Below are 144,179 nucleotides of genomic sequence, written 5' to 3'. Positions count from 1 at the left end.
GGGCAGGACAGGCACAGGGTAGGTGCTCAATGTTAGTTGTGTCTGAATCTTAATTTTCTTAATGTCTGTAATATTCCTTCCAGAGGAGATTATAAGCTTTCTCAGGACAAGGGTTGCATCCAGAAACCATCCCATTTCTCTGTATTTCCCTCAATGTCTGACAAAGGGCTAGATACAGGATAAGAAGACAAGAGAAAAGACAAAGCTCAGCATCTAAGTAATTTTTTTTTTTTGGGAAGGAGTCTCACTTTTTTGTCCAGGCTGGAGTGCAGTGGCACAATCAGGGCTCACTGCAACCTCAGCCTCCAGGGCTCAAGTGATCCACCCACCTGAGCTCCTGAGTAGCTACGACTACAGGCATGCACCACCACACCCAGCTAATTTTTGAATTTTCTGTAGAGATGGGGGTCTCACTATGTTGCCCAGGTTGGTCTTGAACTCCTGGTCTCAAGTGATACTCCTGCCTTAGGCTTCCCAAAGTGTTAGGATTATAACTGTGAGCCACTGTGCCTGACAGCCTCTAAGTATTAACAGGGAATTGCCATTTAATGTGCTATGTCCCAGGCTGAGGTGGGATATGAACCCAATTTGGCTAGCTACAAAGCCTAAACTCCTAACCATTATGCATTATATAGCCTGCTTCAGGACCCATCTCATCTTGCCTTTCCCCAGATGATCCTCCCCAGAACAAAGTGTGACTCATGTGTCCAGGGCAGGCCCACAAAATGAAGGGATTGAGGGCTGAAATGCAGAGAAGAAGGTGTGTCTATAGGGAGCATGATTTCCTGTATGAGATTTCCCTAGCCATTCTCCTGGCTCCCACCCCAAAAGCCAGCTTGGCTTGCCACAGCAGACTGCCCTTGCCTGTAGGGCTGCCAGATTCACTAATAAATATATAAGGCAGTCAGTTAAATTAGACTTTCAGACAAACAATGAGCAATATCTCAGTATAAGTATGACCCATCCAGTATTTTGGAGATACTAAATAATTATTCATTGTTTATCTGAAAGTCAAATTTAATTGAGTCGAGCATCATGTATTTTATCTGACAACCCTACTTGCCGGGGCATGATATTTCAAAGAGCAGAGGAATGGGGGGCTTCTGGGGTTTCCCATGTAGTGGTTTCAGCAAGGAGAACCTAACACCTGCTTTTGTTGTTGGCAGCCCTTGAGGCAACTGCTTCAAGCATGATGCTTAAGGCAGTGTTCCAGTGCTGGTATAGGCTGACCAACTTGTTCTGGTTTTCCCAGAACATACCCATTTTTAGCACTGAAAGTCCCATATCTTGGAATCTCTTTGTTCCTGGCAAACCAGGATGATTGGTCACCCTAGTAATGGACATATCCAGAGGTGCTGGAGATGTTGAAAGACAACAAATACATAAGAAACTACTAGGTGAGTCTCAAAGAGTCTCAACATTTCTTCCAAGCACATATCTTTGGCTCCATTTTAAAGACAGGCAGGTTCAGGGGAAGTATAGGAATCCTGGATCTGAAAGGTGTTCGTTCTAGAGATCACTAAAGTTCAGGCTCTATTTTTTAAATGCTTATCAAGCATTTGCAGAGATACTCTGTCACCCCATTTGGTGATTATTATTATTGTTATTATACTTTAGCATAATAACACATTCTTAGGCACTGTGCTAAGAATTTTATGTTCAGTATCTTGTGTGATTTCTTTTTTTTTTTTTTTTTGAGACTGAGTTGCTCTGTTGTCCAGGCTGGAGTGCAGTGGCACCATCTCGGCTCACTGCAACCTCTGCCTCCTGGTTCAAGCGATTCTCCTGCCTCAGCTTCCCAAGTAGCTGGGATTACAAGTGTGTACCACCATGCCTGGCTAATTTTTGTAGTTTTAGTAGAGACGGGGTTTCACCATGTTGACTAGGCTGGTCTCAAACTCTCGATCTCAAGTGATCCTCCTGCCTCAGCCTCCCAAATTGCTGGGATTACAGGCATGAGCCACTGCATTCGACCTTGTGTAATCTTTTTAATAACCATGTGAGGTCACCACCATTATTATTCCTTTTTTAGAGATGAAAAAATGAAGACTCAGAGAAGTTAAATCATTGCCCAAAGTCATGAAGCTGGTATTTGGCAGAGCTAATATCAACCCCAGTTGTGCTTGACTTTAGAGTCTATGTTATTAACTGCTATATTCCACTGCTCATAGAGAGCCATCTGGAAGGCCCAGATGATCATCTTGATGTCTAGCTAAAATTCTTCATGCTGCAATTCTAACAACTTTCTTCTTACTCAATTATCAGTTATCAGTGGAAGAGGACAGTTACTTTCAGGAAGCCCAGGAATAACCATTCTCTTCAAACCCAACTCTCACTGTAAGAGCTAGCTCCACCCCAGTATCTGCTAGCCACCTCCATGTTGCCCCGTTTGAGGAAATTTGAGGAGAGCTGAACAGCTCCTGCCCCCCATAATGGAGAGCTCTATTGGCTCTTCAGGCTTGAAGCTTAGGTTCAGTGGCTCTCCCTAAGGCCAGCTCCTTGGAAGGGGTCTCCTGGGCAAAGAACTGAATAGACCCTCTGTGGATGGGCAGCAGCAGTAGAGCCAGGGTGGAGAGGACATTCCAGTAAGGGTCTGTTTTTCTTTTGAAGGTTTCTGCTGTGAGGAAGGAGAAGAGGCTACAGGAAGCTGCTGCCACTGTACCCTTTGAAACCCTTCCAAGAACTGCTGGATTCAGCCTGTGGAAATAATTACAGTGCTTTAGAAATTTTGAAGGATTTTCAAGGATAACCCAAGGAGCATGTAAAACCCTCTTTGGAGGGTCCTTAGGGAGAATCGCTTCTTAGACATCGTGGTTTTGGACTAATTGTGCTTAAAAAAAGAAACCATTTTTCTCTGTGTGCCAGTGTGTGCACAGCCTAGGGAAGGGCAGGCCAGGATGCAGGATGCATTTACCCCTCCCTACTGTCAGAGCTGGAGGTAGGCGACACCTCAGCAGAGCCTGCAGACAGCCTCAGCTCCAGGTCCTAATGCCTGTCATGAACCCCTGGCTATCACAGAGAAAATCCCATAGCAACAGAGTTCCTCGGGAAGGAATATTTGGAGGGTGGGGGCTTTCCAAGGCACAAAGAGCCTGCTTCATCCTACTTAGAGGAAGGAGGAGGCAGCAAATCTTTTTCCTCCGTGTGCCAGGATATAGGCTGTCACTTGGGTGCATGCTGGTGGGGAAAGCAGCTGCCCAGGCCTCCTCCTGGGCTTGACCAGGATGGGGGAAGAGGAAGTGGGGTTGACAAACCTCAGCTAAGAGGCAAGGGTGGGGCAGGTCTCTGTGTGGGGTATTGGGGTATTTGCTGTAAGCTCTAGCAACATAATCTGTGCTTACCTGGGAGTGTGCAGCTCTCATCAGGGAGCACCGAGGTTCCCCTTCTTCTCTGTCTTGGCTGCTAGCAGTTTCCCAAGGAAGGTACCCCAGCCTCAATGTTAGACAATCTGCTCCATACGTGCCCAGCTTTGGGTTGAAATGTCACCCACAGCCCACAGTGACACCTTTCAACCACGGAAGCAACCAGAGATGAAGGGGTTGGCCTGGTTTTTCTGAAAGGGACAGCATATGATGGTAATGATGATCATGATGATGATGATGTTGGAGGGGGTGGAATCACATCTCTAAAAGACTGCTTTGGGCAGTGGCCTTGAAAGAAGGAGGCTTGGGCAGCTGCCAAAGGCAGACCCTTCAGAGACAGATGCAGTTCTCAGTCTTTGTGGAGTCAGTAGATGGGCAAGGAGGGGTCTTGTTCCCCTAGAAGGCTGCCTCTTGGGCTGAGAACCTTTCTGGCTTCTGAGGGCTCATGTCTTGCCCTCCCACAGGGAGCAAAGCAAGAGCAGCAACTCCTCTTCCCCATCCAGCAAGGTTCCTAGGAGTCTTCTCCTTAGGCTAGGGGCAGCCTATATTTCACAATAGATCAGTGTTTCAGAGACACAGGCAGAAGGGGGTAGGCAGAGTGGATGTTTGTGTGAGGACAGTGGAGGCTGGCTAACCTGCCATGGTGACAGCGTCACTCTCATAATCCACTTGAGGTCAGTGGATTACGATAGTAGACTCTGAGGGCCTGCGGACTATTGTCACTCAACCCAGCCTGAAGGACTTTTCAAATGAGTTTTCAATAGAAGAAGTCAGAAATGCATAAAATTACAAATTCCAACCATACCAAAGGGCATAGAGTGAAAAGTCTCCCTCCCACTCCACACCCCTAATTCCCTTCTCCAGAGGCAGTCACTCTTACCAGGCTATATGCATCCTTATAGAAATATCAGAGATTTCTCTTGGAAATATATATATTTTTCTTTATTTCCTTCTTTCTTTCTTTCTTTCTTTCTTTCTTTCTTTCTTTCTTTCTTTCTTTCTTTCTTTCTTTTTCTTTCTTTCTTTCCTTCCTTCCTTCCTTCCTTCCTTCCTTCCTTCCTTCCTTCCTTCCTTCCTTCCTTCTTTCTTTCTTTCTTTCTTCCTTTCTTCCTTCCTTTCTTTCTTTCTTTCTTTTTTTTTGAGACAGAATCTCCCTCTGTGGTCCAGACTGAAAGGCAGTGGCACGATCATGGCTCACTGCAGCCTCAACCTCCTGAGCTCAAGCCATCCTTCCACCTCAGCCTCCCAAGTAGCTGGGGCCACAGACATATGCCACCACACTCAGCTCTAATTTTTAATTTTTTTCTAGAGACAGGGTCTGACTATACTTCCCAGGCTGGTCTCAAACTCCTGGATTCAAGCAATCCAGCAGCCTTGGCCTCCCAAAGTGTTTGGATTATAGGTGTGAGCCACTGTGCCCAGCCTTTTTTTTCCCCTTCTGGATCAGCGTGAAGCGTAATTCTGATGCTTCCTCTTTTCCTTTCAATTATGCACAAAGTACAAAGTAGGAAAAATAGTATAATAAACCTCCATGTACCCATCTCTCAGCTTCAATAATTAGCAATATTTGACCAATGTTATTTCATCTAATCTTGTTACACTAAAATTTTCTGGAGTGCGAAAACCTCAGGTGTCATAACATTTTACCTATAAATATTTCTCTGTTCATATCTAGTGGATAATGACCCTTTTAAAAACATAATCACCATGTTATTATCACACCTAACAGATCAAAAAGTCCTTAATATCATCAAATCTCCATTGACTTTTGCTGACTGATTTGGAATCCCACTGATCCTACAAACTGCAGGAAGCCTGCCTCTGCGCTGGATTTCAAACGTGGGCCTCCTACTTCACCTCAGAAGTGTAGAAGGTTGAAAACTTGGGCTATATCAGCCCAAAGCCTATCCATTCTCCCCCTGGCTCCTGGCTATTCTTGCTCAGGGCAGAAGCTCTCTATTCACACATTCTTTCACAGCAGAACAACCTCCCAAGCAACTTCCAAGCAATGAAGGGTCTGGAGAGAGGCATTCTCTAGAGATGGCTCTGGTCTTTACCTGCTAGATGCCACTGGGAAAGTTGTCTCAGTATCCCATCAGTCGGATTGAACAAATAACATTGGTTCCCCAGAAATAATACTAGTTTTATTTCTACTTTGCCCAGAAATCACATCAAACACGCATCCTCTCTGCAGGGACAACCCTGCAAAAGCTGGCCAAGTTTTTATGGTGGTGGAGGTGGGTTCTGTGGACAGCTTTTTTCTTCACATTACTAGTAGCTATGTGATAGTCCTCAGGCATTCTTTACCTGAGATTTTTCATGTATATTTTGGCTTCCAGGTTACTCTACTCCATCCCAAGCCACAGGCATCTCCCCCTCACAAATACACCTCATGGCCTGCGCCTATCCATCCTTGCACGGTTCCTCGAACCTTCAGGAAAGGCAGAAGATCACTCTCCACTCTCTACCCTCTGTCTGCCGTTTCAAAGTATATGACATCTGGCCCTCAGCCCTCGGTTCTCTTGGCCAGAAAGACATGGTCTAGCCAATCGGCATAAAGTTGGGTGTGGAAAGTTCTAACCACAAGTACATAGGACATAATATACTGCCTGCCAGCCAGCCAGCCAGCCTTCTATGCCAGGGCTAGGAAAGCTGTAAGAAACAACCAGTTGTCTTTTAAAATTTGGTCTGGGAAGACATTATCTTGGGAATGAGAAGCAAAGCCTCAGTTCTAGAAGCCCAAATGGTAGCAGGTGATTCCAGGCTTTTACTGGTACTGTACCTTCCCTCTTCCCCTTTATGATCTTCTCTGTGTTCAGGTAGAAGTGAGCCACTAGATTGGGCACTTGAGCCCTTATTTAGTTTTTCCTGGGAGAAATTCACCGGACTTCCCTGAGTTTCAGAGTTCGGTCTACACAGTGGAGCAAAGAGAACCCACTTGCTCTGTGGCCTTCAATAATCAGATACTATGGGATCATAGAGCAGAGAGTGGAGGTAATAGCCAACTGTTTTTGAGTTCTTTGCAAGAAAGCTGCACAACCAAACCAAGCTATGATCAAGGGGGCCCAGATTCTCTGAGGTATCATCAGAATTGCATGAAGCAAATTGTTTACGAGTTTCACACAATCCTGCATTGTTCCCACAGGCACCCAGTACAGGCAGCAGGCTGCCACCAAGAAGGCTGGCAGTGCCCTCTTGAGGAATCCCTTGGCACTGCCAGGAGTCCAGCTGGACTCTGGAGACTATTTTGCCAAGGGCACCCAGCAGAACCAATGGAAGCAGAATCACAGAAACAGGTTGGGGTGTGTAGATAAAAAATGGCCTCTGGAAGACCTGGGAAGATACCCTATGAGGTCTGCAGGGAGCCCTCAGGAAAGGTCGGCTGATGAGGTGCTGAGGCAGTGTCGCGGTATACAGAGCAATGAGAACACACTAGATCCTAGGGAGTTGGGAACCTTAAGGCACTGGGATGAGTGAGACACGGTCACCTGGCTGGGTCCCTTTTCTTTCCCTGGGCATAAGAACAAGCATAAGAAAAAGGAGAAGACAGGGAACGTGGAGAGAGAAAAATGAGGGAACAGAGAGAGACAGACACACAGAAATGGAGAAAGAGACAGGTAACAGAGACAGAGATTGAGACTTGGAGAGAAGATAGAATGAATATTAGGGCAGTGGAGATGGAGGAAAGGAGAAGAGACGTGTGTTAGGGGGATGTGGTTGGTAAATTGGCATCTGTGAGTTTATTGGGCACACATATTTTCTTCCCAGTAGCCTTGCCAACCCCAGAGCTGCTGCTGAGAATCTAGGGGAAGCTTTGTGAGAGGGCTCAGTCAGAATTATGTCCTCTGTGTGCAGAGCTGTCTCGTCTATTCTAGCTGTGAAGGATCTTTTCTCTCATCCTCTAAGTCTGAACTCCCAAAGTTTGGGCTCACTCCTGCCATCTGATGAGCTGAGGGGACACATTTGGTGACTTCTTGCTCTTGGTCCTCCCCCTTCTCCAGGGCCATTCCAGCAGTGACCATCCAGAAGCTTATTGCTGGCACAATCCTACAGTTGAGCTTCCAAAGCAGGCATAGTCTATGGCCGGCAAGCAGGGCTGGAGAGGGCAAGGGGCCCTAAGATCCTTTTCCATCAGTCATATGGCCTTAGTCTGATCTGCTCTGGGAAGCTACTATTATACCGTTCTGCAAGGGGCAGCATTTCCAGGGGTCCTTCTTGGGGCTGATATAAGAGCAAAGGATCTAGAGTTCTAGGACGCTAAGCAAGCCTCAAACGGTGCAGGATTTGGTCCCCAGTGGGCCCACAGGGGCATCTGCAGAAGACTCACCTACTTCCTAACAGCAGAGCCCAAGGCGGTAGCATGTCCAAGGTCACAGCCCAAAGAGAAAACTGTAAGACACAATTTTACCTCTCTCCCCCAACAGGAAGATACTAGTCTCTGCTCAATATCTCCCTCCTCTTCTCTCCTCTCCCAAGGCAAAACCACAGAAAAAGTTCCAGGAGACCATACCTTCCTTCTCCAGAGTCTTCTAACAGGTGCTCCTCTTATTATATGCCAGCCACTAGTTTTAAAGGCCATCCATGGGAGGACACTGGCATCTAGGTCAAGGGAGCTGTGAAGGGAGACACGACACTGACAAGGAGCCCAGACAGACACTGCTTAAGATTCACCTGTTCTAGAAAACCTTCCCAGGCTGGTCCCATCTAGCATTGGGCATTCAAATACCTTCACAATCTTTAGAAATAACTTATTGCTAAGGCAGGTTTTATATAGTATTTCCCTGTTTTTGCCGCTTAGCCATTTTTGTCTTACTGCTTCTTTCTCTGTGGCAAAGACTATATTTTGTTTCTCCTCTCCACCCTCACTGCCACCTGCTGCTTCACTTCAACCCACTCCCTGCCTCTCGCCTGCCTGGCTTCAGCTCTCTGATGAAGACATTACATTCTCAGGATGGAATGTTGACTACCTGATTCCCTAATCGTGTTCTTGACTTGTCTCAAAGTTGATTATCCTCCTTGGACATCACCCACATCTTCAACGCTGGCCTTTTCTTTAGCATAGTCTGAGAACTTGCAAAGGTCTTCTTGTCCACTTCTGGGTCTCCATTATTGTAGCTATAAAATTATTACAATGCTAGTCTTCCCCAGCCTAATCACAATCTGTTCATCGAATCGACAGCCTGCATTTTGTCTTCATGCAGTTGAAACTGAAAAGGATTTGGAGGAAATTATCTTAAAAGACAATTTTTTCTTCTTTATTGTGTTCGTAGAGCTGGGTGAGGGGGAGGAATGCTTATTTTCCAAGAAGTCGGGGGAAAGGAAAGGTGGAGAGGTCCAAGGACAGCTAGGAGTGAGGTGGGGAGCTGGGGAAGATTTGGAAGGACTTTGGGAGCTAACATCTAGGTTTTTGACTCTGAGCCCCTGTTGGGGCTCCCACTTGATGGCTTCTCACGCTTGTGCTGCACATCCCACACTATTAGACCCAAGGATCAGTTGGAAGTTTCCAGGACCTCTTCATTTTATTTCCACCCTCAATCCACATTTCCAGATGTCTCTGCAGCAAAGTGAAATTCCAGGCAAGCCTTAGGGAAAAAAGGAAAAACAAAGAAAATGAAACAATTGGCAGTGAAAGGAAAAAGAGAAGATGGAGCCCTTAGAAAAGGGAGTATCCCTGAGGAGGTGGGGACAAGGGGAGGAGAAGGGGAGGAGGAGAGGAGGAGGAAAGCAAGCCTGTCCCTTTAAGGGGGTTGGCTGTCAATCAGAAAGCCCTTTTCATTGCAGGAGAAGAGGACAAAGATACTCAGAGAGAAAAAGTAAAAGACCGAAGAAGGAGACTGGAGAGACCAGGATCCTTCCAGCTGAACAAAGTCAGCCACAAAGCAGACTAGTCAGCCGGCTACAATTGGAGTCAGAGTCCCAGAGACATGGGTAAGTTTCAAAAACTTTAGCATTGAAGATTCAAGCAGACACAGGAATTCGCAAGAGAATTTCCAACTTTGGGGTTCGGGGGTTCCAATGGTTTAAATGAGTCGTGTTTTGGCACTTGTTTTCTTTTTAAATTCCTTAACATTCAGTTAGATTAACTCCTTCTCTGCTGTACTGAGCATGATGTTTTATTACCAAAGAATTCCAGCAGCATGTGGAGAGTCACATAGATCTCTGGAGAGAGTGCCCAGCCGGATGGATGTGGTCGTGTGTCCTCCTACCCCCTCACTTCCCTCTATCTTCTATTTTCCCTTGGTTCCAAGTCCCTGGTAATGGTTGGGTTAGCTTGCTCTCCTGGTTCTGCTGGAGGCCACTGAGCACTGTCTAGACCTCAGATGTACAAAATAACTGCTTGCTTGATGCAATCTTTGAACTACGTTTGACATCAGTAGGAAGCTGGGGGTCAGGCAAGCTGGACTCAGGCTTGGCCATGGCTGAGGAGGCCATTGCCAGGTTCAGGAAATGAAATAAAGTCCTCAATGGCTTGACCATGGGAAACAAATATGGGTAGGAGTGTGTGTATATGTGCATATGTGTGTGTGCACATATGGGGTGACCATTTCTAACAAATATCACAGACACAGCTTTCCTGAGGGCTTTCTGCTGTGACAAGGAGGCTGCTGGGACATTAGGGCTCTTGCTAAGTTGGTTGAGTATTGAGGGCTTTTCTAGGTTCCATGAACAAAGACAGAAGCTATGAGGTTTTGGTGTTAGTTTCTACTCAGAGTAAGGTGTGCAGAGCACAAGGGTCTTTGTCCCTATGGGACTCCACAGAGTCATGTAGACATTGCTCACATTTGGCAAAACAGATAGCAGCTTAAACACATCCTAAATTAAATGAGACTCAGTTGTCCCATGTATTCCCTATCAAATGTAGCACCCAGTAGATAGCATCCAGAGATCAATTTGCAATTATATTGATATGGTTCAGCCTTTAGGTGTTTCATCATGAAATACTGAGAGAACACTTTGAAGCATGTGTGAGGTAAAATAGGAGGGCAGAGCACTGGACAGGGAGTCAGAAAAATCAGATTCAAATCCCAGATCTGCTACTTATGAACTGCGTGACCTTGGGCAGGTCACTGAATCACCATTTTCTCATCTGGAAAATGGAGATAGCAATAACTACTTTGTCTATTTTCAGGGTTGTAAGAATCAAGTAACAATAATGTGGAAGTCCTTCGAAAATGGGCAAGATCTATAACAATTGTAAATCATGATAATAACTACTACTAGACAATAATGTGTATACAGGCTGACTCTTCCTCTTTCTGGGGTGGTTGGGTTTTCTTTGTGTGCTTGGATCAGAATCATTTGACCAATTAAGTGTGGCCAGGTGAGAAGTGAATGTTGGAGGAACTCAATTCCTGCCCTGGGTAACATCAAGAACCCTATCTAATGTCAGCCCAGCTGATTAGCTAGGTTGTGCATTAAAAACAGAGAGGGAGTAAAGAAGGATGTTGAATATTACTTCCTCAGAGGATGAAATCCCTGAGGAAAGGTAGGAACAAATAAGGTGACCAAAGGGACAGTTGCCTGTTATGGAGGCTGGGTGATTTTCTCCAGAGGAAGATTGCCACAGATAAGGGCACCATTGAGGATGCACATTGGTTCCCAGCTCCTAAGGGTGGATGATACTTGGGCCAGGTACATATGATAGAGCAGCCACTGAGTTTTCATTTATTCAATAACAGAATGTCTAAAATACTTTGAATTATAGACCATCTCTAACAAGGTACGGGACTGCCACTACTTTTGAAGTGGAGTGCACTGCTGTTCAACAATTGCAGTAAACACATTGTATCATGGAATCTGGGATTGGAAGGAACTTTAGAAGTTGTCTGAACCAACCTTCAGTATGGGATTCATTTTTACAACAACTAATTAAACGTTTGTACAGAGTCTGCTTAATCGCCTCCAGAAACAGGGAACTTACTACCTCAACCATATAGAATCCCTTAGGATTGGAAGCAAAGAGGAACACTAATTCAGTAGTGTCTGTGCAAAAGGTTTATGGGGAAAATGATTGCTTATTAAATTTTGCCTTGATTGAAAGGGGAATGTTCCAAGTGAGTCTTTGGGATAACGATGGAACCGGAAAGGAGCCAAAGAGCAGTAGGTGATTATTCTCTGCTCAGTAACACAATGCCATTATTGAACAGCAAAACATTGTCTGTAAGTCTGTTGTCGTCTGAGAACAGTGGCTGTTACCCTGGTAACCAGACTGTGATGCCTTCATCCAAAAGTGGCTGTTTGCCAAGCAGTATAGTTTTGGCTGGCTTGGAGTAAGTGGGTGAAGCCCAGGGAAAAATTGTGGCAGCAGAGCGGGGGTCAAGTTTTATAAAATGCCCAAAGACTAACTGAATCCCATCAAAATGGCACAAATGCACCAAGAATGCCAGGAACCAAAAATAAACCAGATCCAAACCACCATGTTCATGTTCATGTTCATGTTCATGTTCACTAATCTTCCTGGAGACGCTGACTAAAATAATCGAGTGCGGCCTTCCCCACCTCACTTCTCTCTCTGGCTGTGCAGAGCCAGAGGAGCTCTTGGAGAGCCAGGGAGATTGAAAGGTATACCCTGCTTTAGGGGGTCTTTGCCTTGGCTCTGAGCTAGGAAAGCCAGAAGTTTACTTAACAGCCTGACAACTAGAACTGCTCTCTCAGAGTGATCTGAGTAATAACACCCTCAACCCTGGGAGGTGGGTGGGAGGGGAAATATAGTCTCCAAACTCATTAAAGTAGAACTCCAGCCAGTAACGTCACTTTTCCCCACTGCTTTTGTCTATCATCCTGAAGCCTTGAAAGCCATCCCCTGGGTACAGCTCTTTGTCTTGAAAGAAAGCAGCAGTAGAAATGCCTTCCCTGCCCACAGCACTTCAGGTCTAGAGAAGATCAAATGAGGACAGTGACATGATCAGGAAGGGTCACAGCAGTCATGGTAGGTGAATGGAACAGATTTCTCTTCGTTTTCTGCTTTCAGAGCATACTCAGTGCCAGACCTATTTCAAAAGCGCAGCAAGTACTGATTGATTATTCCCTCTTGGTTACTGCAAAATGGCCCTGAGGGCTGTCTCTCAGCTCTGCACTGGCCTCTGAGCTGTTTGCCAAGCAGGGCTCTAGAAAAGAGTTCCAAGGAAGAGAATAAGGTTCCCCAGATTAGTTTCACACTGTAACCAAGGAGAGAGGGGGAAATGGTGGGAGAATGACCTGAGGAACAAGGTATGGCTACTATTATCTCCAGTACCAGTTACTTCTCTTTCGTCTTCCCATTTGTGGGCAAGGTGGATACAATGTGCCAAGGCTAAGTTTTAAGAATCAAAGTTTTACCTCAGCTTCCCAATGCTTGTACATAAATTGGAATGTGTACATTATTCATTCTGTGTGTGTGTGTGTGTGTGTGTGTGCGTGTGTGTGCGCGCGCACGTGTGTCTGAAGGGGAGTAGGGAGTATAGGAAACAAGATGGTCCAGATGCTGTTGCTGTGGTAATACTAAAAGGGGACCAAAGAGGAGGCTGAGATTCCTTTTTACTTAACCTTGTCCACATGACTTGACTGTCCAGCAGGCTTGGATTCCCAGGCCCCAGAGGCTTTGGGACTCTTTTCCAGCACTTGAATGTGGTATATAAGTGCTGATATCACAAGGGACATGTAGGAAAGACAAGATTATAGGCAGGGCATTGTCTAACCAGGATGAAGCCAGAAGCAAAAGTCTTTGTTTGTCTCTGGCACCTCTTGATGATTATTGTTTTACTCCTAGAACCCACCCACTGATCCCCATCCATCCCTAGTACCAGTCACGGCTGTTCTAGCATTTCGGCCTTATCAACTGCTGTAGGCCCTGATCAAGGAAGCCTCTGTTCATGGGGTGAGGTTAAGGGGTGGGTTCTGGGAGGAGGGTAAGACTGTAGTGCAGATTCGAGACCTAGGGAGATGGGGCCACTTTCTCACTCAATGAGCCTGCCTGTTGTTTAGCTCTATTGTATAGGGTTCTTCTATCTCTCCCTTTGTCAGCTGGATTCAAGGGACAGGCTGGGAATTGTGCAGGGTACAATTGGTCTCTTTCTACCATTCCTTTCGATGAAAGCCCTTCCTCTCCTTCTTTGATGAGTTCCCAGATTCACACTGAATTTCCATCATGGAGCTGGTACTTGAGGCAGGCCCAGGGCATGGGAAAGGAGGGAGGGAGAGTTGGGAACTCTTGGCGTCTGTTTAAAGGGACAGCATCAGAATCAACACAGTCCCTTGATGAACCTGGATCTGTGTGAGTCTCATCGGTCCTGTTGATCTCTGTCAGGCCCCTGTGAAGAGCACTGGTGAGAAGGGCTTAAAGTTTTGTCACAGATTGATTAGGCTTGTTTTGGAAGTTTGTATACAAATGTAGCCAACCATGATCTGATATTTTCCCTTTGCTTACCTTTTGCCCACACAACTTCATTATATCCATGTTAACATTTGCTTATAGGTAGCTTTGGATTTTGATTCACAGACATACGTTTGTTCTCCCCAACAGGATTGCAAGTTTTCTAAAGAAAGGGACTGGTCTTTCAATTCCCTTCTGTTTCTCCTAGTGTCTATGTCACTGCTAGAGTGCTTAATGCTTATACTGAATTCACATAAACAGAAATGAAAGGAAAACACTGGAGGGGGTTGTTATTTTTCTCTATGACCTTTCATCAAAGTCGGGTGGTTTAATCTGATTGAGCTGCATTGGGAAATGTTATTACTATATGGTTCTTTTATGCCAACTCTCCCATCTCACAGTCTGTACTTAGACTGGAAATGTGAGAATGTCTCTTGAGAGAGCCAAGGAACTTCTCTAGAATCCCTTCCAGCCTTCTTGATCAAACTCACACCCTTTCAACCAGGATCCTGTGGCTTTAGGCTACTGTTCACACATACCCAAGGACTTTTCTTAGACTGAAAAATCAAAGGGAGCCCAATGGACCTTTCTCAGAATGCTTTGATTGCCAACTACTTTGATGAAGAAATAATTTCTTGTAGGCTCTGAGTTTTTCTCAGTTAGAATCTAAAATCTGATTCTTGCTTGGACAGACTGACTGAGACACTTTACTTCTGCTGAATTTAAATGCCCCCAAAGCAAACATTTCATCTAGGCTGTGAAGAGATGGACATCTGATGCTTATGCTAATATTGCTGAATTGTTTATAGCTCAATAGTGATAGATTTATCTGAAGTCATTTATTTCAGACTCTACATTAGAAACTCATTAAAGCCTACTTCCTTTTTGTCCCTTGCTTTGAGCAGTAGTGGAGCAGAAAAGGGGATGCTAAGTTATCCAAATGCTAAGAAAATAGAGGAAAAATGGATGCAAAAAGAAAGGCTATGATCTGGTGACTCAGAATTGCTCCTAAGGTTTAGCCCTTTATCTTCCAGTAAGAACACAGTCCGTGACACTCTCAGGTTATTTGGATGATGATTAAGGGATCAGATACACTCAAGAGGTTGTTTCCCTCTCATCTCTGCAACCCTAGAGGGGGCATCAGCTAAAGCTTAAAGGGAGTTCTCTTTTGGCTAGCAAGAGTTCAAGTTCCTCCATCCCAGACCATACCTGCACAACCACTTAGCCCTTCCCAGATGAAAATACTGGGGTGAGTGGGTAGCCCCAAGATGGTCACTTGCTAGGGTGGATGGCTCTTCTTACCCTGGGCTAAACAAACAGTCCTGCCATTGTTCCCTGGGTCTGACCCCCTCCCCACCCCCAGGCCTGCAGGCCCCTGTAGAATACCAATCACGCTCCTGAGATCTCAGGAAAGAACAAGGCTTCTTTGTCCGGGGGAGCTATGGAGGGCTCTGTCCAAGCCCTGACCCTGTGCTGGGGAGAAAGGGAACAGTGGGGTCACTGACCTTCCTCTCCCCCCATCCCCAGGCTTCAGAGACTTTCTTTACTAGAAAAGTCTAAGAGTTTGGGGGTGGGGAGGAGTTGGATAGGCAGAGAAGGAAAATGGCAGTACTGTTTACTTCCGAGCTCCTTTTCTTGACTTATAGGATGAATGTAGTATCTCAACATATTAAGAAAGAGAAAGATCAATTTCTGGAATGTTTTCTGAGAACAACAATCAATTTCAGTTATGTTTTTCTCTATGGTATACGTGTGTATGTGCACATTTGTACACATGCATGCACGTGCGTGTGTACACACAGAGACACATGCATGGGCCAGCTCTAAAAAGACACCCTTCCCAAGCACTTTTGCAAAGTTCATGCTGAGTAAACTTGAGTAAAGTTCAGCCTCCACTCACAGCACCACAGCTACAGATTGCTTCTCATAGAGGCCAAGTTTTCTGGCAGCAGTGCTTTAGTTCTTGGAAAAGGAAGTTCTGCTTCAAATGTTAGCTGCTTACTTTGTTTGGCTTGGGCTTCTGAGCCTCATCTCTGGTGTGACACACAAGGATCTTTGAAGAAGAGGTTCTTTGATGGCCAGGAAAGGGCTGTCATTTCAGGAGATGGTGGGTAATAGGGCTAACTCCTTTTGTGGCTCTGAGAATAGAGGCAAATGCCTCTACCTCAATTTTCCCATGACAGAGATAATTTGGTCTTTCCAAATCTGTTCACATTGATGCAATTCAGCCATGCAAATCACCAGGTGTTCAAGCTCTCAGGGCTAAAAACAAACTGTACTAATGTTAACAGAATCAGGCAAAGGAGTTCCCCTTCCCTGGTACCCTATAGACAAGTGAGCATGGCTTGGAGAACTTGAATACAAAAATCCAAGCCTAAGAAATTAGTACAATTTATTTTTATTGTACAAGCTGTCACAACATGCATATTCAAAAATAGCAGCCTCCCAGCACATTTGCTATTTGTGTGTGTGCATATGTGTACTATGTTTATAGATATATAAAATAATTGGGCATATATATATACACACACACATACATTTATACATATATACATATGTATACACACACACACACACACACATACATACATATGAATTAAGACACTTTTTCTGAAGAGCTTAACATTCTCATTTCTTTTTCATTTTAGGGATCTGGCCGAGAGGCCAGAGGAAGCCATTCTTTTCCCCATCTAGTCAGTCATCTACTTGGCATTTGCTAAGGTGCACTCCATATGACATCTTAGAGCATGGGACTAGTATTTGGAACACAGCTGCTTTCAGAGTCTGTGACTTCTTGTGCGCCTTTCCTGTTTCTCAGTAACACTGGCGTGGGGCCTGGGATACCAGGTCTGGGGATCTCAGGGACTCTTAGCACTTTAAGACACATGTGTTCCCAGGCCCTGGTGTGTTCTCCCAGTGCCAGAAAGATGTTTCGTGCTTTGCTGACTTTGTGTAAGTCTGTTTGTAGCTGTTTTGACAGAATCTCAGTGTAGAACTGAGGTTGGGGACGTTAGCCAAGCTGCACTATAGGAAGACAAAACTACCATGCAAAGTGTCCAAAAATCATTAAGTCTGTGTTTTTATTATTGTGAGTAAAGCAGTCTTCCCATTTTCACTTCTTGTCCTATGCTAGCTCCCTCCTGTTTGGACTGCTTCTCTCATATGTAGACTAAGAATAATCAAGCGTTCCTTGCAACAAATACACACGATGCTCAAAAATATCCAGGAGCATGCAATTTCCGAAGTTTCCTTCACCTGGAATGCTCTTCAAGCTAAAATCCTGTCTGACAATACCAGCATCTCTGGCCTGCACTCATCCCTTCCTGGAACTGCAAGTGCATCTACCCTCTGTTACCACTTACTTGGCTGCCTAAATTGTTAGCTGGAAATATTAGGTCTATCTAGCTAAATCTTCCTCAGGAAACTAAAGACTCCCATATGGCAGAGTCTGTGTCTTTTCTCTCTTCATATCCCATATAACACCCACCATAATGCTGGGCATATAGTGAGTATTTCATAAATAGTTGATGAATGACTAAAATAAGCAAGCAAACAAACAGACCAGAGCAATAAGAAAGGAGGGACTGATTTCATAATCTCTCTGGCTTGCTATTTGAATTGCTGAATTATTATTGTTTGTTAAATATATTTTTTAAAAATTCTAGGAATTAAAGGTAAGGATTTATTTTCTTTCTTTCTTTTTTTTTTTTTTTTTTCCTTGAGACAGAGTCTTGCTCTTGTCACCCAGGCTGGAGTGCAATGGTGCAATCTCGGCTCACTGCAACCTCCACCTCCTGGGTTCAAGAGATTCTCCTGCCTCAGCCCCTGAGTAGCTGAGACTACAGGCATGCACCACCATGCCTGGCTAATTTTCATATTTTTAGTAGAGATGGGGTTTCACCATGTTGGCCAAGCTGGTCTCGAACTCCTGACCTTAGGTAATCCATCCTCCTTAGCCTCCCAAAGTGCTGGGATTACAGGTGTGAGTCACTGCGCCCGGCCAAGGATTTATTTTCATGAATGAAACAACATTAGGAATCTGGGTCGATCTCACATGCTGAAAGCCAAAACCCTTAGTTGCTCCTGCTTCTTGACTCTGGGGTGCCCACTATCTCCAAGCCTGTAAGTGCAGAGCCTGGCTGGCCTGGAAGAGAGGTTTGAGTGACATGAGCTACCTACTGGCTGTGCCTGACTGTTTCCCCTTTTTCTTCCCCAGGCTTGTTAGAGTGCTGTGCAAGATGTCTGGTAGGGGCCCCCTTTGCTTCCCTGGTGGCCACTGGATTGTGTTTCTTTGGGGTGGCACTGTTCTGTGGCTGTGGACATGAAGCCCTCACTGGTACAGAAAAGCTAATTGAGACCTATTTCTCCAAAAACTACCAGGACTATGAGTATCTCATCAATGTGTAAGTACTTGCCCTCCCACACAGACCTATCTTTTTTTTCCCTCTCTCCATCCTGGAGACACAGTACTCTAATATCTAATAACTAGGGGATGGGTGGAGCCAGACAGGATCCCTGAGTCTTCCCTCTGTGAAGATTTCTCCTGTTCCACATCCAAAGCCTCAAATGTGGGGAAAGTGCCAGATTCAGAAAGGAGAGGTCTGCCTGCCTGCCTGCCTGCCAGCCTCTGCCAGCCCACTTGTTTTCTCACACGTGTTCTGACTTCTGCTAGGTGTGGTTAATGTTGCCCAAGTTGGAGCCTCCACAGTGGTAGGTATGGAGAACCCAAGGGAGGCACTAAGCCTCTCCTGTTCCTAGAACAACTTAGGCTCCTGTTCCTTCACCCACCTTTCTTCTTACCCAGCTCCCCACTCCTGTGAGGTGGCATGTCTGAAGGGTCAGGCAGGGAGAGCAGGGCCCTGGTTCTCCAGTCACAGGGTAAGCAAGATGTGGCGGGAAGATCATATGTTTCCGGTCACATACACCCTGTCTTCACTTATTTCAAAAAAGATAAGGTAAAAATATGCGGGAGGAACCTGGTGATTCCTCTAGAGAATCCCTAGCTTTGTTAAGGTGCCTGCTCTGGTGTATACCTCATTTATGTGGGTAAAGGAGCTGGGTCTTCAATTAATAAGATTCATTGGTCTCTTTCATCTCCCTGTTAATGCAGGATCCATGCCTTCCAGTATGTCATCTATGGAACTGCCTCTTTCTTCTTCCTTTATGGGGCCCTCCTGCTGGCTGAGGGCTTCTACACCACCGGCGCAGTCAGGCAGATCTTTGGCGACTACAAGACCACCATCTGCGGCAAGGGCCTGAGCGCAACGGTAACAGGGGGCCAGAAGGGGAGGGGTTCCAGAGGCCAACATCAAGCTCATTCTTTGGAGCGGGTGTGTCATTGTTTGGGAAAATGGCTAGGACATCCCGACAAGGTGATCATCCTCAGGATTTTGTGGCAATAACAAGGGGTGGGGGAAAATTGGGCGTGAGTCTGTGGCCTCGTCCCCACCCAAGGCTGGGTCCTCTCTAGGGGCCTGGCACTTGAGTGAGGAAGCGATGGCAGCAGCCGAACGAGAAGATCAGGAAGAACGTGGTGCCTAGCTGGCTTAGCCTCACCTTTCAAAGGTTCCCTAAGCAAATTTCTTCTCAAAATGGAAAGCATGAGTTTTGTAGGATGCTTTGTACAATCAGACCATTTCTAAGCCATCTGTTGGTATCCCTTTACTCCCTTCCTAGTAGGGACCACAAGAGTGGATATAACTGGACAAGAGTCTAAAATACTGCTCGTGAGATTGAGACTTGGGCACCTGATCTGAGAAGTAGGATCGATAATAAAAATTCAATAATGGACTCCAAGGTGAAATTTACCATATTCTGGGATCCTGCACTGTTGGAGGTCCCAGAGGGAATTGGAGTAGATCTGCATGTTGAATGTTTTATCATTGATTGAGGGTTATCTATGCTTTGAGTGGGGTGCACATTGGTTTTCAGTATCTGGAGTTAAAGATCCTTTGGGGGCTGAACATGTGTGGTTTCTAGCAATGTCTTTTTGTGGCCAGCAGTTAGCTTAGAAAGGTTTTGTATCTGAAATTTTAATCTCCTATTGGCTTTGTTCAATGACTAGGGAACAAAAATGTTCCTGTGGCAAGGAACATTTTCTAAGCTCAGCCTAAGGCACAAAATGGCACGACTTTCTTTCAAGATCTGTTTTGATTTCTTTACACCTTTTCTGCCCAGAAACATCCCCTGAAGCCTCTCTAACCCAGGGGTCCTCCTCACTCCTCCCCTACCCTTTCCCCCCACCCTCCGTCACACTTGGGGCCAGTTCTCTAGTAGATACTGCCAATGACCCTTGGCAGAGGTGCCCTGCTCACTAATTTAATTGGGGAGAGCCCTGGAATCTGGTTTTAATGTCTGGCACATGCCAGTCCAGGATCTCCCAGTTTGTGTTTCTACATCTGCAGACTGATACTGATTTCTAACCACCCCATGTCAATCATTTTAGTTTGTGGGCATCACCTATGCCCTGACCGTTGTGTGGCTCCTGGTGTTTGCCTGCTCTGCTATACCTGTGTACATTTACTTCAACACCTGGACCACCTGCCAGTCTATTGCCTTCCCCAGCAAGACCTCTGCCAGTATAGGCAGTCTCTGTGCTGATGCCAGAATGTACGGTGAGTTAGGGCATGGGTGCTTTGGCTCTCCTACCCACTATGGAAGCACAATATATTTGGTTATTTTCTTAGTGTAAGGAGGGTGGTAATTATGAGAAAAAGATAAGATGATGAATGCTTGGGTCTTAGCTTATTAATCCTTCCCTACTAAACCAGGTTTATTCCCTGGGAAGAGAACTTGAAGGTGATGGGAATTTTCTTGGCCATTCACGTTGGCCTACTCTAGTTAATTGCTGTTCTGAACCCCAAAGCAGCAAATTTCAATAACAAACACAAGGTTTAACCAGTGTTCTATACTGTCTTCTCTTTTTTGTAAACCTGCAGAAAAGAGGATCCTGATTGTTGGTAGAATCCAAATTTATAGCCAGGATAATTAGAGATGGAAGAAGGGCTTTGGGGGAAAGTCCCCACGTGGCCCCATAACTCCATAAAGCTTCCCCTGGTTGACTTTTGTGTCTTACTTAGGTGTTCTCCCATGGAATTCTTTCCCTGGCAAGGTTTGTGGCTCGAACCTTCTGTCCATCTGCAAAACAGCTGAGGTGAGTGGGTTATTCGGGTTATTTTACAACAGAGTGGGTAATACCATACAAATTATACCCATAGCCTTCAATTTCAAGGACTAAAAGTTTCTCTTTGCTGGATTTTGAATTACCAGATTGCCTTCTACAAAATATTGGCTAAGTATGCCTGAGCCAATGAGCATAGAAGGTAAAACACCTGTTTTCCCTAGAGCCACATAGAAAGACTTCCCGTCTTAAAAGAGAAGTTTGTAGTTTTAGGTAAAGATAGAGCCTAATGGCAAAATCCCCTAGATGAACATTTTCATTCCTTTAGTTAAACACCATATCAAGAAAATGAGCTGTACACAGAGACATTCATAGGTTTTATAAAAACATTTTCAGTTTGGAACTTTATCTCAAATGAGAGGTAAAATAAGTACATTTGAAAAGGAAAGCACTGTATTGAGAATAGATATTATATAGAAATGAGTCAGGGGACTAAAATAAGCCCTGGGGAGAAACGCAGTAAATTATTTCTTTGAAAACAAAATGTTGACTTTAAATTTTGGGCCCCTAGGCACAACTGTAGGGAACCAGTTAGTTATTTGGGAGCGCTGTACTATTTCATGATTATTCTGTGTTCTGGGTGTTATGGGGCCAGGTGCTATGATGTACACTGAAGACTGGGAGGCCCACACTTAGGGAAGTGAAAACTTAGTTAGAGATGTAGAATTTGCATACAAGAAAGGTATCAACACATTCAGAAAGCTGTATTCACGATTTACAGTGGGGCATATTATTACTGTTGCAAGAAACAGTTCTTCCTCTTGCCTTTTCCTGCAGTTCCAAATGACCTTCCACCTGTTTATTGCTGCATTTGTGGGGGCTGCAGCTACATTGGTTTCCCTGGTGAGTTGACTTTGAATGATCTTGGCAGTAAATAGGCCTGAGATAGTGTGGGTATAACTATTCCTAAAGGCAAGAAGATAGACTGCTTCCATCCTTGAAATGCTGGAGAGAAGCTTCTGGGAAGATAGCAAAGGGTAGAGGCTCTGTACTTATACTTGCATTGGCAAGGTGGAAAAACATAACAAATTAGATAGGAACAAGAAAAGTGGTATGAGGAAAGAGGAGGTAAGAGATTCATAGACACAAATGATAATATTTAATATTTATAGACCGTGTAATGTTGCCAAGTGCTTTGCAGTCATAAATTATGGTTAATTCTGAATACATTGTGATCAGATCAGTGACAAAACACTGAAACATGAAACGTGACTTGCTATAGCCTGGAATTCTATATACTATCAATGTGAATCTACCTTGGATACTCTCCAATGGATTTAGTTACTCATGTGGAAATGCTGGGAGGACCTCCTAACATTATCAGAATTGTTATGACTATAATACAGTGCTATGTCCCAGGTCTTGCTGATAGTGTTACAGTGGCCTGTGAATGTAGTGTGCTCATTGTGCAGATCAGAAACCTAAGGCACTGAAGGGCGAAGTGATTTATCTGAAGTCATTGTATAAACAGTGATCAGACAAGATGAGCTCACAGAATTCCTGGCCCCTACTGCTGAGGCTTCTATATAGACTTAGGTAATTTCTCACCTTGTAAAATGAATTGATTCATTAAGCAGGGGAGGGCTATACTGCATGATGTAGCTGTGTGTCTACAGCAAGCACCCTATGACTCCAAGTCACTCAGACATGTGGATGTGGCAAAGCCCAAATACTGTTCACTTCCCCGATGAAAACTCAGTGCCAGAACAGAGGTGTGGAATAAATCTTTATGATTTGATTCTCTGGGCCTGGGCCATTGGAAGGAAATGCATCAGAGACATTGGACTTCCAGTCAAGTGTATATGGAGAAAGCCAAGCCTGGGACGTACTGCTCTTTTTGAAGAACAGGGGTTTTTCCCTTTTTTAGTTATGATTTTATTTCATCCTTCCTCATTCCCAAAGGGATCTGAGGAGGGAGCGTTTTCCTTTTCTACTCTCATTAACATTCTCTCTTCTGTTCCCTACAGCTCACCTTCATGATTGCTGCCACTTACAACTTTGCCGTCCTTAAACTCATGGGCCGAGGCACCAAGTTCTGATCCCCCGTAAAAATCCCCCTTTCTCTAATAGCGAGGCTCTAACCACACAGCCAACAATACTGCGTCTCCCATCTTAACTCTTTGCCTTTGCCACTGACTGGCCCTCTTCTTACATGATGAGTGTAACAAGAAAGGAGAGTCTTGCAGTGATTAAGGTCTCTCTGTGGACTCTCCCCTCTTATGTACCTCTTTTAGTCATTTTGCTTCACAGCTGGTTCCTGCTAGAAATGGGAAATGCCTAAGAAGATGACTCCCCAACTGCAAGTCACAAAGGAATGGAGGCTGTAATTGAATTTTCAAGCATCTCCTGAGGATCAGAAAGTAATTTCTTCTCAAAGGGTGCTTCCACTGATGGAAACAAAGTGGAAGGAAAGATGCTCAGGTACAGAGAAGGAATGTCTTTGGTCCCCTTGCCATCTGTAGGGGCCAAATGTATTCTCTTTGGTGTACAAAACAGAGAACTCACTCTGGTCTCCCTATTACCACTGAAGATAGAAGAAAAAGGAATGTCAGAAAAACCAGTAAGAGCGTTTGCCCAAATCTGCCTATTGCAGCTGGGAGAAGGGGGTCAAAGCAAGGATCTTTCACCCACAGAAAGAGAGCACTGACCCCGGTGGCGATGGACTACCAAAGCCCTAATTCAGCCAACCTTACTTACAGCATAAGGGAGCGTAGTGTCTGTGTAGACGAAGGGGGCATCTGGCCTTACACCTCGTTAGAGAAGAGAAACAGGGTGTTGTCAGCATCTTTTTACTCCCTTCTCCTTGATAACAGCTACCATGACAACCCCGTGGTTTCCAAGGAGCTGAGAATAGAAGGAAACTAGCTTACACGAAAACAGACTGGCCTAAGGAGCAGCAGTTGCTGGTGGCTAATGGTGTAACCTGAGATGGCCCTCTGGTAGACACAGGATAGATAACTCTTTGGATAGCATGTCTTTTTTTCTGTTAATTAGTTGTGTACTCTGGCCTCTGTCATATCTTCACAATGGTGCTCTTTTCATGGGGTATTATCCATTTAGTCATCGGAGGTGATTTGAAGATCTTGATGTGTTTTAGAATGGTGCACATTTTGTGTATTCCAATTTGTTTATTACTTATTTGGGGTTGCATCAGAAATGTCTGGAGAATAATTCTTTGAATATGACTCTTTTTTAAAATAGGAAAATTGGACATTAAGCATTAAAAATGATATTAAAAATTGGCTAGTTAGATGAACCTATTGCGATTTTCTACAAGTATTCTGCCTTTGCAGAAACAGATTTGGTGAATTTGAATCTTAATTTGAGTAATCTGTTTGATTGTTCTTTCTAGCTAATGGAAAATGATTTTACTTGCAATGTTATCTTGGTGTGTTAAGAGTTAGGTTTAACATAAAGGTTATTTTCTCCTGGTATAGATCGCATAACAGAATGCACCAGTCATCAGCTATTCAGTTGGTAAGCTTCCAGGAAAAAGGACAGGCAGAAAGAGTTTGAAACCTGAATAGCTCCCAGATTTTAGTCTTTTCCTGTTTTTGTTAACTTTGGGTTTAAACAAAAGTCTGATTGGTTTTAATTGAAGGAAAGATTTGTACTACAGCTCTTTTGTTGTAAAGAGTTGTGTTGTTCTTTTCCCCCAACGTGGTTTCAGCAGTATTTAAGGAGATGTAAGATCTTTACAAAAAGATACTTGATACTTGTTTTCAAATCAGTGTACATGATAAGCTTCCAGGCTGCACAGAGGGAGGAGAGGGAAAATGTTTTGTAAGAAACCAATCAAGATCAAGGACAGTGAAGTAATCCGTACCTTGTGTTTTGTTTTGATTTAATAACATAACGAATAACCAACCCTTCCCTGAAAACCTCACATGCATACATACACATATATACACACACAAAGAGAGTTAATCAACTGAAAGTATTTCCTTCATTTCTGATATAGAATTGCAATTTTAACACACATAAAGGATAAACTTTTAGAAACTTATCTTACAAAGTGTATTTTATAAAATTAAAGAAAATAAAATTAAGAATGTTCTCAATCAAATATTGTGTCCTTGGTGTGAATTGTTCTATTTGACTTCACAATAAAAAGTTAATACTTGTACCTTGTTCAAGGAGCTCATTCATTTTTCAGGTCATCCAAGTCATTCTCATAACATTTCTCTGAAATAAATAGTAGATGAATAGATTACTTCTATTTTTATAGTTAAAGACACTAAGAAGTAGAAGCAAGGTAGTTTGCCCAAAGAAATCCAGTAAGTACATGTCTGAGCTTGTGTTAGCATGCAAATATTGAAACAAATTTATTGCCTACTTAGGTTTATTTTCTCTTCAAAGTTGGGTTTCAGAGTGTTCAGAGTCAACTATGGCTACTTTGTTAATACCATAGTGGTGCCCCAGTCCCTGGTGCATTTAGATTTAGATTTAGGCTATTGTCACCTTCTCCAAATTGTTTGGATATTCCAGTAATGATCCCTTAGTACTTCATACTTGACTAATATTTAATTTTATCTGGATAGTACTGGTTGGAAGATTTCATGTTTAAAGGACAGAGCAGGTATGAAAAGGGCAACGTAAATGTAACAGGCTGCAGTAGGGCAGTACTAAAATAAATTAGTGACACCTACCACCCTGGTTGGCCAGTTCACTAGCCTACTGGAGACATAGCAGTAAAGCCCTTTCACAACCCTAGGTTAGAATTTGGCACCCTTGGATAGGACTCTGATGACCAGCCTAAAGAAATCTGACTTAAAATCAGCTGCAGATTCATTGCTCCATAGTTGCAGCTGGCAAATGATTGGAGAGAAAGGAATCTTTAGCTGGTGGGGTGACAAGTCAGTCATCAGTTAAGAAGTTCTGTTCTAAAGCAGTTTCAATTTAATTTCCTGATTTCTGCTTAACCACAATTAATATTCTGCAAGCCAGTCTGGTTGAATGACTTTAAGACAAAAAGAATAAAAATATGACAAGGACTTATTTTGAGACACCGGCAAACAGGGACACAGCACCATATTTTGGAGAATTGATTCAGGGTGCTACAGAGTGAATGTATTTTTGCTTCAGAGGAACTGAAAGCCAATTCCCAAGAGAGCTATGTTCTCCATCTGCCCTTATTTGGCTCTGCCCTCTGGGACGGATCTATAGATGGAGTTTCTAGGCTCTCAGAAGCTGAGAGCATCTCCAGTCTATGAATTGAGCCCATTGTTCTTAGCTCTCCCACACACCATAAACCTCCTTTTTTCTAACTGAAAGAGCTCTCTTTGTGCTTACATCAGCCAGAGATCAAGATGCAGCAGTATAAACAAGAAACATTTTCTTACAGCACCAGTTGTATTGCTTTTCCTATCTTCAGGGTCAGTACTGAGTGCAGTTATGCAGAATGTGGAAGCTGCAGCTTTGTCCCGAGTGACATTCGTTCATTCCTTAATTCGTTCTGTGAACATTCATTGAGAAACTACTAAGTATTATGTTAAACCCCAGGAAGTTCAAGTTTGGGGGAGGTGTGGGTAGAAAGGTGATCAAGACTTGATATTACACTCAATGATTTCTCTCAAATTCAGCCATAGCAGAAAGGTCTCCCAGGGTAAACTGGAGTGGAGGCAAGGAGTGTGCAAAAGGCAGTAGGACCCGCTGACTGAAGTGGGCATCTGAATTCTCCCCTCAGTATGTGGGAGAGGTGGGGGTTAAGGGACTTGACTTCATGTGGCTCTGGATTTTTAGGGCCCTGATACAAACAAAACTTCAATTTAGAGTCCTGACAACTTGTGACTTGCTCTTTCTGTGTCACCCTGCTTCTTGCCTTACATGTGACAGCATTTATGCACACACTGGCACAATGCATGTGCGTGCTTCCACCCACTCAATCATTTGGAGAGTCAGAGGGCACATGAATCAAGATTGATATAAACACAAGCTATTCAGCCTGGCCTTTTGTCTCTAGGCTAAATCTAAGAAGCCAAGGAAGGATAATATAAGATACAAGGTATCAAAACTGCATTTGTACCCCCTAAATTTATACAACAACAACAACAAAAAAGATACAAAGTCTTTCTCTGTTTGGATTTCCTTAACTGTGAACACAGGTGGTGTGTCTATTTTGACATTAACAGTTAACTTGATGAATATTAAGTAACAAAAGAAATATTCATTATTATATTTACAAAATCAATACTTGGCCATTCCTACATTGATAAGCAAATAAGGACTTCAAGTCAATATCTGTACATTGGGAAAGATTTTCCTTGTTCACTCATGTGTTTGAAAGAAGCAAACATGTTTGTTGTATTTGTTGTCTTACAAAGTTTGGTGTCTGTGTGCTCCTGTTCTGTGATTCTTGGATTGATTGACTTTATTCTAAAGGGAAAATATCACATAAGGTAATGAGTATTTTACTTGTTATGGATCAGTCCAAGGAAATCTATTCTTAACATTTTACTCAAACTGTCAAAAAATATTTATTTGATAAATTCTCTATGCCAAGTGTTATGCTAAGTGTCTGTGCTATAGTGGTGAATAAAAGGGATGGTCTCAGCCCTCACGGAGTTCAACTAAAGACAAAAAGGGGTAGGAAGGGAGACAGGGAACATGGTGAAGAATGAGGTTAACATCCTCCAGAAACAGTGGAAAAGATAGAATCAGGGAGAAACTTGCACAGTCCCATAAGAAACAAAGAGTCATGTTAAAAAAAAAAAAAAGATAGAGATATGCAAGTCTGTATTTAGATAAATGGAATGGTATTTAGGATTGAAAAATGTTAAATAGGCTTGGACTATTTTGCTCCCCAATATGGAAAGTGACCCAGCTCCGGATTCCAAAGGAACTAGCTTCATGGATCTTCTATATATTATGTGAAAACCTACCTTTCAAAAATCAAAGAGGCAAACTACAAAGCGTGATGCTGACGGTTACAAATATTAAAACCAATCAAGCCAACTGATATTTGAAAACGTATAGATGGTTTTAATTCTAGCTGATGTTGAATTCACATGTAGACCAACTTTAGAAAACAATAGGGAGGCCAGGAGCTATGGCTCACTACTGTAATTTCAGCACTTTGGGAGGCCAAGGAGGGTGGATCACCTGAGGTCAGGAGTTTGAGACAAGCCTGGCCAATGTGGTGAAACCCTGTCTCTACTAAAAATACAGAAATTAGCTGAGCATGGTGGCGGGCACCTGTAATCCCAGTTACCTGGAGACTGAGGCAGAAGAATCGCTTGAATCCGGGAGGTGGAGGTTGCAGTGAGCTGAGATGGCACCACTGCACTCCAGCCTGAGCGACGAGAGCAAAATTCCATCTCAAAAAACAAACAAAAAACCAAAAACAAACCCAAAAGGGAAATGTGACTCTTGCAATCAAAGCTTCCTTCCATGTCCCCAACATGTACCAGATAGAAATTTGGTGAAATCTCATTTGACTTAAAATATGAAATCAGCCCACATTATTAAAAAAAAAAAAGTGAACAGAAACATAAGAATTCTCCTATATGCAGATGACATTATTATCACAAGCTCAGAGTGGTCTTAGCAAACAAATGGCTCAGCTAATTACTGCTAGGAAGAAAGTATACATATCAGCTTTCCTTAAAAAAAATTAGTCATTTTAAGTAGATGTTCCCAGCTTCCTGTTGGTGAATAGTGTGAATAATTCCATAAAGCAGATACCTCAGGATATATTTTGCAGCTGGCTTACCTGAAAGGACAAAAGTAAATAACATTTCTCAAACTCCAGGCAATATATGGGTGCTTATGGAACTCCTGCGTATGTATTGTTTGTCTTTAATAGCTTAGCAGGTTACAACTACTTTAACATATTTGCAGGTTAAAAAATTTTAAGTCATGCTTTATGCTCTGTTTGTCTTGTTGTTAAAGAAGATCCAAAATAATTGTCTGGGCAGGGCGTGGTGGCTCACGCCTGTAATCCCAGCACTTTTTGAGGCCAAAGAGGGCATATCACTTGAGCTTGAGGTCAGGAGTTCAAGACCAGCCTGACCAACATGGCAAAACTAAAAATACAAAATTAGCCAGGCGTGGTGGTTCACACCTATAATTTCAGTGACTCAGGAGGCTGAGACACAAGAATGCTTGAGCCCAGGAGGCGGAGGTTGCAGTGTGCCGAGATTGTGCCACTGCACTCCAGTCCAGGCAACAGAGGAGAGATCTTCTCTCTAATAATAATAATAATAATAATGAAAATAACAATAAAAATAATTGCCTGAAGAGAATCTTGGTCCAGACCGTAGGCAGCCTTTTACTTCCAACAATAACAGTTGCACTTTATCAAGCACTGTGTCTACAAAGTACTTTACACATCTTATCTCATTTCATCCTCACATCAGTCTTACAAGGCAGAAGCAACTATTATCCTTCAGTTCCATGCTGAAGTATGTGGCCTTGTTGGTCACATCAGTTTACACATGAGCATGTTAATCCTATCCTGGCTTAGCTGACTTGCAAAGCTGTAGAGATGAGCTGAATTCAGGTATTTGTCAGGGAGCAGAACCACCATCATTGTAGCTCAGTACTGTGAACAAAATTTCTCTGAAAAGGGGCTACAAAGTGAGACCTCACCTCTACAAAAAAAAAAAAATTTACTCCAGCATGGTACCTAGTGCCTGTAGTCCCAGCTACTCTGGAGGCTGAGGTAGGAGTACAGCTATAGCCCTGGAGGTTGCACCTGCAGTGAGCTGTGATTGCACCACTACACTCCATCCTGGGCAACAGATTGAGACCCTGTCTTGAATAAAAAACAAAACAAAATTATTAAAAATAAAAAGGAATTTGGAGAAAAGAGATTTTTTCTTTTACTTTTTTTGAAACAGGGTCTCACTCTGTTGCCCAGTCTGGAGTGCAGTGGCATAATCTTGGCTCACTACAGCCTTGACCTCCTGAGCTCAAGTGATCCTTTCACCTCAGCCTCCAGAGTAGCTGGGACTACAGGCAACTGCCACCATGCTCAGGGATAATTTTAAAATTTTTTTGTAGAGATGTTGTTTTGCCATGTTGCCCAGGCTGGTCTCGAATTCCTGGCCCACTTTGCCCTCCCAAAGAGCTGGGATTACAGGCATGAGCCACTGCTCCTAGCCCCAAGGAAAGAGACTTTATTTCCAGAGAACAGTTTGGACACCAGAGACACATAGACTTAGGTGTAAAATGAAGGTGTGCTCCAGAGAGCAAAGGGAGGGTTCTACTTTTATAGCAAAAGTTTATGCAAATGAAGTATTCAAACTCTACTAGTTCTGATTAGTTGATAGAACTGAGCTCTGATTGGTCAAGTCAACTGAGCCCTGATTTGTTGAGGCAGCTAAGCCATGATTGGAAAAGGCAGATGATCTCTGATTGGTTGGTTCAGGTGAGCTCTGGAAGTCCCAAAGTTGAACAGAGGTGTGAGAGTTTTGGAGGAACTCGAGACCTCTGACCCTTAGTTGGCAGATGGCCACTTGGCTCTATTTAAAATTTAGGCACACTTACCCACTCAGGATCCATCTTGAAGCATTGCCTATTTCAGATTCACATTTGTTCATAGTACTGGCCAAAATTCCACTAAGAGAAACAGTGGTTATAGGGGATAACCTGAATGAAGTGTACTCCGTCAATCCCCAGTCATCCCAAGTGTTTTTTATCGTGCAATCCTATCAGTAAATCATGTTGGAGTCCATAGCCCCCATGACCTTGCTGCTCTAAGTGTGATCTTAGAACAAGGATCACCTGAGAGCTAGTTAGAAATGCAGAATCTCAGCCTGACCTACACTCACTGAATCAGAAACTGCACTTTAACAAGATCCCGGGATGATTTGTATGCATCTTAAAATTTGAGCAGATTTGCTGTGTGTAATTATATAAAATGTATTAAAAATATATATTAAACATATCCTTTGAATATTGACATTATATTAGTGTACTGCTGTTCTAATATACACATTATAAAGCATAAAAAATATAACATTTAAAAGTATAAGATAAATATGAAATATTTTAAAATATATTTTATCTGATAATCTATATATACAATTTATATCTTATTTAAAACATTATTAATATTTTAGTGAGAATGATGTGACTGAATATGCCTCATTAATTCTGAAATCATGGTTTAACATTTTAGAATACTGAGTTCAGTTTAAACTGACCCTTGGCTTGAATGGATGTCATAGCTGAAAATAGTAACTTACAAATAATCATAGATGTAAATGGATGCAGTATGACATTGGCAGTGTTCAATAAATTATGTTAATTTTTCAGTCTCACTTTGCAGTTATGCAAAAGTTTTTGTTGAAATTTGACTGCTAAATTTTCACTCTCCTTGCCATCTTTCAGTGGCCCTTGGAAACTAAAATATATATATTTTTTGAGACAGAGTCTCGCTGTGTCACCCAGGCATATATATATATATAGAAAAGAAGTGACAAACATAGTTTTCAGCAATGAAGTCACAAGCTGATGAAGGTATCTCCACATATCTGTTTTCAAATTCTCTCAGTATGACATATTTCCTTTGAAAGGCACTTACTATCTCACTAATTGTTAAAAGGGCATATTTCCTTGACAGATCAATAGAGTGAGAACACCTGAGTCAATCTTTTTAATATTCATTGATATTAGGTATTAATAAAACTTTTTTCTTAAGATTAAAAATTAATACAAATACTAGTTCACATGGATCATGTTGCAATCACCAAGTAGTGCACACACATTTCACATTAGAGATCATATTGTGTAGCAGTTTCTCCAAACTATTTTGAGGATGGAAATCTCTTTCTAAGCTGATAAGGTTTTCAGGCCTCTACCATAACAGATGGAGGGAAGTATTACCCATTGGTTGAGAAAACATTTAAAATGTACGATCAATTCAATAACACTCTTTTAAAACTTTTTCTTACAGAAAATTTCAAACATACACAAGAGTAAAGAGGTTCCTTACATGCAAGGAGCCTCATGTAACCATTACTCAGCTTCAGTAATGATCAATATTCAGTAACATTTTAAAATGAGTTTGTATTCTATTGATGTCTACACAGATGAAGACGTATCATTCATTCATTTTACTGACAATCCTTGGTGTTCAGATGAATGCGGGGGGACTCCTTGAAGCAACACCTCTGTTTTCTACTCCACCCACAACAGGACAGAGGACAAAGTTTGGGGATTGCTTTACTTTAGAGTCTAAAACATCTTCCTGATTTATGCCAGACCAATAGGTAGCAACATTTTACTTGAATTGCGTCATAGTGGCCATCTTGGAATTATTTTTAATAAATTGCTGTGTTTTTTCACTTCAATGACCTATATTAAGGGCCATTTTTTAAAACCCATCCTACACAACTGGCTATATTTACTATGGGCATGTTTTTGTGGGTGTCATTCATTATACTATATTTACCCAGAAGGCTACAGGGGACATATTTCTCTTCAGTTTGGTATCAAAACTAGTTGTGCTTTATTTGAGGGTTGAAGTACGAGCAGACTGTCATGATTCCTGATGTTTTGTTTTGGATATTTTTGAGGGGCAGAACACATTCATTGCTTTAGTAATTCAATCTTGCTGAGTTGTTGAAACTAAGTAAAGGTTCCAAAACCACCTCTTATTTTGTTGGGTTCTTTTTCTTTCTCTTTCCCCTCTCATTTTTGTGGAAGTGTGAAAGGTGGTCAGAATTGAAAGAAGAAAAAAGAAAACAAATATAGGTCCTTCTTCCATAACCCTCAATTCAAACTCTAGAGTTCAGAAAACCTTAAAACACTGGAATTAAATGTGGTTTTGTCAGTAAGTTAATGTCCAAGTACAGTGAATTAATATCTTGTCTTGATCAGAGCTGTATACTCCAGCCCTAATAAGAACTCCAAGCTCTTTACTCATTTTAATGTATCTGCATGAAAGAGACCTTGTCCGGCAAAAACTTGGAGAAATAGGTATAAATTTGACTTTAAATGGTCCCATGTCAAAAACTTTTACTTTCAAAGGTAAGAAAGACTTGTGGTATTGTTCACTGTCTTTTTTTCCCCACAGTAATCCCTAGGGTAGCTAATTTTCAGGGCTTTTTTCAACATTCTAGGACAACTCTAATTGTTTCAAGGAATATTAGGAAAATGATACAAATAAGATTTTAATGCAATTCAATTTTAAATGCATATACCATACAACTTTAGGAAAAGAAAATGAGATAAACTAAAATAAAAGAAGTGATAGTTTTCAATTCTAAAGTATTCGGGGTTTATTGCTTTAAAACAGGGTTACCAGCTAATTTTTTGTATTTTTAGCAGAGATGGGGTTCTCCATGTTGGCCAGGCTGCACTCCAGCCTGGGAAACAAGAGCAAAACTCCATCTCAAAACAAAAACAAACAAACAAACAAGCAAACTAACGAAAACAGGGTTACCAACAAACACAGATTCGTTATAGGGTCTGCCTCATTCCCTCCCCTTCTGCCTTCCTGGGCTTGCAGTAGAGTTCAATGATTCTCGAGGACTGGGTTTTACTGTTACTGTGAACACTCATGACCCCTCCTCCACAGCATTCCATTTTTCTAGTCTGAGTACCTACCTTGTTTACCATTTATAGTAGGATTGTTCCTACTTCAAATAACTTTACACTTATTGCTCCAGTCCCCTCTTAGGAGTGTGGCTTCTAGGCTCCTATCATTTGGTCCCACCATCTTCCCAGGTATGCTGTTCCTGCCAAGTGGTGGCAGGCCTCCTAAATACCGTGACCTAATGCTCTCTAGGTTTGTTTGTCATTGGGCCTAGCATCTGCACTCCGTCCAACTTACTGAATGTGAATAAATTATTGTTTCACCAGAAAATCCTGGGATCCTGGAACTGACAACCTGGGACTTTCACAACGGCAAGCACATATGACTTTGATTATGTACTAGCATTGTTCTTAGTACTTTGCAGATATTACCTCATAAAAGCCTCATAACAATCCAGAGGCGAGCACTATTATTAGTGTCATTTTAATTTTAAAGATGAAGCAACTGAGGCACAGATAGGTCAAATGCATTACCCAAAGTTACAGGCTGATAAGTGGTAGAACTATGATTTAAACTTATGTAGTCACATTCCAGAGTCTCTTTACTTAACCACTGTTCTGTGGTTCTCTCAGCACAGGGAAACATTCTGTCACAGGGGAGGAAGTCTTTATAATGGAAGAAAACATTTTATATAACAAACTGTCCTGTTTGTCCTGGGAGAGGGGCATGTCAAGGACAAAATGAGATTAATGAGAACAGAACACTCAAGGCCAGAATAGGCTAATCAGAACTTGGAACATCTAGTCTCCACCATGAGGGGAGTCAATGCTACTGTGAAAATTATGTAACCACTAAATGGAGAAGAAATTTTATCAAGAAATTAACAGCTAAAAAATACATACTACATAAACACCAGCAGATAGCTTACAAGGATACCAGCATGTTTAAAGACTATATTAAATACATCAAAGTGGGTGCCTGACATGGGAGAAGAAAATAGGGGTAGGGATCATAGAACAAGAAAGAGAGAGAGAGAGTGAGAGAGAGACAGCAAGAGAGAGAGTGAGCAAGAGAGAGAGTGAGCAGGAGGAGAGAGACAGAGAGGGACCTTGCCTGAAATGATAATGAAAATATCCTAAGAACTCAGAAATATGATCAACTCAATTTTCAGTCCAAATTAAACAAACAAATTATTGCCCTGGAATGGCATCCTTTGCCCTTGAGAGCACTGATAGAGTTTCTGTTACATCTTAAGGGTAAGAAGGACTACAGTTTAGGAAGTGGCTATGTATGAATGAACCTTGATGTAGCCTTTGCTTCACTGGGAAATGACTAAGTTATTCTTTGGCTCTGCTTTTCTTTGCAGTTACGTGTGAAAATAAACTCATATCATGGGCTATCAGTGTGTGACAGGCTACATTTTTACAACTTTATGGTTATATAATTCATACGCAGTTGACCCATTTAAAGTGTACAATCCAATGGGTTTTATTAATATTATGCTCACAGAGTTGTTCAGCTATGACCACAATCTTGGAACATTTTCATCACCCCCAAATGAAGATCCATACTCATTAGCAGTGATTCTCGATTCTCTCACCCCCACATCCCTAACACTAGGCAATCACTAATCTACCTTCTGTCTCTGTGGATTTGTTTATTCTGGGCGTTTCATGTATGTTTATTGTGGCACCATTCAAAATAGTAAAGACTTGGAACCAACCCAAATGCCCATTAGTGATAGACTGGATAAAGAAAATGTGGCACATATACACCATGAAATACTATGCAGCCATAAAAAAGGATGAGTTCATGTCCTTCATAGGGACAGTGTTTTGATCCCTTTTGCTGCCAAATAATGTATATTTCAACTGATGAATAATATATATTCGATGGTATGGATATGTCACTTTTTTTTTTTTTGAGACAGAGTCTCACTTTTCTCACACAGGCTGGAGTGCAGTGGCGCAATTTCGGCCCACTGCAACCTCCACCTCCCAGATTCAAGCGATTCTCCTGCCTCAGCCTCCTGAGTAGGTGGGATTACAGGTGCCTGCCACCATGCCCAGCTAATTTTTGTACTTTTAGTAGAGATTGGGTTTCGCCATGTTGGCCAGGATGGTCTCAAACTCCTGACCTCAGGTCATCCGCCCGCCTTGGCCTCCCAAAGTGCTGGGATTACAGGCGTGAGTTACCACGCCTGGAGCCACATTTTATTTATCTATTCTTCAGTTAATGAGCATTTGAGGTTTACCCACTTCTTTGCTATTATAATAGTGCTGCAAGGAATATTCCTGTATAAGGTTTTGTGTGAGCATATGTTTTCAATTCTAATGGATTGATGCCTAGGAGTAGAATTGCTGAGACATATATTAATTTTATGTTTAACTTTTTGAGGAACTGTCAGACTGCTTTCCATAGTGGCTGCAATAGTCTACATTTCCAACAACAATGTGTGAAGGTTCTAATTTCTCCACATACTTGTCAACACTTGTTATTATCTGGCTTTTAAATTATAGCCATCCTAGTAGGTATAAAGTAAAATTTCATTAAGGTTTTGTTTTGCATTTGCCTGATGACTAATGATGTTAAGCATCTTTTCATGTACTTATAGTCCATTTGTATATCTTTAGAGAAATATCTATTGAGACATTTTGCCCGTTTTAAAATTATTTGTCTATTATTGTGTTATGAGTACTTTAGATATTTTAGCTACCAGTTCCTTGTCAGATGCATTATTTTCAAATATTTTATTCTATTCTATGTGTTGTCTTAACTTTCTTGATGGTGGCTTTGAAGCAAAAAAGTTAAAGTCCAATTTATCTATTTTTTCTTTTGTTGCTTTTGTTTTTGCTATCATAATTAAGAAATTGCCTAATCTAAGGTCACACAGATTTTCACCTATGCTTTCTTCTATGAGTTTTATAGTTTTAACACTTAACATTTACATCTATATTAATTTTGAGTTAATTTTTGTATACACTGTGTGGCAGGAGTCCAATTTCATTCTTTTCCATGTGGCTATTCAGGCATTCCAACACTGTTTCTTGAAAAGACTATTGTTTCCCCATTGAATTGTCCTGGCAGTCTTTTTGAAAATAGATCGGTCACAAATGTAAGGATTTATTTCTGGGATCTCAATTTTATCCTGTTGATCTATATGTCTATTATTATGTCGATACTACACTGCCTTGACTACTGCAGTTTTGTAGTAAGTTTTGAAATTGACAAATGTGAGTCCTCCAACTTTATTCTTTTCCAAGTTTGTATTAGCTATTTTGAGTTACTTGCATTTCCATATCCATTTCAACATCAATTTCAGCATCAGCTTGTCAGTTTTTGCAAAAAAAAAAAAAAAAAAAAAAAAGAGGCTAGCTTGGATTTTGTCAGGGATTATATTGATTCCATAAATCAATTTGGGGAGTATTGCCACCTTAACAACATTGAGCCTTTCAATTCACGAACACAGGACACCTTTCCATTTATTTAGGTCTTATTTAACATCTTTCAATGAAGTTTTGTAGTTTTCTGTGCACAAGTCTTGCACTTTTTTGTTACATCTTTTCCAAAGTATTTTTAATGCTATTATAAATAAAATCATATTTTTAATTTTCTTAAAATTTTTAATTGCTCATTGCTAATGTACAGAAATATGAATGATTTTTGTGTGTTGATCTTATGTCCTGCAATGCTGCTGAACTCATTTATTAGCTCTAATAAATTTTTGGGGTTTCTTCACAATTTTTTAATATATAAAATCATATCTGTGAATAGATATTATCTTATATCTTCCTTTCCACTTTAGAGGCCTCATGTTTATTGCCCCTGCCTAACTGACCTGGGTAGAAGAACTTCCATTGCAATGTTAAATAAAAGTGGAGAGAGTGGACATCTTGTCTTTTTCTTAATCATAGAAGGAAAGCTTTCAGTCTTTCCCCATTAAGAAGAATGTTGACTGTAGGTTTTTCATAAGTGCCCTTTATGGGGTTAGGGAAATTCTCTGTATTTCTATTCTGCTGAGTGTTTTTATCAAGAAAGGATGTTCAAGTTTGTTATCCATTAAGATAATCATACACTTTTTTCTCTTTATTCTAATAATATGGTGTATTCTACTGACTGACTTTCATATGTGAACCATCCCTGCATTTCTGGGATAAGTACTAGTTGGTCATGGTGTATGATCCTTTTTAGATGTTGTCTGACTCAGTTTTCTACTATTTTGTTAAGAATGTTTGCATCTATATTTGTAAAGATTATTGATCTGTATTTTTCTTTTCTTGTTGTGTCTTTTACCTGGCTTTGGTATCGGGATACTACTGGTCTCATAGAATGAGTTGGCAAATGTTCCCTAGATTTTTAGAAGAATTTGTGAAGGATTGGTGTTAATCCTATTTTTAAAAGCCTGGTGGAGTTCACCAGTTAAGCTATCTGGTCCTGGACTTTGTGGGAGTTTTCTTCATTACTAATTTAATCTCTAAGATTTTCTGTTCCTTCTTGAGTCAGGCTTGGCAGTGTGTGCCTGTCTAGAAATGTGTTTATTTCATCTAAATTATTTAATTTGTTGATGAGGCTTTTAAAAAATAGTTTCCTTTATAATTAAAAAAATTCTGTAAGGTGATATTTTATTCCTAATTTTTGTAAGTCAACTTTTGTCTCTTTTCTTGGTAGGTCTAGCTGAATTTCGTTGATCTTTTCAAAGAGCCAACTTCTGATTTTGTTGATTTTTCTCTATTGTTTTTCTTTTCTCTATTTCATTTGTTTACCTCTAATCTTTTTGTTTGCTCTTCAGAAACAGGGTCTTACTCTGTCACCCAGGCCAGAGTACAGCGGTGCAATCAGAGCTCACTGCAACCTTGAACTCCTGGACTCAAGTGATTTTCTCACCTTAGCCTCCCAAGTAGCTGGGATTACACATATGACACACTGCATCTCCTCTAATCTTAATTATTTACTTTTTGTGCTTGCTTTGGATGCTCTTCTTTTCCTAATTTTAAGATGAAAAGTTGGTTATTGATTTGAGATCTTTCTTCCTTTTAAATATAAGTGTTTACAGATACAGTATAAATTTCCTCTAAGCACTGCTTTTCCTGCATCCCATAAGTTTGGCATGTTGTTATTTCATTTTTATTCGTTTCATGGCATTTTATAATTTTTCTTGTAATTTCTCCCTTAATCTGTTGGTTATTTAGGTGGGTGTTAATTTCCACATATTTGTGAATTTCCCAAATTTCCTGCAGGTGTTAATTTCTTATTTCATTGTACCATGATCAGAGAATATTCTTTGGATAATATAAGGTTTTTAAAATTTTTGAGATCTTTGTTATTGCTTAACATATAAGCTATCCTGGAGAATGTTCATTCTGCACTGGAGAAGAATTTGTATGCTGCTGTTTGGGGGTGGAGTTTTCTATAGATGCCTGTTAGGTCTGATTGGTATATAGTGTTATTCAAGTCCTTTCTTTGTTGTTTAGTTGCCTAGTTTTTCTACTCATTATTTCAAGTAAGATATTGAAGTCTTTATTATTATTTTTGAATTGTCTATTTCTCCCTTCCATTCTATCAGCTTTTCACATTATGTGTTTTGGGGCTCTATTGTTATGTGCATATATGGTATAGATTTTTAAAGGTTGTTCAGTTCCTGTTTAACCAAAGTCATAAAAGAATGTACTCACACCTCAGGAAGAGATTTAACCAGATTTCTTCACGTTACTCTCGAGGATAAGATGGAAAAGCATTGACTATTTGATAATATAGTCATGTGTGCCTTAGCAAATAAGTTCCTAGGGAAGGAAAACTTAAAAGATGGGGCAGGGAGGGAGAGGTCCTTGTGGCCCAAAGCCTGCCCTGTCTTCCACATGCCAGGACATAGGCTGTCACCAGATTCCATGCTGGTGGGAAGAGTGGCTCATGGCTGCATTTTACACTTTGATGTTCCACTCTTAAAATGACACATTTTAAGGAACAAATGAACAAATAAAAGTTTGCTCAGAAGACAGTGCTCAGAAACCAAAGAATCATTCTAGACCCTTCCTTCATGACACATAACCTAGTTCTGTCAGTCCTATCTTTTTCCTCTCATTATAACTGAGACCGGAATGATTGAAACAGCCTCATCTCTGCTCCTCCTGCCCCTCTTCTAGCCTCAAGTCTGATCTATCTCCTGACTGCAGTCAGAATACTCTTTAAAAACACAATTCTGATCTCCAATAACTTTTCTGTTTAAAACTTTTTACTGAAAGCAAGCACTGTCAGTGATTCCTGTGGGGCTTTCCTCCCCCTCATCTCTCTCTACGGCTGTCACCCCAGCCCCCACTCCTCCCATAATAAAAAGTAGACCTTCCCTGTTTCTCCCACTGTCAAAGGACTCTTAGCTGAAAGAATAACATTCCCTGGGCTTCTTCACTGAATTATTCATCTTTGCTGCTTTGGTATGGCAAAACTTCTTATTAAAAGCCCTGGGTAGGAGTGACCTACTCAGCGCAGCCCTCACAACTAGACAGACAGAAGCCAAGAAGAGGAAGAGATTCAGTGGCAGAGGTGGGAGGCTCCCCCAAAGGAGCTGTCACAGGGAGTCCCCAGAACCCAGGGACTTGGGAAGCTGAAGGATACCTCTAAAGACTCATGGCCATGGGGTGACCATGGTGCTCATTTGGGCTCTTGCCCTTCTCCACAGCTGTAGTCAAACCCAGAGGCCTGTTTTTCACCATTGCTTCCCAGTTCTGGAATCTTCTGAGCACTAAGCAGTTATGGAAAATCCAGACATGGGATGGAAGAGACCTCAGCTTTCTGTCTAGGTCGTTGGGACTCTGCGTGGCTGGGTAAAATAGGGCGGGTTATTCCTATTGTACCTTGAGTGACTGAGGCCATGTCAGGAGGAGATCCAGAGTAGGGGGAGAAGACCTCATTTCTGGTTCTAGCTCTGGTATTAACCGGCTGTGTGACCCCAGGGACATTGCTTGCGTTCTTTTTGAGCCTTTGCTTGTACACAGAAGGCAGCACACACGCTGCTGTCATGAAGATCATGGGCTCTACTGCCAGCCTGTCAGCTTTTGCTTCTTCGAAGATATGTAACCCTGAAAAACCATTTAGCGTGACAAAGCCTTAGTCTCCTCATCTGTAAAATGGGGGCAACAATAGTACCTACCTCAAACGATTATTGCAAATGCACGTGAAACACTCAGCACATGGCCTTAATAAACACTCAATAAACGTCAGTACTGGTCTCATTTCAGAGAGCCTCTTTCTCCAGAGCTTGGTTTGTTGAGCCATAAACTCTCAGGTCTGTTTCTGGAAGGGACGTGACACTTTGGCCATATTGTCTCCCAGAAGAGTCTGTTTGCAGGTAGCCTAAGCCATCCCTTCAGAATATGTTTAGATCGATACACATCTCACGTGATGTCATGCAAGGGCACATGGCCCACCCTTCATTTTTTCTTCACCCTCGAAAACATTGCCTTGGAGCCCAATGGTCCTGAGCTTTAGAAGTCACCTGCCCACAACTCAGCAGTAAGAGAAACTCTGAGGGCCCACTCTCAGGGAGGCAGGAAGGCTGGGGAGCCAGAGACCAGGTGAGCTGGGGCCAGGGCAAGAGGGCCAGCAAGAACCAGAGCCCCCATCCCCCTGGGCTTCAGAGATCCAGCTATCTGGCTAGAAATGCACCTTTGCCCATGGCCTCTTGCCCAAGACCTGGCTAGCTTGGCTTTCTTGTCTGCTGTACAATTTGTGAGTGACTTCATATTCTGCCTAGAGACTAGAACCCATGAAGAAGGGGCCCAGGCCCTTTCTTTGTCACCTTTCAAGCCTGTTAATTGTTGTTATGAACTGAATGTCAATGAAATTCATATGTTGAAGCTCTAATCCCTAGTAGGATGGCATTTGGAGAAGGGGCCTTTGGGAGATGATTAGGTTTAGATGAGGTCATGAGGGTGGGGTCCTTACTATGAGATTAGTGTCCTTATAAGAAGAGGGAGAGACCAGAGCATGATTTCTCTCTGTTATGTGAGGATACCACAAGATGGTGGCCAACTGCAAGCTAGTAACAGGGCCCTCTGGAGAGCCTGACCATCCTAGTCTTGGATTTCCAGCCTCCAGAACTGTAAAAAGTAAATTTCTGTTGTTTTTAATCACCTAGCCTGTGACATTTTCTACTGCTGCCTGAGCTAAGACAATGATGCTGCAAGAAACCTTGCCATCAGAGCAGCTAAGATGAGCCCCCATGGAGCCACTGCCACACAGCATCATGGTCCAAACTGGGGCAGACACTAGTGCCTCCTAATCCATTCTTTCATGTATTCATTCAATTTCTTTTTTTTTCTCAGAGGCAGAGTCTCTGCTGCCCCGCTGGTCTCATACTCCTGGGATCAAATGATCCTCCCACCTCGACCTCCCAAGTAGCTGGGAATGCAAGTATGTACCACTGTACCTGGCTTAATTAAAAAATCTTTAGCTAGCACCTACCCTGTGCCTGGCCCTGCACTAGGTGCTGTAGGGTGCACAGCAGGCCCAGGCTGCAACCTTGTGGCGCTTAGGGGCTAGTAGGGAGGAGCATCACTGAAGAATCACACACATGAAAGTGAGACACGATATAATTTTTTAAACCCCAAGATATTGTGAACACCTATATGATTGGGTAAGGGCCCAGGAAAGAACTCCAAGGAGGTGATGTTTAAGTCTGGACGCCAAGAAAAAGAAGGCACCAGCTAGGCAAAGAGTGAAGGGGAGATTGGTGCAGGTGGAGGGATGAAGTGAGTTCCTGCCTGCCAGTTACGGCATTCCCAAACTCTTTCGTCTTGGCAGAGTGTGGCTCTCTGAGGTCTGTATGTCTGTTGGCTTCTACTGGCCTAACAAACTCTCTGACTACTGCCATCAGGGTTTTGCATCAGAGTCACCAGAAAAACTTGGTAAGAGGCAGATGTCTGGGCTGCCCCACCCTTAGAGACTTTAAGAAGCTCATTGTGGGGTCCAGGAATCTACATTTTGACAGAGCCCTCAGGTGGATCTGCTACAGGTGTTCTACTGTTCTGTGAACCCTTCCTTGAAGGCATTGGCAAGATAAAGTCTAAATGCCATGACATAACCTGCGTGGCTCTTCAGCTTTTCCTATCTATTGTTACAGCTGTCTTGCTAGTCACCTTTCTCCAGGCTTCTCATGCCCACTCCCACCATACCTATCCTCCACAACATTTGAGTAATCATTCTCTTACCCAAACCTAAGCTTCCTACCCCTTTGCTTAAAACACCCTCTTTTATTCCTTGCTCCTTTCATGATAGGTCTTAACGTGGTATCAATCATGCTTCTCCCATTTCCCATTTACTCTCTTGATCTTCATACCTCAAACTGTGCCTGATGCTGAGTAGACAACACATATTTATTTAATTGCTACAACAATGAGGGACTTAAATATGTTATATTTCACTGAAGGACATGGGGATATTTCAAGTCATAAAAATCATGTCCAGGAGGGAAAGAGCTGTCTTTAGATATTGGAAGTCCTGTGTCATGTGGAATCCTTGTTTTGAGTGGCCCTAGGACCAAGCAGTGGAAGTCACAAAAAGTCAGAATTTACTCAATATAAGGGATCATGTGCGATTTTTGCAAGATGTAATGATCTGCTTCAAAAAGTGGTATTTCTGTCACCTGAGGTATTCCAGCATTGATTCTTTGGTAGGCATTTGGTGAAAATATTCAAGCATTGGATGGAATTTGGACAAAACAATCTACTAGCAAAATCATAGGATTCTATGGGGAAATAAAAGTGAAGAGGAAAAGAAAAGAAAACAATCTCTCCATTCCAGGGAAATAAAGTATTGTGGTTAATTATCATCTCACTACACAACATGCACGAAATGCTTATTCTCCATACCATAAAATAGACCTAATAATAATAACGCTTACTTTTTCTTTGATGACCTGGAAATTAATGTGGGCTCTTGCAGTGTCTAGGAGTCCACATTATAAACATTAATTCTCATTATAATAGGATGAGGTTATATTCGTGTGGAAATGCTTTTGTTGCCCAGGCTGGAGTGCAATGACGCAATCTCAGCTCTCTGCAACCTTCCCCTCCTGAGTTAAAGCAATTCTCCTGCCTCAGCCTCCCAAATAGCTGGGATTATAGGCATGTGCCACCACGCCTGGCTAATTTTGTATTTTTAGTAGAGATGGGGTTTCACCATGTTGGTCAGGCTGTTCTCGAACTCCTGACCTCAGGTGATCCACCCACCCCAGCCTCCAAAGTGCTAGGATTATGGATGTGAGCCACTGCGCCCGGCCTTCAGCTGTAACTTTTTGAGACACTAAAAAATTTCATGTAAAATCAGTCGTAGTGTGTTGCTTAGGAAGCCAGAAAGCTATGCATGTTTTATTCTGCCTTTATGAGTAAAATTAAGTTGCTATCTGGAATTTCCCCCAGTATTTTGAGAATTATGATTAAGGTCAGTACCTAAACATTTAGCACCATCTCATAGTTTAAATCTATTTGATTCTCTTCAGTTTAAGAAAGTACATAGAATATATTATTATTGTGAAAATGAAAACATTCAAAGTGTGAAGTACTTTGCCCTCACGATCATCTGGAAGATGTATATTGGCTTTTTCCATGATGATTTTATAGAACAGGTGTAAACATTCTAAATTCATGGACACCTTAAACAACTTAATTCTTCCTTATGGGTCCAAAGGAAATGGTGTTCTCGTCATTTCCCCTGGGTCAGACCCATATCCACCTGGGCATATATATCAGCCAGAGGTAAATTTAACTAATAATGTCTTTCTACTACTTTATTCTTAAAAGTTATAGAAACATTGAACAAAGGGCAAATGTAACAAATCTCAAGGTTTTGCTTGCAGCATAAGACATTCTAAAAAAAGAAAAAAATTATCTGCCAGAATATCATTCTGGCAGAGAGTTTTTGACTCTGCCAGAATATCCAGTAAACATGCTTTTATTACTGTAACTAAAGAAATATTCTAGAAAAAAATTAAAAAGTGTATCATGCAGAGACACAATAGCTTTCCAACTCAATTTAGTATATACAAAAAATTGCCTTAGTACAAAGAGCCATACCATCACAAGCTGAAGAATAACACTACAGATCAGAAGACTCATTTGGCTGAAATATAGCTAATAACAAGAGCTAATGTCTTAATCTTCTTAGGTTGCTACAAAAATACCATAGACTGGATGGCTTAACAATAGAAATTTATTTCTCATAGTTCTGAAGGCTGGGAAAGACCTTCAAGATCAAGGTCTTGGCAGATTCAATGTCCGGTGGGGCCCTCTTCCTGGTTTGCAGACAGCAACATTTTTCTTGTGTCTTCAAAGCAGAGAAAGAGAGGGAGAAAGAGAGGTGTCCTAACTCTCTTTTTCTCTCTTTTTGGAAAGCGGGAACAAGGAGTCTTTCTCTGTCACCCAGGCTGGCATGCAGTGGCGTGATCCACCTCTTGGGTTCAAGTGTTTCTCGTGCTTCAGCCTTCCGAGTAGCTGGCATTACAGGCACACCACGCCTGGCTAATTTTTGTATTTTTTGTAGAGACGGTGTTTCACCATGTTGGTCAGACAGGTCTTGAACTCCTGGCCTCAAGTGATCTGCCTGTCCCGGCCTCCCAAAGTGCTGGGATTACAGGCGTGAGCCACTGCGTACAGCTTCAGTTTTATTATCTATAAAAAGAAGGGATTGGATCAAAGTACTTTACAGTCTGTTCCAACATTTGACCTAAAATGGTACACATATCACCATATTTTCTGCACCTCATGCCTACACTGGAATCAGTCTTCCTTTTTTAGAATTCTTTTAAAAAACCTGTTTGTTTTAAAGAGACCTTTTTGCATCTATTAAATACTGCAGTCTGTTGCCAATGATGTCACAAGAACTGTTTTTATGAAGTTATTTTTAATAATTTTTAAACCCCAAACACACTTAAAGTCTGGTATAAATTTTGTCATAATGGTCATGACAAAGGAAATATCTACTCTGACATCTGTTTTTACTCTTATTGTCAAATAAATATACTATTACTACATGGGAGCAGCTGATTAACATCTTGAAAGATAGAAATAATTTATTCCTCATCTATTCTGTGTCAAGCATGTTGCTAGACACTTGTGCATATATTTCTCATAACCTGTAAAATAGCCTGGTGGAAGGCATTATTTTCTCCCTATGCAAACTGAAGAAACTGAGGCACAGCAACGTTTCACAACTAGCCCAAGGTAACACATCTATTCAGTGGCAGGACTCGAATTTGAATCCAGGAAGTAAAAATGTATGTGTTTATAGCATCGTGAATGTACCAAATGCAACTGAATTGTACACTTCAAAATGGCTAATGCCGTATGCGAATCTCACCTCAACTTTTAAAAGTAAAACAATTTAAAAATCAGAAAAAGAATGTGTTTACAGTTTGTGTCAATTTAACTAAATCACAGTATGGTAAACCTGAGCGTGCTCATGACACAGCTCTCTGACTAGCCAGCTCTATGGCCTTGAACAAGTTGTTTAACCATTCCAGACGTCAGTTTTCCCATATAAAGTAAGGAAGGGGGTTCGGCACCTGGTCAGCTTGAACAGGCTGTAGTCAAAAGGTTTAGTCTATGGAGTTAACACTAGCCGGTCTTTATTGCCCCCTTGTGGTTGAAAGTGGAACTGTTTCTATCGCTGTATTTGTATTTAACACAAGGCTTCGGAATAATCTGTTTATTACGGCAATAAACTCAATTCAAACCAGTCATTTGACATCAAGCAATTAAAGCATCTGGATGAATGAATATTTTTTATTTCCAGTAATTCTTTTATCATGCTGACAAAAATTTAGATTTATAACCTCTTTGAACAAAAGTAGTCTCAAATACAATCAGGAACAAAGGACAAATCATATAGGCATTTCTCTTTCCCCGACCCACCATAGTTTTCCGATTTATCAGAACATAACCTTTTATATAATACCATAAGCAAAATGAAAGGGCAAGAGCTATGGGAGGGAATTGCAGAAAACCAGCAATGTGGATAAGATCAAAGGTTAATACCCACAATATAAAAAAAGATTGCCTTGGAATCAATCAGAAAAAAATGAATGTTCCCCACCCCTATCTGGGTTCATTCACTAAAGAAAAAATAAGAGTGGTCAATAAATATATAAACAACAATTACTCTCAAACTATTAAATAAATGTAAATGAAAACATGAGATAATTTTTTCACCTGATTGCACAAATGGGGTTAAAAAGGAAGATAATATTCCATACATTTGGGTGTCTGGAAAGATAGGTCTCCTCTTATTCTACTGGTGTTGATGTCATTTGGGATAACTTTCTAGAGGTCAATTTGCCAATATATATTAAAATTAATGAAAAATTCATACTCTTTGACCTAGAAATTTTACCAGTAGGAAATAAACAGAGGTGAGAATTAAAATTGATATTAGGGAACTTCACTGCTGCTTTATTTTATGAAAAGAAGGCAGCTGGAAAACAACCTAAATGTCTAGCAATAAGTGTTTTATTAAATGTTTAGCAATATGGGTAATTGTGGTAAATCCTTCAATACAATGTTATACCAACAGAAAATATAATCTTAGAAGAATATATGTCTTAGAAAAAAGTTCAGCACTATATACATTAGGTGAAAAAATACAGTGTGTGCAGTATGACATCAATTTAAAAAATACATAAATATATTAAAATCTACACTAAAATGTTAAAATCTGCTTATCTCAGGGTAATAGGATTACAGATGACTTTAATTTTTTAATCTTGTTTTTCTATTTCTTTCATTCCCTTGTTTTTCTACTGTGGATGTGTATGGCTTTTGTAATCAGAAAAAAAAAACAACATTTTAAGGCATTTATTGGCGACTCTATAAGTTTTCTAGCAGGGAACAAATGGAAAAAGAGAGAACTCAGAGGCTACTGGCAATTGTTCACCTATCAACAGAATCTATCTTGAGCAATACATTATATACCATTTCTAAGGCAGCCAGGAACAATGTAAGAGAAAAGAGATGATATGAGCCTGTTTCTTGCTTCCTCATGAATGCACCACAGGAAGGCATGATTTGTATTTTTACTCTAATCAATATAGCTAATGTGGAATTAAGAGCTAGTTCTTTTATTAAGGCAGCTTTTCCCAATTCTTTTTATCAATCAATTAACTAGACGGAGCACAGCTTGGCAGGTCTGATTAAAATTCAGGAGCGCTATAGTGAGACCCATTACACATTTACCCATAGTTCATAGAGCACGAAAGGAACTGACAGATTACTTAAAAATACACATGCTTCACACACAAAACCTACCGTTTAAAAAGGCATTTATATATAACTGAATCATCATTCTCTGTGTTTTCTTGGAGAAGGCAAAGAGATTTATGAAGACACACAGATCACTGCGGCAGTGCCTGTATGCCTACAGGTGACAGCACCACATCTTGAGCTGTGAAGATGCTTATTTTCAGTGGAAAAATATTAAGTAACTTTTAACCCCCTAAAAAAACAAAAACAAAAACAAAAAAAAACACCCTTTCACACATTATCACCACTACCGTCACTAGCAGAGTAAGAGATCCTTGCTCACCAGTTTTTGCAAGCATATCCTAAGGAAGCATTTGGTAATTTTTCTTTTATTCCGTAAACATGCCTAGCTTTTGTCATTCTCTCTTCCTTCTCTTAAAGGGAAAGTGGTAAAGAATTAGAGCTCTGGCTGGGCACAGTGGCTCATGCCTGTAATCTCAGCACTTTGGGAGGCCGAGGTGGGTGGGTCACCAGGTCAGGAGTTCAAGACCAGCCTGGCCAAGATGGTGAAACCCCATCTCTACTAAAAGAACAACAACAACAAATTAGCTGAGCGTGGTGGCGGGCGCCTGTAATCCAAACTGCTTGGAATTGCTTGAACCTGGGAGGCGGAGCCCATTGCAGTGAGCCGAGATTGCACTGCTGAGACAGAGCCAGATTCCATCTCAAAAAAAAAAAAAAAAGCATGATAGCTCTATTGGTGATGGAAACTTTGAGGAAATTAAAGTGACCGGTTTGGAAAAAGAAAACATTAGTGAATATCCGAAATCATGCACATTAACGTTTTATCAAAATGTGCATGCCATGGTCTGAATGTTTGTGTCCCCCCAAAATTCGTAGGTTGAAATCCTAACCCCTAAGGGGATGGCATCATAAGGAAATGGGGCCTTTGGGAGGTGATTAGGTCACAAGAGTGAACTACTCATGAATGGGATTAGTGTCGTTATAAAAGAGGCCCAAGAGAAACCCCTTCCCACTTCCACACAGCTAGAGCATGCTATCTGTGAACTAGAAATCAGGTCCTCACCAGACATTGAATCTGCTGGTTCCTTGATTTTGTACTTCTCAGCCTCTAGAGCTGAGAAATAAATTTCTGTAGTTTATAAGCTAGTAAGCTTATAGGTATTTTGTTAGTCCAGCCCAAATGGATTAAGACAGTATATTATAGTTGATCTGTCCTAAAATCAAGTGTAAGAAAAGCACTGCACTGTAATAAATTTTACATTTCCACAGGAAGGAGAGAAAAAATCTAAATGATTATCTGGATCACCAAGGAAAAAAACTGCTGCAAGATCTACTTTGGGTAACTTAGATGAAAGTAGAGATGTCCATCCCACCTCCCATCTTGAAATTACTCAAATTGATGCCTCAATTTTTCAGGGTGTTTTAAAAATACAGTTACAGGATGGAAGATCAATCATGTATTCCACACCTTCCTCTTTCTGGAAGAACTATCGCCAAACCATTTCCAAAAAATGAGACCATACTAATTCTTAAGACATCATGAGGAGATTTCCCATTGGGTTATGAATAAGGCAGAAAAACAGCAAGGAAGTTAGCCTTCTGCTTTTAAAATATCAGTTATGGACCCCAGTGTGGTGGCTCACACCTGTAATCCCAGCACTTTGGGAGGCTAGGTGGGTGGATCGCTTGAGGCCAGGAGTTCGAGACCAGCCTGGCCAATATGGTGAAACCCCATCTCTACAAAAAATACAAAAATTAGTTAGGTGTGGTGGTGGACTAGGGAGGCTGATGCATGAGAATCACTTGAACCTGGGAGACGGAGGTTGCAGTGAGTCGAGATCAGGCCACTGCACTCCAGCCCGGGCGACAGAGCAAGAGCCTGTGTCAAACACACACACACACACTCACACACACACACACACACACACACACGTTAAGCTGGGCATGCTGGTACATGCCTGTAATTCCAGCTACTCAGGAGGCTGAGTTGGGAGGACTGCTTAAGCCCAGGGAGTAGAGGTTGCAGTGAGCCAAAAATGTGCCAATGCACTCCAGCCTGGATGACAGAGTGAGACCCTGTCTCAAAAAAAAAAAAAAAAAAATCAGTCATGAATGAACAAATCCTTATTAAGTGGCCTATAAATCTATGGCTTTCTATATTCTAAAAGTTACAACATTATAGACTAGTCAAAATGATTTGGGGTGCTGCGTTTGAAGCATGGTCTGATAATTGTTAAATTATAATCCTCAGAGATGGAAATGGTACATGTGGCAAAAAAAAAAAAAAAATCTGTTTCCCAGCAAATTCCCCACCCCCAATTTCAACTGGCCAAAGTTGTATCAGGCAAAAGTAGACAGAGGGGAGAAGAGAGTGAAATCTGTGGCAGATGGAATCAGTGTAATGAAACTATATATGTTGTGGAGAGACTTGTGTCCATAATTTAAAAATCGCCATTATGTATTCAAGGCATTTGGTGTTAATATATCTTTAAAATCTAATATGTGAGAGGCAAAAGAAGAGAATAGTTAACAAAATTATTCTTTGCTTTTCTTGTTTCACCTATATTTTCATGTTTTCCTAAGGTCTGTACAATTCACCAGTCAAGAAAATAAAGGGAATATGTCTATTTATATTTTATGATGGTTTAACATTTATTTTATTTTTTATGCAACATTGTTTATTATATTTTTTTCTTCTTTTATTTGTATAAATTTAGGGGGCACAAGTGCAGTTTTGTTACATGGATATATTGTAGAGTGAAATCTGGGCTTTTAGTGTACTCATCACCAGAATTGTGTACATTTTATCCATTAAGTAATGGTTTTGAATTATAATAAAGAAATAAAGTGGAAAGCTAAGATTCAATTTCCAGTCCCAATATACTTCCTGCATTAGAAAGTGGTTGAGCCCATGAATTTGAGGCTCCTATGAGCCATGATTGCACCACTGCACTCCAGCCTGAGCAACCGAGGGACCCTGTGTCTAATAATTAAATAAATAAATAGAAAGAAAGTGGTATAAAATAAAAAGGACCTCCTTGCCCCAATCTTTAAAGTTTGCTTCATAATCAGTACAGCAGTATCTGATCACTAGATAGTGGCTGCTTGGAGTACCACATGAAATGTGATCCAGAGGCCACATCCAGTGCAGCCTGAAAGAGTGACTTGGTTGATAAGTACTGTCCATCACACCCACCAATTGCTCAAAAAGAGAAAGGGAAGGAAGAAACACAAACATTGTATGTTGGTTGTTCAAAATGCACTTTTTATTCATTTTAACACAGATGATTTTTTACAGTTGAAAGAAAATATTTGATACACAATTTTGAGGTGTTTTTTTTTTTTTTTTTTTTTTTTTTTTAGCAGCACCTGCAACAAGAGGATTGTGGAATACCTCAGGGTAAAGTAGAGATGGCTGGGGCAGGCACAAATTAACCTGAAATTCATCAATCCACTAAAGACATATGGAATCTGAGGCCCCTGAAAAGTTAGCCAATATATGACAACAAACTAAATAAATATTCTGTATGATATTTTAACGGACCATTGAAAAACAGTATAGTCCTAATTAGAAATATATTATTCCAAAAATCTAGCGTTCTTTAAAAAAAACACCTATTGAAAATATTACACTGCACATTCTAGGGTACACAGTCAATTTCTAAACCTATATGCACAGTTCTTGGTACTCACAGATTTCAGCCTTTGGTGTTTTTTAATCTTACCCAAACTATATGTCAGCACCCCATGGAATGTTGCTTACCAAAATGCCACTGTTTATGTCACTTAATGTTAAGTGCTTTCATTAAGATATTGAGTGGTAATTTGGCAGAAAGCAATGGTATGACTAAGAGGAAAGGGGCTCCAGTTGATGTGTCAATAAAATTAACACTTGTCTTAGATGGACAGGATGCCTATGAATCTGATACCCACATAATTTATTTTTACTCAAATGACCACATGCCACTCTAATAGAGACAAATACTTTTGTGAGTTGATGGAGGTCATTATGATGAAGGCCTGAGATCTACAAATAGAAACTATTATAAGCAGAGTGCAAGTAGAAGGAGAAGGCCCCAGGTCTCATGCACTTAAAAATAATAAGCATTTAACAGTTCTGACGTACAGATTTTCACCCTAACATGATTGTAGCAAAATGATCATAGAACTTGGAAACCAGTGTGGCTGGCTATAGGCATAGGCAGGATAGGGACCAGTACTTAAGAGCTGTGGGGTCCCAGTTCTGACTTTGACTTCTGGCATCAAAGTTAATTGAACAGTGGGGTCAGGATTATATCTTAATTGGAAATATTGAGTACGACTGGGTTAAACACTGTCCTCTTCTTTTCTATTTTGTCAAAATGTCCCAGAGCTCTTAAAGCACAGAAGTCCTACATGTAAGTAAGGCTGATTCCATATGTGCCTACAATGGAGAGTTCTAGGCTGTATTCCTATGAAAGCTCCCACCCACTTCCTGGCCTAGGTCTTTTTCTGGGGTAATTTCTGTCTGTCACTATTTTTATCATAGATGTTTTAAAGTACAGATTAAAATTTATGCAGGACAAACAGATAAACCAACAAGAACCAGACTGCATATTCATAATACAGTATATAACTGGAAGTCATGGTAACCAAAATTGTCAAACTATTTTTATATTGTAACATGGGATCTTTAAAATGTTTTTATCAGGGCACGTAAAGATCACTCAGAGCTCAAGAATTTTTCCTGCCACAGTGCAAAAGCAAAAGGAAGAGCTATGTAGTTGCCGTTAAAGATTGATCACAGAATGGTTTGAGAATTTTTAACATCCCTCTCCATAGTCTTACCGGTTATCATCAGATGAATCTAACTACAGCATGGCACAGATGTAGTTTATAGATTCATAGAACTTAGAGCTAGAAAGGACTTTATACTGAGCATGTAGCCAGTACAGAAAATCTTTTTATGGTATTCTAACAGATGGTCATCCAGTGAATATTTTCAGAGGCAGGGAGCTCACTATTAAGGCAGTCCATTCCACTGCTGGACAACTCTGATTATGGGAAATTCATTCTATCACTGGGTTAAAATCTGCTCTTCTGTCACTTTCAATGTCCTGATTAGGCCAGTTGAACATACAGTGCAACATACAAGAAACCAGTTTCTTCTCCCTCAATAAATATTTGAGTTAAGGAACCTTGTAAGGAAAGTTCATTATCTCCCAATGTTTTCTGAAGCCTTCTCCATGAGCCCAGCATGGTGGATCGAAGGACCATCTAAATTATGAGCAGACAGCACTGCATCCAAATTCATATACTAAGCAGCATTTCTAAGTTGGTAAGAGGTTGTCAGAGAAGCAACATCTCTATGCAGCAAAAGTAGATTTAGGAAGTAAAAGCAGACCAACCATTTATTTGCAAAGGTGGTTGGCATATTTAAGCATAATTCATTCACTAGTATCCTATGACTTCAAACACAAGAAGTATAATCAATTGCCAGTGTCATTAGAGTATCTCTTATTGAGATGGTATTTTTTGAAAAGCTCAGATGGGAGCAAACCATACATAAGGATTTAAACAAGTCAGTGTACATCATTATACTTTTGCATTCCTAATCACTACAACTTCCTTATACTTCAAGCCTAGGAATCCTTGTTCACATTATTATTTTTATTATAATACGGCTCAAAGTCTGATTTTTTTCCCTTTGGCAGAAATGTCAGAAACTGCTTGGCAAGTCTGATAGTGACATTTATTAGTTGATTAATGGAACACACTTAAGAAATAGCTGTAGCTCTTTAACTCCTTCATGCGGCTGGGTTCTAGGTTTAAACTGTGATTTAAAAAATATTAACTCTCTCAGGACTAAATCTTTCTGATATGTCCTGAGACACACAAGATAGCAGAAATCAGGCAGAATAGACTTGGCTTGATAAAGCTTTTTTTTTTTTTTTTAATCGCTCTACACTTCAATTTGAAAGGCTCTGTTTCACAATTAGAACCTTATCTCTTACCCTCTTGTGTGTGTGTGTGTGTGTGCACTCTTAGAGGGGCACAGTTATTCTTACACTACTGACTGACCAATTCGGGGCATATTTTTAAAAGGCTCCCTATCTTTAACAGCATGAAGACCCTGCTTTGGAGCCACTGTTCAAGTCAATGGTGTGACCCAACATGCAATGCTCTAACTGTTCCTCTACAGCCAACACCTGCCTGACAGCTTCTTCAAAGGCCACTGTCACATTAGTGTCATCTTTGGCACTAGTTTCTAGATAAGGGTAATCCCCATTATCCATGCACCAGGCTTGTGCCTCCTCAGTAGTCACTTGCCTATCCTCTTTGTCTACCTTGTTACCCAGAACTACAAAGGGGAAATGCTCAGGGTCCTTCACATCCGCATAGTAAATAAATTCTTTCTGCCAGTTACCAAGATTCTCGAAGCTCTGCCGATCATCCACGCTGAAGGTCAAGAGGCAGCAGTCTGCTCCCCTGTAGAAGGGTGTCCTAAGGCTCTTGAAACGTTCCTGCCCCGCAGTGTCCCAGATCTGGAGGGTTACAAAGCGTCCATCTACCTCCAGATCTCGATTTAAGAACTCTACCCCTATGGTGTGAAAAGCCTGGGAGTCAAATTTGTTGGTTACATAACGGTTCATAAGCGAACTTTTCCCAACTCCACCATCACCCAAGAGAATGACCTTTAAGAGCAGGGATTTCCCACTCATTTTTGCGGCACCAGAAGGGAAGGAGTTTGTAACCAAGAGAACCTGAAAATAAAAGGAAAAGTAGGAGGGAAAACAGTTAAACCTGAAATTGAAATCAACTTCATAGCAAATTTCTCTGAATTATGAGGACATCTCATTCAACTTCTCTTGATTTATGGTCGTTAATTGATGTAATAAAGCAGAAGAGATAAAACCCATTTTGCATAAAGGGAAAAATAGGTCTTGTTTTTCTGAGGTCTTTTGTCATGCCAGAAAAATGGCTGAGTGCCATTGGTAAATGGACTAGCAGACGGTCCTGTAATTTGGTTCAGTTCTGACCCTATTCTAGGAGAGGAAGCCTAGAACAGGAATGCCACTCAAATGTGTGACGACTTTAGCTTCCGGTTTGGACAGTTCCAAACGATAGGCAAATAGTATGAAATTGATTTGGGGTTTGAAGTCTGCTCCTGATGGATACAAGAATTACTGAGAAGAGAAAGCTACATAAACTGGATTCTTGATTCTGTCCATAGAGGTCTGGGACAGAATCAGACAGGACCCCAGAATTTGAAAAAGAGAACAAAGTTACATTTCTTTAGGCATTTACCCCATTATACTTGCATCGATAGGAACACCCCCTCAAGTAAGGATCTTCTATATTTTTTTCTTCATGGAACAATGGCATTTAAGTTGATGACAACTGACCGATACCAATATAACAGCTGTTGTTAAGGAGAAAATCTTGAATAGCTTATTAGTTTTTGGATTTAGGTTTTAATTTCATAATAGCAACATTTGAAAACATACTGTAAAATTTAAAGTACTAATATTTATACAATACCTTACTTGTTACCTCCACAACATGTCTACACATGGAATACCTAGAATGTGTTTTAAAATAAAAAGATCAAATGCTTACTGAACAAATGCTAGCTTTTGCTATATTCTGTTAGGTACTCTCACACTAGGTCTATTGTGAAAACTCAATAATGATAAGGTTAATTGGATGATATTTATACAATAGACCCAAAGGGAGGAAAACCAATTATCAATCAAAGGAATGCATGCAAAATAGTTTCTGGAAGCACACATATTTGAATATAATTTTACAAAATTTAGTGGCCCTTAAAATGATTTTGAAATGCATGTGTACTAGCTATATATTTTTCTAAATATTCACTTTTAAGAGATCAAATATTAAAACATCCCAAATCCACAGTATGCTCCCTTGAAATACCTACCCAGTGGGTTTGTTTTGTCACAATTTAAATATTTTCCTTTTTTCCTGTTGTTGTTTTATTCTTTCTTTTTAGGGTTCTATAAAATAGAATAGAAAACATTATTTTAAAAAATCTATAATAAAATAACATTAAGGCTATAATTAAAAATACATTCAAGTCAGAAAAAAAAAAAGAACCCATAGCAACCTCAGGTAACCTATAGACGATGCTTTTCACAAATAAAAGTTTAAAATCCTACCAATGCTTAACATAAGCAAAACATTTTTATTCCAAAAACTTTATCTTGTCCTAATTTGTACTTTGTATAATTTTTAAGTTTTATATTGTCTTTTCATTGAATTCTCCATTCAAAGTAAAAGCAAATCAAAGAAAGTAGATGATATTCACAATAGATGACATTCAGGAAAAGGAAAGTACTGAGCAATCTAAGATATGTTGAAATCCTAAGTCAGAGATGAAACTTTTTCCCTTTATACCTACCAACATTCCCATCTCCAAGAAAGTTGTTAATGCACTCACCAGTCTGTCTTGAGGTTTTCTCTGTATCTGATTCCACATAATCAGAGAGCAGGAAAAAATTGCGTGTGTGGGCTTCCTGTTTACAATAATGTATATTCTCTTGGCTAATTATTTTATTCATTAGTTTAGGTCATCTCTCTTCTATATTTTTAAAAATTCGAGACAGGGTCTCATTCTGTCACCCAGGCTGGAGTGCAGTGTTGCAATCATGGCTCACTGCAGCCTCCACCTCCTGTGCTCAAGTGAACCTCCTACCTCAGCCTTCTGAGTACCTGGGACTACAGGTGCATGCCACCATGCCCGGCTAATTTTTGTATGTTTTGTAGTGGTGGGGCTTCACCATGTTGCCCAGGTTGGTCTCAAGCTCCTGGGCTCAAATAGTCTGCCCACCTCATGTTCCCACAGTGCTGGGGTAATAGGCGTGAGCCATCGCACCTGGCAGGTCATTTGTCTTAAACACCAGTTTTAATATTTAGCTGGTGTTGTTAAATGTAAATATGCCTTCATTTAATATTATAATTAATTGTGGTAAGAGTCTTATTTAAGCAGCATCAAGAGTACTGGTCTAAGAAGAAAAACAGTTTCTAGATTTGTGTACTTTTCTTTCTTACTGAGAAAGAAAGAAGCTTTAAAATATATCTGCTGCTTAATAATCTCATGTTATTTTCTACATATAGATAAAACTTATAATAAGAATTTACTAGATATCTAATTCAGTAATTATGAATTTAAATAATATCTCCTAAATGGATAGGCTTTATGCTCCTTCTTGGTTTATATATACTCTACAGAATTCTCAAGTTTCCTACAATTCCTGGTTTTTGTCCCCTTTGTTTCCTGCTCCCAAATTGCTGTCTTTAGAACTAGCTCAAGTAACAAACATCTCTTTAAATGGAGATGAAACAAGTGTTAGGACACTTCTTTATTTTTTTTTTTATACCAGTCTGTAGGACAATGTTACAGAGCAGAACTCTTGAACTCTCATTTTAAAAAGCAACAGAGGTACAAACTTGGGCATGATTCTGATGGCTAGTATTAAGGGTCCATGCCAAATGAGCTTCCTTAAGTTCCTAGCAAACAGGTGTTCACATCATTAAAAGACTCACTGACCCTACTTTCCCAGTTGCAGATAAACTCAGTAGACAGGTCAAGGACTGAGTGAATATGGAAACCCAAATGCTCAGCTCCAGGAATAATGATGATGTATTAATAACTGTCTGAGATAATGCTGCAGTTGCTTGTGCATTTCCTATTTGGTTATGTGCACACATAACTTCTGGGCCTATAGCTTCTATGCCAAGGAAAAAAAAAACAGGAAAAGCAATGTGGTTCAGTGTCAAGAGCACTAAGCTAGCTGGCAGCAATCAGGATACCAGGGTCTTCATCAGTGTTACACCATTTGTTCATTTTATGAACTTGGGCAGGTCATTTAATCTTTCTGTTTCAGTATCTTCTTACATAAAAATAGAGCAGATAATACCTACACTACTTAACAGGATTTGGGGGAGAATGAATAGATTCTGAAGTTTGCAAAGATTCACAAGCATTTTTTGAAAAATTTGGTTTGAGATTTTTATTCCTCTGGCTCCTCCACCTCCTTTCATGTACTAGTGGGGGCCTTGTGGCTCAGTATTAACCCTTCTCAGAAAGGGCTAAGTATAAGAATTCTTCCTTTTCTCTTTCTTCCATATTTGAGAATGCTTTGTTCTTCAGCAAGCTTGAACATCTGTATATGGCACAGAATCTCAGCATTGGAGGGACCTTCAGGGTCTTCTGGTCCAACCCTGCTACTGATATTTAAGAAAATGCTATAGCACCTATTGTGTGTTGTGTCCTTACTAAGGAGAGCCTACACTCTCCTCTGCTGTCTTCAACTCCCTTTTTTTTTTTTTTTTTTTTTTGCTAAAAGTAAAAATGAATACAGTTTAGATTTGTCTCCTTACCTTCTGAATCCTGCTGATTTTCCCTAGAAATAACATTTTCTAGTCCTGTGCTGCCATCCTCATTTTGGCTCACATCTCCTCAAATCTAATCTATTGTGAAAGTTCTTCTTTCCCTGCCTCTGGTTTCTCCCCACCCAATCTACTTTGCAAAACTTCATCACTCAAACATCCACTGGGTGTAGATACTGTTGGAAATTAATAAATGTTTCAGGCAAGGCCTTGCCCTCAGAGAGTGTACAAATTAACATGCAAGCTTAGGATCTCATAGCTTACAGTTGAAATCATATAGTTATACTTCCTTATTTTGTTAACAAACTTTTCCTGTCTTTCTGATATGATCAATTTTAAATTCCTGGATAGTAAGCTAACTGTTTGTGTACATCTTTGAAGCCCCTTCAGTGTGCAGCACAGGATCCTCCATGGAGATAATAAATATTTGTTTACCAATTAACTGATTAGGTAGGTGCCCAGAATTAATGTTTCTGAATTGATACCAAGGTACAATAGATCCATAGTTCTGTTAGATGTCCAAGTACTATTATTTATAAGGTGACTAAAGAGCAGAAGTTATGAACTTGACTCGATCGTTTTCTGGTTGTGACATAATAGGAATTCTACCTGTTGAAAGTCAAGGGAAATGCTCGAGTTTTCCTTCCCCTACTCTCACATTTTAAAAATAAGTATATACATTTCCTCGTTCCTACCAAAAACAAGAGCAGAATAATTATCTCCACTTGATGTTGTCAGTGGGTGCTGGCATCTCTGTAATCATTCATCATTGTTTGAAAATGAATGTGATGTCCTTTAGTACATACTTAAATTAAAAAGAACCAGCACAGTATAAAAGCAAATGAAATCATTTTTTCCTCCCCCAGAATATGCTAGATTTAATCCAAACCTTTAAACAAAGTAGCATTAAGCAGGCAAATGAATTCTTTGATGACAATAAATATGTAAATAGGAAAGTCAAATGCCTTATGCATGCCTTATGGGTCTTTTATCAGGTGAGCATTTGGACCAAAACACTTATTCTGATTTTGATCCCATTCAGAGAAATATCTGGCTCTAAGTCAAATATGCGAGAGATGCAATTCCCCTTTCCTACCCCCACAAACTTATTAATCAGCATTTTCTAAGGATAGTTTATTCACTTTTTATCCCTATCAGGGTCTCAGTCTTGGACAGTGAGGTAAATTAGGAATTCACGTAACCAATACTCCCCAGCTCTTTGTTCTTTAACACACTTGAAACCTTCTGAATCTCCAGTGCTTGCACCCACACGGCCGCATTCAAATTATTACATTTAGTTGGAGATTCTTAGAGGTGAGGGTGGAGGTGGGGGAGGAAACAGTACAATGAAGAAAAAGAAGTTGAACCTTTGGAAATAGTACATTTTAGTATGATGATGGAGAGAAGAGAGGCAGAAAAGCAAACTGGCATCAGTTCGTTGCCATGGAGTGGAATGATGCTCAAAATCTGTAGTGCAGATTGCTAAGAGGCAAGTCTTGAGAGGGATGTGTACTTCAGGGCTGGGTAGGGGAAGCGCAACTGGGGAGGGCTAGGTAGTGGATGAGAGTGACATTGTTGGAAGTCTGTACAGGAGAGAAGCCATGATTGGACCTGCGGGGAAAGCCCATCTCGTGGCGACACAGTGGTAAGGGTTACTCAATTCACTGTTGAATGCTGGCACAATAATTGGAAATATTGCACTGAAGAATTGGGCGCGGCTATCTTTATGTAAGATTCAACACGAATGAGAAATGATTGAATGTTTGAGTCCCTGTAACTTAAATGGTGTAGGTTGTTTCCTGTACAACCCAATACTTGGCGTTGGTGGTGGTGGTGGGTGCTTCATAGAGGGGAAGCCCTCTGACGCACTGGATTCATTTTGCAGAACTAACAAGTTATTAGCTACATCCATGCTGACTCCAAATGCCACAGCTGTCATGCCACTGAAACGCTATTCCTACATCATGCCCACATTTATATCCTATATGCAACTCGAAGGGTCCAATGTGGAGTCTCGCGACTAACCTTTCACTCTTCACAACAACAGCTCTAAGGCTATGAGCCCAAAGACACACTAGATAGCAATTTGGCAATGTCCCCAGGCCACTTTTCACCCAGTAGACTGCCCAGAGACATAGGTAGATAGGTTTGGATGACATCAAGCGAGCTGAACACAAGGAAAAGAAGCTGCCTTAGGAGACGACAATGCTGGCATCTCTATGACAGGGGCACTGTTAGCATTAGGGACCTAGAAAGTGAGGTGTCACGCACAGTCCCAACTACCTCCGACCCAGGTCCTCTCACCTCACCCCAGCTCTCAGAGCAGGCCGGCTGTGGCGCATGCGCACTGAGCCACACCCGCTCCCCACGGAGCCCTGCGCCTCTCTGCCAGGCTCTGGCACCCGCTAGGGATTACTCAGCAACGCCCCCCTCCACTGTCACCTGCCCCCAACTCCGACCTCAAGAGCGGCTCAGTACCTTTCCCAAGCTACGAGTGGCCCCGGGAATCAACTAGACTTTCCTTTCTCCCTCTTCTCACAGGCCCCCCACCTCCCGGCCTTCCGGGTCCTCCACCCCCTAGCCCCTGTTCCTGCCCACGCACAGCACCTTACCCAACACAATGGGAAGGAAACAGGAAAGGGCCGCGGATGCCAGGCAGGTCAGCTTTGCGTGCCGGGAGTCCGGCTCCTCAGCGACACCGTCACCGCTCCTGCTGCCTCCTCGTCCTCAATGGGGCAGCAAGTGCGGCTTGGACCTCGGTGGCCTGCCTGACAGCTGCCGCTCGCGCCCGCCGCTGCCGCCGCGCAGCGTCTCGCGCCCGCGCCCGCGCCCGCCAGGGGAGGGGGCGGGGCTCGCGCCGCCTCCTCGTGCCCCTTTCTTGGCTCTGGGGACCCAGTGTAGCCGCCTCTCGCCCTCCATGTGGCAAGCGCTCCCTGGCTCACCCACTCTTCTTTCATGCTTATCGTCCAACCCTGGACTCCCTTGTCCTCCTCCTCCTCCCCTAGCGGATTAGGGGCACCGCGGCAATGGACCGTCAAATATTGCTCTCCCACTTAGCTCCTCTGCAGCCTGGGGCCTAAGCCCTCAAGCAGGGCTAGCCACAGCCCCACATCCTGCAATTACCCTCTGATCTACCTCATTTATCCTAGCTCAAAATCTTTTAATTTTGCCACGACGGTAGTACATACAACCTCTTGTTTCAAATAACTCAGGAAAACACATTATCACAACACATTGCTAGGCTCTCTAGCTGGCTACTACTTATGAAATTCTCAGGCAGTCAAAAAAAAAAAAAAAAAAAAAAAGGCCACATCTGTAGCACAGACATGGAGGACACACTGCCCTTTACCCTTACCAGGTACGATTCCAGAGGGCCACACAGGGGGGCATTACTTGAATTTCCCGGAATTGCTGCTGGGGCAGAATTTGATGTTCTCTTCTTGTTTTCTGCAGCCCTCTGGTACCTCCAACTAGTTTTTGATTTTTTTTTTCCCCCTGGAATTGAAGAAGCACAAAGCTCCTGAGGTCATTTAGCCTGCACTCCACCTCTCTGTCAGGCAGATCCATCTCTGAAGCTTCCCCATTGTCTGAAACCTGTGGCACAGGCCCTCACTCACCTCATGACCCCTCAAGGCCCTCACACATACCCACTACTTCCATCTAGGCCACTCTCCCTCTATTTCTTGACAAAGCAATCACGCAATCAATCTCTGCAGGCCCCAGCTTAAATGTAACTTCTCAGGATAATCTTTCTAGATAACCCCAGAACAGAGATGGTTGGTGCCCCAGTTTATACTCTTGTGGCCTCCTGTAACTTGCTGCATTTTTTCTTCATAACACTTATCCATTTTTGGTGGTATATTTAAACGTATGATTATTTGGTTGGCAGCTGTCTTCCCTACTAAACTATAGTGGAGAAGGACTATGAGGTCAAGGACAACGTTTACGTTCACTGTCATATGCCCAGAACCTAGTGCAACGTTTGCTGCATAGGACATGCTCAGAAAATATTTGCTGAATATCAATGAATGCTGTATCATTAATAATTGTTATATTTAAATAAAATAAGTGGATGTAACTGAATCCCTTGTGCTCTTATTTAAACCAACACAATTTCCCACACATACACTCTAAAACACTCTTCTGATGAAGAAGGGATTCATACAATCCTATAAATCAATTTTTTATCATCCATTTTAATCTATTAAAAAACTATTGAGCATGGGCCCCAATATATGTATATGGATTTATAGATTATATACATGTACTACTGTACATGTATATATTACACATTACTTTATACATTTTAATGAGTAAACATTAAAAATACTCCAGCACAGACATTTTAAAAGAATGAGAAAAATAAATATATTGATGTTTCAATGTTTTCTTTCTGCACTCCAATAGTTTTGTGAATGCTTTAAATAACAGTCCTTCATATCAGAGTATCTCGTCTTTAGGTGTAACAATCTAGACTACTTTTTCATTTTCTCACAGATGCCATTTTCCAACAGTTTAATCATCTTTGAGAACCCCCTCAAACCTACTGGCAAGTTTTAAGGACCTTTTAGTTTCTAAGCTACCTTGTTCTGTAGTCAGGATCTCATAACTGCTGAAATCATCACACGTTTAGTGAACGTTGGAACACCTAAGGGTAAGAAAAATCATTTCTTAGATCAAAGACTCCTACATGTAAATCCTATATTAAAGTGTCTCCAGAGGCCACTTAAAAAGCAACTACTACTGTCTGCCTAGAACAGAAGCAACATGACTAACACTAGTGCGGGATCAGCACAAAATGAACAGCACAAATATTTGAAGTAACAGCTGTGGATGGTTTTGTGGCTCTCAGATGGGACTATTCCCAATGATCAATCATTGAGATCTGTCAAATCATGCCCTCAACACATAATAAAAAAAAAATTTCTATCTTTATAACATGGTTACACACACACATACACACACACACACACACACCACACACACACACACACTCTTCAACATTCAATGAAGATTAATTATCTCCCAAAGTCTCACCCTGATCAGTTTGAAATACATTGACCTGAGCTTCAGGAAGACATAGTTGGAATGTGATTAATTTAAAAGAATAGCCTGGTCCAGTATTCACAAGATGTCAGGTACAAAAGTGTTCCATGAAGCATTCAAATAAGTATATAAACACTGCATACTATTTCCCTTCCTGAAGAGTCATGTTGCATATTAAAACATTAACATTTCTGGGAGTCTTGAAGTAAAGAAATCTGTTGTGTATTTTTTTCAATTCAACATTTCCAAAACTTTTGTGAACATGAATTTCTTTTGTTTATGGAACATCTATTAGCAGGCCTGGAACAGCTCAGGACCCAATTTAGCAACTTCTTTCCTAACCATTAATATTGGACATGTTCATAGGCCAATGTGTTTGTCATCTTTGGCCTAGAATATTTATGTGGCAACATAAATATTTTTGTGGCAACATTTTATATTTTCTAGATAGTCCTGATTTCAAATACTTTGTCTTGTTGTCCTCATTTTTACAACAATATTGATGAGATCATCTAATGTTTTACTCAGAAATTATGGCAGCCATAGGTATTTAAAAAGGAAATTAGACAGTAAGAATTTGTCAACTATTTACCTATCATTGTCCAAGAGCAAGTCACAGTTTCTAGTGGATACAATATTTTTTTTAAAAAATCATTTGACACAGAGATAATCTTATGGAATAGAACTACTTTGCCAGATTTTTAATAGCCTGAAGGAAAGATCACTTAAGATTATCCAATTATGGAAGTCATCAGTATGAACTCAGTTTTGTCATTTTAAAAAACATTTTTAAGCTCTGTCCACTAAAAATGCTTAGAAACAATGAAAATCTGTGTCAAAGTTCACCTGTGGTGCCAATAGGATAGTTCTAAATGCTATTTCCCAATCAAAGGACCCAGAAGTACTTAAATAAATAGCTGACTTCGATATGTGGCAAGAAATGTCCAAGAAGAACATAGAATATCTTGCCACACCGAATAGCAAGGAAGCTAAAAACACTACTAGAGTTGAGTCAAAAAAACTTGGGAGCCAACTTGAAGAGACTGTCATCAGCCAAACATGGGGCAATTTGAACATTAGTAAAGATCATTACAATGAATTGAAATATATCAAATATGTTTAAATATACAAATTCATAAAAATACTTAAAAACATAATTGCTCAATTTGGCAAAACCTAAAAAACTAGCTCATTATTTGGAAACTGGTAAAGAGAATGGCTCAAGCATTTAACCTGATTTTTAAATACAAACTTTTCCTTGGTGTAATGAAGGAGTTGGTGAGGAAAGTGTTTTAAAAAGATTTCTGGCTAATAAATTATGAAGGTATGTTAAAATTATAATCTTTAATTAATTAATGGATCTAGGTAATAATCATTCATGTCTTCTAATATTACAAAAAGAGCATTAACTATATATCATATGCCTCTTGATGGAAAAACACAGCAGCAAGTAGAAAGTATTTTTTTTGGTCAAAAAATGCAATTTGAATCTGATCAAGGTCCTAGATATAACTATGAATATTTAGAAAAATACAAGGAAAAAGTTGTTAACATTGTAGGTATGTAAGCAACAACATCCAGACTTAGGTTTAGCGTGCAGGGGTGTGTGTGTGTGTGTGTGTGTGTGTGTGTGTGTTTGTGTGTGTGTGTTGCGGGGGAGAAACTCTGCAGAAAAATAACATGGTTTCTTCAACAAATAAATTTTAAGAGATAATCCAAAAATGAAAGTTAAAAAGAATGAATTTACAATGATGTCAAAGAAAATGAAGTATTTAGAAGTAAATTTTTAAAAACAAGTGCAAAAGTACACTCTTAAAAACACAAAACATTGTTGAAAGGAATTTTAAAAAGATCTAAACAAATGGAAAGACATCTCATGTTTGTGGATTGAAAGACAATATTTATAAGGTGAAAATGCCCTTCAAATTGATCTACAGATTCAATGCAATTCCTTTCAGAATCCTAGCTGGTTTCTTCGTAGAAATTTGCAAGCTGATCCTCACATTCTTATGGAAACTCAAGGAACCGAGAACAGTCAAAACAATCCTGCAAGAGAACAAAGTTGTAGGACTCATCCTTTTCCATTTCAACACTTATTAAAAAGCTACAGTTACCAAAACAGTGTGGTGTTGGCATAAGGCTAACATGTATATCAGTAGAATAGAATTGAGATTCCAGAAATAAACCCATGTGTCTATGGTCAATTGATTTTCAACAGAGGTGCCAAGGCCATTTAATGGTGGAAGAATAGCTTTTTTCAACAAAGTGTGCTGGAATAAAAGGATAATGAAGTTGAACACTCACCTCACAGCACATACAAAAATTAACTACAAATGGATTGCGCTATAAAATTTTTAGAAGAAAGCAGTACTAAGTCTGGTCTTGAGTTAGGCAATTGATTCTTTGATATGACACCAAAGGCAAGGGCAGCAAAAGAAAAAATAAATAAATTGGACTTCATGAAAATGATAAACTTCTGTGCTTCAAAGAACACTGAAAAATGTAAAAAGACAACTCACAAAATAAGGGAAAATATTTGCAAATTATATACTTGATAAGGAACTTATCTACAACATATTTTTAAAAATCTTACAACTCAAATATAAAAGGATAATCCAATTAAAAAATGAGCAAAGGATCTGAATAGGCTTTTCTTCACAGACGCACAAATGACCAATAAGCACATAAAATTGTGCTCAGCATCATTCGTTATCAGGGAAATGCCAATCAAAACCATAATGAGATACCACTTTACACTTATTAGGATGGCTATAATAAAAAAGTTAGATAATACCAACTGTTGGTGAGGATGTGGAAGAAATGAGAAGTATGAATTTCATACATTGCTGACGGGACTGTAAAAATGCTGAGCCACTTTGGAAAAGAATCTGACAGTGTTTTAAAAAGTTAAACATAGAGTTGCCATAAGATCTAGTAATTGCACTCCCAGTTATATACGCCAAAGAAGTAAAAACATATATCTACACAAAACCTTCTACATGATTGTTTATTGCAGCATCATTCATAATGGCCAAAAGGTGGAAAAATCCCAAATGTCCATCAACTGACAAGTGGCTAAATAAAGTGTAACATATCTGTACAATGAAATGTTATTCAGCCTTAAAAAGGGATGAAGTACTGATACGTGCTATAACATGTATGTATATTCAAAACATTACACTAAGTGAAAGAAGCCAGTCATAAAAAACTATACCTTATATGATTCCATGTATATGGAATGTCCAAAATTGGCAAATATATAGAAAGAGAAATAGATTAGTGGACAGGGAACAGGTAGACAGGGATGTTGGGGGACTGAAAGCTAAAGAGTATGGAGTTTCTTTTTGAGATAATGAAAATGTTCTAAAATTGATTGTTGTGATGGTTGCATAACTTTGTGAGCATGCCAAAACCCATTTAATTATATATTTAAAAGCATCAATGGCACAATATGTGAATTCTATCTCAGTAAAGTTGTACTAAAAGAACTGTAAGAAGGAAAATAAAAAATCTGGAAGTGGAGCCTATAGACAAATCTATAGATGGAAAGAAACCTAAATAATTCCCTGGAGTTCTCATTTAAAGCTAGACCGAACATTGCTTCTCCATTAAACTCTATAAATCATTAAAACAACAACAATAACTATACAACAACCTAAGAGCCACATTCACCAATTGCAATGTGATTTCCTTTCCTCAAGAGTTCTAATCCATATTTATGTACGGAGCAAACAAGTTTAGAAAAAAGATAGGAAAATTTGAACCCTGGGTTGTATATTTTATGATATTAAGTAATTGTTCATTTCTTTCATTTGTGATAAAGGTATTGTGGTTATGCTTTAGAAATAATTCTTATTTTTCAGAGATACATACTGAAATGCTTGTGGATTAAGTGATGCAGTATCTTGGATATGGTTAAAATAATCTGGTGACTAGTGATCAGGTAGTAAAGGCAAGCCTGGACAGGCGTTGTGCCAAGTTTGTCCTGCAGACTATGGCTGAGCGACGGATGAACAGAGTATGCAGACACAGGTGTCTTGTCTGTCAGCATGGGTAGGGGATTGCTGGAAGAGTGAGCGGCAGCAGCCTCGATAAGCCAGTGATAGTTGCATTTATTTAGTACAAATTTAATGACAAAGGCTTTGAGCAAACACAGTTTGTGGGTAACAAACATTGTCAACCTCCAAAGGGGAGAGCAGTCCTGCATGTGAATAATCAAAGGTCACTTTTAGGACATGAGTAAGCAAGCTATTTAGATAAACTTCCCTACTTTCCTTTATACCTACTCCTTGCCCTTTGCCCCAGGGTAAGAACAGCTGCCTTCAGCTCATTCTTCCCCAAAGCTTTGCAAAACATCTCAGCCTTCCAAGAAGGTTTGTGTCTTTCCTATAATTTCTCTTACCACCCTGATCAATCTCCTACATCTGCCCCATTTTTGTTTTCTTTTTGCATCAGGTTTTGTTGATTGAAGAATACTGATGTGTGCAGCAACAGGTTTGTCAGGCCCAGCAGTTATAAGTCATGTTCCGGCTTTGCGTCCTAGAATTAGTAAATAACATAAGACAAACATGAGTATAATCAGTAACATTCTTTTCCAGTCAAGGAGTGACCTTTAGTGCTACTTGGCATCTCAGTCTAATGTGTGCCATTACTGAGGAACCCCACTGGGGGTATGTCATTTCCTACTAGCCAAGCAGTTGCTTTGTTAGAGGCTGGGAAGGGAGTGTCTGGATAAGTAACAGGTGGAAAAAAGGCAGATTTAGAAGATGGGCTCAATAGAGTGTAGCAGGTACAGGTAGCAAGCAAAGTGAGAGAACAAAAGAGGAACAAATTATCTGGAGTCAATGGTGTTTGTGTTTGGAGCAGGATTAACTCAGCCGCCTTAGTTGTTTTCTTCAGCATCCCCCAGGTAATGTCTGGGCCCTGTGTCATCCAATGAAGCGCATCATATGGGTCTGTGGGTCCTGCAGGGTCATTTCCTTCATTTCTGGTACCGGGTTGGGTCCTAGCCATGCCATGGTATGGTTTGTTGCAATTGTGCTGGAATCCAAAGAGGACCTGAGGGGATGTGAACACAAGAATATCCTCTTCCCTATGTTAGCAAATCATTTGGACTACACCATACATTACTATTCACATCTTTCCATAAAACTGTGGGTTTTATGTCTTGAGAGGTTTTAGCAAAGTGCTTTTCTATAGCTGATTGAAATTTATCACTTCAATTTTAAAAATTAAGGGCAAATAAGGCTTGTGCTAGTAGTGTTACAGGCTCCTTACTCATATTCCCCTTTTTTGTTTTCTGAGCATATTTTTAAGGGTGGAGTGGGCACATTTTACTATGGCCTGTCCTTGGGGATTATATAGGATGCCTGTAGAATGTTGTATGTTCCATGTGTGGCAAGATTATTGAAATTGTGAGCTGGCATAAGCCAGGCCACTATCAGTTTTAATTTTTGTGGACCATCCCATAAATGCAAAAGTTAAAAGAAGATGTTTAATAACATATCAGGTGGACTCTCCAGGAAGAGCATGTGCACTAATTAGGCGAGAATTGGTGTCAACAGATACATGTACATATCTTAGTTTTCCAAATTCAGGGACGTGTATAACATCTTTTTGCCATAACTGATTAGGCTCTAGTCCTTGAGGGTTAACACCTGTTGAAGGAGGGTATGTGCCTGTGAGCTTGCAATCTGGGCACTGCAGGATAATTTGTTTAGCTAGTCTTTAGGTAAGCTGAACTTGCTGAGTTAAGTTTCTCCAATTTTGGAGGAAAAATTGATGTGATTGGGTGGCTTGGTCAAGCAGTGATGTCATAACTTGTAGGGTCTACTTGATCATTGCCATAGCCGGTGGGTCAGGCATTGAGTGGTGGGGCTTGAATATGTGTGATAAAAATAGGATGCATACATTGATCTAGCAATTGCTGAAGTTGAAGAAATAGGGCACACAGGGTGGGCTCAAGAGTGGATTTAATGGAGACTGTCTCAACGTTCTACAGTAAATAAACAGAGTAAGCAGTGTCACTAACAATATTGATGGGCTGAGCGGAAACGGTTTCCAGGGCTAATATTAGGGCTCCAACCTCAGTTCTCTGAGTGCTAGTAAATCCAGATCACATGAGGGAATTATGTGGTTTCCACCAGACAGTTGCTTTTCCATTTTTACCAGAGCTACCGATGAAAAGCGTTAAAGCATTAGGTATGGGGAGTGAACTACTTTTGTAGGCAAAACTACAGGAGTGCAAGCTAAGAACTGAAGTAGTTTGTCAGCAAGAAGGGCATGCTCTATATGGCCTGTATAATCAGAGAGTGCTATCTGAAGATCTACAGTTAGAGGTAATACTACTTTGAATTGTTTTAAAAATTGTGTTGGCTAATATAAAACATACAAAGTAAACTTGTGCAAGCTTTGTTAAAAAAAAGCATTGTGTTCAAAGCCTATAAAAGGTCAGTTTATCTAGATACTAAAGTTGAAGCTAAGATAAAATTTCATTTTCCTATTGCCTTGGAAATAAAAATGGTTTTCCTGAATTTTATATACAGTATAAAAGTTTGTTGCTTAATTAATCTTTGACAGTTCCACCTAATTTACCAATTTACATCAATTGATATGTACTGCCTAGATTACAATGGGAAAAATGTTGTGATACCTGCTGTGGGGATAGGAGTGGGATGGGGGCATCCGCTAACTAACCAATGCATCTACTAATCAATGCAATCCCTCTACAACATAACAGACCTCCAAATATCTGGGTTGCTCTCACACACCCTCTAAGTTTTCTGTTCCCTAGGTTAAGCATCTGCAAGTCCTTTAACCAGTCTTCATGTGGGCCTGGTTTTTAGATAGTTCATTTTTCTCTTCCCCACCAAACGCCCACAGTTTTGTCACTCTTCCTCTGGAAATATGGTGCCTAAGCATGAAGGCAATACAAGTATGTTTTTACCATATTTATAGTATTAACAATCATTTCTGAAAAGTTACTTGTCTTGCCTTGTCAATGCTTGTTTTGTTTCATTTCTGGTCATTTCTCCCATTTGTCATGGTCACATAAAATTATTACTGTGTATTTTAAGACGCTAGCCTCCTATCCTAATTTGGTCTTATTTACAAATTTAGTGAGCATTTTGTTTGTTTGGTTTTTTTGTTTGTTTTGTTTTTGAGATGGAGTTTCACTCTTGTTACCCAGGCTGGAGTGCAATGGCGTCATCTTGGCTCACTGCAACCTCTACCTCCTAGACTCAAGTGATTCTCCTGCCTCAGCCTCCTGAGTAGCTGGGATTACAGGCGTATGCCATCATGCCAGGCTAATTTTTGTATTTTTAGTAGAGACAGGGTTTCACTATGTTAGCCAGTCTGGTCTCGAACTCCTGACATTGGGTGATCTGCCTGCCTCGGCCTCCCAAAGTGCTTGGATTATAGGCATGAGCCACTGCGCCCAGCTAGGCATGTTTTTTCCCATCATTTAAGTAATTAATTCATCCATCTAATCAACAAATTTGAGTACCTATTCTGTGCCTTGCTCTGCTCTACAATCTAGGAGTATGATGGTGAACAAAAACAGGCATGGCACCTGATCTCCTGAGTTTATAATCTGGTGGATGGAAATCTAAATGCCATAATGTGCATAAGATATCAACAACATCAAATAACATCAATTAACATCAATTATTAAAATGAGGAAGCTGGGGCAGTGCTGTTTTGGAAAACCATAAGAGTGCTTTAGAGAAGAAGCAGCTCTGTTTAGATGGGAAGTGTTTTCATTGACCTGTAATTCACCGTAAAATTTAAACTTGCTGAAAAAAATAAGGTTTTACTTCCCCATCAAAGAAAATATATTCAATCTTCTGTCAGTACAACAATCTAAACACTCAAGCATTCAGTTCCTAGAGTAGGAAATACTATGTATAAATTCTATGCTGTAGATAAACAGCAAATCTACAATACATTAAGCCAGAGACTGGAATGGATGCTGAGGGGTTCATAGATATTGTTAGTTAAATTTATTAAAGGGGCTAGGATAGAATATGGGTGAAATTTGTTGCTATTAACTACTTGGAGGAGGCAGTTGATATCATGAAAAGCTCATGGAACCAGTTGTCAGCATGCCTGGGTATTGGTGCTGGCTATGTCTGTCACATAGGATATATGAGAACTCTGCTAAATCACTTGACTTCTTGGCCACAATTTCTTCATTTATAAAATGAGACTAATATTACCTATTCTGACATCATTATTATGTTACTGGGAGCAACTGAGACAAAGTCCGCTTAGTACCTTGGAAAATGAAAAGCGGTACAAATATAAATTTCTTACATTAATTAGTCATTGTCTTTTAATTCTAGACAGGGTAGAAAGATGCCATCCCCATCAAAGAGTTCTTTAATTCTTCCGTAAGAAGAATTTCCTATATTACAATTTGTATAATGCTTTAAAGTTTTAAAAGCTATTTTTGAAAAAAATCATGACCCTCTACCCCCTGAAATCATGCCAACATATGACCAAATGAAGAGCAAGTAGAAATAGTTATTTTTCTGATGAGTTTCAGTTAAAGGTAAAATAAAGTAATAAAAGACTTTATCTTTTGAAATAGTTCTTGCTGCATAATCATTCCAGTTTGTAGGAAAAGTGTATGTCATGATCTTTTTGCTAGTATTTTATGTTGTCTATACACTCTGATGCATTTGTTTGAAGGTTTTCTAGGGCCAACATGAACAGAAATATCACATGAGTATTTTTTGAAATAAAAACAAACTTTAACATAATATCACTGATTAGGGGAGGACAACTGGAGGTACTGAAATTACTGAGGATGAGTAAGCTCATGAAAAAACTCAGTCTTCAAAAATAATGAAAAGCTTCAAGGTTTAGAAGATATAACCAATGGCCTTCAAATACATTTCTCTTTTGAGATGATCTGTCTTTAGCATTCTGGGTTATGAGCTCAATGCCTTATTGGTCACTTACAAGGTATCAGACAGCAAATTTCAGGAAATATGACATTGTTTTCAACTTGTACATTATATGGTATTAGTATTGGTGATGATGCCAACAGTTACAAATACACTTCAGGTGCACCCACTGTCCCCTTCTCTCTTTTATCCCTCACTGCTACCACAAGATAGAAGAACTAGCATACTAGAACAAGCAATGCAGACTTTAAAAAATGACAGCTATAATCTAAGCCAGTGGTCAACATCAGCCTCGCTTAGAAGTTAACCAAGGACTTGCATCAATTCACAGAGCATTTATTAGAGAAAATCATCTGAAGCTCAGTAAGACTAGGGAGCTTTCTTGCATTTTAACTAATTATATTCCCATTCTCTCTCCTCACTTCTATGGTAACCTTGAAAACCAGTAACTCACAATCACACTGAAAACCAGCAGTCTTACAGTCACTGGAGTGGTCAGAATGGGATTGGAACACTTTCAAAGCCTCATCCCCAGAGATTTGTCATTATTTAACTGGTCTGGCAGTTTCCTGGAAACCCCCAGTCACAGAGTTTCTCTTTAATTCACCTGACTTTTCCTCAGAGCATTTTTCTAAAACAACCAGTAGCAATTGTTTAACATTGAAGTTTCCTGTGGCAATGATAACAATGGGCAAAAACAATAAATTGACATAAAAACATAAAAGGAAAAGCTTAGGAGTGAGATGTCTATAGGTGGCATTAATCATTTCAGTAGGCACAGAAAAAGTAGTTGGCAAAATCCAACACCTTTTCCTTGATTAAAAAAATCACAAACTAGAAGCATAAAAGAAATTCCTCAATCTGTTAAAGGACATATATGAAAAACCCACAGTTAGCATCACACTTAAGGATAAAAGACTAGATTATTTTCATCTGGGATCAGGAACAAGACAAGTATGTCCACTCTTGTCTCCAATTTAACATTGTATTGGAGGTTGTAGCCAGGGCCATTAAGCAAGAAAATGGAGTAAAAGGCATCCAGATTGGAAAGGAAGAAGTAAAACTATCTTTATTTACAGATTACATGTTCTTAAATATAGAAAATCCTAAGGAACCTATTAAAAATGACTAAATCTTGCAACGAACCTGAACAGACATTTCTCCAAAGAAGAATAGACATTTCTCATAAGAAAACATAAAATACCTAATGTAAATGATGGGGGGATGGGATGCAGCAAACCACCATAGCGTGTGTATACCTATGTAACAATCCTGCACAATCTGCACATGTACCCCAGAACTTAAAGTATAATAAAAAACATAAAAATGGCCAACAGGTATATGAAAAATTGCTCAACATCACTAATCAGCAAGAACTGCAAATCCAAAACACTATGAAATATCACCTCATACTCACCAGTATGGCTATAGTAAAAAAGATGAGAGATAACAAATCTTGGTGACAGTGTGAAGAAAGGAGAACCCTTGTATACTGTTGGTGAGAATATAGGTTGGTGCAGCCATTGTGAGAATCGGTATGGAGATTCCTAAAGAAATTAAAAACACAACTACCATATGACCTAACAATCCTACTCCTGGGTATTAACTCAAGGGAGATGATCACATCAGAAAGATATCTACACTCTCATGTTAATTGTAGCATCTTTTGTAATAGCCAAAATATGGAAACAACCTAAGTGTCTATCAATAGATAAATGAGTAAAGAAAATGTGGTACACATACACAATGGAGTACTATTCAGCCATAAAAAAGAGACTGCCAGTTGCCACAATATGGATGGTACTGGAGTACATTATGCTAAGTGAAAGAAGCCAGACATAGAAAGAAAAAATATTGCATGATCTCACTTATATGTGAAATCTTTTTAAAAAAAGTCAAATATATGGCGATAGAGAATGAAACAGTGGTTACTAGGGGTGGGGAGATATAATTCAAAGGATACAAAGTAGCAGACATGTAGGATGAACAACTTGAGATGGTGAATATACAACATAAAAACTATAGTTAATAAAATTGTATTGTATTAGAGTTTTTATTAAATAAATAGATTTTAGTTGCTCTTGTCACACAAACATAAGAGTAACTATGTGAGATAATAGGTATGTTAATTTGCTTCACTATAGTAACTGTTTTTCTGTCTATACATATCCCATAACATCATGTGTTATACCTTAAATATAAGCAATAACATTTATTTAAAAAACTATTAAAACTAATAAGTGAGTTCAGAGAGGTTTTAGAATAAAAGCCAAAATATAAAAATAAACTGTGCTTCCATAGATTAGTAATGAACAAGAGGAAAATAAAGAAAACAATTCCAATTATAATGGCGTGAAAAGGAATGAAACACTTAGAAATAGATTTAACAAAAGTTCAAGATGTGTACACAGAAAGCAACAACACATCATTGAAAGAAATTAGAGGAAAATCTAAATAAAGGGAAAGACATCCCATGTTTATGGATTGGGAAGTTTAATATTGCTAAGATGGTAATACTCCCCCAACTGATCTATAGATTGTACACATTCCCTATGAAAATCACATCTGCCCCCTTTTTTTAAAAACAGAAATTGACAAGCTGATCCTAAAATTTATATGGAAATACAAGGGACCAAATTAGTTAAAACACTTCTAAGAAAGAAAAACAAAATCGTAGAACTCATACTTCTTGATTTCAAGGCTTACTACAAAGCTACAGCAATCAAGATAGCATGGTACTGACATAACAATAGTCATATAGACCATATGAAGTAGAATTGAGAGTTCGTACATAAATCATAAGATTTATGGTCAATTAATAATATTCACCAAACAGAAAACTTGAAAATACCAGGCATGAGGGTTTCCTTTAATATATTTGGCAGTCCAGCTTAACAGAATATATCAGGAGAGAGAACATGGAAGACATAGGAACTTGTGATAGTAAGCTCAGTCATCTAAGCAAGGAGTATTCCTTCCTCGACCCTCCCTACTACCAAGGAGATTCAGCATTGCTCTATTTAGCCAAGGTCTTTTAAGGCCTGTGGCAGAGGTTTTTAGTTTGGGGTCTATGAATATGATCAAGTGGTTCATAAAACGTCTACAACTCCAAATAATAATTTATGAATATATTAATATCTGTATTTCTTTTTTTCTTTTTTTTGAGACGGAGTTTCACTCTTGTTGCCCAGGCTGGAGTGCAATGGCACGATCTCGGCTCACCGCAACCTCCGCCTCCTGGGTTCAGGCAATTCTCCTGCCTCAGCCTCCTGAGTAGCTGGGATTACAGGCATGCACCACCATGCCCAGCTGATTTTTTGTATTTTTAGTAGAGACGGGGTTTCACCATGTTGATCAGGATGGTCTCGATCTCTTGACCTCGTGATCCACCCGCCTCGGCCTCCCAAAGTGCTGGGATTACAGGCGTGAGCCACTGCGCCCGGCCCTGTATTTTTATATTCTACAGCTTTCATCAGATTCTCAAAGGAGTTGATGACCAGAAAGTCATAATCATTCACTGAAGGGTCCTTCTCTGGGATTTAGGTCAGCCAGCAGTCCTGAAGTGCCCTAATTGGAATATAACTGCATAACTTAGTTGAAGCAATTATTTCCTGAGAGCTTTTCTTGGTGCTATGAACAGATGTGCTTGAGCCTCCCCTGGCTTTGGGGCACCTTTTTAGTATTATATAACTTACCTATATCCTACTTAGTCATGCTTTGCTGCCATGACTTACGTGGACCTGATATTGCCCATTACTATGATGGTTGTTTCCTGCCTCATCCTGGATCCTGACTAGATCTGTGGCCGTATCACTATCATGCTGATGTCACTAGCTCAACCTTTTTCTGACTATTCTGTCAGGACACTTCAGTCGTCCTAGATTGATGGATTAGGAGAATTATTACGTCATTGACAAAAAATATATATAAAGCAGGAGTGGAGTGAGAACTGCTTCAAAAGAAGTTGCTGGGCAGCCAGGCGTGGTGGTTCACGCCTATAATCCCAGCACTTTGGGAGGCTGAGGTGGGTAAATGATGAGGTCAAGAGATCGAGATCATCCTGGTCAACATGGTTAAACCCCGTCTCTACTAAAAGTACAAAAAAATTAGCTGGGCATGGTGGCACATGCTTATAGTCCCAGCTACTAGGGAGGCTGAGGCAGGAGAATTGCTTGAACCCAGGAGGTGGAGGTTGTGGTGAGCCGAGATCGGGCCATTGCACTCCAGCCTGGTAACAAGAGCTAAACTCCGTTTCAAAAAAAAAAAAAAAAGTTGCTGAGTTTCTTTGTAGATGTATTAAATGAAGGTGAGACATATGAGTAGAAACCACCAGCAGATGCTGAGTCATTTATGTCTACTGCCTGGCCCTGTGAAAGCCTGAGTTTGTGCGCACTGAATGCTTGGGAAAACCCCAGTTAGGGGGCTGGAGGAGAAAGGATTGCTTGAAGAAGATCAAGAAGAAAAAGTTATATAGGTGAGATCCTAAAAAAGGAGACACTGCAATAAATCTTGGATAAGAGTCCTAAAAGTAATGGGATAAGAGCATGAGTGAAACAATTAGATTTGGATAAGAGGATGAAAGTTTCCAGTATCTAATTAGATACAGAGACTTGGAGTTCCAAAGATGCCTAGCTCATCACTGTTATTTGACAATCTCATGGTATATTAAAAGAAAATAATAAAAACATGTCAAAACATGGTCTTAACATTGTGAGATGTTTAAAATGTTTATATTTAACATACCAACACTTCTATCACCATCAAAAGTTCCACATTATGTAATATATTTACAAAATAAAATATTTTAATGTAACCAGTAATATTCTTTATTGTCTATGGTTTAGTAATAAGACACAAGTTTAAAGTTGTCTAATGTCATTTTCTTTAATCTTGCCAGTTTATGTCTGGAGTTAGGACTATACTTTCTGAATGTACAGTCTTTCTGAAAAAAATATTAAAAGTTAAACAGAGGTCTTCAAGAACATGACACTGATCAAAATGGGTTTTCCTGTTTTAGAGATGTGAGGCTTCTGAAATAGTAGGAATAAAAGGGATGAGCGAATGAGTATGCTAGTCTTTTTTTTCAGATATATGATTTATGAACACAGTATATAGATTTTTTAGATCTTAGAGGAAGCTTAAAACATGGTAATCAAAGCTAAATCTGATAATTCAGATTCTCATTTTATTACAGACAAGGAAACTCAGAGAACTTCTATAAATTTATGTTACTAGCTTAGACTCAAGATGAGAAATCAAGTCCTCTTCAGAGTTTTCCAAACTTGCCTGATCATATGAATCACTTGGGAGCCTTGTGAAATATGGATAAAACAAATTCTATCCATCCTGATGTACTAAATCATAATTTTGAGGCTTGGTGCCTGGGAATTCGTATTTTAACAAGGTTCCACAGCAACATGAGTGTGGTAATTTTGAGGGACATTGTATCTGGTTTACAACTCACTCATCTTTCCATCTTGACACTTGCCCCTCACAATTGCCACAATTTATGGCATTTTAAAGATCAAAAATATTCACATTTTATAAAATTAATTAGGCAGAGGGTTTTGAATAGTGAATGAAGGCAAAGTTGTGGACTTAGCCTTAATCATCCAATTTACCCTAATTTATGTTCAATTTGAAACACTTCAACTTTCAGTCTGTGTCAAATTATTCTGAGGCTGATTTTCATAAGAGTTCTTTTTAGCATGGCATTGGGTTTCTTGAAATCTGAGGATCTCTGGGCTGCAGTTAACCCAGTGTATGCTCAAGAACCTCTTCTTGGAGAATGTAAACATTCCATTATTCAGTCACCTTTGAAAAAAGACCACTTTCACCAAAGTAGAGACTCATAATTCTCATTTTATAGATGACAAAATGGACACCCAAAGAAGCTAACTGATTTACCCAAGTTCATATAGCTGTATTGTGGCAGGGCCAAAGAACAAACCTGTTCATTTATCTTGTGTTGATTGAGCACCAGCTTCTCCTGGGAAATACACTCACTGATGGGAATACAAAGGTGCAGAAGACTTGATCCCTGCCCCAAAGGAAGCCTGGGTCTTCAGATTGCTGAGTCAGACAGCCTGAAGATGCTGGGCCATCACTAATGTCACTTGAACTTCATCAGAGCAAGTAGCTTTTAATTTTGAATCCCATATTTATTAAAACAGTCCTTGGGACTGTTGCAGGAGAAAGAGACATTGCAAACTGTTATCCTAGAGACTTGCTTTGCTTGGTCTGATTATCCTTACATATTTTTAAATTGTCTGTTAAAAATTAGGAAAGCTGACTTTTTAAAAATCTAGATTTCTGGATTATCTTAAAAAAAAAAAACCACCAAAAACCTCAAGATCTGTCCTTACTGGACCAGTGTTCCTTTGCTGTGATAATTCTTTAAAGGTAAAGCACTATTGCTTACTTTATTTGGGCTGGTGCTAGCCAATTCAACATAGTTCCTAACCAGCACCTTTTACTCACTCCTACTGCCTACCCAATTCCTAAATTATTTAAGTTTGTTAAGCCTGGCAACTAACTTCTGGGGCCACCAGTTATTGTCTGAACCATGCTTGACGGCAGATGGCAGCAGTAAGCTGCGTTATTACCATTTCTCTTCCAAGTTGGAAGGATGCACTACAACACCAATCAGCTCCAGGGATTTTTCTTCTATTCCTCTGAAAACAAAACAAAAAACCCAAGGTCATCAGGTTTTAGTTGAGTCATATTTTGACAATGTTATGAAAAAGAGATTTAGTGTTAGTAGTGAGAAAAAGCCCTTTGTGTGCAATACGAATCTACCAGGAAAAAAAGCTGGCTGGCTCCCAGGAAGAAGAGTCCTGAAGCTGAGAGATAGCAAAAGTTGGCTTGCAGCCATTAGTTGGGGAGTCTCTTTCTCATGCCACATAATAAAAATTAACTCAGATGAGTCATAGACCTAAATGTAAGAGCTAAAACTTTAAAACCTTTAGAAAAAAAATAGGAATAAATATTTGTGACCTTGGATTAGAAAATAGTTTCTTAGATATAACACAAAAGCACAACAAAAGAAAAAAAATATAGGACATCAAAATATAAGACTTTTGTGTTTTAACGTACATCATCAAGAAAAAGACAGCCTCCAGAATAGGAGAAAATGTCTGCAAATAATTGATTTCATAAAGGACTTGTATACAAAATATATAAAGAACTCTTATAACTGAACAATAAAAAGAAGACTGCCCCAATTAAAAATGGTTAAAAGATCTGAATAGACATTTCTCCAAAGTATACAAAAAGCTAATAAGCATATAAAAAGATGTTCAACATCATTTGTCAACAAAGGAATGCAAATCAAACAATAATGAGATACCACTTCACTCCCCGTGGTTAAGGATGGCTATTTAGGATGGCTAAAATACAGACAATAACAAGTGCTGACAGTGATGTGAAGAGAACCTTCATAACTGCTCATGGAATAATAAATGGAACAACTGCTTTGGAAAACGGTTTGGCAATTTCTCAAAATGAATTATCCAGTAATTCCATTCCTTGTTACACAGCCAAGAGAAATGAAAACATGTACACACAAAAGAGTTGTACATGGAGATTAATAGCAGCTTTATTAACAATAGCCAAAAGATGAAAAAAACATGTCTATCAATTGGTGAATGGTTAAACAAAATGTGGTAAACAGTGCCACCTTATCTGTGATTTTGCTCTCTATGGCTGCAGTTACCTGTGTAAACGTCAGTCTGAATATATTCAATGGAAAATTCTAGAAATAAGCAATTCATACATTTTAAATTGCATGTTATTCTGAGTGTAATGAAATCTGGTGTCATCTCATTCTATACTGCCATGGCTCCAAAATGCAAGATTAGTGATGCTGATTCAGATATGCCAAAGAGAATCCATCAAGTGCCTCTTTTAACTGAAAAGGTAAAAGGTATCATTGACTTGATACAGAAAGAAAAAAGTTGTATGCTGAGATTGCTAAGATTTATGAGAAGAATGAATCTTCTATCTGTGAAATTGTGAAGAAGGAAGAAGAAATTTGTGCTAGTTTTGCTGTCATACCTCAAACTGCAAAAGTTATGGCCACAGTGTCTGTTAAGTGCTTAAAGTGGAAAAGGTATTAAATTTGTGGGTAGAAGACATCAATAGAAAAATGTTCTGACTGATGGCAATTGGGTTTGGTACTATTGAGGTTTCAGGCATCCACTTGGAGGCTTGGAACATATTCCCTCCAGATAAGAAAAGTCTACTGTGTATCCATACAATGGAATATTATTCAGCCAGAAAAAGAATGAAATTCTGATACATGCTACAACATGAATCAACTTTGAAAACATTAAAATAAGTAAAGGAAGCCAGTCAGAAAATAATTCTATTGATAGGAAATGTCCAGAATAGGCAATTATGACTGCCACCAAGATGGCCAAATAGGAACAACTACGGAGCGCAGTTCCCAGCTACAGTGACACGGAAGGTGAGTGATCTCCACGTTTCCAACCGAGGCACCAGGTTCATCTCAATGGGACTGGTTGGACAGTGGGTGCAGTCCAAGGAGGGCAAACCGAGGCAGGGTGGGGTGCTGCCTCACCCAGGAAGTGCAATGGGCCAAAGGACCCACCCTACCCAACGGAGGACATTGGGGACTTTTCTGGCCCCTCTAGCACTCTGGTTCAAATACTGCACTTCTCCCACTGTCTTTACAGCCCACAGACCAGGAGATTCCTGCCGTGCCTGCAAGTGCCATGGGTATCCAGCACAAATCTGGGCAACTGTTTCAGCTGGCGCTTCAGGTTTCCAGCACAAATCTGGGTGGCCATTTTAACTGGTGCCTGGAATGCCTGTGAGACAGAGCCACCCATTCCCCTGAAGAAAAAGGGGGCTGCAGGCAGGGAGCCAAGTGACCTGGCTCTGTGAGTCCCACCCCCACAAAGACCAGCAAACTGAAACCCACTGGCTTGAGAGTTATGCAGCCAGCACAGCAGTTTGACCTGGGATGTTTGAGCTCGGTGGGGGGAAGCACATCTGCCATTACCGAGGCAGTCCACCATTACTGAGGCAGTCTGCCATTACTGAGGCATTCTGCCATTACCGAGGCAGTCTGCCATTAGGATGGCAGTTCTAACCTTACCTGTGTAAACAAAATCACAAGGAAGTTTAAACAGCATCTGGGCAGAGCCCTGTGGCAGCTCAGCAACGCATCTACAGGCAGACTGTGACTAGACTCCCTCCTTGCTGTGCAGGGCATCTCTGAAAAAAGGCAGCATCCTGTCAGGGACTTATAAATAAAGCCCCACCTTCCTGGGATAGAGCACCTGGGAAAAGGGGCGGGTGTGAGTTCCACTGGACCAGACTTAAACGTCCCTGCCCAGCAGCTCTGAAGGGAGCAATGGAGCTCTGAACTCAGCACTTGAGCTCTGATAAGGGACAGGCTGCCTCCTCAAGCAGCTCCCTGACCCCTGTATATCCAAAGAGACACCTTATACAGGAGAGCTCTGGCTGACATCTGGTGGGTACCCTTCTGGTACAAAGCTACCAGAGGAAGGAACATGCAGCAATCCTTGTTGTTCTGCAGCCCCTGTGAGTGATTCCCAGGTAAGCAGGGCCTGGACTGGACCTCCAGCAGTCCTGCAGCAGAGGGGCCTGACTGTTAGAAGGAAAACTAAAAAACAGAAATAAATGGCTTCAACATCAACAGAAAGGATGTCCACTCAGAGATCTCATCCAAAAGTCACCAACTTCAAAGACCAAAGATAGATAAATCCATGAAGATGGGAAGAAACCAGCACAAAAAGGATTATATTACCAAAGCCAGTATGCCTCTTCTCCTCCAAGGGATCACAACTCCTCACCAGCAAGGGAACAAAACCGGACAGAGAATGAGTTTGATGAACTGACAGAAGCAGGCTTCAGAAGGTGGGTAATAACAAACTTCTTTGAGCTAAAGGAACATGTTCTAACCCAACACAAAGAAACTAAGAACTTTGAATAAAGGTTAGACGAAATGCCGTCTAGAATAGCTGTGGGCGACAGAAGATCCGCTGGGGAGTCTTGGCCAGCAAGAGGGTCCCGACCTGAAAGAGGGGGTGCACAGAAATAAAGAGAGACAGAAAAGCTGGGGTCTGGAGGACTGAAAAGGCAATGCCTAAACAGCGAATTTATTTTTGTCCAGGGTCTCAATATATACCTTAAGATCAAAGGTGTTTACACAATCAACAATAAGAGGAATGGAAATTTACAAAATATAGGATCACGAAAACAATCTTAAGCATGACATTCAAGGATCATAAAAGTGGGCAGGTGGTATGCTTTATCTGTTTTTACCAAAACACACTTGTGAATAACAATACCTAAGGGTCACAAGCTAAGCCATAAAGTCATTATCTAGGGTTCAAGGCAGTCATGTGGATAAGGTAAAACTTCTTGAAAAGTAAAGTCGTAAAGGTCATGCAGAGGCCTAGTGGAGACATAATGTCTGACAAAACCACACGACCCTTGCCCAAGCGTCATTGCAGTCAGAAGTAGAAACTTTTGCAACATCAGTCATTTCTTAGTTCCTTCTTTCCCATAGCTTGACTGCCTCCAGCAGGAAACTGTGTTTGGGCTCAAGCTCACTGTCTGGTGAGACCCACACATTAGGGGGCCTTACACGGGAGCGACCCCCACAAATAGCCGGCTTAGAGAAGAACATACACGACTTGATGGAGCTGAAAAACACAGCATGAGAACTTTGTGAAGCATACACAACTTTCAATAGCTGAATCAATCAAGCAGAAGAAAGGATATCAGAGACTGAAGATCAACTCAATGAAATAAAACAATAAGGCAAGATTAAAGAAAAAAATGGTGAAAAGAAAAGAACAAAGTCTCCAAGAAATCTGGGATTATGTGAAAAGACCTAACCTACATTTGATTGTTGTGCCTGAATGTGACGAGGAGAATGAATCCAAGCTGTAAAACACTCTTCAGGAAAGTATCTAGGAGAACTTCCCCAATCTAGCAAGGCAGGACAACATTAAAATACAGGAAATACAGAGAACACCACAAAGATATTCTTCAAGAAGAGCAACCCCAAGGCACATGATCATCAGATTCACCAGGGTTGAAATAAATGAAAAAATGCTAAGGGCAGCCAGAGAGAAAGGTCAGTTTACCCACAAAAGGAAGCCCATCAGACTTACAGTGGATCTCTTGGCAGAAATCCTACAAGCCAGAAGAGAGTGGGGACCAATACTGAACATCCTTAAAAAAAGAACTTTTAACCTAGAATTTCATATCCAGCCAAACTAAGCTTCATAAGTGAAGGAGAAATAAAATCTTTTATGAGCAAGCAATTGCAGAGAGATTTCGTCACCACCAGGCCTGCTTTACAAGAGCTCCTGAAAAAGGCACTAAACATGGAAAGGAACAACTAGTACCAGTCACTGTTAAACGTATCAAATGGTAAAGTGCATCGATGCAATGAAGAAACTGCGTCAACTAACAGGCAAAACAACCACCTTGTATCAAAATGGCAGGATCAGATTCACACATAACAATATTAACCTTAAATGTAAATGGACTAAATGCCCCAATCAAAAGACACAGACTGACAAATTGGATACAAAGTCAAGACCCATCAGTGTGCTGTATTCAGAAGACCCATCTCATGTACAAAGACACATACAGACTCAAAATAAAGGGATGGAGGAAGATTTACCAAGCAAATGGAGAGCAAAAAAAGCAGGAATTGCAATCCTAGTCTCTGATAAAATGGACTTTAAACCAACAAAGATCAAAAGAAGCAAAGAAGGGCATTACATGATGGTAAAAGGATTAATGCAACAAGAAGAGCTAACTATCCTACATATATATGCACCCAATACAGGAGCACCCAGATACATAAAGTAAGTTCTTAACGACTTACAAAGAGACTTAGACTCCCCAGTGGGATGTCTAATATTTAACACCCCACTGTCAATATTAGACAGGTTAACAAGACAGAAAATTAACAAGGATACCCAGGACTTGAAGGCAGATCTGGACCAAGTGAACCTAATATACATCTACAGAACTCTCCACCCCAAATCCACAGAATATACATTCTTCTCAGCACCATATTGCACTTGCTCTAAAATTGACCACATAATTGGAAGTAAATCACTCCTCAGCAAATGCAGAAGAACAGAAATCATAACAACCAGTCTCTCAGACCAGAGTGCAATCAAATTAGAACTCAGGATTAAGAAACTCACTCAAAACCACACAACTACATGGAAACTAAATAACCTGCTCCTGAATGACTACTGGATAAATATTGAAAGGAAGGCAGAAATAAAGATGTTCTTCAAAACCAATGAGAATGAAGACACAATGTGCCAGAATCTCTGGGCCACATTTAAAGCAGTGTCTAGAGGGAAATTTATAGCACTAAATGCTCACATGAGAAGCAAGGAAAGATATAAAATCAACACCCTATCATCACAATTAAAAAAGCTAGAGGAGCAAGATCAAACAGAATCAAAATCTAGCAGAAGACAAGAAATAATTAAAATCAGAGCAGAACTGAAGAGATAGACACAAAAAAAACTTCAAAAAATCAATAAATCCAAGAGCTATTTTTTTGAAAAGATCAACAAAATAGACTGCTAGCTAGACTAATAAAAACGAAAAGAGAGAAGAATCGAACAGTTGCAACAAAAAATGATAAGGAGGATATCACCACCGATCCCATAGAAGTACAAACTACCATCAGAGATTATTACAAACAACTCTATGCACATAAACGAGTAAATCTAGAAAAAATAGATAAATTCCTGGACACTTACACCTTCTGAAGTCTAAACCAGGAAGAAGTTAAATCCCTAAATGGAGCAATAACAAGGTTTGAAGTTGAGGCAGCTATTAATAGCCTACCAACCAAAAAAAGTCCAGGTCCAAATGGGTTCACAGCTGAATTCTACCAGAGATACAAAGAGGAGCTGATACCATTCCTTCTGAATCTATTCCAAACAATATTAAAAGAGGGGACTCCTCCCTAACTCATTTTATGAGACCAACATCATCCTGATACCAAAACCTGGCAGAGACACAACAAAAAAAGAAAATTTCAGGCCAATATCCATGATGAACATCAATGCAAAAATCTTCAATAAAATACTGGCAAACTGAATGCGACAGCACATCAAAAAGCTTATCCATCACGATCAAGTCGGCTTCATCCCGGGGATACAAGGCTGCTTCAACATATGTAAATCTATCAACATAGTCCATCACATAAACAGAACTAAAGACAAAAACCACATGATTATCTCAATGGATGCAGAGAAGGCCTTTGACAGAATTCAACAGTGCTTTAGGCCAAAAACTGTTAATAAACTAGGTATTGATGGAATGTATCTCAAAATAATGAGAGCTATTTATGACAAACCCACAGCCAATATGATACAGAATGGGCAAAAACTGGAAGCATTCCCTTTGAAAACTGGCACCACACAAGGGTGCCCTCTCTCACCATTCTTCTTCAACATAGTATTGGAAGTTCTAGCCAGAGCAATCAGGCAAGAAAAAGAAAAAGAAATAAAGGGATATTCAATTAGGAAAAGAGGAAGTAAAATGGTCTCTATTTGCAGATGACATGACTGTATATTTAGAAGACCCCGTTGTCTCAGCCCAAAATTTCCTTAAGATGATAAACAACTTTAGCAAAGTCTCAGGATACAAAATCAATGTGCAAATATCAGAAGCATTCCTATACAGCAATAACAGACGAACAGAGAGCCAAATCATCAGCAAACTCCCATTTACAATTGCTACAAAGAGAATAAAATACCTAGGTATACAACTAACAAAGGACGTGAAGGGTCTCTTCAAGGAGAAGTACAAACTACTGCTCAAGGAAATAAGAGAGGACACAAACAGATGGAAAAACTTTCCATGCTCATGGTTAGGAAGAATCAATATTGTGAAAATGGCCATACTGCCCAAAGTAATTTATAGAGTCAATGCTATGTTCATCAAGCTACGATTGACCTCCTTCACAGAACTGAAAAAAACACCTTAAACTTCATATGGAACCAAAAAAGAGCCTGTATAGTCAAGACAATCCTAAGCAAAAAAAAAAAAAAAAGGCTGGAGGCCTCATGCTATCTGACTTCAAACTATACTATAAGGCTACAGTAATCAAAACAGCATGGTACTGGTACCAAAACAGAGATATATACCAATGGAACAGAATAGAGGCCTCAGAAGTAATGCCACACACCTACAACCATCTGATCTTTTCAAACCTGACAAAAACAAGCAATGGGGAAAGGATTCCCTATTTAATAAATGGTGTTGGAAAAACTGATTAGCCATGTGCAGAAAGCTAAAACTGGGCCCCTTCCTTACACATTATACAAAAATTAACTCCAGATGGATTAAAGATTTAAACGTAAGACCTAACACCATGAAAACCCTAGAAGAAAAACCTAGGCAATACATTCAGGACACAGACATAGGAAAGGACTTTATGACTAAAACACCAAAAGCAATGACAACAAAAGCCAAAATAGACAAATGGGATCTAATTAAACTTAAGAGCTTCTGCACAGCAAAAGAAACAATCATTAGAGTGAACTGGCAACCAACAGAATGGGAAAAAAATCTTTGCAATCTACCCATCTGACAAAGGGCTAATATCCAGAATCTACAAAGAACTAAAACAAATATACAAGAAAAAAAAACTTCATCAAAAAGTGGGCAAAAGATATGAACAGATGCTTTTCAAAAGAAGACATTTATGTGGCTAACAAACATATGAAAAAATGCTCATCATCATTGGTCATTAGAGAAGTGCAAATCAAAACCACATTGAGATATCATCTCATGCCAGTTAGAATGCTGATTATTAAAAAATCTGGAGACAACAGATGCTGGAGAGGATGCGGAGAAATAGGAATGCTTTTGCACTGTTGGTGGGAGTGTAAATTAGTTCAATCATTGTGGAAAACAGTGTGGTGATTTCTCAAGGATCTAGAAATAGAGGTGCCATTTGACCCAGCAATCTTGTTACTGGGTACATACCCAAAGGATTGCAAATCGTTCTATTATATAAAGACGATTTATAGATTCAATGCACATGTATGTTTATTGCAGCACTGTTTACAATAGCAAAGACTTGGAACCAACCCAAATGCCCATTAATGATAGACTGGATAAAGAAAATATGGCACATATACACCATGGAATACTACGCAGCCATAAAAAGGGATGAGTTCATGTTATTTACAGGGACATGGATGATTCTGGAAAACATCATTCTCAGCAAAGTGACAGAAGAACAGAAAACGAAACACCACATCTTCTCACTCATAAGTGGGTGTTGAAAAATGAGAAAACATGAACACAGGGAGGGAAACATCACACACTGAGGTCTGTTGGGGGATGGGGGGCTAGGGGGGTATAGCAGGAGTTGGGGAGATTGGGGAGGGATAACATTGGGAGAAATACTGAACGTAGGTGATGGGGGGATGGAGGCAGCAAACCACCGTGGCACATTTATACCTCTGTATCAGTCCTGCAAGATCTGCACATTTACCCCAGAACTTAAAGTAAAATTTAAAAAAATATGTTCTATATAGGGCCAAAAACTAGATTCGTGGTTTCCAGGGGCTGCAAGAAGAAATTGGAATGACTCCTAATGGATTTTTTTTTTTCAGGTGAGTGGTGAAAATATTCTGAAATTAGAGTCAGTGAATATACTAATGGCAACTGAATTATATACTTTTAAAGACTGAATTTTATGGTATGTGAATACAGTTATTGATATGTAAGTATTTTCTAAAAAGGCAATGAGATATTAGTCCCTTGCAGTGCTTCAGGATCAACGGTAAAACAAAACAGTTTTTTGACACTGAGGAAACATAGTTCAGTTTGGGTGAATTTTAGGTGAATGGATGTGGGTTAAAGCAGCTGTGACTGTGGCCCAGAACCCCTTCTCTAGCTTTTGGAGGACAATAAACTGAGGGAGAGGGCAAATGGCAGCAATGAAAAGTGGAGAGGTAAGAGAGAAGGAGACTAAAGAGAGAGAGGCATAGCCTGGGATAGAAGCTACCTCACTCTTAATGAAGGGAATAGTTGAGGTCATAAAGATTCCTTACGTCTCTGTGAGAGATCAGAAACTGGCCTGATAATGATTTCCTTCCAACAGGGACAGAGCATAAAAAAGTATGAGTTTCAGCAAGGGAAGGGATAGGCAGGTCTTAGTATTAAGGCTTGCCTGAGCAGAATTTTCTTCATTCATGCTAAATCCACTAAGTACACATGCATGCACATACCCACACACTGCAGACAGACAGACAGAGAGAGAGAGAGAGAGAGAAAGAAAGAAAGATTTGGTGTAATGTTTCATGGTGGTCAAATTAATCACTTGTTGGAGAAAATGATGGCATAACTCTCAGCAGGCTGCAGCAAAGTTAAACCTAAAACATCAAGACTCAATCACCCAGGCTGCAAACCCCGTTGTCGGATGGCCCTCTTCCTTCTCTTGGGCTCCCATCCCCATCTAGATAGTCATCACGGTTTGTTGGTTTGTTTTTTTCTCATCTAATGTACCTCAGATGTGTCCCTTTATTTTCAATCCTTTTAGGACTCTATCAGACCAGGTGCTCATCAATTCACGCCTGAAAAGCAACACAAACTAACTAATGGGTAGAAAGTAAAAGTGTTAGTTTAAGAGCTAAATAACTATTCATTCCATCTTAGGTGAAGAATCTGTGTTTGTTTTAAACACCTTAATGGGTCATTTTGATTGCTCAGAGATTGTCCTTGGGGCATGGTTGGAATAAGCCTAGAGCTAAACTGCTCGCCTTGAGAAATTAGCAGTCATGGTTTGGTCTGGGGATTTGTAATCTGAGAGAAAGTATGGAGAAAATCAAAAAAGAAAGAATGAGAATTGAGCAACATCAGGGAAACTCAAGCCCTAGTATAATGCCTAAGGCACTTTTAAGGTTAGAGATGCCCACTATTTAATTTCAAGTTGTTTACCATTTCATTGCAAGTCCAGTCATCCCTTGATATTGTAGGGGATTGGTTTCAGGTCCTTCTGTGGATATCAAAATCTGTAGATGCTCAAGTCCCTGATATAAAATGGCATAATATTAGTATATTACCTATGCACATCTTCTTGTATACTTTAGTGCTCACCTCTAGATGATTCACAATACCTAATACAATGTAGTTAAAATGTAAATAGTTTTTATACTGTATTGTTTAGGGAATAATTACAAGAAAAAGTCTGTACATGCTGAATACAAAGGTAATATTTTTGAATATTTTTGATCTGCAATCAATTCATGAACAACAGAATCCACAAGTATGGAAGACTGACTGTACTTTGTCCTTCTGTAAAATCTGTGCATACACAGTTACTCGTAGTAAATGGGGAAGTGGAAGAAACAAGGAGTGGGAGGCTGACACTGCAAAAATGGACTCACATACCCAGAAGGCATGAGAAGGTAATAAGAACATGATGGAAGTAGAAACTCACAGATAGAAGTAATCAACAGAAATATAAGCATCAAGCCTTCCCCAGAATCTCCTAAATTCTAAAGGGTATGATGACCTTAGCAAGCCAGAAGGCTTGGGGCCAGGCAGGGCCTAAAATCTCAATCACCGCATTAATTATCAGATACTTACCTATTGCTCTTCCACTTTTGTTCTTCATCCTTCTCCATATTTTTCCTCATGCTTTGTGCCCCGGGAAACTGACATCATTAATGATCTTTCTTATAGCCTGACTTCCTGTGTTCCACCTTTAAGAAGTCCTGGCAGGAGATCTGTGAGAGGAAGGTGAATGAGGTCAGGGTGTTTATTCACTCAGCTCACTCCCTTCAGGGTCTCTGTGGGATGGCTAAATTCACAGTACTCAATTGATGACTCACTCGGTATCTCCCCCTCCCATCAACTAACTTTGCCCACTTCCTCTCCTCCCTCCTATAGGACTAGGAGTAGTAATAACCTCACCATTATTCATCTGGGGTCCTCTACTAACCCTTGTGATTTTCTTACACTCTACCCACATCTTTCATAATAGTCCTTTTATTATAATTTCCTAAATTGTCTAATATGAATGTGCCATCTGTTTTTTGCTACCACCCTAATACACTCATTAGCCTTCAAATCCATTATTAATTTGTTAATTATGACCACAACCTTATGAGGTAGATATTGCTATTAACCCTATCTTACAGATTTGCAAAAATGAGACAAAGAGAGTTTAAGTAACATGCCCAAGGACCTTCTGACTCTAGAGCTTTGGCTTCAATACACTATATGGGTTTGTTTCCTTTTTTTTCCACTCTGGTTGTTCCCCTGCATCCAGATTCCAAGCAATCTGATACACTTTGACCAGTTTATTCTTCCTAAAACATTCATCCAAGCCTCTCTAGGATCTGGCTCCTGTCTATTTTTATCTCCCCCTGCTTCTTCACTGTACAAGTCTTCCAGACAAGCTAAACTGAGCTATTCAGTTTTCCCTGAACGCACCTTATTAGTCCTACCTCATTCTTATACTCATAAGGTGCCCCAATCCTGGATTTCCTTCCTCACCTCAATACCATATTCTTCTCTGCTGTTTCCAAATTTTCCTTTTACTTTGTGGTCCAGCTGAAATCTTCCTTCCTCCATAGAGTCTGACTAATCTTATTCTGCTACTTTCTAGTAAGTGACCTTCAGCAAGTCATGCTAATCTCTCTGAGTCTCAGAGTCTTTGAGTGTTAAATTCATATCAATTGTTGGTCCACTGATCTCAAAATACGGATATTTACTGATCTCAAAATGGCCACCTAACCTAGGGACTCTTCTCTTCAACAAGTTGTTTAAGTTTTCACATTGTTTCCTTGTGTTAAATATCTGCATATCTTTTTATGATTGCATAATATATGAACCCCTTTCCAATTTGAGGGACTTGTCCATTGCATACATCTTGATGGAAGAAAAGGCCCTGCCTCTCACTACAGAGGCCAAGAGGAGCCAAACATTCCTACTCCCTGCTCCCAACAGATAGGATACAGGCACATGACCTACGTTCAGCCACGTGACCTAGGTGTTTAGCTCCTTCCCAGGACTTTGAATATGGAGGAAGTGGATACAGGGGCAATTGGAAATTTCTCACTAGCCATAGTTTCACCATCCTCCCCAGGCTATAGCACGATTTAGTATTAATAGTTTGAGAACTTTAGTGTGCAACAGAAACTCCTTGGCATGATGTACAGGTGTGGGGGTGGGGGTACGGGGAGTGTTTTTGTTAAAATACAGTTTCGTGTGCCCTGCATTGACCTGCTAAATCAGGATCCCTGGGAGAGGGGCATAAGAATATTTTTCACAAACTCCTAAGAGTCTTGATGATGATGATACCCACTGAAGTTTGAAGACCACAGCTCTAGGAGATCTGTAGATAATATGTTATTTGAGCCATACTCATGCTTTCCTTCTTTACCTGTAGCCATTCAGTATCTCTCATTATCTGCTTCTACAGAAGATTAGATCTACTTTCTCTTCAGAGTCTTTTGCTTTATTTTTTCTCTAAGAATACTCTTTACATAACAACCCCCTCAACATACATTAAATACCCTTCCCCCCACACACACATCCTGCTCTGACATGGTCAGAGGTAAACAGGGCTTACATGCCATCAATCATTCCTCTTATTTCTAATTCCTCTAAGAGCAGGAATTTTCTCAGCTTACATAAACCTCTTCCAAGTTTCCAGTCTTGTAAGAATTTAATTTACATTCTTGCCATAGCGTAATTGGAAATGATGACAACTTTCAGTGCACTTTGCAAAAGTTTCGTTATTTTTTTCACATAAATCCTATCAATTTTATGGGCATCTTTAATTTTTTGGTTTAGTGTGAACTGGGTTGATGGTATGAATTTATCTCAATCAGTGCTTCCAATCCTTTATCATACTAATATTAACCACCTGGTTTCATAGGTCATTCTGATTACATCTCTTTCCCAAGGCATTTGAAAATCTCTCCCCAGTGTCTGATCTTTCTTTATATACTGGAGAAAGACATTACTGTCTCTGCCATAGATATTTTCAGGGGCACTTACATTCTTCATAAATTGGATCTTTTATCACTTCGAATAGAAAACCATATTCAGGTGTCTTCTTGCCACACCTCATGTCTTTTTGACATTTTTATTACAATCTTGGGTAAGTTAAAAATTAACATGGGTCTCTGTTCCTACTCTAAAAGAAGATTGAAATTAAAGCTCTCTAAAGGACCTTCTAGATAGTTTATCCCTACAAAGCACTGGGTAGTTAGACATCAAAACTCAGCACTGGGAAGCAAATAAGAACGTTTCAGCAAACCAAAGCATCCTTGAATGTTATAGAGCAAGGCTTATAAAACTTGCCTCATACCAAGGATATGTTTAGAAGATTGCTTTTTAAATGATGATTCTCTGCACTCCCCCATGCACATAGATTCTAATTCAGCAGGTCTGGGATCAAGACTGGAAATTTACATTTTTAAACAAGGGCACCAAGCAATTCTTATAAACAGGTAAGTTTAGGAGACACTACTAAAAGAATAGAATTTGCTGCAGAGTTCTGTTTATAAGCTTTATTTTTTATTGAAGTATGACATACATACAAATTGCATTTTTACGAAGTGAACATACCTGTGTAATCAACACCAATCAAGAAAAAGAACAGTACCAGCACCCTAGAAGTTCCCCAATGTGCCCATGCGCCTTAACTACTTCATCTAATAGTTGCCACAATCCTCATTTCTTCCATCCAAGTATTAACCAGGCCCAACCCTGCTTAACTTCTGAGATCAGAGGAGACTGGGCACATTCAGGGTGGTTCAGGGTGGTATGGCCATAGACAACACAATCCTCATTTCTAAAGTGTTGATTGGTTTTGGCTGTTTTTGGACTTTCTGTAAATGGAATAAAATACCATGTACTCTTTTGTGTTTGATTTCTTTCACTTACTGTAATTTTTGTGAGATTTGTGTTCCTCCCTGAATGACAGTTGGTTATTCTTATTGCTATTTTATTGTGTGAATATACTACCATTAATTTATCCATTCTATTGTTGAATTGTTTCAATTTTTGGGTTACCATGAATAATATGACTATAACCTTTCTTGTACATGTCTCTTGGTGCACAAATCCACTCATTTCTTTTAGGTATATACTCAGGAATGGAATTGCTGGGTCACTGGATATGTGCATTCTTAGCTTTAGTAGATATTGCCAAACAGTTACTCAAAGTGGTTTTACCAATTTTCACTCCCTTGTGCAGTGTATGAGAGTTCCAGTTTTCCCACCTCCTTGCCAACACATGGTTTTGTCAGTCTTTGATTTTAGGTATTTTATTGAATGTGTAGTGGTATCTACTCATAGATTTAATTTGCATTTCCTTGATGACTAATGAAGTTGTTACTCCAGGGTTTTAAGACCTAAAGAAAACTAGCTCAGATAACAGCATGATAAGCATGCCATTAATCAAATTTTGTTTTCCTGACAGTTAGTAGAGTATATGCCACACATGAGGTGTTACATAAATATTTGTTGGATGAGTGTCCAATGAATAAAAATAAAGGAAAGGATGTTTAACTACTGCTTATAGCTCTTCAGTTGCCTTCACCAAGCCTTCAGAGCTTTGTTGAAGGGAACAGTTGTGGAAAACCATTATTTGATGATGTAAATGATCACAGCTCTTCAACAATTCAGAGTTATTTATATGAAGGAGGCTAGGCTTTAAGGTAAGTTATTAATAATTAAAAGGCCAGATTGGATAGTGAAGGATCAGTTGAGAATTACAGTGGAGAATTAATAAGTAGGGACTAAAATGTAACCTTCTTGTTTACATTTATTTAAATTGTTCCATGTACTGTGTATATTTCATATATATAATTAGAGCCTAGTGAATACCAGTATTTTAGTCATTTTCAACAGATATTTATTGAACACCTACTAGATACCAGACATTGTGTTAAATCATGGTAAAATGGAAAGGGTATAGGCTTTGGACATCAGTACACCTGGGTTTGAATTCCTGATATTCTGTAAGTTATTTGGCCTCTCATAGACTTAACTTCCTGATTTATAAAACAGAATTGTAATGCTTATCATGCAGGTTGTTGTGAGGATTAAATAAAGGAAAGCATGTAAACTGCCCAGTACATGAAAGGCACATAATACCTTAGTTTTCTACAGCACTTATCAGAGTGTGATTTATAGTATAATAGTATGCATTCTTCCTTCCCCTTCAGATTGTGAGTTCCTTAAGAGGAGGGAGAATCCCACTCATCTTTGTAGCTTTCAGGCCCTAACAGAGTGCTTGGCATGTACTAGAAATTAAATAAATATTTGCAGAATTAAAGATCCACTCCCGTCTTCTGTCCAGAAACTTATAAGCCAATAGGAGAGCTAAGAGATTCACATAAAATATAGTAGAAGGCAGAATGTAATGACTAGCATGTGAAAGGTACAAGCAAAGTGCTTTGGAGGTTGAGAAGAGAGAATCAAAAATGTCTGAATGTCTGACTGTGTAGATCAAAGAAAGCTTCATGGAGAGACCTTGAAGGATAAGTAGAATTTTTAATAGACAAATATAATAGGAAGGACATTTTAAGCAGAGGGATCACGGTTAGCAAAGATTATGAAGTATGTTAGAATAAAATATAAGCTTTTTATTTTAAAAGTTTTATATTTTCAGAAAAAATGCAAAGCTAGCACAGAGAGTTCCCACAGACTCTGCACCCAGTTTTCCCTATTTTAACATCTTACGCTAGTATGGTATATTTGTCACAATTAATGAACAAAATATTGATACATTATTTTGAAATAAAGTCCATACTTCATTCAGATTTTTATAGTTTTTATTTAATATTGTTTTGCTGTTCCAGGGCCTCATCCAAGAAACCAAAAAAACATTGAGTTGCCATGTCTAAATGTTGGGCTCCTCTTGACTGTTTTCTTTTAGGTTCCAGGGATCAAAGAGAAAATCTTCTTTGACTCTGTGGGTATTAAAGACAGTATGTGTCTCTCTTGGGCATTCTACTTGGTCCTTCATATTAGCTACCCTCCAAATCAGCATCCTTTGAGTGGGGCCCAAGCCAAAAGGCTGAATTGGAATCTTTTCATCAAGCTGTAACATGCTCTCTATCTCTGGGTCCTCACAACCCTAGTGACCCCTTTAAGCTATGTGGGGAACGCTCCCGTGTGAGGCCCCCTGAAAATGGGCCTCACAATACGGAGGGCTCGAGCCCAGACACAGTGTCTCCAGTTGAGGGAGTCAAGCTATCGGAAAGCAGGAACAGAGAAAGACTTAGGTTAAAGTTAAACTTGTGGGCAATTGCCAGATGGCCATGCAGTCATGAGATGCATTGTGTACGATAATTGAGTTTTCTACTAAGACATGTTTTACGTATGTGATAATTGAGTTTTCTACTAAGTCATGTTTTATGACTTCGCTGATATTCTCTAGAAGATAAATGACTTACCCTTAGATGAGATAGTGTGACCACCTGTTCTGGTTAATTAAATGACTTGCCCCTAGATGAGATAGTGTGACTACCTGTTCTGGTTAATTGTGTATCTGACCTTTCCATTGTTCTTACCCTATGATGTTGGTTTTTCTACTTTAAAGCTTTCTGTACCCTTTTGTCTCACGTAGACACATACCTAAAAAAGATATATATACTGACCCTGAGCACGAATAAAGTTGTTGGTAAAGCATATGCTTTTCAACCCTCCAGACCCCATCTGTCTGTCATTCTTTGTCTTCCGCGCACCCCCCTATCCAAGTTGGAACCCTCTTGCAGGTCGAGAGCTCCTGGCAGACGTGCTCCCAATAAAGCTACAAGTCTCTGTGACTGATTATTTTTCCAATCTGACCATCTGGGAAAGGGAGGCAACCTCTTACCTCTTGGAGATTTGAACTCACTGTTCCCCTGATAAAGCTACCTCGCATGCTTCTTTTGAAAAGTAGCTATTAGCTTGCTACTGGGCTCTTGTCAAAATTGAACACCTGACTCAAGGAGGCCTTGTGACTATCCTGACTGATATTTCCACTTTGGAGTGAGTCAACTTAGACTCAATGACTAATAAGGTAAGAAAAATTCAATAAGCCTCACTTTTCAAATGGAAAAGGTGAATTCAGGAATGCCGCCAGCCTAGCTCCAGCAGCATCATGGCTTTACATGACAGAATGACAGCTATCCCTGAGGGGGAAAACTTATCCCTCACTCTGCCATCTGAAGCAAAGCCACTGGTTCCATGGAACCCTCAATTCACATAACTTTCCCAAATTCCTGGGCCTGATTCACTTACCCTTACACTAATCTGAAACCAATAGTGTCCACTGGTCTGCGACAACTGTTAAACTTCAGCTTCTGCTATGCAGAGCTGAAAATGGACACTGTCACTCTGCTCAAAGGACAGAACTCAGGGTGGAGTCTTTTAAGAGTAGGGCTAGGAGAGTATGTAGCTTCTGGGCATAGTTGGAAGGCAAAAACGGATTTCGAGAGGGATCTGTCTGTCTCTAATTCTAGGGTTTCCAAGAGAAAAATAGAGATTTTTCTCAAAATGGGATCTGTGGTACCTTTTCTGTTTTCTCAAGGAGCCTTAGGCCATCAGAAGTTATCTTAGGGCCTTTCATGTATGTACCAAGAGTGGCAAGACAGAGTGGAGAAAAGCCATTCAGTCAACTGAGAAAAAAACCTTTTCCAGAAAAACAAGATTTATGAAGAAAAAACATAAAGGTCTTTTGAATATATCTATAGTTGATATCCACTTTTAATTGAGTGTTTTTTAAGAAATATTTCTTATTAATTAAAACTTTACAGATAATATAAACAGTAATTCTTATCATTTCTTCTATCAGTTTGTACAATTACCTGTTCATAATTATGTTCAAGTTCTCTAGTTTCTTCTGGGAGAAAGTGGCTCAGTTTAGGCAAGGGCAAGTTTTCAATTGGACTGTGGCTTTCTTCTTGTAATATAGTTTGATATTTGAGAAGGTGATTGTTAGAGAGACTTCTTTTAAAGTCCTGTTATATTGTGTGTGGTGTAAGTTATTCTTCTTAAGTTGGTGGCTTCTGGCACCAGTAAAGTCACCGTTGTAACTGTTTGGAGGCAGGTTGGCCATCTTTTAGTCATCAAGTCAAGTTTGTTGTTTAAATAGTCTACTGGTTGTTGAGCTGGATTTTGGTTTTAGTTAAAACTTTCTTTTCTGATATATAGAGATTAAATATCTTCTCTATTGGAAGACTGAGGGCTGATGTTTTAAGTAAGGCTTTTTTAACTGGTTAAGGTTTTCTGAGTTTTAGGGAGTGAGTTTTAGATGTCTGAAGGTTTATTTTTTTATGAGGTAGTATAAAGGGTGAGTTATTTCACCATACCCACATACCCATAGTTTGCAAAATCCAGTAATGTCTAAGAATCCCCTGAAATGTTTAAGAGTTTTTGGAAAGGGACAGGAGGAAATGGGCTTAATTTTTTTCTCACCTGGTGTTCTGGTCCATTCTGATAAGACTAGACCTAGGTATTTTACTGAAGTTTGACAGAGTTGAATTTTAGATTTTGAAACCCTATATTCTCTTTCAGTTAAGAAATGAAAAAGAGTTTCAGTGTTTTCTTGAGACATCTTTGGTTAGGGCACAGAGAAGAGTGTAATTTATATACTATAAAGTTTTAACTTGAGGGTGAGAAAGATCAGAGAGATTTTTCGACAGGGTCTGTTTCTGTAACTTCTTTATGATATGAGGGGTTGTTTGAGTAATAAATCTGTTCTTCACTGAAATTGTAGACAGGGAGCTGTGTTTTATTAAAGCTTTTCTCAGCCTTTCCATAAAGGCTGGGGGATTTTTATCTGGTTTTTGATTTAACATAGACAACTTAGAGTAATTATGATGTTTGGTTCTGGTTTTTTGTAAGTCTTTTAATATGTACATTAGAAAGTGTTTTGTTTTGTTTTTTTTTTTTTCATTTCATTTATTTATGGAATCACTAGGGCTGTAATTACGGTTTTCAAGGGGCACTGTTTCTCTTTCTATTGGGAATTCGGATCCTGTCTCTTTTTCACCTCTTTATCCTCTTGACTGGATTTTTTTTCGGACTTCTTATAGGAGACATGTTGTTCATCTCTGAATGTTTCTGTTGTCTGTAGGGTTGTCTGTTTCTCAGTAGTAGTTAGGGTTTGGCTTAGCAGTAGTATACTATCTCTCCATGTAAGATTGAACACTTGTGTTGGATTTTGGAAAGCCTTTATATATCTCTCATGGTTATCAGAGAACTTGTCTTGGTCCCCCTTTATTTGTCTAAGGTCCTGTAATGAGAAGGGAACTTGAACCTTAGCAGTACCACGTCTGCTGGGCATTTCTTGTAGAGATAACAGTGAATTTAGGGGTTTTGTGGGTGGCACAACTGGAGGAGCTGATGATATGATTATTGGGGACCCTGGAAAAGGGGGTCAGGGAGGGTACCTAGAAGTTGTATTTGTCTCTCTGACTTTGGGGAATTACCTTTTGTAGGCTTGTCTGATATGGCTGTTAAGAGGGCAGGGTTAATTTTACTATGCTTATAAAGATTTGGGTTGTCTTGCAGGGCAAATAAAGTTTGTATATAGGGAATCTTGGAACATTTGTCCACACGTCTGTAGAAAAGATCTAGTTGGATAGATCTAGTTTTCTGAGGCAGCCAGGTCTCCTGTCTGTCTTGTAGTTGGTAAGATGACCACGCCCTTGTATAATAGAATATATTTGTTTTTTTCTTCCGAGTCTCAGGGTCAAAGGAGTTCCAGTGTTTCAGAATGTACTCAAGAGGAGCATAGACTGTAGAAGGTTTGTTATACACCTAGCAAGATGAGGGAGACAAAGACATCCTGTAGTCTTCTCTTTCCCTTCCAAGTGACTTAGGGTGGAGAGAAAGAGAAAGGGCATCTTCCTTCTCCTCTTCCCTCCCTTGTCCTCTCGGTCTCAATAACCAACATAGGTTCCATCCATGGATGCAAGTGTGATCTTCACCCATGTATCTGGAGGACCTAACTGGCAGCACTAGTCATGTTCACCTGTGTAAGGACATAGTTTTCTGCCCTGCTGGTTTTCTAGACCCACTCAGCCCAAAAGGCTTCCAGGGTACCCCAGGGGCCTGGGAGAGATTATGTTGTAGTTGGATTTGGGCAAGAGTCTTTAATGGAGAGAGTGTCTTAATACTATCTCTGGCTTCCCCTGTTATGGTCCCAGTGAAACACTGGAGTTCCAGAGAATGGAACCAATTGACTTCTAAATGTAAAATCATTTTTTTTTTTGTTTAAATTACAATGCAGTTGGATGTAGAACAGGTGCCTCAAGAGAACACAAGGATTGAATAGCTGGCGTTTCTTTGACAGGGACAGTATAAGGGCTAAAATCTATGTTGCCAGGATGGCTTCCTCCCGGCTATTGAAAGTGGAATTTTGTTAACTACAAATAGGGCATGGGACCTGATCACTGACAGAAGGACGTAAGAGAGAAAAGAATTGGGGAACTTGAGGTTTGGGGCAAAGGGTTGACAAGGCTCCCCATGGAGAAAAATCCCATCCCTCTGGGTGGAGCTGTAAGGTCTGAAATGTTAGGTAAAAATTCTAACTAAATTATTATCAGGCAAAAGTTAAAAAGAGATATCTGGGGCTTGATAGGCTGTCTCCACAGTATGTCTCTCAGTAGAAGAAAATTAACTTGTTTCATAGAAAGTTTGTCTAGTTCTGTTGAACAATGTTGGCTATTCACATTGGAAAAGAAAAAGTTTAAATGAAGGTGGGATAACCATCCTGGGAGAAATAACCCCTCGTCTAACCCCATTAAATATTATCATTGGGAGATGAATAGGTCTCCAGATCCAGGTCTTGGAATTTCCTCATTTCAAGGAAACCACAGAGACAATAATTCATTGAATTGCATTTCTGATTACTAAGGCACTGGCTGACTTTACCCAACAGGACTATATCCCCAGGTTGTGAAAACACCCACATCATTGTATACAAAGAAGGGATAGGAAACATGATAGTTGAGAAAAGAAAGGAAGAAAATGCAATAGAAAAGTCTGGAAGTCCTGGCGCTAACACCTGATGGGATATCAAGGACTGGAGTTAGCCTAGAGGCCTTCAGGTAACACCAAGCTGTAGCCTTGGCTAGAAACTTTCAGTTGCCACAGGACCTCCTTCCAGTCCCATGTGACAGCCAGGCCCTGTGTGAAAGGAAACTGGATTGGAACATTTCCAACATTTCCAACACCTAAGAGCAATGGGGATTGACAAAGTTCTCTCCAACAAGTCTGTCCCCTGAGTCTTAAGGCTGGAAGCCACCCTATCAGTTTTTTAACTGGCTGACAGGGACCCGGTGTTTTCATTGTTTTGTTTTTTATTGAGAGAAGAGGCACTGGCTGACTTTTCTTGAGAGAAAAAAAACTGAGGACAAGCCTCCAAAACGAAAGTAAAGAGTTAAATGTCCACTCTTACTTACCCTTTAGATGAATCCCTTTCTTTCCCAGCAAATGCACCAAAATATGTTGCAGTCTTGTCATTGTATTAAAATATGTAGTAGTTTTTTGTTGTTTGAAATAGTTTCTGAAGTTTCGTGTCTCACATCTAAGAAAATTAAGGAGTGTGGACCAAGAGTCAGGTTGGAGTGAAAATTTAGTAGGTGAAAGAAATAAGTTCTCCATAGTGGAGGTGGGGGCATATGTGTTGTTCACTATGAGACTGGGGTCTGGGGTTTTTATGGATTGGGCAGGGAAAGGAATGTGTTTAGTCTGTGTGCTGTCTTGGAGAAAGTATGATTCAGTTTGGCCTGGAATCTTGGCCTGGGACCAATCATGAATTGAAGTAATGATTCACAGGAGCTACTCAGTTTGGCCCAGGACCTATCAGCAATTGAAGTGATGATTCATAGAGGCCAAGTTCACAGTTCAAAAAGGAAAGGAAAGTGTTTACTGGACCTCACCATGTTCATGCCCACAAAAAAAGAAGAAATATTTTCCCGGGAGCCTGTTGATTATATAAAGGACAGAGGCATTTCTATATCAGGCCCTATTTCTTTATCTGAGTGGGTTGGAAGTTTGTGTAAGTTTTTATCTGAATAGGCTGGAAGTTCTCCTACCTGTGTAGCTATGGGCATGTCTTTAAACACAACCACCTCCCCAACCTTCCCACTCACCACTGTCCCTCCCCTAGCCTCCCCCAACAGACCTCAGTGTGTGAGGCTCCCCTCCCTGTGTCCATGTGTTCTCATTGTTCAACACCCACTTATGAGTGAGAACGTGAAATGTTTGATTTTCTGTTCTTGTGTCAGTTTGCTGAGAATGATGGTTTCCAGATTCATCCATGTCCCTACAAAGAACATGTCCCTTGGAAGCTTGCTTAATTTATCTGAGACCTAGTTTCCTCATCTGTAAATTGAAATGGCCCACACTTACCTTAGCAGGATACAGAAAAATAACTTGGGGATTCTCTCTAACCCCACTCCGACAGTCCTTCAAGGAGACCCAGCTTCCATGAGGCCTGTTTTTAATTCTTACTGCAGAGAGGTGCTGGAATTTGCCAGCTCTCTGTGTATGCTGAGCAATTAAATGCTGCCTCTTAATCAAATGCGGATTGTATACTTATTTCTTTCCAGTGTTGGGAATACAAAGCAACACCAATGGGTTACATTTCATGAGAATTTACTAAATTTTGGGAATTGTATAGACATTTATTTTTTATTTTTATTCTTTTCTTGAGACAGGGTTCACTCTATCACCCAGGCTGGAGTACAGTGGCACAATCATGGCTTACTGCAGCCTCAAACTCCTGTGCTCAAGCAATCACCCTGCCTCAGTTTCCTGAGTAGCCATGACTACAAGTCTGCACTACCACATCTGGCTCCTTTTAAAAGACAGGGTCTTGCTAGGGTGCCCAGGCCAACCCTGAACTCCTGGGCTCAAGCAATCCTCCCACCTTGACCTCCAAAAGTGCTGGGATTATAGGGGTCAGCCACTTTTCAGCCTATACGCTTATTTTAATTTAACAAACACATAATGCTTACACTAGGATTGCTTCCAAGGAACACTTAATATATACTAGAATATTCCTAAGCACTCCAAAGGTATTAACTCATACAACTCTCATAATAAGCCCACTTACAGATGGGGAAATTAAGGCACATGAAGCTTAAGTTGCTTAACATCACTTAGCTGGTAAGTGGTAGAGCATGGATTTGAAACCAGGGCATCTGGCTTTAGATTTTGTGCACCCCATCACTACACTGTAATGCCCTTCACTTAAGCTTAACAACAACCCAGTGAAGCAGGTACTGTTATTATTCTTATTTTTTGCTTAAAGTCACATGGCTAGTAAGTGGTAGATGAGGTTTGAACCAGGTTTGTCTGATTCCTAGGCATTTTGACAGCGTGTTAACTAATCATTCCACTAACAGTTTGATCCTTTTTTGTCATATGTGCATATCAACTATACAATTATTTATTTAATAAAGCTATTTTAATTAACTGATTTTAAATAACGTTTTTGTATTTTGTAAGCAATAATATCTATGGATTCGCAGATAACATGTTATTTACATATTTTCAATTCACACTAAACTGCATAACATTTTTTTTCTACTACTATACATGGGATATCTTTTTTATCGATTATTTAACCCAAATTTAGGATACTTTTTAAAATACTTTAACTTCTGAGGTACATGTGCAGAATGTGCAGGCTTGTTACACAGGAGTACATGTGCCTTGGTGGTTTGCCACACGCATCGACCCATTATCTACACTAGGTATTTTTCATAATGCTATCCCTCCCCCCACCCCAACCCCCTGACAGGCCCAAGTGTGTGATGTTCCCCTCCCTGTGTCCATGAGTTCTCATTGTTCAACTCCCCCCTGTCAGTGAGAGCATGTGGTGTCTGGTTTTCTGTTCTTGTGTTAGTTTGATGAGAATGATGGTTTCCAGCTTCATCCATGTTCCTGCAAAGGACATGAACTCATACTTTTTTATGGCTATATAGTATTCCATGGTGTATATGTGCCACATTTTCTTTATCCAGTCTATCATTGATGTGCATTTGGGTTGGTTCCAAGTCTTTGCCATTATGAACCGTGCCACAATAAACTGTTTTTAAACATCTGTGTACCTCCATGGACACAGAGTGTGAAATAATAAACATTGGAGATTTGGAAGGGTGGGATCAGAAATTGCTTAATGGGTACAATGTACACCATCTAGGTGATGGTTACACTGAAGGCTCAGACTTCACCACTGTGCAATATATTCATGTAACAAAACTGCAATTGTATCCCTTATATTTATACAAAAAAATTCTTCAAAAATCTGTGTAACACTTAAAACCATGTCATCTACCTGAAGAGGCATGTATACCACACTTTGGGACATACTGCATTATATTACACTTTTAACCCATAGCCCACTCTTCATCTCCGAGGTTCTGTTCAAACCTATTTTCCCAAAAATCACATGGGCTACTGGTTTCTTTTCTGAAGTCAAAGAAAGGAAATATGATTATTGGAGTACCTAGACTGGTCACAATCCAGTGATTAGGATAATACGTGCATTCCAATGGATGCTGGTGATATTTTGTGGTTAGAGGTGGGGAAGCAGTTCAGGAGAATAATTAATCATACAAACAGAGCTAATAAAATCATTACTCAAATCTTTACAAATGTTTCACTTGTACTCCAACATGCTGCAAATCCTAGAAGGGAGCAAAATAGTTTTGGTCCACTTTACCCATTCAAATTATCTGCATGGCCTTGTATATCTTTTCAGGACATATCTGTACTGCCATGTTCATTGCAGCTTTATTCACAATAGCAACCTAAGTGTTCATAGATGGAAGATTTGATATCTATATCTGTATATAGACATAGATATATATACACACAGATTAAGATATTATTCCACCTTAGAAAAGAAGGGTATAATGCCATTATGATGATATGGATGAACCTGGAGGATAAACCTGCTAAGTGAATTAAGCCAATTACAGAAAGAAAAATACTGTATGATATCACTTATATGTAAAATCTAGGAAAAAATGTCAAACACACAGAAATAGAATAGAAGGGTGGTTTGCAGGGGTGGAGGGGGGGTGGCAGGAAAAGGGGAGATGTAGATTAAAGAGTGCAAATTTGTAGTTTTGCAGGATAAATAAGTTTAGCCATTTCTACCACAGTAGAACTATAGTTAATAATATTGTATTGTATATTAAAAATTTGCTAAGAGAATAGACTTCATGTGCTCTCATCAAACACACACACACACACACACACACACACACACACACACACACAAAGGTAAGAAACTAATAACAGACTAAACTGTGAGACTTCCAGGGCTTACTTGAACCAACCAATTAGGGCTCATCAGCCTCAACCAATCAGGGCTCAACTGTCTCAACTAATCAGGGCTCAGTTCTATCAGCCATCAAAACTAAACGAGTTAGAATCCTTCATTTTGCACAAACCTACAAGACAGGGAACCTGGGAAGGAAATTTTTCTATGAGACTTGAATTCTTCCTTTGTTCTTTGGAACACATCTTTATTTTACACCAAAGGCTGTGTCTCTGTGGTTTTACAACTATTCACTGTTATAAAGTTGCTCTCTTACAAATCACTTTAAAGATAACTTTTTTTCAAAATATCATTTACAGGTTCCTACATCCTTATATTTTAATTCTAAACCTTACATTTTAATTCTAAGCAATCAAAGATTACAGGCTTGAAAACACAAGAATTGGACAAATGTGAATGAAACGGAATAGTAATTTGAGATTCTAAAAGCATGTAAAAAGAAATGGTTGCTTGAAACGGAAATTGTTGCTTGAAACAGAAGTTGTTTCTTGAAAACTTGGTTTTCCTACTTCTGTGTTTCTGTCTTCCTGATAAATATAAACTATTACTAAATAAGGGTTATTTAAATTTATTTTTAAACAGTGAGCAGAACATTTAAGAAAACTGATGAAATATTGAGCTTTGGAGCAAATCAACAAATTTCAAGAATAGATTCACAGAGTGTATTCCTTTCCATAGAGGTAAAAACTAGAAATCAATTTTTTTTAAAATAGAGAATCTCCAACTGCTTTGAGATAAAGCAATACATGTATATAATAATAAATCAATCAAAAGTATTAGGGACATGAAGAAAACAAAGGAAATTAGTAAACATTAAAATAAATATTAACATTCTACTTGCTTGAGCAAAAAGCAGTCATCCTAATTTTTCTTTTTTGTTTGCTTCTTTTCCTTTTTTTTTAAAAAAATTATACTTTAAGTTCTGGGGTACACATGCACATTGTGCAGGATTGTTACATAGGTATACACATGCCATGGTGGTTTGCTGCCTCCATCCCTCTGTCACCTACATTAGGTATTTCTCCTAATGTAATCACTCCCCAATCTCCCACCCCCTGCTATCCCTCTACTAGCCTCCCCACCCCCAACAGGCCCCAGTGTGTGATGTTCCTCTCACTGTGTCCATGTGTTCTCATTGTTCAACACCCACTTATGAGTGAGAATGTGTGGTGGTTTTCTGTTCTTGTGTCAGTTTGCTGAGAATGATATTTTCCAGTTTCATCCATGTCCCTTCAAAGTACATGAACTCATCCTTTTTTATGGCTGCATAATATTCCATAGTGTATATGTGCCACATTTTCTTTATCCAGTCTATCATCGATGGGCATTTGGGTTGGTTCCAAGTCTTTGCTATTGTAAATAGTGCCACAATAAACATACATGTGCATGTGTCATTATAACAGAATGATTTATAATCCTTTGGGTATATACCCAGTAATTGGATTGCTGGTTCAAATGGTATTTCTATTTCTAGATCCTTGAGGAATTGCCACATTGTCTTCCACAATGGTTGAACTAATTTACACTCCCACCAACAGTGTAAAAGTGTTCCTATTTCTCCACATCCTCTCCAGCATCTGTTGTCTCCAGATTTTTTAATGATCACCATTCTTTTTTTTTTTTTGAGATGGAGTCTCGCTCTTGTTACCCAGGCTGGAGTGCAATGGCGCGATCTCGGCTCACCGCAACCTCCGTCTCCTGGGTTCAGGCAATTCTCCTGCCTCAGCCTCCTGAGTAGCTGGGATTACAGGCACGCGCCACCATGCCCAGATAATTTTTTGTATTTTTAGTAGAGACGGGGTTTCACCATGTTGACCAGGATGGTCTCGATCTCTTGACCTCGTGATCCACCCGCCTTGGCCTCCCAAAGTGCTGGGATTACGGGCTTGAGCCACCGCGCCCGGCCTTGATCACCATTCTTACTGGCCTAAGATAATATCTCAATGTGGTTTTGATTTGCATTTCTCTAATGGCCATTGATGAGCCCTAATTTTCTTAATTGCCTACCTTTCTCCTGTTTTGATTTGATGCAAGAGGCAAGACACATGTCTTGTTCCCAGCTCTGGATTCATGTCCTTAAATCACCATGATTAAAAACAAGCAAGTTAACAGTCATAGTCAAAGAATTGAATCTGTATATCATCAACCTCAAGGCTGAATTGCACAAGTAAGATCTTAATGCTTTAGCCCCAGCAATCGTCCTACATTTTGAGCCAATGGCTGTGGTTTAGGGGCTGCAGGTCTCTCATTGGCTGAGCTAGCAAAGACTGGGACTCAGGCTGTTATCATTGGACTGTCCCATCATCCATGCATAATTGCACACCTTACATTTTAATTCTAAACAATGAAAGATTACAGGCTTGAAAAGTCAAGAACTGGACAAATGTGAATGAAACAGAATAGTAATTTGAGACTCTAAGTGCATGTAAAAGAAATGATTGCTTTGAACAGAAATTGTTTCTTGAAAACTTGATTTACCTATTTCTGTGTTTGTGTCTTCCTGATAAATATAAACTATTATCCTAAGATAAGTTGAAAAGTTTGATTGGGAATTTCGTGATTCTCATATGTGCTTTTGTACTTTATATTTTGCATTTAATGCAAAAAAAAAAAAACAAACCCTCTGGATAATTATACTGTATAAGTGTGGAGGACTGACAGAGAACAAGTTGAATGACTTTATTACGAAAACAATTGTGACATGACTGATCCTACTAAAGGGTAATTTAGAAATGTAACTGACAGAAATGACCATGCATGTAGTAAAGAGATTAAATGAAAAATCACTAAATGGAATGAATTATTTTCTACAGAAAAACTGCACCACATATATAGACTGAAGCAGAGTTGATAATGTTTAATTCTCGGGGAAAGAATGCATGAAAAATCGTCAGGACGCCACAGGCCACCTGCTATCCTCCCCAACACACAGCCCCCAAGTTGGAAGGGCACCACACACTCCCACCCTCCAGCAGGCCCCTCCCTTGGTGGCCTACACATCTTTCAAGCCAAGTGTGATGGCTCTGAAATTAGCCTTTGGGTTTCAGTGCTCAGGTGCTCCTTGTGCAGCTCACTTGCTCCTGGTGTAGCGGAACATAGCCTTGGAGGCCCTGGACTCAGGCATGCTTGCCCATCTCTGCTGGGAGCATCAGGAGAATTGTGGTCTGCATCTTGCAGGAGGTGATGGTCATGTGCTTGGTGTAGTGGGCCAGGTGGCTGGCCTTGGTGGCTATGGACTCCAAGATGTCGTGAATAAACAAATCTATGACATCTACTGCCTCCCAGGAAAGGCCGAGGCCCTCGTGAACCTGCTTCAGCATCTGGGGGTAATAGGCGGCAAAGTTGTCCCCCGGCAGTTGGGACAATGGCACCATGCTTCTTCTGCTTGTGAGCTGTCATGGCATCAGTCACTTTGGCCTCCTTGGTGCTCAGGCCTTTGTCGGAAGTCATCTCAGAGGAAGGGCTCAGCCATCTTGGAAGCAGCTGCCAGTGGATGGGAGGAACAGACAATGACTGTTGATCACCAGTGTGAGGGTCTTTTGTAGTCGCTGCATGGCTGATGTCACAGGCCAACTTGAGGTCTGATTTGATGAAGTGACAAGCAGCCCAGCCTTGAAGGTGACTGGATGGTCCTGTTGCTTGGCATCCTATCAAACAGTCACAGTGGGCATCGGCTGACCTAAACACCCTGCTTCCTTGTCTCCTTCAGAGAAAGTTAAACAGATTGATGCCCCACAGGGCAGAAAGCTCTTCTGTTCCCCATTCCCCCAGCTGATCCTTGCTACACCATGATCACTTTGAAGGGTATCACTGAAAACTCCCAAAGAGGCAATTTCAGCTTGTGCTTCTTGAAGAGAGCCTGATCTCCAGAGCCCAAGTCCATTATGCCAAAGGAATTACTATGGCTATGTGTGAATCATTTCTCACCCATCTCAGAATCTACTTTCATCCTGGGCTAAGCCACCCTGGCTTGGGCAAGAACTCTCTGGCATGGCAGCCGAGGGCTCCTGAGCATAAAAGAACCTGGCTGTCTTCAGTTCTGATCAACCCCTTCAGTGAATGGGGATAAGAAACAATGACCAAACCACAGTCTCCAAGCAGACAACACAAAAAGAAAGGAGCTTTGATTAAAAACAATATAGGAACATTCAACATTTACCAAGATTAAAACTTCATTCTTAACAATACTTAGATGCTTTTTAACAAAATGCCCTAAATGTTAGAATTGGCAGATAGACATAGCAGCTACTGTATTATTCAAATTCCTGAATTTTTTACAAAATTAATTCTCAATGCAACCTCCTTAGAAAGTAAAAATATATCAGTAAAATGGAAACATTTCAACATTCAAATGATTTATAATATTACTTACAAAACATTTCTTAAATATGCCTGCCTCAGAATAAGTTGTAGCAATTGAACCAAAGATAGGACTTAAGAACTTGAGTATTAAGTGTAATGGAAGTAATGCAGCATGCCAATGACGTGTCATTCAAAATGGCCAGTCATGGCAAAGTCAGACCACTCAGGTAAAGCAAATCCTCCTGGTCATACAACGAAGTTAGTAAAATGGTCCCAGATTATGATGGGAAATAAAGTCTTTTTTTACCTAAAAGTATATAACATGCTAAGAAAACCAGTGAGGTAAACACACACACATAAACTTCTGAACAGTCCTTTCTACAAATTGGAGTACACAAATCCTACTTGAAATTGTAGCAATCAAATCCTGCTCTTGATTGGATGTAGGAGGCAAGGGGCATATCCATACATTCCGTGAATTAATATTCTCAAATCGCCATCATTAAAACATGCAAACAAACAAACACCACACAAACAAACACACCAATCTCTTCCTCTATGCCCCAGCTGGAACAGCCCAGATAGGATCTTCTTGGTTCATCCTGTGTCTTGAACCATTTTGTGTCACTATAAAAGAATGCTCGAGGCTGCATAATTTATAAGGAAAAGCAGTTTATTTAGCAAATGGTTCTGCGGGTTGGGAAGCACAGGGGCAGGGCCCTGGCTCCTGTGAGGGCTTCCATGCTGCTTCATAATATAGCAGATAAGATCAAACAGGAAGAGGACAAGTGTAAAGATAACCCAAGAGGTGTCCTGGCTTTGTAACAACCCTCTCTAGAGGGGAGGACACTAATGCATTCCCGAGAGAATGAATCCAGTCTCTCCAGAGTGAGAGCTAAGTCACTACTGGAAGAATGGCACCAAGCCAATCATGAGGGATCTGCCCCTTATGATCTGCCTACATCAGCTGCATTGGGGATCACACTTCAACATGATTTTAGGTGGGGACAAACAAATTGTATCCAAACCACAGCATCCTGGGTCATCTCCTTACACTTTTGGACAGTGACTGTGGCTCAGAGACTGTAATTCCATCATTGGCTGAGCCAGTGGAGACAGGAGTGTGAACAAAAGATCTCTGAAAAGGAATTTGGAGGACAGAGCACTTGTGCCAGTGAACACTTGGCAAGGTTGGGAGAGGCTGTCTTGGGTGTGAAACCAATTGCACTGAAGGAAGTGGTAGGATTTAGCAGTGAACGTTCCCTCCGAACTTCCTAATAAAGCCCATTTATGCAAAGGATTGAAAGCACTGAGTTCTAACTGGCCTGCACAGCTGAGCTCTGATTGGTAAATGCCACTGAGCCCTGATTGGTTGATAGAGCCTAGCTCTGACTGGCTCGTTCTGGTGTGCTCTGGAAGCCTCAAAGTTGAACAGAGGTGTGAGTTTTCTGAGAACTCAGAGTATATGTGTGACCTCTAGTCAGCAAATGGCCACTTGGCTCCATTTGAATTTAGGCCCAGTTAGCCACTTGTGATCCATTTTTAAGAGTTGGCTCTTTGTCATTCAAATATATTTCCAGGGGCGTTAGGTGCTGTCACTGGATTTTCCCATCATCTGAGTGACGCATAATAGCTTTATTTAGTCTTATCTAGTTTCTTTAGTCACCAAAATAAGCTTTGTGAGTATGAGAATGGTTCTACACAGTAATTCTCTAACTTTTTGTTACTCATGCTTGTTAATGTAGCCCATTATCATTCCTTCTTGTATATTAGATTATATTTCTGTGATCACTTACCATCTGCCTAAAATATGTTCTTCCTGCATTCTTTGAAGGTGAAGTCCACTGGTGTAAATGCTGCTACTTTTCTATTTAGAAATGTATTTTTCAGATCGGGATCTACAGGAAGTAGACTGTGAGATGGATTTTAGTGTGCATGACATGTACTTAGAATTAACCCCTGATGAATGGATGGGAGGGAGGCAGGAGTGGGCACGGAGTGAAGGGCATCTACACTCCAGGCCCAACCAAAGCTTCTTCGGATCCCAAGGGGAGCTTTGAAGGTAAAATGGCCAATCAGAGTTATTCCAGCTTGGGCAGAACAAACCAGCCATTTTCGCCTCCTCCTGGATCAGTCCTTGAATGTGGTCCCTCTTTGCAAGTGCATGACCTTGGGAAAGGCATCTACTGAAGCTCGGATCATACCTGGAGGAACTGATGGCTGATGACTGGCAGCTGACTGCTGTCTTAGCAGCTGAAGTGACAAATATGTCCTTGAAGGCGGTTTGGGGCAGTCCACCTGCATGTCTGTCACAGCTTACTTCTTAAATGATGTTTGGCTAGAAATGCAACTCTAACATGTCAGCTATTTTCTCTCAGCAGTTGTTATTGGCCTCCATTTGTGGATGTATAGATGTCTGTTGTCTATTTTGTACTCCTTTATAGTCAATGAATGTATCTATTTTATGCTATTATAATCTTTGTTTATCATTATTCTGTAGCTTTACTATGATGTGTCCAGGTGTGCTTCCTAAGTTTAGTGAATAATTTCTCTCCTTAAGTTTGGAAACTTACCAGCCATTCATTTATTTACAAATTTCATTTCTATATTTCAAGAATCCTACTTGGATACACTTTGAAACAAAAGCCAATTGAAACACAATATACTTCAAATAGTTTTTTGAAAATACAAACTATGGTAGTTCAAATCTGAACACTGGTACTTTCCCTCCTAAACTTCAACTAAGTAAAAAAGAAAAGAAAGAAAACTCCAGCTACCTGGCAAAAACTCATGCTGAGCTTGAACTTCCAAGTGACTGTATAACGGAAGCTGATGTGTCTGCACAGATGCCAGGGCTACATGGGTGGCACAGATATAGCAAAAGGACAGGAATGATCTGTTAATTTGTCCACAATTAGGGAGCTAATTGACTTTAACTACCATATAAAATGTTACATGTGAATTCTACAACAATACTGTGTTATGTACAAGATTTAAATTTTTTTTTTGTTTTAATGAAAAAGCTTTACACAAACAAGCCATTAGCTCATTTCAAGAAAAAAAAACTCTGAAAATTAGTCTAAGGCCTTTGGTTTACATGAACTTAAGGTGTATATGATATATATTTTTTCATTTGAAGTGGATTTTTTCTTTTTCTTTCTCTTTTCTTTTCTCTTTCTTTCTTTTTTTTTTTTTTGCTTTCCTCTTTCTGAAATTTTTGGATCCATTCTAAAATACGTGTATTGGGTGGAAATGCATAGTACAAAAGTTGGTAATTTCCCCCATTATCTTTGTGGCCTATAAAACTGGAAATTGATGAAGAAAAAAACCTTCTGATCAAGTTTGAACCTTCCTATAGAAACGGTCTGAACAACTGGGTGGCAGAAGAAATTCTAGCAATTAAGTATGTGTAAAACCCTTAGATAGACAGCCTGGACCTGCATGGAGAAGTGCATTACCCCAACCTCAGCTTTGAGATGATGGAACTGGATCCTGAATGATACTGAGGTCATTCGCTAGGTTACCATCACCAACTGCAGCCCCTTGGTTGTGAAGTTCCGCTGTTCTTCTTGGTGAATGATGAGGAAAATCAGATAAGGTAGCACTGGCATACAACTCCTACAGAACTCTGCTGTTCATTTATTTTTTCTTTTAGTTTTTCACTGGGTTTCCTGTATTCTATATTCTGGTCATTCATGAATATTTTCATTTTTGACAACTAATTACTCACAGAATTAACAAGGAGCTTAAAATCATGGTGCATTCTAGATTTTCTAACAAGAAACCTAAATAAAACATCTTTGAAGGTCCCAATCATCACCAAATTAACAAAGCAATATCCATAAGCCCACTTTAATTTTGAATCTAGTGGTAAGATCATAGAATTACATTACTAAAAATAAAGTCTTTGTAGAGATTTAAAAAAAAAAAACCTGTATTAGCAGTCTTCACATAGCACAAGTTAAGTGAGTAGTATGAGAACACAGTAATAATTGCTAATATGCATATAAAATGCATCAAAAGTTGCCGTATGTAACAATGAGATCACCCATCCCAACCCCTCCCCACTGAAAACTGTATGACCTCTTGCAGAATGTCAGTGTTCCAAATCTTAGCATAACTTGAGATAGTAGTGTGCTGCCTGGTCCCTTTCAATCCTTTTTCTTATTGACAGGTTCAGTTTTCCTACTGTAAAAGGGAGATTTCTGTCAGCATCTCAATGCGTTTAGTTCATTTCCCACTGATACATGGGATAGGGAGTTTATTTCCAGTAAGTTTGATTGTTTTCTTATATGTATTAAAATGTTTTAAAGTCTTCTTTGGCTTTTCTTGATGACTTCCCTTGCAAGTGCTTATGTCAGTACTACCACTCATAGTCTGAAGTCCATGGTGGGGCTGTCATTTTATTTCTCACATGTCACTATTCCTTCTGTTCTTATAGTTAGTTACTTGAAGGACAATAGCAGAAGGCTCACTGACAACCACTACTTGGGTCACTGTCTTATTTCATCTGCTGGTTTCTCTTCTACGAGCTGCAGTTTCCGCATCATGTTTCTGCTGGTTTTCCACCGCTTCTGATTTAACCTTTTATGATGGCACTGATAACTCCAGGAAGAGTCTGGCCAGATGCCTGTTGAGTAGGCAGTGATAATATCATTACAGGTGTATCATACACTATTGAAACAGTGGTAAGTGTTCTCACAGCCAGGGGGTTTCCAACAATGTTAATGATTTAGTCAGACTTGGCTTTGTCTGCTGTTTTCAGTGTGCAGACTGGAATGTGTAGCTAGGATGGTAATGAGTTTGGCAGGCTGGATGATGATTTTGTCTCCATTTGCAGTAGAAGCTGGCATCCCAGTAGGATGTGCCTTAATTATTACATTTGGTGATGCTGCTGCTGTTAGATTAGAGGTGGTTTTTAATGATGCACCTTCATTAACTGATTCAACTGCCATAGTTGAAATTTTCTGATGTCATGACAGCAGGTACTTGCATTGCCCCAAATACTGTCCTTGGAGCTGTTACTGTTGCTGATACAGATTTGGTAGTAGTAGGAGACCTGGAGGAAGCATGGTGACCAGTTGTGAACAATATTCACAACTCCAGCTACAATTTTCTCTGCTCTGGAGCAGTTTATAGAAGATGAGTTATTTCCAGCATGGACAGAAGTTGCTGCTTTCAGGACACTTTCTGCAGACAGTGACATTCATTCTAATGACTTGCATCAGAAGCTCCTGCTGAGCCTTCATTACAGGTCTGGCATTTGTCATCATCCATGACCACTCTGTTTGAGGGCATATCCTTGCAGTGATATAGAAGCCTCTGTCTTTCAGCCTTTGCAAAAAATTCCCTATGGTAGTAGGATCTCAAAGCTCATCCCCTAGCCTCATAATTCATGTCTGGCTTGTTCTTATACTTTCCCCAAAGCTTACAGATAGTGTGTGAACATGGAGGCTTAAATATGCCCTTTTCTCCCTGAGTCCCTGTAATATAACTGGACAAGCACTTTTTTGACTTTGAGGCTTTGCCAGAGCACACCAGAACCATTCAATTAGAGCTAGGCTCTATCAATCAATCAGGGCTCAGCGGCATTGACCAATCAGGGCTCAGCTGTGCCAGCCAATCAGAACTTGGCAATTTCAATCCTTTGTTTGCATAAATGTGCTTTATTAGGAAGTTCGGAGGGAACGTTCACTATTAAACCCTACCACTCCCTTCAATGCAATTGGTTTCACACCCAAGGCATCCTCTCCTGGGATTGCCAAGTGTTCACTGGCACAATAAGGGTTCTTTCCTCCAAATTCCTTTTCAGGGAACTTTTGTTCACACTCCTGTCTCAATGGCTCAGCCAATGATGGAATTACAGTCTTTGAGCCACAGTCACTAGCCAAAAGTGTAAGGAGGTGACCCAGGATGCTATGGTTTGGATATGATTTGTTTTTTACCCATCCAAAATCATGTTGAAGTGTGATCCCCAATGCAGCTGATGTGGGCACATCATGAAGGGCAGTGATTTTAGTGACTTAGCTATCACTAGAGAGTGTTAGTTCTCTCTAGAGAGGGTTGTTACAAAGTCAGGACATCTCTTGGGTTATCATTACACTTGTCCTCTTCCTGTTTGATCTTATCTGCTATATTTGAGGCAGCACGGAAGCCCTCACAGGAGCCAGGACCATGTGCAGAGCACCCTCCGCTACACCAGGAGCAAGTGCCTCAGGAGTGTCTAAGCACCACAGAAATCCAAAGGCTCTTTTCAGAGCTAGGGCACTTGGCCTGAAGGACCTGTAGCCTGCCAAGGGGAATGGGGGGACCAGCTGGAGGGTGTGGGGGTGGTTGGCATCCTTCCAATTTGGAGCTGGGGGTGGGGGCAGGTCTCATGTGGCGTATGGTGTCCTGCCCATTTTTCATGCATTCTTTTTTGTGAACCAAACATTGTCAGCTCTCATATATATAGAGCACAGTTTCCTCCAAGAGAATGTGGTGGATTTTCCACAGTTGTGGGCCATTTATTCAGTTTCCTAAATAGTCATTTTTATTAGTTATTTTTCTAGGTTCTCATTTATGGGCATTTTTTCATGTTACTCATTTTTTTCCTTTCTTGTTCTCATGCTCTCTGGAGTATATGGTGGGATTTCCCCAACTTTCATTGTGTGTGATGTGTCAACAGATCATGTCCAGGAGCGAATCCAGCTGACTTTTCCTAGGTAAGAGGTTTAGGGGATTTTCAATGATCTAAAACAAAGTCGATCACCACTCTATTGCTTTAGAAAAAATATTTTTCATATGCGTTTGTAATTTATGTTAACATTATGTGATGGGTTTTTAAGTATTACTTTAAAGTGGATTTTAAAATAAATTAATCAAAATTTCTGTTCTAATAATTTTGAAGTGAGTATTGGCATATGTAAATTACAGAAAAGATTTTAGGGTTCCTCCTAGTTTTTAGAAGTGTAAAGTTGTCCTGAGAAAAACTGTTCTAGTTATGTAATCATTTGCAAGACAATCAGATCAGTTGAAAACACTTAGCCCCCTTTTCAGTGATTAAGCCGTTTTAAAAGTCCAATGCCAAATATTCATAAAGACTTTGAAATCATACCACTGATAGAAAGCTTTTTTGTCACCTTCCTGACCCTTATAGGAATGACAGTAGCATTTCATCTTCAAACGTGGTGTTGGGCTTTTGTTTGAGGTCAGTAGCATCTTTTCTTTTCTAGGCATTTTAGGTAACGTAAGGGATACCAAATATTCACACATGCCATTAACAATCTTTGAGATTTACATTTTCAAAAAAATGGCCAAAGGGCCTCATGAGCTCCCACCGCAAATGGAAGAAGACAGGAAATCAAAACTTATTCAAGGAAGGGATAAGTGTCCATAAGAAATCAGTACTCCCCAAAAGTCACACAAACATTAAACCGAGAGGGAATGGTTTCCTGACAAGGAATGTAACCCATGGCGTCAGGGTGAAAGCACAGAATTTGAACTTAAAGGCCAAAAGGTGGAGTGGCCTTTGTTGTTATTCCCACAGGGGCAGTTTGAGCAGATATAGGAGTTTAACTTTGTTCAGGTCAGATTTTTGGTTATTTTGCCAAGAAGAGTTTTAAGGCTAGCTGTTACACTATTATGTGTCTTTTTACACATTTAACTTTTCTATCAATTGGTTAGAATAAGAAATCTCTAAAATTCTTTTAACAAAATTTAGGTGGCTAATTTAAAGGATCGATCTTTTGGCCATTGACAATTAGAATTCTCAACAGTGTACTAAACTTCAATAGCAACTGGATGCAATAGCCTTCTCAAAGAAGAAGTAATCCCAAAGACTACTCCTGTTCTCCTACATAGGCTAAGATAACAAATGACTCCCAGGATTGCAGTTTGCCAGCACTCACTAGCTAGACCAGTGGTCCCCAACCTTTCTGGCAGTTTCTTGGAAGACAATTTTTCCATGGACTGGCATTATGGGGATGGTATTGGGATGATTCAAGCACATTACATTAATTGTGTACTTTATTTCTATTATTTTCACATTGTAATATATATTGAAATAATTATACGACTAACCATAATGTAGAATCAGTGGAAGCCCTGAGTTTGTTTTCTTGCAACTAGACGATCCCATCTGAGACTAATGGGAGAGGGTGACATGTCATCAGGAATTAGATTTCCATGAGTGTGCAACTGAAGATCCCTTGCATGTGCAGTTCACCATAGAGTTCTCTCTCCTATGACACTCTAATGCTGCTGACCTAACAGGAGGTGGAGCTCAGACGGTAATGCCAGTAATGGGGAGTGGCTCCAAATATAGATGAAGCTTCTGTTGCTCACTGACGCACACCTCCTGCTGTACGGCCCGATTCCTAACAGGCCACGGACCTGTGCCGGTCCCTGGATTATGGGTTGGTGATCCTTGCCCTAGCCAATAAAGTTTGAGATGACAAAAGCCCCTTAAGGATGGGACTTCTAATGACAAACTCTGCCAAGAGCTTGGCATATTCTAAACAAAATAAGATCTCTTCTCTTCCCAGCGAAGAGATTTGTTAGACCAGACGCCTACCGCTGTGACCCAAAAATCACTTGTCATGGATGGTGGAGAGCAAGAGGGAGTGCTTCCTCTTGTTCACAAATAAAGCTCTCAAGAACACAGATCAAGACGAGAGGGAACTTTATCCTATAACCCTCTATGAACAACACAGAAATACAAAGATGAAGGAATACACTGCTTCTGGCAGGAAAGGGATCCGAAAATATGAATATTCACACCACAAAGTAGTATAAGGTGTAACAGAGTTTCTACAGCCAGATTAGACACACAAAAGTCTTTTTTCTGCCAGGCATAATACCTTGTAGAGGAGACAAACAGAGAGATTTGTTTTGTACCATTTGCCTGACTGGGTTGTACAGAGAGAGAAACTGAGAGTCTGATTGGTAAGAAATTCTTACCGTTTTGCCAGCTTGTCAGGTTCCTGCATTCCCTTAACTGGAGGTTCCAGAAGAGTGGAGTGGCTTTGGTGACCCTGCTCGCTATACCAAACTGTGTGAAGGTTTGCTGAGAAATCAACTCATGAAAGGCAGATTAGCAGGAGAAAACACATACAAATTTATTTAACGTATATACATGGCAGCCTTCAGAACAAAAGCAGAAATATGCAGGGGAAATTGTTTGTATGCTTATGTTCAACAAAGTGTGGGTAGCCCTGTAGAAGTATGATGGGACAAAAAGGCTATGATCTAATGCCAATCTGGTAGGGCCTGTCTAGCTAGACTGTGCTTGGTCTCTCTGAACACACATTTCTCCCTCCTGGGTATGGGGCAGGACCCTTTCTGTAATGGGGGTCTTGTGACTTGCAGTCAAACAAGGTAGGGTAGGTCATTTCTTTATGGCCACTTTTACACAAAAAAGGTGGAAGAAAAATTAGAAAATTATTTTTAGGTTTTGTGACTATCTTTAGAAAAAAGGGCTTCTGGTTTCTAGGACCCTCCTTGGGGAAGAGGGATTCTGCTCTGTACAGTTAGCTCCTAGGGCAGAATGGGACTGAGAGACAGGAGGACCCAGAACATCAGAGAAAGCCCTCTACATCTGACACTACTACTGGGCCTTCATTTTGGGGCATTGTGCTCTGAGCCCAAACACTAGAAGTCAACTGCATGTGCAAGTTCAACAGTTACAATTTCTTCTTTCCTCAAGAAACACAATAAAGCCCAAGAACACAATATAGCCCAATTTTTGGCCACGGTAAGACTAGGATCACCTTTCCTTAAGCTTCCAATAACATCTTCCTAGTTTCCATCTGAAAACTCACCACAAGCACCATTAACAGTCATAGTTCTAGCAATATATTGATGACCATGATACATGTATTCTCTAAGTCAGAGATCCTTTCTTTACATCAAATAATTATTTTCTTAACCCTCACTTGAATTGCATTTGGCATCCATATTTCCCCCAGCTGTCTCCTAAAGGCACTCTATGCTTCTTGTGTCATGCACGTCAAAATGCTTCCAGCCTCTATCCATAACCTAGTTCCAAAGCCGCTCACTCTTTCAGGTGTTGGCTATCAGATCACTCCACTGCTTAGCAACAGAATTCCTATTGTTTGCTCTGTTATCCTGACAATATACCACAGATCTTGTGGCTTAAACAGCAGAAATTAATTGTTCACAGTTCTGGAGGCTGGAAGTCCAAATCAAACTGTCAGCTGGGTTGGTTCCTTCTGAGCAGTAAGAGGGAAGGATCTCTTCCAGGGATATTTCCTTGGCTTGTAGATGGCCCACTTTTCCATACGCCACTTCACATTTTCTTCCCTGTCCGCACACCTCTGTGTTTGAATCTCCCCTTTTGATAGGCACAATGCACGCTAGCCATTTTGGGTAGAGCCCACCCTAATGAATGTAATTTCACTTAAGTACCCCAGTAAAGAACCCATCTTCATGTAGAAGAGGGGCAAGAAGTCAGGAGTTCATTAGATGTATTTGGTGGTGTTGGAGGGGAAGGACACATTTGAACCCATAGGACACAGGAATCCTGAGTTGTAGGTGGGAATATCTCTTGCTTCTTCCATTATTTTAAGAGAACACTGGTGACTGATGAAGGGATACAAGGTGACTCCTACCCATCTTTTTTTCAAGACTACTTGAATGTTGAGTAATTTTACACACACACACACACACACACACACACACACACACACATCTGGTTTATTCCATGAAGTTCTCTAGATATAACGAGAGTGAAAAAGCTAATAGACATTGTTAGAGACACAATGTTGATCTGACTAATCCTTATAAAGGAAAATCTAGGAATATAAGAGACAAAAATGACCATATAGTAAAGGTATTAAATAGAAAATTATTAAATGAAAATAATTACTGTCCTTGATGCAACTTGCACTATAGATATATTAGAGTTGACAATGTTTAGTTCTCAGTGAAATAATTCATGAAAAGTTGTCAAGATGCCAAAAACCACCTGCCCCTCCACTTTATTACCTCCCCCAGGAGGTAATAATAACCCATTAACCTCATGGCCTCAGGTCTCAATCACACCCCCTTGTCAACGTTTCCCCTGTTATTTCTCAGATTCTTACGTGAGCTCAGAAACTAGCGTTCGCCTTTATTTTACTTGCAGCCTCTCAACAGGTGCCTGCCACGAGAAAATTAGCCTCTGGGGTACGGCCGACTTTTGTTCACTGGGGGTCGCAGATCCCAGTCCTCAGGGCCTCAAGACTGGGCCACAAAGGAAGAAAACGAAGGATTGGAAGCAGCCTCATCCGAAAACCTGATACTTCCCCTCCACCGCCTCCACTGTCACCAGGCAGGAAATTCCCTCTCCCCTCTTCTAAACAGAAGCCAAAGTGCCTCCTGCCGCCCCCCCTCCCCCCGACCCCCTTACATTTCCTCGGAGAAACAGTCCGCCTACCAGCTCTGTGCAATCAGCCGCACAGAATTCAAGTTCGGATTCGGCTTTGGTGATCTGACAGGGAGAGAGACTAGAAATTGGACAATCTCCCCCCCCTTCCCCATATTCCTTCCCAGGAAGAGATGAGGAGATGAACAACGGGTTCAAGACAGCTTCCGATCATCCCCTCCCGCCCCTTGCCACCTCCCCAAACACCACCCTCCCCACCTCCGACCCCCAACAACACCGCCGCCCACCTCAATCCAGGCAAATCCTAAATCCTACCCAGGTGAACCACAACTCCTTCCTCAGCGCAACCAGGCCATGGGAGTGCTCCATGCCCTGCCTCGCAGTTGCCGAGTCTCCAAACAGGGGCGGCGCTTCCCCGACCCCTCACCGCGCAGGGCAATCGCGCGCTCTTTCTTTACCTGCGCTTCACTGGTGGGCAGCCTGTGCTCCCGCGTCGACAGCTCTGTTTCAACGCCTTCCGGTCCCCGTAGCTCTGCAGGGGAACAGGATCTCTGGCGCCTCCTCGGCCGCTAAACGACCCGGGGCTGCCCGCCCCAGCGAGTCTTTCGCAGGACCGCCCAGCGAGGGGTAGCCGAGTCGAGGCAGCGCGGTTCCCAAGGCAGCCACGGCTGCGCCCAGCCTCCAGTTCGGCCCTCCGGGCAGCCGCGGTTACTTTCAGTCTCTGCCCATTGAAACAAAAGAGCGTGAGAGCGTGACGAGCCGGGCGGCGCGGCCAATCAGTGGGGCGAAGGGAAGGTCTCCTCGCGCAGCCTCCGGCCCGAAGCTACTGCTGGCTAGAGTAGCGAGCTGGGAGCCGGCGGGCGGGGGCTGCTGCAGACAGGCGCGGGAGCCGGCGCAGCGGCAAGTGCAGGTCGGACGCACGGACCGGGCCCATTTCCCTTTCACCGTGAGTTTGCTGCTACCCCGTCGCTTCCCTTCTCCCCATCCCCTTCCACCTTGGCGCTCATCCGGGCTTTGAGACCGGATGCCTTAAACACGAGGTGGGACAGAAACCAAGTGAACAATGAGAGTTCCTCAGCTTTGTATAGGGGGAAGTGGGGAAAGAGCGTTTCCTGTGTGCTTTCTGTGTGCAGATGCGCCTGCAAGGACATCTTCTTCTCAGCAGCTGTGTGAAGGAGGTAGCAATGTGCCCATTTAACAGGAAAGGACTGAAGCACCCAGACAGCACAGTTAGGAAGTGCAGAGCTAAGAGCTCACACCCAAGTCAACATGTCTGACTTCAAAGACTGCCCCTTGCCAACACTCCTCTATTCTGTCAGATTAAGGGTTAGTGGGGAAAAACCAAAGCCAGGATGGGAGGACCAACTTGGGATTGCACAGAATTAGTGAGCAAGGACTGTTATTTCCTTTTCACAGATGAAGAAACTGAGCCAAAGGGAGAGAGGTTACGAGTCTTGCCCTGTATCTTGCCCTGAGTTAAGCATCCAACTTAGCACTCCTCTGTTGCCCTCTAGATGCTAATTCTTTGCCCTGCAGCGCTGCCTGGAGAGCATTTTTGCACAGGTAATCTCAAACCATCTCAATAGCAGTCTCAGTGTGATGATAGTGGTGAGGGAGAAGGTGAGGAGGTAGTGGGGAGAGGGCTGAGGGCAAATGGAGGCAGCCTTTATGGTGCCCATTGTACAGAAGTGGAAGCTCTTCTTGGCACTTTTCTTTCTTTCGTTTTTTGTTAATACTTTTTTTTGTTTTAAACACAACAAGCTGCCCGTTTGATAAAAGCAACATGATTTCTACAGCCCTTTGCAAACCCAAAGGAGGCAAGGCTCAGAGAGGTAAAATGATTTGTCTGAAGTTACAAGGTGAAGCCAAAATTTGGATCTAGTCTCTGAATCCAGAACCCATGCTATTCATCAAAATATGAGTACAAGGTGGGCTGCCTCAGAGTCATTTTGGAGAGCTTGTAATAAATGCAGATTCCCGGGCCTTCCCCCTGGGGGATTTTAATATACTAGGACTAGGGGTGAAGAGTGTGATTTGTAGTTTTAACTAGTTCTGTAGTTGATTCTGAGGTGTAGGGAGATTCGTGAACCACTGTTCTAAACACCACCTGTGATGTTGAAGGTTATAAGTAAATGGGCCTGCTGTTGGTGTATTTGTCCATGGCATGTCTGTCATGACATGTAACTCCAGAGCACAGGCTCCTACCCGAGGTCCTTCCTAGAATTGTATGCAAAGAATCTGGCCTCCGTACATTTTTCTGAGTCCCCAGTTCTGCAGATTTTCAAATGGGTTTGTCATAAGGCCTTCCTTCTTCAAGTCATGCTTGAAGAAGAAGTATGAGAAATAAAATCCCATTTAACCTAACCCCCAAACCACAGCTGTCTGTCACTGATATAGCTCTTTCATTTCCCGGCTCAAGGACAGGTTGCTAGGTTGCCCTTCTGTGAGCTCTTCAGGGGACTTCTCCTTTGCTGGATTTGGCATCACTGGCCCCAGAGAAGGAGCAACTCCATGGAAACGGCATGCAGGGCTGTCCAAAGTGAATGACCATGAAGGCAGTGGCTGGAAAACTGCTCCACTTTTCTCTGGCTTAGAGAGCAGGTATTACTTCCTTTATGTACAGTGTGTCTAGGAGGCTCTTGTGGGGCTTGTTCTTGACTTCTGATGCTTAGAAACAACTAAACAGTCTGATACCCTTTGGCTGCTGTTAGCTTCTTCTTCAGCCTGCCAAGGTACTTCACTTTCTCTTTTCCGCCCTCTTATTTACATCACCAAGATCGAGAGTTCCTTGGAGTAAACAATGCAAATTTGGAGATGAATCACCTTCCGTCTCAGGATCATGGCCTGTGAATGGAACAGTGGGGTAGTAGTGGTGGAGGGTGGAAAGTGTGGATGTATGGAGAAGGCAGGTTGCTCACCTGGCACACTCAGGGGTGATGCTGGCAGTAGCTCTTAGGTTTCCTTCAGACTTTTGCTTCTGCTCCCCTGGCCGGTGACATCTGACTCTCGCCTCCCAGAAGACTCCTGTTCAGTGTTTAAATTGGCTTCATCACCAAATTAGGTATTTGCTGCTGGACTTGGTAGGGGTAGAATCACATAAGACCAAGAATAGATCTCAGAGCTCTGACAAAAGTAATGACAGGAAATGGATTGTGTAAAGGTGTCAGGGCTGGGCTACTGGAACAAAGCGAGGGACTCTGTGCAGGGATGCGGGGAGTATTTGCAGCATGGCTCCAGATGGATACAGGACATCCCATCTCTGGCCTCATGTGTATGAGTGTGATCCAGTTGATGGCTTTAGTGAGACCACATTTTCTAATTTCAATAAATAAACCTTAAAAGCTTGAAGGTTTGAAGATAAAGCTTTCAGATGAAACAATAATAGCTGCCCTTGGCTGCCTGCCTCCTTTGTGCCAGGAACTTTCTGTTACCTCATTTAAGCTTCTCAGCAACCCTGTTGAGACAGACAGTGTATCCCATTTTGCTGAAAGGGAAACTGAATTTCAGGGACATTAAGTAGCTTTTGTAAAGTTTTACAACTTGTAAGTGGAGGCACTGGGACTTCAGGCCAGGGATGTCAAACTCCAAAGCCCATGAAAACTCTTCTTTGCTGTCTTCCAAACAAGCAGTCTAAAATGCATTCTGCAGATGACCCAGCTCATTAGACCAATTACAGCATTTACAACAATTTAGTTCCTATCTTGCCTTTATTCCAATTATCTCATTAAAAAAATCACTAATATAACTTATGGAGCAACTTATATACCAGGTGCTAAGCACTTTCTGTACTTTTTCTCATGTTATCCTTCAGGACAATCATATTGCATATAAGGATACTGAGGATCAGAGAGGTGAAGAAACTTCACCTGAGATTTTTAAGGATTTCCAAGATGACATGGGTTATAATTTTCCCCTATAGATATTTTAATAATGCTCTCCACTTGCATCTCCTTACCGAACCAAATTTATCCTTTATTTGTCTTATCTGGTTGTAGATTTAGCAGTGAGAACTTCTCACTGAACGCCACAGAAATTAAAGACACAGTTGTTGGAGTTATGATGTCAGAGAGCATTTGCCACCAAGGTTGGCAGTAAATGGCTGTTCCAGGAGAGCTGAAGATGAATTTCCACATCTGCAGATCTGGATTTGTTTGGACAGTACTCGACTTGTGGAGTCAAGTAAGTGCGAACACAGGGTCTGCATAATAAAAGGAAAAAGATGCAGATGCATTTATCTCCCAAGTACGTGATTGATTTCCATTTATGTCACTGTGTCCATCCATGTCCCTTTCTTCATTTTAACTTATTTAGAAATAATTTCAAACATATAAAAATGTTGCAAGCATAAATAAAGCTTGAAGAACACCCATGTGCCTTTTACCCAATTTCACCTATTATTAACGTTTCTCCCCATTTGTTTTATTACTCAAGTGTGCCCTCTCTCTATGCATACACATGATATTTTTCCTTGAACTATCTGAGAATTACATACATCAAATTTCAATATTCCTAGATTCAATGTTTGTAGATTAAAATTCTTTTTAAAAAGACCGTTTTATCTCTATGACAATGGCATAGTTACTACAGAATATTATAAAATGAAAACTCACATGGTATATTTGATACTGTGGGGGGTGGGGGGCTAGGGGAGGGATAGCAGGGGGTGGGCAGATTGGGCAGGGATAACCTTAGGAGAAATACCTAATGTACGTGACGGGGGAATGGAGGCAGCAAACCACCATGGCATGTGTATACCTATGTAACAATCCTGCAAGATCTGCACATATACCCCAGAACTTAAAGTAAAATAAAAAACAAAAAAATTCAAAAATCCCAAAATTATAGAAAAAATAAAAACTAAAAAAAATGAAATAAAAAGAGGAAATATATCCTTGCTCTTCAATCCTGTTTCCTGGCATACGACTCCTAAAATCCTTAGAATTTCCAAAGTGGTATCTTTTTGTATGCTGATGATTGATTGATGGCTGGCAGCCCATGGTTGCTTGGTCACCAGACAGACCAAGGCATCATTAGAGGGTTAGGACATAACAGCCTTATTCCTGACCTCGAGGAAGGTGGCTGATTAAGTTGATCACCAGTGGCCAATGATTTAATCAGTCATGCCTATGTAATAAAGCTTCCATAAAAAATGCAAGGGACTGGGTTTGGATACCTTACAGATAGCTGAATATGTAGAGGTTCCTAGAGGGTGGTGCCTCAGGGAGGGCATAGAAGCTCTGAGCCCCTTCCCCAGTACCTTACCTTATGCATCTCTTCATCTGTATCCTTTAGTGTATCTTTATAATAAACTGCTCAATCTTAGGCATTTCCCTGAGTTCTGTGAGCCTTTCTGGCAAATTATTCAAACCCAAAGAGGGGGTCATGTGAACGCAAACTCGAAGCCCATTGGTCAGAAGTTCTGGAGACCTGGATTTACAACTGGTGTCTGAAGGGCCTGGGAACAGTCTTGTGAGACCTAGTCCTCAGCTTGTGGGATATGTCAGTATCTCCAGGTAGATTGTGTCAGAATTGAATTGAAGAATACCCAGCTGGTGTTTGCTGCAGAACTGATTGCTCATTTAGTGTGTGAGAAAACCCCACACATTTGAAAATGGAAATCTTCTGTGTTGATTGTCGTGAGGTGAGAGCAAAGGAAAAAGTTTGTGTATTTTCCCTTCAGAGAGTATTTTAAAGCTAAATTGGTAATAATTGCTTAAATTTACTATATTTGCCTTTATAAAAACTTTACATTATGTTTGTTGAAACTTGGAGCTATGCAATTAATTATAATATAAACATGGAGTTACAACTAAAGCATGTTATAATCTAAATAACTGAGTTTTACAAATTGGTTCATATAAAATCCTAGGCAATATTGCAAAATTATACAGACCTGTCAAATTTTTCCACTTAAATCTTCTGAGAAAAATTTAAGGGTATAGTAGTTTTCAAGTAATTGTAAATGTCAATATTTAGTTTGGTGATGTTAATGTGGCTATATTTTCTTATATTAAAAATAACTTTTAGGAGTTGAGATCAATAAAATAAGGAGGCAATAAATACCTACATCTGTTTAAAGACATAAAATATACAATTATTACTAATTGTTAAAATATACAATTATAAACACTAAAGCTACTTGGTATAAAAAGTCAAAAGAAAAAGAATAAAAAGTCATCATGCAACACAATATATGCATGATATATATTTTTGTCTAAATACAATCAGTTTTTTAAAGCTCAAGTTGAAATAATAAATAATGTTTTATGACAAATCATTATATGGTTTATTTAAACTTAATTATGCTTTTACAATTTATTTTAAAACATTAAATATGTTATAATTTTACTGGGATAACTACATATAGTATAGTATATTAAAGTTATATATAAAATAATGTTGCATATGAAAGAACAATCATAAAAATCAGAAACAATATAAAAAGGTTTTGTAAAAGAATAAGATTAAAATACCGTAGTTCTCTAGTCTGTTCGCTCTCTAATGTCTCTTGCTCTTTCATATCATTTTCCTTTCCTCAAATCTTTTAATACTCCGCCTCATTATTTCCAACTAGTGAACTTGCTTTCTATTTTTTTAAGAAAGATACATTCAGAAGAGAACTGCCTGTTTAAAGAATAAAGCCATCACCCATGTAATAACCAGCCAGGGCAAGAAATGGAACTTTTTAATAAACTACTCCTCTCCCCCCACCACTGATGACATCCCTCCCTCCATCTTAGGGGTAGCCCCCATGCTGACTTTTGTGATAATTATTTCTTTGCTTTTGTTGATAGATTTTCTTCCTTATAAGCATCCCTAAACAACAGTTTTGTTTTACAGATGTTTGAACATTAAATGCTTTTTAAACTTGGAATTGTGACGATCTTGTTTCACTCCGCATTGCTGGTGAGACTCATCGATATTGCAGATAGCTGTAGTTGATCCATTTTTATTGTTACACAGTTTACCATTTTATAAATATACCATAATTTATTCATGATAACTTTGAGGGACATTCTGGTTGTTTGCAGGGTTTTTTGTTGTTTTTTTTTTTTTACAGTTTATTAGTTTTATTGATGAGTAATAATTGTATATGTTTCTGGGGTACATCTGATATTTTGATATATGTGTACAATATGCAATGATCAAATCAGGGTAATTGGGATATCTATCATCTCAAAAATTTGTCATTTCCTTGTGTGGGGAACATTCCAAATCTTCTCTTCTAGCTATTTTGAAATACACAATAAATTGGATACTGTGGTCACTCTGTTGTGCTATTGAACACTAGAACTTATTCCTTCTCTCTAACTGTATTTTTGCATGCATTAACCAATCTCTCTTCATTTACCCCTCTGCAGCACCCTTCCCAGCCTCTGATAAACACAGTTCTACTCTCTGCCTCCATGAGGTCAACTTGTTTATCTCCCTCATGAATGAGGACATGTGATACTTGTCTTTCTATGCCTGGCTTATTTCACTTAATATTTCACTTCACATAATGTCCTCGGAGCTCATCTATGTTGCCACCAATGACAAGATTGTATTCCTTTAAAAAAATACTTTAAGTTCTGGGATACATGTGCAGAACGTGCAGGTTTGTTGCATAGCTATACATGTGCCATGGTGGTTTCCTGCCCTCTTCAACCCATCATCTACATTAGATATTTCTCCTAACACTAACCCTCCCCTTCCCCACCACCCCCAACAGGCCCCAGTGTGTGATGTTCCCCTCCCTGTGCCCATATGTTCTCACTGTTCAACTCCCACTTATGAATGAGAACATGTAGTATTTGGTATTCTGTTTCTGTGAAGAAAGTCACTGGTAGCTTGATGGGAGTAGCACTGAATCTATAAATTACTTTGGGCAGTATGGCCATTTTCAGGATATTGATTCTCCCTATCCATGAGCATGAAATGTTTTTCCATTTGTTTGTGTACTCTCTTATTTCCTTGAGCAATGGTTTGTGTACTCTCTTATTTCTTTGAAAAGGTTTTCCACATCCCTTGTAAGTTGTATTCCTAGGTATTTTATTCTCTTTGAAGCAATTGTGAGTGGGAGTTTGCTCATGATTTGGCCCTCTGTTTGTATATTATTGGTGTATAGGAATGCTTGTGATTTTTGCACGTTGGTTTTGTATCCTGAGACTTTGCTGAAGTTGCTTATCAGCTTAAGGAGTTTCTGGGCTGAGACAATGGGGTTTTCTAAATATACAATTATGTCATCTGAAAACAGTGATAATATAACTTCCCCTCTTCCTATTTCAATACCCTTTATTTCTTTCTCTTGCCTGATTGCCCTGGCCATAACTTCCATGTTGAATAGGAGTGGTGAGAGAGGGTATTCTTGTCTTGTGCCAGTTTGCAAAGGGAATACTTCCAGCTTTTGCCCCTTCAGTATGACATTAGCTGCGGGTTTGTCATAAATAGCTCTTATTGTTTTGAAATATGTTCTATAAATTCCTAGTTTATTGAGTGTTTTTAGCATGAAAGGGTGTTGAATTTTATCAAAGGACTTTTCTGCATCTATTGAGGTAATCATTTTTTTTTTCATTAGTTCTGTTTATGTGATGGATTAAGTTTGTTGATTTGTGTATGTTGAACCAGCCTTGCATCCCAGAGCTGAAGTCGACTTCATCATGGTGCATAAGCTTTTTGATGTGCTGCTGGATTTGGTTTGCCAGTATTTTATTGAGGATTTTCACATCAATGTTCATCAGGGCTACTGGCCTGAAATTTTCTTTTTTTTGCCATGTCTCTGCCAGGATTTGTTATCAGGATGATGCTGGTCTCATAAAATGAGTTAGGGAGGAATCCTTCTTTTTCAATTGTTTAGAATAGTTTCAGAAGGAATGGTACCATCTCCTCTTTGTACCTCTGGTAGAATTTGGCTTTGAATCCATCTGGTCCTGGGCTTTTTGTGGTCAGTAGGCTGTTAATTACTGCCTCAATTTCAGAACTTGTTCTTGGTCTACTCATGAATTCGACTTCTTCCTGGTTTAGTGTTGGGAGGGTGTATGTGTCCAGGAATTAATCTATTTCTTCTAGATTTTCTAGTTTATTTGTGTAGAGGTGTTTATAGTATTCTCCGATGGTAGTTTGTATTTCTGTGGGATGAGTGGTGATATCCCCTTAATCATTTTTTATTGTGTCTATTTGAGTCTTCTCTCTTCTTCCTTATTAGTCTGGCTAGCGGTCTATTTTTTTTAAATTATACTTTAAGTTCTGGGGTTCATATGCAGATCACGCAGGTTTGTTACATAGGTATACATGTGCTATGATGGTGGTTTGTTGCATCCATCGACCCGTCATCTACATTAGGTATTTCTCCTAATGCTACCCCTCCCCATCTCCCCAGCCCCTGCTATTCCTCCCCTAACCCCCAACCCCCAGGCCCCGCTATGTGATGTTTCCCTCCGTATGTCCATGTGTTCTCATTGTTCAACACCCACTTATTAGTGAGAACATGTGGTGTTTGGTTTTCTGTTCTTGTGTCAGTTTGCTGAGAACAATGTTTTCCAGATTCATCCATGTCCCTGCAAAGGACATGAACTCTTCCTTTTATGGCTGCACAGTATTCCATGGTGTATATGTGTCACATTTTCTTTATCCAGTCTATCATTGATGGGTGTTTGGGTTGGTTCCAAGTCTTTGCTATTGTGAACAGTGCTTCAATAAACATATGTGTGCATGTGTCTTTATAATAGAATGATTTATAATCCTCTGGGTATATACCCAGTAATGGGATTGTTGGGTCAAATTATATTTTTAGTTCTAGATCCTTGAGGAATTGCCACATTGTCTTCCACAATGGTTGAACTAACTTACACTCCCACCAACAGTGTAAAAGCATTCCTATTTCTCCACATCCTCTCCAGCATCTGTTGTCTCCTGATTTTTTAATGATCAGCATTCTAACTGGCATCAGATGGTATCTCAATGTGATTTTGATTTGCATTTCTCTAATGACCAGTGATAATGAGCTTTTTTTCATATGTTTGTTGGCTGCATAAATGTCTTCTTTTGAAAAGTATCTGTTCACATTGTTGGCCCACTTTTTGATGGGGTAGTTTGTTTTTTTCTTACAAATTTGTTTAAGTTCTCTGTAGATTCTGGATAGTAGTCCTTTGTCAGATGGGTAGACTGCAAAAATTTTTTCCCATTCTGTTGGTTGCTGGTTCACTCTATTGATAGTTTCTTTTGCTGTGCAGAACCTCTTAAGTATAATTAGATCCCATTTGTCTATTTTGGCTTTTGTTGCCATTGCTTTTGGTGTTTTAGTCATGAAGTTGTTGCCCATGCCTATGTCCTGAATGGCATTGCCTAGGTTTTCTTCCAGAGTTTTTATGGTGTTAGGCCTCATGTTTAAATCTTTAATTCATCTAGAGTTAATTTTTGTATAAGGTGTAAGGAAAGGATCCAGTTTCAGCTTCCTGCATATGGCTAGCCAGTTTTCCCAACACCATTTATTAAATAGGGGATCTTTTCTCCATTGCTTGTTTTGTCAGGTTAGCCAAAGATCAGATGGTCGTAGTTGTGTAGCATTCTTTCTGAGGCCTCTGTTCTGATTCAGTGGTCTATATCTCTGTTTTGGTACCAGTACCATGCTGTTTTGATTACTGTAGCCTTGTAATATAGTTTGAAATCAAGTAGGTTAAGGCCTCCAGATTGGTTTATTTCACTTAGGATTGTCTTGGCTATGCAGGCTCTTTTTTGGTTTCATCTGAAATTTAAGGTGGTTTTTTCTAATTCTGTGAAGATTCATTTGTAGCTTGATAGGGATAGCATCGAATGTATAAATTACTTTGGGCAGTATGGCCATTTTCACGATATTGATTCTTCCTAACCATGAGCATGGAATGTTTTTCCATCTGTTCATGTCCACTCTTATTTCCTTTAGCAGTGGTTTGTAGTTCTCCTTGAAGAGGTCCTTTACATCCCTTGTTAGTTGCATTCCTAGGTATCTTATTCTCTTTGTAGCAATTGTGAGTGGCAGTTCACTCATGATTTGGCTCTCTGTTTGTCTATTATTGGTGTATAGGAATGCTTGCAATTTCTGCACATTGATTTTGTATCCTGAGACATTGCTGAAGCTGCTTATCAGTTTAAGGAGATTTTGGGCTGAGACAATGGGGTTTTCTAAATATACAATCATGTCATCTGCAAACAGGGGCAATTTGATGTCCTCTCTTCTTATTCAAATACACTTTATTTCTTTCTCTTGCCTGATGGCTCTAGCCAGAACTTCCAATACTATGTTGAATAGGAGTGGTGAGAGACAGCATCCTTGTCTTGTGCCAGTTTTCAAAAGAAATGCTTCCAGTTTTTGCCCATTCAGTATGATATTGGCTGTGGATTTTCATAAATAGCTCTTATTATTTTGAGATACAATCCATTGATGCATGGTTTATTAAGAGTTTTTAGCATAAAGGGCTGTTGAATTTTGTCAAAGGTCTGTATATCTATTGAGATAATCATGTGGTTTTTGTCTTTAGTTCTGTTTATGTGATGGATTACATTTATATATATGCAGATGTTGAACCAGCCTTGCATCCCTGGGATGAAGCCAACTTGATCGTGATGGATAAGCTTTTTGATGTGCTTTTAGATTTGGTTTGTCAGTATTTTATTGAAGATTTTTGCATAAATATTCATCATGGATATTGGCCTGAAATTTTCTTTTGTAGTTGCATCTCTGCCAGGTTTTGGTATCAGGATGATGTTGGTCTCACAAAATGAGTTAGGAAACATTCCCTCTTTTTGTATTGTTTGGAATAGTTTCAGAAGGAATGGTACCAGCCCTTCCTTGCACCTCTGGTATAAATTCAGCTGTGAACCCATTGGGTCCTGGACTTCTTTTGGTTGGTAGGTACTAGTTGTTGCCTCAATTTCAGACCTTGTTGTTGGTCCATTCAGAAATTCAACTTCTTCCAGGTTTAGTCTTGGGAGGGTGTAAGTGTCCAGGAATTTGTCCACTTCTTCTAGATTTACAGGTTTATCTGCATAGAGTTGTTTGTAGTAATCTCTGATGGTAGTTTGTATTTCTGTGGGATCGGTGGTGATATCCCCTTTATCATTTTTAATTGCATCTATTTGAATCTTCTCTCTTTTCTTTTTTATTACTCTGGCTAGTGGTCTATCTATTTTGTTGATCTTTTCAAAAAAAAACAGCTCTTGGATTTATTGATTTTTTTGAAGGGTTTTCTTGTGTCTCTATCTCCTTCAACTCTGCTCTGATCTTAGTTATTTCTTGTCTTCTGCTAGCTTTTGAATTTGGTTGATCTTGCTCCTCTAGTTCTTTTAAGTGTGACTTTAGGGTGTCAATTTTAGATCTTTCTTTACTTCTTATGTAGTCATGTAGTGCTATAAATTTCCCTCTATACACGGCTTTAAATGTGGCCCAGAGATTCTGGTACATTGTGTCTTTGTTCTCATTGGTTTCAAAGGACATCTTTATTTCTGCCTTCATTTCATTGTTTATCCAGTAGTCATTCAGGAGCAAGTTGTTTGTTTCCATGTAGTTATGCAGTTTTGAATGAGTTTCTTAATCCTGAGTTGTAATTTGATTGCACTGTGGTCTGAGAGACTGTTATAATTTCCATTCTTTTGCATTTGCTGAGGAGTGTTTTACTTCCAATTATGTGGTCAATTTTAGAGTAAGTGTGATGTGGTGCTGAGAAGAATGTATATTCTGTGGTTTTTGGGTGGAGAGTTCTGTAGATGTCTGTTAAGTCTGCTTGGTCCCCATCTGAGTTCACGTCCTGGATGTCCTTGTTAATTTTCTGTCTTGTTGATCTGTCTAGTATTGACAGTGGGGTGTTAAAGTCTCCCACCATTATTGTGTGGGAGTGTAAGTCCCTTTGCAGGTCATTAAGAACTTGCTTTATGTATCTGGGTGCTCTGGTATTGGGTGCTTATATATTTAGGATAGTTAGCTATTCTTGTTGCATTGATTCTTTTACCATTACATAATGCCCTTCTTTGCCTCTTTTGATCTTTGTTGGTTTAAAGTCCATTTTATCAGAGACTAGGATTGCAATCCCTGCTTTTTTTGCTCCCCATTTGCTTGGTAAATCTTCCTCCATCCCTTTATTTTGAGCCTATGTCTGTCTTTGCACATGAGATGGGTTTCCTGAATGCAGTACACTGAGGAGTCTTGGCTTTTTATCCAATTTGCCAGTCTGTGTCTTTTGATTGGGGCATTTAACCCATTTACATTGAAGGTTAATATGGTTATGTGTGAATTTGATCCTGCCATTTTGATGCTAGCTGGTTGTTTTGCCCATTAGTTGATACAGTTTCTTCATAGTGTTGATGGTCTTTACAGTTTGGTATGTTTTTGCAGTGGCTGGTACTTGTTGTTCCTTTCCATGTTTAGTGCTTCCTTCAGGAGCTCTTGTAGGGCAGGCCTGGTGGTGATGCAGTTGCTTGTCTGTAAAGAATTTTATTTCTCCTTTGCTTATAAAGCTTAGTTTGGCTGGATATGAAATTCTGGGTTGAAAATTCTTGTCTTTAAGAATGTTGAATATTGGCCCCCACTTTCTTCTGGCTTCTAGGGTTTCTGCAGAGAGATTTGCTGTGAGTCTGATGGGCTTCCCTTTTGATAACCCAACTTTTCTCTCTGGTTGCCCTTAACATTTTTTCCTTCATTTCAACGTTGGTGAATCTGACGATTATGTGTCTTGGGGTTGCTCTTCTCAAGGAGTATCTTTATGGTCTTCTCTGTATTTCCTGAATGTGAATGTCGGCCTTTCTTGCTATGTTGGGGGGATGTTCTCCTGGATAATATCCTGAAGTGTGTTTTCCAACTTGGTTCCATTTTCCCTGTCACTTTCAGGTACACCAATAAAACATAGGTTTGGTTTTTTCACATAGTCCCATATTGAAGGCTTTGCTTGTTCCTTTTCATTCTCTTTAATCTTGTCTTCATGCTTTATTTCATTAAGCTTATCTTCAATCCCTGATATCCTTTCTTCCGCTTGATTGATTCAGCTATTGAAATGTGTGTATGCTTCACAAAGTTCTCGTGCTGTGTTTTTCAGCTCCATCAGGTCATTTATATTCTTCTCTAAACTGGTTATTCTAGTTAGCAATTCCTCTAACATTTTATTAAGGTTCTTAGCTTCCTTGCATTGGGTTAGAATATGCTCTTTAGCTGGGAGTAATTTGTTATTACCTACCTTCTTTTTTGGTATTTATTTATTTTTATTATTATACTTTAAGTTCTGGGTTACATGTGCAGAATGTGCACGTTTGTTACATAGGTATACATGTGTCATGGTTGTTTGCTGCATCCATCACCCTGTCATCTCCATTAGGCATTTCTCCTAATGCTATCATTTCCCTAGTCCACCACTTCTCTGCTATCCCTCCCCTAACCCCCACCCCCCAACAGGCCCCAGTGTGTGATGTTCCCCCCCTGGTGTCCATGTGTTTTTATTGTTCAACACCCACTTATGAGTGAGAACATGCAGTGTTTTGTTTTCTGTTCTTGTGTCACTTTGCTGAGAATGATGGTTTCCAGATTCATCCATGTCCCTGCAAAGGACATGTCCCTACTCATCCTTTTTTATGGCTGTATAGTATTCCATGGTGTGTATGTGCCATGTTTTCTTTATCCAGTCTATCATTGATGGGCATTTGGGATGGTTCCAAGTCTTTGCTATTGTGAACAGTGCTTCAGTAAACATGCGTGTACATGTGTCTTTATAATAGAATGATTTATAATCCTTTGGGTATATACCCAGCAGTGGGATTGCTGGGTCAAATGGTCTTTCTAGTTCTAGATCCTTGAGGAATTGCCACACTGTCTTCCACAAAGGTTGAACTGACTTACACACCCACCAACAGTGTAAAAGCATTCCTATTTCTCCATATCCTCTCCAGCATCTGTTGTCTCCTGATTTTTTAATGATCTACATTCTAACTGGCATGAGACGGTATCTCAATACAGTTTTGATTTGCCTTTCTCTAATGAGCAGTGATGATGAGCTTTTTTCATACGTTTGTTGGCTGTATATATGTCTTCTTTTGAAAGGCATCTGTTCATATCCTCTGCCCACTTTTCGATGGGGTTGCTTTTTTCTTGTAAAGTTGTTTTAGTTCTTTGTAGATTCTGGATACTAGCCCTTTGTCAGATGGGTAGATTGCAAAATATTTTTCCCATTCTGTTGATTGCCAGTTCATTCTACTGATAGTTTCTTTTGCTGTGCCGAAGCGCTTTAGTTTAATTAGATCCTTTTTGTCTATTTTGGCTTTTGTTGCCATTGCTTTTGGTGTTTTAGTCATGAAGTCCTTGCCCATGCCTATGTTCTGAATGGTATTGCCTAGGTTTTCTTCTAGAGTTTTTGTTTGCTTGTTTGTTTTTTGTTTTGAGACAGAGTCTGACTCTGTCACCCAGGGTAGAGTGCAGTGGCGACATCTCGGCTCACTGCAACCTCCACCTCCCAGGTTCAAGTGATTCTCCTGCTCTCACTTGTAAGTGGGGGCTAAATTATGAGAACACATAGATACAGAGGGAAACAACACACAGTGGGATCTGTCAGGAGATAAGTAGCTGGGATTACAGGTGCCTGCCACCATGCCCAGCTAATTTTTGTATTTTTAGTAGAGTCGGGGTTTCACTGTGTTGGTCAGGCTGGTGTTGAACTCCTGACCTCCTGATCCACCTGCCTCAGCCTCCGAATGTGCTGGGATTACAAGCGTGAGCCATTGCACCCGGCCCCTTCTAGGGTTTTTATGGTGTTATGTCTTATGTTTAAATCTTTAATCCATCTGGAGTTAATTATTATATAAGGTGTAAAGAAGGGATCCAGTTTCAGCTTTCTGAATATGGCTAGCCAGTTTTCCCAACACCATTTATTAAACAGGAAATCCTTCCCCCATTGCTTGTTTTTGTCAGGTTTGTCAAAGATCAGATGGTTATAGATACGTGTCTTTATTTCTGAGGCCTAACACACACTTTTCAATGGAGGACATACATATGGCCAACAATCATATAAAAAAAAGCTCAACATCACTGATCATTAGAGAAATGCAAATCAAAAGCACAAGGAGATCCCATCTCACACCAGTCAGAATGGCTATTATTAAAAAGTCAAAAAATAACAGATGCTGTCAAGGTTGTGGAGAAAAACTTATGCTTATACACTGTTGCTGGAAGTATAAATTGGTTCAGCCATTGTGAAAGACAGTGTGACAATTCCTCAAAGACCAAAAGGCAGAAATACCATTTGACCCAGCAATCCCATTACTAGGTATATACCAGATAGAATAGAAATTGTTCTGTTATAAAGACACATGCACAGGTATGTTTATTGGAACACTATTCACAATAGTAAAGATATGGAATCAATCTAAATGCCCATCAATGATAGACTGGATAAATGAAAATGTGGTATATATACAGTATAGAATACTATGCAGCCATAAAAAAGAAAGAGATCATGTCCTTTGCAGGGACATGAATGGAGGCAGAAGCCATTATCCTTAGCAAACTAATGCAGGAAAACTAAATACTGCATGCTCTCACTTGTAAGTGGGGGCTAAATTATGAGAACACATGGATACAGAGGGAAACAACACACAGTGGGATCTGTCAGAGGGTGGAGGGTGGGAAGATGGAGAGGATCAGTAAAAATATCTAATGGGTACTAGGCTGAATATATGGGTGATGAAATAATCTGTACAACAAACGCCCATAACACTGTTTACCTATGTAACAAACCTGCACATGTACCCCGAACATAAAATTTTTAAAAATACACTGGAAGCTACACGTCACATTCAGGATAGGACTACCCCTGGGGAAGTGGGAGGGGGAATGGAAATAGAGTAAAAGTCAGGGAAACCTCAATATTTTTTTTTCTGTAGAGTTTTCATTCCTTATAAGAAAGACAAAGTAAATATACCTAAATGTTAACAACATTGAAATTTGAGTAGTTGAAACACTGGTGTTTATTATATTTAATGCCAGGGACATCATAGGTAGTCAATGAATATTGTTTGTTAAATAAGTATGCCTTAGTGTTTTAAAAGTTTCTCCAACAAACATATACAATTCTCAAATTAATAAAAAGTGCTACAAGAGCAAAGAAAAGGGGAATGAAGTGGGGAAGGCTTCAGAAATCCTTGTGGAATCATTTCTGATTTATATAGATCTATGTCACTGTACATGGGATGCAAGCTAAAGACATAGTTCTACCTCCATCTTAAATTAACAGTCTACGTTTCTGGGTGAGTATCCAGAAGATGATGTTGAACATTTAGTCCTTTCAAGTAAATACCAGATCCTCAATTTTCTCTTCCAACAGACAGTGGGTCATGCTATTGTCCAAAAATTCCTTTGTCACAGATTTATTACATCAATATATAGACAGCTCCACAACCCATGTGTCATGTGGGCCAAAGTGCTAGGGATTGGGGATATAAAGGTGAATGGCCTCAGTTGTTCTGTGATTATGAACTGACTGTTATAGTGTTCAGTGGCTGAGAAAGTTGCAAATGTGACTTTTACATTTCATAGGAGAGTACTATGTCACAGAAACGACCAGTTAAATGGCCCTGAACCACCCTTCCTCACCATGAGAACCCTTACTCGACGACTTGGCCAAAGACTAGAGCAGAAAACACCGAGCCCCACTCCCAACCTACTGTTGGGTTGTCATAGTGTCCTTAGGCTCCAATGGCTATAAAAAGCCAAGAGAGCCTAAATGCTGGTCATTCAGCTTGGACCTCCATGTTCCGGATGTTCTAAGCTCACTCACTGGGCAAGATGCATCTGCTTACTGCAGGGGCCTCTGTTGGGATGAAGGGAATGTGGACCCTCAGGACTAAAAGCAGTGGGAGAGGCCTGGGAGGTGGGGCCTGGGTAGGCGGGGTCTACTCTGACGTCACGAAGCCCCTGATGGTAGAGGAGACGGTGGGCGCAGGCTCTGGAGGCCCAAGCGGAAGAGGGGAAGGAGGTGAGCCCGGAAACCCTCGGCCAATGAGAGAGGGCTGAGGCGGGGCTGCTACGGGGCTTAGCACTGCGGGGCTCTGCGCGGGAACGCTAACCTGGTCCGGAGCCGGCCTCGGTCTCAGCCCCGCGGGCGGCCTTTCCCGAGTCTTCAACCCTTCAGGTGAGGACGTGCGGCCCCGCGGAGCCAGAGGACCATGGGGACGGGAAGGCGTGGGGGTCGCGAGGTGGGGATGCCGCGCCTTCGGAAGCCAGAGCGGCCGGGTTGGGGCTGGCGCTTCGCGTCTGCACCGCCGCCCGGCCGGGCGAGTCCGCGCCTTTGTCTTCCCCCGGGCGGGCGCCGCCCTCTGCGCGGGATGCCTAGCCCTCCCGGGGGGGGGGGGGGCCGGTCCCTGAAAACAAGGCCCCGCGGTGAGGAGGGGGGACGAAGCCTTAAAGCGGCCGGTCCGCAGTAGCTGCGGGTCTGAGGCTTAGAGGATGAGGAGTTTGGGGGCCGCCAGGAATGGGCCCTCTGGGGCTGGGCCCTCGTTCCCTCTCCTCGCATGGCCGTTGGGCTGGGCGCCCGACAACGCTAATAGTTACTTGAAAAAGTATGCCAACTGCTCCTGACAGACTGGCCTCTGCGCCCGGCCCTGCTATTATTTGTTAGTTCCATTTCGCAGCGCCGAGCTTGGAGTCTGATCGCTCGGCCGAGTAGGGCCTTAGGGTAACCTCGACGGAATGGAGGCATGTTCAGCACTTCCGGCTGCTTGGGGTCCTCTCCATTCTACCCCGGCACTAGACGAAGTGTCTTACTCCGCCAGGGTGGGGCCGGGCTCGCCCACCAGAGCTCTGTCTTGCGATTTCTGGGATATCCTATTGTCTCTTCTGGACAAACGCGGGACGCTCACAGGGCACCAGGCATTCCGTCAGCTCCACAGCCACGCACCTCTGAGCCTCATCTCCTTGCGTCTCTCTCTGCAGAGAAACGATGGTTAAATAAGACTCCTATTTGGTTTATTCCATTTTGCTGAAGTCCTGGGTCTGATCCTAGTTAGCTGTTCCTTCTTACAACGTGTATAAACCAATGCCACGAGGAGCTATTATGAGACGTCTATTGTAGTACCTTAATGTACTGTCTTCTTTGGGGATTTAAAATAGAAATAAATTAGTACAACTTATGCCACTTTGTTGTGTGCTGCTCTCCATGTCCCAAGAAAAATGCCAAAACCCAAAAGTAATAGAAAGTGAAGATGCTCAAATAGCGCTATATCTCCTGTTACAAAATCATTACCTGGTTAAAGCCAGACTTTTTTTTTTTCTTCTATTCCTGTCTGGTCTTATGTTTCTATCACCTCCATTTTACCCTTGCTGTGATTTTAAGAGTAAGACATATTGGCTCTGGGTTTCTAGAGCATCTTGGTTTCTGGGACGTTCTGATCCAATGGCATTTACTGCCTATCGGAAATGGCTAATGCTATGGAAATTAAATTATACTAACAAAAATAAAACTTTTCTAAGATCTGTTGTTGTTTTTTCTGTTGAAAATGAGCAGGTAGAATACACATTGATAGGAAATGTGAAAATTTTTGCTTGTGACCCCTTAGTCCAAAGACAGTTCTGCCAGGTAAGCTTTCTTAAAAATCTTTTTTTCTGGTGGAGCGCGGTGGCTCACTCCTGTAATCCCAGCACTTTGGGAGGCCGAGGCGGGCTGATCACTTCAGGCCAGGGGTTTGAGAGCAGCCTGGCCAACATGGTGAGACCCCCGTCTCTACTAAAAATGCAAAAATTAGCTGGGCATGGTGGTGCATGCTTGTTTGTAATCCCAGCTACTTGGGAGGCTGAGGCAGAGGAATTGCTTGAACCCAGGAGGCGGAGGTTGCAGTGAGCTGGTATTGTGCCACTACACGCCAGCCTGGGCGACAGAGTGAGACCCTGTCTCAAAAAAATAAAGATAACAATTTTTTTTTTCTTTTCAGTCTATCTTCTAGTCAAGATGAGTGATAAACCAGACTTGTCGGAAGTGGAGAAGTTTGACAGGTCAAAACTGAAGAAAACTAATACTGAAGAAAAAAATACTCTTCCCTCAAAGGAAAGTAAGTCATGGGGGTGTTCTAGTGGAAATAAACATTAGAGAAAGTTAATAGGTTCGGTAAATCTTCTAGTAAATTTTTGCCACAAAGTAAGCAATAATTAGAGCACCTTGGTATTTAATGCAATGGGTAAAACTATCAAATAGTTTTCTTCTTGTTCTCATATGATGGGTCTAGTAGTGATGGGGCAATAAAAAACTAGTTTCTTGTTTGAAAATGATTAAAAACCACATTACAACCAATCTTGGAATATTAGATGTAGCACTAAAAAGACACTTAGATTTTGTCTACTTTTGGGTATTTGGTATTTTTCTACATTTAGAAATTTTAGTCCATAATATTATCCTTAAAGAACCCTGTAGAATCTGCAGTTTTGGCCTTCTATATATGATGACAAGACAAGGTGAGATAACAAATTTACTTCTGGGTATACTCAAATCTCTCAGATTCAAGGGATCGATTCTGCCCTTTGGAGTTACAGCCTGATGGAGAAACCCTAAGCATATTCACAAAACCTGAGAGGCCCCTTTTGTTATATCAGTTTTATTTGAAAGTTGCAACATTAGTTAAAATTATCTGAAAATGTATACTTTCCTAACGATATAGTGATAAATAAATCTGAAGAAAGTTCTCCGATTACTCCTCGGTCTTGAATAATCTGAAAAAAATGGCAACAGCATTTGGAAAAACAAACCCTACAGTTGACGTAGTTTCTAATTGGTAGTTCAGGTGGTTAATGTGCACACACATGCATGCACACACCACACCGTGAGTTTCACGGTTAATGCCTTGGCATTCCAAATTTAAAGCATGTATGGCAGCCTTCAATGACTTACAAAGAGTTCTTTTGGAAGAAGCTGAACTTAGGAAAATACTTTTGTAATTTTTTGTTTCTTTTCCCCCCGCTAGCTATCCAGCAGGAGAAAGACTGTGTCCAAACATCATAAAATGGGGATCTCCTCTCAAGAGCAGATTTCAACATTTCCTGACGGTTTTGGTTTTAGGCTTGTTTTTTTGGTAAACCTATGTGTTTGTAGAGATTTCAGGCATCTTCTGATTTCTTCTCACCTATATTTCCTGGCTAAGAGATCTGGGGTAGTGAATGTTTCCTTAAGTTCCTTTCTAAACTTCCCATTGGTATGTAAACTCCAAATGACAGATGCCGTCAATAATCTTGCCATTGATGACAGTTGTGTGTGTAGTCCTTCCACCTCATACAGGAGAAGCCAATTCTAACCTTCTACAACGGGTGCCTCAATTGTTTCATAATCTTCATGAAGTTGCATCCTTTGGCAACATCTTACAGTTTATTTTCACCTCCAATGTCGCAATAAAGTAATACATATAATCATTATCATGTGACTCTTGTAGTTCATTCTGGTAATATTCTAAGGAATGAAAAGTACATAAGGCTACCTTTTCAGCCAAACAAAGTGGTTGAAGGAAAACTGTTAGCAGATTATTCATGGGGGGAAATAATCAATTCTGTCCAGGTCCAGTGAGTCCTGACTTGGGGATGCTAGGTGCTCTTTCTTTAGAGTTGGAACCACAGAGTTACAGAACCTTGGGAGAGAAGGTCATGTGGACTAACCTCCATATCTCAGAACAAAGAAATGAAAACAAAGGGTCTCATGTGATCTGTTCAAGCTGAATAAGGGCTGGAGTTCAAGCTGGGCTCTCTTGCCTTCTGGAAACTTTTTCGGCTTAGTGGGAGTTAATATCCAAGACTGAAGGTGGCTGTCTATGTGCCAAGAAGGGAGCCCTCACCAGAATCTGACCTTGCTGGATGTCAACTTGAGATTTCTAGAATCTAGAATTGTGAGCAAGTACATTTCTGTTAAGTCACTTAGTCTATGCTAATACAATAAGGAATATGTGTAAATGCATGCATTTCAATTCCTGCCTTTAAACAATACTTTTATCCCTTTTTAAAAATTATTATTTTATTTTTATGGGACAGGGTTTTACTCTGTCTCCCAGGTTGGAGTGCAGTGGTACAATCACAGCTCACTGCAGCCTTGACCTCCTGGGCTCAAGCAATCCTCCCACCTCAGCCTCCCTAGTACCTGGGACAACAGGCACGTTCCACCACACCCAGCTAATTTTTTTGATTATTAGTAGAGATGAGGTCTCTCTATGCCCAGGCTGGTCTTGAACTGGGCTGAAGCAATCTGCCTGCCTCAGCCTCCCAAAGTGCTGGGATTATAGGCATGAGCCACCATGCCCAACCTACTTTAATCACGTGTATAAAAATGAATCACCTATAATCCCACCAAATAGAAGTATTAGGCATCCAGACTTGTGATCGATTAATGTATATATATCTTCCTACAAAGATAGATTATACCATTCATACCTATTTGCAACCTCAAGTATTATCTTACCTCCCCCTTTCTAAGGGCTCACATTCTTAAATAATCACTTGGGTTACATGAAGTGGAAGCTGTTTTCTCTGCTATAGCTTAAAGTTTCAAAAGCAAAACAGTAAGTGGGTCAACTTGGATCAAGTGCCAATGAGGTGACACAGTCACAGGGCTTAGTGTAGCCAGAGGATTTGAGCCTTGGGGGTAACCATGTTAGTCACCAATACCTTAACTCCTGCCTGAGGCTATTGTCCAGTAGAGTGGCTGAGGCCCTTGCAGTGATATGCTGCTTACATTGTGCCCAAACCTGCCTTGCTGTAATTTCTATCCAATAGTCCTGGGATTGTGTGCTGGAGACCTAGAGAGGGTAGTTAATCCATCCTCTAGAATTTGAAGTCAGCTGTTGTGTGCCTGCCCCTATACTTCCAAGTCTTCTGCAGCTGACTCTTCTAAGATCCTTCAGACCCAAATTTCATAGATGGGAAACCATCCTGGTTGCAGATATGCTCAGATTTCCTCATTATCAGGTCTCTGAATCGTGATAATGATCCTATCATCCAACACATTTGCTCCCCTTTCTGTGTTGTCATTTGCACATTTGATAAAGATGGTATCCATGTATGATAGATTCAGCAACTTCTTCATTTGCGAACTAGTGCAGCTCAAAGGAAAGCATGAAGGTTGTCAGGTGACCTGGGGTTGAACGATAACTCGTAGTCAGTTGCATCTGGTAGTTGTCCTTTTCATTAAAGACTTGGTATGCTCCCTGTAAGTGTTAAACTGAGTTGGAGCAGATGAGAAGTGCATGGTAGGAGGTGAAAGACATGTAATTACTAAGTGAATACTCATACAGAAACGAGATGGGAAAAATGGCAGTTGTTCATCCGCAGTAGTTTTGCCCCGTGTTTCTCAATTATTTAATGTTGGGGTACTCTTCTAGTCACTGGGTTTACTTGTCTTTTCAATCAGGGTTAGATTTTTTTCTAAGTAAGCAAAGATTGAGATTTAGGTCCCTGAATTCATCTATTATCTACAAAACTGGCAGTACTAGGGCTTTGTTATAGCAGTTGCATTCATAGGGGAAGTAAAAGTCTGAAGTTAAATGATTGTCTTCCTTTATGCATCTACATCCTTTGAAAATCACTTGTCAATGGCTTTACACCTTTATTCTGTGTACACAGGCAGATATGACCTTAATGACTAAGAACAGAAAAGGATGAAATGTCAGAAAGAAAAACCATACTGAAAGTGAAAAGAGGAAAAGCAGCCAAATAAAATTTCATGCCTAATTCATCTTTACCAAGGATAAAAATGTCTCGTTTAGTATCATGGCTTAAAATTCCCACGAAACTGTACAGGCCAGTGAGTTTTAAAAACATTCTTAGAATATAATCAATGCATGTTCATACCTAATAAGAATATCTTGGCTTTGGCATCTTAAATGTGTAGAAATATGTTTGATGATTACCTTGATAATATTCTACCTATTTGAACTTGAGCAAGTGACAATCTTTGTGGTTCAGTTTCTTCATCCATAAAAATGGAGACAATTATTGTCTTCATTTTTATGGATGAAGAAACTGAACCACAAAAGATTGTCACTTGCTGAAGAGATCTTCTGAAAGGTAATTGAAGTGTTCCCCGTAAAGCACTTAGAACGATGCCTGGCACAATCACCGTTCACTCAAGGGTGACTCTTTATTACCACAGCAACCCCTGGCTTAATTGACATTAACCAATGTGAGTGTCAGCTATATAGGTGGTAATGAAA

At 40.3% G+C, this 144,179-nt stretch overlaps 3 protein-coding genes and 2 long non-coding RNA genes across 9 annotated transcripts in view; 4 read left to right on the top strand and 1 right to left on the bottom strand.

Annotated features, from left to right (window-relative positions):
* Nucleotides 1–9,088: 9,088 nt before the first annotated feature.
* PLP1 (proteolipid protein 1) lies at nt 9,089–24,959 on the top strand. Of its 2 annotated transcripts, none has more exons than XM_032269263.1 (7): nt 9,089–9,290; nt 17,930–18,116; nt 18,824–19,085; nt 20,159–20,327; nt 20,793–20,866; nt 21,671–21,736; nt 22,861–24,959. In XM_032269263.1, the coding sequence occupies exons 1-7, from the start codon at nt 9,287–9,289 to the stop codon at nt 22,930–22,932; spliced, it is 834 nt and encodes a 277-aa protein (XP_032125154.1). In that variant the 5' UTR covers nt 9,089–9,286; the 3' UTR covers nt 22,933–24,959. The 2 variants fall into 2 exon arrangements, with proteins under 2 accessions (XP_032125154.1, XP_032125155.1); XM_032269264.1 differs by having other exon boundaries at nt 9,104–9,290; nt 18,824–18,980.
* Nucleotides 24,960–50,956: 25,997 nt separating this feature from the next.
* On the bottom strand, nt 50,957–120,587 carry RAB9B (RAB9B, member RAS oncogene family). 3 transcript variants are annotated; one of them, XM_032269337.1, is made up of 9 exons: nt 120,476–120,587; nt 100,455–100,579; nt 89,626–89,765; nt 88,975–89,066; nt 78,582–78,650; nt 62,602–62,666; nt 61,374–61,513; nt 55,548–55,623; nt 50,958–54,369 (listed from the first exon to the last, which is right to left on the bottom strand). In XM_032269337.1, the coding sequence occupies exon 9, from the start codon at nt 54,325–54,327 to the stop codon at nt 53,722–53,724; it is 606 nt and encodes a 201-aa protein (XP_032125228.1). In that variant the 5' UTR covers nt 54,328–54,369; nt 55,548–55,623; nt 61,374–61,513; nt 62,602–62,666; nt 78,582–78,650; nt 88,975–89,066; nt 89,626–89,765; nt 100,455–100,579; nt 120,476–120,587; the 3' UTR covers nt 50,958–53,721. The 3 variants fall into 3 exon arrangements, with proteins under 3 accessions (XP_032125231.1, XP_032125228.1, XP_032125229.1); XM_032269338.1 differs by lacking the exons at nt 61,374–61,513; nt 62,602–62,666; nt 88,975–89,066; XM_032269340.1 differs by lacking the exons at nt 61,374–61,513; nt 62,602–62,666; nt 78,582–78,650; ... (2 more) ...; nt 100,455–100,579; nt 120,476–120,587 and adding an exon at nt 60,631–60,857 and having other exon boundaries at nt 50,957–54,369.
* Nucleotides 120,588–120,853: 266 nt separating this feature from the next.
* LOC116543629 lies at nt 120,854–124,241 on the top strand. Its single transcript, XR_004265658.1, has 3 exons — nt 120,854–120,963; nt 122,437–122,618; nt 124,013–124,241. It is a non-coding gene; the product is annotated as an uncharacterized LOC116543629 (long non-coding RNA).
* A 13,659-nt stretch (nt 124,242–137,900) lies between these two features.
* Nucleotides 137,901–141,407, top strand: TMSB15B (thymosin beta 15B). Of its 2 annotated transcripts, none has more exons than XM_032269261.1 (3): nt 137,901–138,136; nt 139,932–140,048; nt 140,955–141,407. In XM_032269261.1, the coding sequence occupies exons 2-3, from the start codon at nt 139,949–139,951 to the stop codon at nt 140,990–140,992; spliced, it is 138 nt and encodes a 45-aa protein (XP_032125152.1). In that variant the 5' UTR covers nt 137,901–138,136; nt 139,932–139,948; the 3' UTR covers nt 140,993–141,407. The 2 variants fall into 2 exon arrangements, with proteins under 2 accessions (XP_032125152.1, XP_032125151.1); XM_032269260.1 differs by having other exon boundaries at nt 137,908–138,136; nt 139,944–140,048.
* Nucleotides 141,408–142,203: 796 nt separating this feature from the next.
* The window catches only part of LOC116543598, a 4,194-nt gene continuing 2,218 nt past the window's right edge, over nt 142,204–144,179 (top strand). The window contains exon 1 of the long non-coding RNA XR_004265629.1: nt 142,204–143,760. This is a non-coding gene — a long non-coding RNA (uncharacterized LOC116543598). The remainder of the gene's footprint in view (nt 143,761–144,179) is intronic.

The sequence above is a fragment of the Sapajus apella genome, unplaced genomic scaffold (genome assembly GCF_009761245.1).
Source record: "Sapajus apella isolate SASKATOON/1434 unplaced genomic scaffold, GSC_monkey_1.0 scaffold191, whole genome shotgun sequence".
NCBI classification, from domain to species: domain Eukaryota; kingdom Metazoa; phylum Chordata; class Mammalia; order Primates; family Cebidae; genus Sapajus; species Sapajus apella.
Note: the sequence above shows the minus strand (reverse complement) of the source record. Positions and strands in the feature narration are given on the sequence as shown.

What these genes read in the sequence shown, in the direction of transcription:
- RAB9B (XM_032269337.1), bottom strand. Translation starts at nt 54,327, where the DNA reads ATGAGTGGGAAATCCCTGCTCTTAAAGGTCATTCTCTTGGGTGATGGT.
- PLP1 (XM_032269263.1), top strand. An exon ending in GGCTAGGACATCCCGACAAG is followed by an intron (nt 19,086 to 20,158) that starts GTGATCATCCTC and finishes CAATCATTTTAG; the next exon opens with TTTGTGGGCATCACCTATGC. An exon ending in TGCTGATGCCAGAATGTACG is followed by an intron (nt 20,328 to 20,792) that starts GTGAGTTAGGGC and finishes TGTCTTACTTAG; the next exon opens with GTGTTCTCCCATGGAATTCT.
- TMSB15B (XM_032269261.1), top strand. Translation starts at nt 139,949, where the DNA reads ATGAGTGATAAACCAGACTTGTCGGAAGTGGAGAAGTTTGACAGGTCA. An exon ending in TACTCTTCCCTCAAAGGAAA is followed by an intron (nt 140,049 to 140,954) that starts GTAAGTCATGGG and finishes TCCCCCCGCTAG; the next exon opens with CTATCCAGCAGGAGAAAGAC.